At 36.5% G+C, this 136,619-nt stretch overlaps 2 long non-coding RNA genes across 2 annotated transcripts; both read left to right on the top strand.

The window, feature by feature from the left end:
* The first annotated feature begins 82,914 nt into the window (after positions 1–82,914).
* LOC147918162 (uncharacterized) lies at positions 82,915–98,747 on the top strand. The gene is made up of 3 exons (XR_015553051.1): positions 82,915–83,049; positions 93,892–94,135; positions 96,299–98,747. It is a non-coding gene; the product is annotated as an uncharacterized LOC147918162 (long non-coding RNA).
* An 18,753-nt stretch (positions 98,748–117,500) lies between these two features.
* Positions 117,501–125,806, top strand: LOC147918161 (uncharacterized). The gene is made up of 3 exons (XR_015553050.1): positions 117,501–117,886; positions 119,989–120,082; positions 125,568–125,806. It is a non-coding gene; the product is annotated as an uncharacterized LOC147918161 (long non-coding RNA).
* Positions 125,807–136,619: the final 10,813 nt, after the last annotated feature.

Genomic DNA, 136,619 nt, shown 5'->3' with positions numbered 1-136,619 from the left:
TTATTTTGTCCCCCTCAAAATTATTTTATTATAATGCTGAAACTATACGATGATTTCTAAAAATAAATATAGCATATATCTATGTTCATTAAAGCAGAAATTATAACATGTATATTGATTATATGAACATTAAAAAATGTAAGCAGAATAATTATTCTTGGCAGATATTCATGTTCTTTAGTCAGTTTGTCATATAATGCCACTGGTGTTTTTCTTAAGAATGTATTTTTTTCAGCATTTTTTCTTAAGAATGTCTTTAATTATTTTCAATTTTCATGCAATTACCTGCAATGTTCTTCAAAGCTGTACTCTCTATGGTTACTAAATTTGAAATTGTTGACAGTTTAGATTACTATTTCTCTGTGGACCATGATATTTTTAATTAAACAAATAATCTCTTCACAGATGTCAAGATGCCTGGTAAGATCTGAGCAAATTTTGCTAAATGGAGGATATTGTCAATTCTTCTTTTTTTATTATTGCCGTTCAAATGTGCAAATATTTAACCTAAATATTTTGACAAGATTTATCTTTTTGCCTCCATTCAGAAATCCTTTCTTTGATGTATATTTTATAAGAAAAAGCTTTTCAGATGTTATCTCTTTTTATTATTTTTTTTGGATGTTTCACAGTATTTAAAATTGTAGGTCTTTTATTCAGTTTGGGGAGAAGTTACAAATTTATCCATTAACAATAAGACCTCTGTCAAAAGATTCATCCCACAAATGGAGATATTCCAAAGTGCAACAGTAAAATTCAAAAATTAAATCATATACCCTGTTTGAGCTCTCATCTCTTAGTTTATTCAGTCTCTCCCTTGAGTTTATACACATACATTTTAATGTCATCCTGATTTTAGCATTGTTTTCAATAATTTTACTTTTCTAAAGCTTGAATAGCTGAAGTTTTTTATTGTTCCACTTGCAGAACATTTTGATTAAATATTTTTGACTTTAATTTTGAACGAAAATGACCAAATTTAGAGGCTTTCCTTTTTAAAAGAAGTTCAGTTCCACTGTAGGTCTTTTAGGCTGTTTTGCAAATTATATCTTCCGAGTCTCAAAAATTTCTTAAAATCCTATTGATGAGCAGCAAAGAGAGAAAGCACATACTTCAAGGGTGAAGTATGTTTACATTTATTTAACATCAGCTTTATCTTCCAAATTTTGTCATTTATCTACTCTGTGAACATATTTGAAAGTATAGATTTTGGCATCTACAGCCTCTATTTTGACCATAGAGCATTGCACCTTTGGGGATGCACTTAATTATGTGTGACCACAGCCAATTCTAAGTATATCTGTTTTTGAGCTCATTGCTTCCAAAAGTGTTTGTAGATTGAATGATTGGCCCAAATCTTGGCATCCTTTTTTGTATCCACACCCTTGTCATGCTGAGAAGAATCTACTTCCCCACCCTTGCTTATTTTGGAGGGTGGCACGTGGGTAGATTTGGTAATGTGCTAGTTCTGAGCCTCAGCTTTCAGAGGCTGGCAGCATTTCTGCTTGCCCTTCAGAGCCTTTGCCATCACTATGAGAAGAACAGGTCCTTGTCGTGCCCACTGGGGCCCACCAGAAGGATGAGAGACACATAGAATAGAGTGGCAGCTGAGTGTAGCCCAGATCGGTTGACGCTGAGCTGCCACAGTCTGAGGCAAAGCTGAACTGTATGTTTAAAGTTGGTCACTTCTCACCACCACCTAAGCCTTCACTCCTATCATCCTTGTCTGGGCCACCATCTTTTCACTCTTGATTACTGCATTCATCTATTAGCTGGTCTTCCTGGTGTCAGCTAATCATATATCCATGGGAATAAATATTTTTTGTTTTAAGCCACTGAAATTTGGGATGATTTATTATGCAGCATTAATGTGGCAATGGCCAATTGATACAATGGGTTTCTTAAATTAGCCAGAACATTGTTTTTATCACAACGCTTGCTCCACCAAAATTTGTTTTTATTATTATTGTAAAAATAAATAATTATATCTGAAATGTTGAACTTTTTAACTAAATTTACAACTTTCGTGTAATGTTGTAAATGTCATGTTTCACCCTCTCCAAAATTTTTACCTTGATTCTATGAATTGGGTGGAAAAAATCTGAAACATTATTGGACTTAACTTACATGAATTCTTATTTGGAGCATCTAATGACACATATAAAACTGACATCAGAGCCATTTCTTCACTTTTCATGTGTGCCCAAGAAAAATTGGGATTGAAAATAAACTAAACTATTTAGAAGAACACCCATTTGATCTAAATGAAAACTCATGCTTCTCAGAATGGAATGCATCGCTGCATGTATTGCATTGTTGTCTTTGGGAACATTAAAATACCTATTAACTTTTGAAGTAGATGTTGATGTTTCTTGAGAGATTTGTGTTTTCTGGCTTTGTAGTGACTATTAGCTTTACTACAGCCCCTGTGGTGAATGGTATGCATTGATAAGCTTTTTGTGCAAGTTCACATTAATTATCCACTTGTTCAAAAAGTAGATGTTTAGTACTAAAATGTTCATTAAACGTGCTTTTCATATTTTCAGTTCATTGCTGCAAAAAAAATAAAAAAAGCTTTACCAAACAAAATAAGTATTCACAATTTGCAGTATTCAATAAATCACCAAACTACTATAGCAAGAGATTTTAAAGTACTCTCGTATATTACACTGCAGAAGTATCATGTATATCTAACCTTTAATTTTCCATATTTCCCATTGACCCCGCCGACTGCTGACTGGTGGCTTCATGCATCTTCCAGGCTGTGGCATGTGTCACAAAACGGTTGGCTAGTTTACCAAGTGTCTGGCAAAGGCAGCAACTTCAAAACCTTTTCCCATCACCACCTGAAACTGGAAAGAGTTAATTGTCCCTAGCCACTCCTGTCCAATGTACCTGGTTTTGTCAGTGAACATCTTGTGCTGTCCTTAAAAGGGAGGTATTAGCTACATTCAGTCTGAAAAGGCTCCGGAAAAGGTAGGTGGTTATAAGAGGTTGTTTTAAAGATGTAACCATGTTCTTGACAATGACGGAAGCTGGAAATGCGAAGAGCTAGAAATACCAAGTCATCCCTGATTATTCTAATGTAAATATTAATACTAACACTTTGATAAAAATGAAAAATCCTTGACAAATGCTAAGTAGGTGTAAATAAAGCCTGTTGCAGCCAAACTGGGACACACACACACACATACATACACATGCACACGCCTTGGAGCAATAGGCTCCTAACTGATTTGGCCTCCCTCAAGCCATTCTTCCTTCCATTCCAAGCATTTCTCCAAAAGAGAGAAAGAAAGAAAAGGAAGAATCAGAAGGGCGAACAGTAATAAAATGTCTCTTGTACTGATCAGATGAAGATGAGCCCTGAACCCAGAAAATCACGTGTGTATTCTGTGGGTTTAGTATATTCTTATGGTAAAAAGCTATGTATCAGTTTTTCAGGCTTGATGACACTAGCCATTATAATCATCCATCTAATGTCTTTGTCTCACAATATCTTTCTGATTATAATATTGCTTCTCACACATATTTGCCCCAGGAAGAAAATATGCTGATCAGCAAACATGAGTATTCTTTCTTCTTGTTAATATAATTCTTATTTTAAAATAGCAAATTTGCTTTCTGTTTTTTTAAATAGTCAAACAAAAACACTTTGAATGTATTTTCTTTTTGGATATTGCCCTATATCTTTTTCTGTTACAGTCTATCCTAGAAAGAATAGTCTTTGTCTTTGATTCAACACCAATTCGTTCATTCAACAGATGTCTGTAGGGGACTCACTATGTGAAGGGAAGAAACCCTCCAGCACATGCATTTAGTGAACTGTCAAAATAGGACCAAGTCTTGTGTACTGTCCACTCCATTGCAACCTCGTTAGATTTGGAAATCTTTTCAAGTCACACAAAGAAAGGAAATGGAGTGCTCAATCACTTGAATATTTAAGAATTTTTGCATTTGGTTCCGTGACATCTTGAATATTATTGAAATTATGATTTGAAATGATGAGGAAGTTAACCAGAAAAATATATCACTAATAATCACTTACATATTTTTCTATTTAAGAGAAAAATTTCCAACCTGGAGTACTATGCAATAAAATCTTTTGTTTCCACCCAATTCTGAACTATGCCTCTTTGTTTAGACTGACTCACTCAATGGCCCAATTACAATATATTGATTCTAAAGAAAATCCAAGGTGTGAAAAAGTAAAGTTGAATATGATTTGAGCTACATTTCTTTGGAATTTTCTTTCCACACTACCTGAGAGCTTTAAATCTTCCAGCATACTAGGTTTTTAATTCCTTGGACGTTTCTGCTCAAACTAATGTGCATGCAAATTGCCTGAGGATCTTGTTAAGTGAAAATTATGATTCAGCAAATCTGGGTGGAGCCTGAGATTCTCTATTGCTGACAAGTTTCCAGGGGTGCAGACACTACGGATCCAGGGACCACAATTGAGAAATAAGTCCCGAGAAGACAAACCAAGATACTGATAACTTGGAATGTTTTATGAAGATAATTCTTACAGATAAAATCATATGCAAATTGTGATAGTCTTAGTCATACATAGTGATGTGTTCTTAAGGCCTAAGCAGTGGGTGCAGCATTGCCCAGGGGTGCAGAGCCATAGAAATGAGATTTTGTTCTAAAAACTGAAAGTTTATCCAAATTACTACAAACCAGTAAGTTAAACATTCCATGAATTATCAGATATTTAGGTAGGTACAACTGTGTCAGTCAGGATAAGTGATAAATTTATAGCTTATCCAGGTTTCTTAGCTGCAAACACAAAACTCAGTGTGTATACCATGCTTGTGGAAATTTTTTTAAACATGAAAAATAGTCAAGAATGTGAGAATCATAGCAATATTAATGTCCTATATTTGTGCTCCTGTTTTATTACAAAACTAATGTATTACTATTAATACTTGTTACTTTTCCCCTTTAATTATTATATATTTAAAAGAAAATTTCTATTGTTTAACATAAATGTTTTAAAAAACTGTTTCCTCTTTTTAAAAAAAAATCTCGTATAAAAGTACAAAATAAAAAATATCATGAATGTAACGTTCTATGAATTATATGTTGAATGAACTGTACTAGATCTTTCAGACCACATACTGTTTCTTCTACCTCTCAGTAAGCCTTGAAATGTCTTGATATTGCCCTGCTGTATTAATAAAAGAGGCATTTAAAAAACTCAGTTATTCTATTTCTATGGTAATCAGAACCTTCAATTTCTATCTGATTTTCCAGTTAAAGCCATCTTATTTACATGAGTACAATCAACTTTTTAAGTGTGGCTAGCATCATTTCCATAATTCTGTATTTTTTATCTTTCCTTAGTCTTCTTGAACCTGACATTGTGCTATAATTTGCAGAACTAAATTCCATTCAGAAATAAAAATCCTTGGTAGAATAAGTGAAAAGCAGGAAGACAGGCACCACATTTAACACAGCTTTGTTCTTGCATCGTTAACCCAATGGGCAGGAAGAAAAGCATCACAAAGCAGCTCACCACAAGGGCAGGATTGATTAATTTGCTTGAAATAGACATCGTCTTCATCCAAGTTGAGATTGGCTCCTACCAAGAACTGTGATGTCACTTGGAAATGGAACCAGCTACATGCAGCTTTGTGCCTGAGCTGAATACAGAAACTGTACCTGTGCCATTACGCTTTCTTATTGTTTGGAATACCCTTATAAACATAATGATAAAATCAAAGAGAAAAGTCACAATATTAACAGCAATACTAAAATACTTCAAAATTTTTCCTTGAATTTGTGTGCTTCACAAATATCTCTATACAATTTTTTTTTTCCCAAACAAGAGTCTTTTCTGTGAGTCTCCTGGCATACTCTAGCAAACATTTGTGTCTTGTTCAATTATGAATGCATTCGTTTAACTGAGAGGATTGAATAAATTATATGCTTATCTGACGAAAGCACTTTCTTTTCTAAATAAGCAGATTGAAATGAAATACTTCAGTAAGTCATTTATCTATATTTTACTGATTTTGAAATTTGTGTCAGAAACTTTAAGTTTATCTACAGGAGATATATACTTACTTATTTACCAGGTTTTTTTTTCCCCCTGAAATAAGGCGGTGTTACTAGATGAAGTCAAATAAAATTTCCATGCAGCTTTTTCTTACACTCTGAAAAGCAAGCACTTAGGCAGATAAAATAAACTGTGCCTCATAAAGCCACATCCTCAATGGATGTCTTTCAGAGGAAGAATGTTTTTTTTTTAATCGAAACAGGATACTTAGAGCCTTCAGAGATAAAATAGCAGAACCTACCAGTCTCTTAGCATCTGAAACCACAGTCTGTACCTGTCAGTTATTGTTTTGTAAATGAACTAAAAATAGAAGATGGATGGGCTGTGTGAAATCTATAATTTCTGTTAATGGCCCACTGAGAAGCCACGTGTGTAGGACACTTGATGTTACTCAATGATTCTACCTTGTTTTAAAAAGAGCTCTTACAGTACTTTATTATTTAGTCATTTTTTCCCCTATTTTGAAGTAAAATAATAATTTTAACTTATTAAATTTAGTTTCTGTCTAAAAATACACTCAACACGTGATTTTGCTTTCTAACTTCACAGAAAATCAAGAGTTCTCCATTTCCTGTCTTTCCCCATTTAACTCCCTGAAAACAAAGCTGCATCCACATCAGTTGTTTTTCTTTCTAGTCTCAGGGGCTGTGCTTATGTTCATATTAATGCTAATATATATTGTTGTCTGGATATTAGTTCCCCTTCCTGCTCAAGAAAATATCTTTACTAGTTATCTTCTTTCTCTCTCTCCAACTCTCCATCCTTATCTCTATTTCATCTCTATCTTTCCCTCTCTCCTGTATTTTCAACTTCTTCAGCTCTACCTGCTCTTTCCTTTCAGACTCTTTCCCTTCTGAACATAAATACTGCTAGGCTCTTGTTCTAAAAATAATGTCCTATAACTGTCCCTCTTTTTCCTTTCTTTCTAAACCAAACTTCTTGGTAGAGCAGAGCACTCCTCACTCCATTTCCTCACCTCCGATGCAATCATGAACCTACTGTAATTTGGCCTCTGCTCCTAGAACTCCTCGAGGCACTATGGATGTCAATAACTCCCTCCACACAAAACAGTTTCCAGATGGTGTTTTCCTTGGGGTCTGTGGCATTTGATAGAGTTGACTCTTCCCTTCTTGAACACATCCCTTCATTGGCTTGTCCTTTTTGTTTCTACATTTCCTTCTATCTCTCACTTGTCTTGAACCAAAAATGTGCAGAGCTGAACAAATTCTTAGGTATAAAAGAAAAATGAATGCCAATCTGATTGTACAGAAAAGGCATCAAATTGCCCAGACTCGAAAATTATATATGAAAAGCAGTCATTATCTATACTACTAGTTAGCTAAATATATAAACTGTAATTGTCTCTTCAGTTATCAGCATAGGAAGACTGTTTTGTTCTACACACTTATCACTGGCATCACTGGGTGCTCGAAGTGACCTGGCCAGGAGAAACCACTGAGGAGGAAGGGACACCACTAACTCCTCCAACATTGAATAAGTATAGGGAATAGGTGTTAGATACTGAACTGAGTTTTCTATTTCTCAAAAAGGAAGGTTCGAAAGGTACTAATCTGAGACCAGGTTTTTAAAAGCCACTTAATCTTTCTTTTTCTGCTAAATTCTACATTCACCTTAATGGAGAAAGATGTATTAGTTTCCAGTGGCTGTTGTAACCAAGTACCAAAAAACTGGGTGACTTAAAACAATAGAAACTTATTCTCTCACAGTTCTGGAGGCCAGAAGCTCAAAATCAAGGGGTCAGAAGGGCCATACTCCTTCAGAAGGCTCTAGGGAAAAATCCTTCCTTATCTCTTCCAGCTTCTGGTGGTTGCCAGCAATGTTTGGTTGTCCCTGACTCCTACATGCGTCGTTCCAGTCTCTGCCTCTATCTTCACATCCCTTCTCCCCTGTGTATTTGTGTCTCTTGCCCCAATTTCCCTCTTCCTATAAGGACACCAGACATATTGGATTTAGGGCCCACTCTAATCCTGTATGACCTCATCTTAAGTTGATTACGTCTGTGAAGACCCTATTTCCAAATAAGGCCACATTCACAGGTTCTAAAAGGACATGTATTTTGGGGAGACACTATTCAACCCAGTACAAACAGAAAACTAACAATTAATATTTTGGAAAATAAAAAGGGAAAAGGAATTAAAAAAAAAATGACTGATCACATATTATAGTATTTTTCTTCCTCTGCAAACCTTACTAAAACAATAGTAAAGAAATAAAGCAATAAAAAAGAGATGCCATAACAAACACAAAAAAAGTCCATTGGAAACAGAGATAATACAGGGAATACTATTTTTAAATACTCTAATATTAGATTTAAATTTAAAATATACTCTAATATCTTCCAATAGATATATGAATAGGATGCTGTAAAAAGGAAAAAAATCAGAGAACAAAAATACGATAGAAATAAATATTATAAAAGGATTGAAAGATAAATCCCAGGAGCAAAAGTAAAAAAAAAAAAAATGAAGAAGTAAAAAATAGGAAGTATAGAAAAGAAAATTGGTAGATAAGTCCATGAGGGTTTCAAATACATTTAATAAGAATTATGGAGAGAAAAGAGAAAACAGAAGATAATGAACTATCAAGAAAGAGAACAATTTTCTTAGACTTGTGGGACATAAATCTTCAAATTGAAGGTGTACAGCACAAGTGACCCACAGAAAAAATGAAAGACCCCACAAAGCACATGAAATGTGAAATTTCAAAATAACAGGCATATAGTAGAAAATTTAAAGCTTCCAGAGAAAATAACAAAGGTCATCTATAAAAGATAGCAAGTCAGAATTGTATGGGCCATCTCAAAAGCAAGAGTGAATGACAGAGGACTTTGGAGCAATGTCTTCAAAATTCTTAATGAAAATTATATTGATGAATAATTCTATACTCAGCCAAGCTACTGATCAAGAATGAGAGTAAAATAAGGACATTTTAGGAATGCAAGGACTCATATATATATATATATATATATATGAGGTATATATATATGAAGGTATACATATATGAGTATATATATATGAGCTTCCCAATCACTCATGAATGGGAAGCTACTGGAGGATATGCTTGAACAAAGAAGGAAGCAAATTAAGAAAGAGACAGATGTATTCAGTAAGAAGTGGATCAAACCTAGAAAAATGGCAGGATTTTTGAGGATGACAATGAAGAGAAATACCAGGACACCACCTGTGCGGCTAGCCTGGAGGGCAACCAGTCCACATTAGATGAGGAGAATGGGCAGTGACAGTCAGGGGTTCATGATACATAACTGGTTCAAAGGAAAAGTCAAAACCGTATAAATTATGATGGAATAAAGGAACGTTTAGATGAATTGCAAAAGGAGACAAAGCTAGTTTTCCACAGAGGAGAGGAAGTCAATTCAATCACTACCGGACAAGACAGAGTTTATTTACAAAGAGTTGCAAATTAGCTCAAAGAACAGTAACAGGGCTAGAATATGATAATCTAGAAGCATGTACTATAGAAAATGCACAATTTCCCATGGAAACACAAAACATTTTCTACACATTAAACGATGTATAAGCTAACTTTGTGAAGTAGGTGTTTGTTTGTAGAGAAAGAAACCGAAGCTTCCAAACTAGTTACGTAATTCATATTCCCATAGTCTGCAAAGGCATAATTAGGACTGTAAATTGTGTGTGTGTGTTTACAAGAATCACCCTTGATATTGCTAATTGTGATTTTTTTTTTTCCAAAAGATAATGAAATCAGGTTCTTCTGTGGCTTTTTATTTTTTTCAAAGCTAATATTGTCAGTTTACCAACTGGGACCCAGTCAAAGTAAAATAATTTTGCTTTTCAGGGTCTTTACCTGCAGTAAATATTGCCATAACTTTTTTCTAGTTGTTCCTAAGAAGGGGAGGCAATTTGAGGACAGCCAGGGAAGGAGTGTGGTCATCTGTCAGTCCTTGAAGTGGCTGTGAAACAACACAAAGATTATGCCTCCTTCCCAAAAGAATGGCAGCCTTCTTTCCGTGTGTGTTTTCTTATACATAATTACTACAGCTCCATTCACATTTTCTCTGTTTTTTTTTTTTTTCTTTTTTTGTAAAATCTGTTCCTCCGCTGTATTTTACCTCAATAGTCTGATTCTGGCATCCTACCTCTGGTCTGAACCTGGCTGGACTTTGCTAATTTCGGGTACAAACTTGCCATAACTAGTTTAGACAAAGGAAGCAAGGACCAGAGGAACAGTGATGATCTCTCTCACTTTGGCCCCGTTTAGTGCCCAATAGCATTTATAACTACCAGGCAATATTTACATCATCCAGAGGGTAAGTTTCGTCCCTTCCAGCCTGTACCTTTTCCCAGGAGGCCACAGAAACTCCTCCATATTCATACTGTGTGCCTGAGGGGCCGATGGGATAACCTGATGTTTACAGTGAGATGCTTGCTAAAACTACAGCAACTATCAAACAAACAAAAAGCATAGAGGATGTTTTTAAAAGGATGTTGAAGGTCTTTTTTTTTTTTTTTAAAGACGTGCAATATGCCTTAATGATTATTTTTGTTTCATTTTGTTTTGTTTTGTTTATTGCAGTAACATTGGTTTATAACATTGTAAAAATTTCAGGTGTACATCATTGTACTTCTATTTCTGCATGGGTTACATCATGTTCACCACCAAAATACTAATTACAACCAATCACCACACACATGTACCAAATTATCCCTTTCACCCTCCTCCCTTCCCCCCTCCCCTCTGGTAACCACCAATCCAATCTCTGTCCCTATGTGTTTGTTTATTGTTGTTATTATCTACTACTTAATGAAGGAAATCGTATGGTATTTGACCTTCTCCCTCTGACTTATTTCACTTTGCATTATACCCTCAATGTCCATCCATGTTGTCACAAATGGCTGGATTTCGTCGTTTCTTATGGCTGAGTAGTATTCCATTGTGTATATATACCACATCTTCTTTATCCATTCGTCCCTTGATGGGCACTTAGGTTGCTTCCAAGTCTTGGCTATTGTGAATAACGCTGCAGTGAACACAGGGGTGCATGTACCTTTGCAAATTGGTGTTTTCAAGTTCTTTGGATAAATACCCAACAGTGGAATAGCTGGATCATACGGTAGTTCTATCCTTGCTTTTTTGAGGAATCTCCATACTGTTTTCCATAGTGGCTGCACCAGTTTGCACTCCCACCAGCAGTGTATGAGAGTTCCCTTCTCTCCACATCCTCTCCAACACATGTTGTTTCCTGTCTTGTTAATTATAGCCATTCTGATGGGCGTGAGGTGATATCTCATCGTAGTTTTGATTTGCATTTCCCTGATAGTTAGTGATTTTGAACATCTTTTCATGTGTCTGTTGGCCATCTGTATATCTTCTTTGGAGAAATGTCTGTTCAGGTCTTTTGCCCCTTTTTTAATTGGGTTGGTAGTTTTTTTGTTGTTGAGATGCATGAGTTCTTATATATTTTGGAGATTAAGCCCTTATCAGATGTATGGTTTGCAAATATCTTCTCCCAATTGTTAGGTTGTTTTTTCGTTTTGTTGATGGTTTCCTTTGCTGTGCAGAAGTTTTTTAGTTTGATGTAGTCCCATTTGTTTATTTTTTCTATTGTTTCTCTTGCCCGGTCAGATGTGGTGTTTGAAAAGATGTTGCTAAGACCGATGTGGAAGCGCATACTGCCTATGTTTTCTTCTAGAAGTTTCACAGTTTCAGGTCTTACATTCAAGTCTTTAATCCACTTGGAGTTAATTTTTGTGTATGGTGTAAGGTAAGGGTCTACTTTCATTTTTTTGCATGTGGCTATCCAGTTTTCCGAACACCATTTGTTGAAGAGACTTTCTTTTCCCCATTGTATGTTCTTGGCTCCTTTGTCAAAGATTAGCTGTCCATACATGTGTGGGTTTATTTCTGGGCTTTTGATTCTATTCCATTGATCTGTGTGTCTGTTTTTGTGCCAGTACCATGCTGTTTTGGTTACTATAGCTTTGTAGTATATTTTGAAATCAGGGAGTGTGATACCTCCAGCTTTGTTCTTTTTTCTCAGGATTCCTTTAGCTATTCGGGGTCTTTTGTTGTTCCATATAAATTTTAGGATCCTTTGTTCTATTTCTGTGAAAAATGTTGTTGGAACTTTGATAAGGATTGCATTGAATCTATAGATGGCTTTAGGAAGTATGGACATCTGAACTATGTTAATTCTTCCAATCCAAGAGCACGGAATATCTTTCCATTTCTTTGTATCTTCTTCGATTTCTTTCAGAAATGTTTTATAGTTTTCAGTGTACAGATCTTTCACCTCTTTGGTTAAGTTTATTCCTAGCACTGATGAAGATCGATGCGAAAATCCTCAACAAAATACTAGCAAATTGCATACAACAATACGTTAAAAAGATTATACACCATGATCAAGTGGGATTTATTCCAGGTATGCAGGGATGGTTTAACATTCGCAAATCAATCAACGTAATACACCACATTAATAAAATGAAGAACAAAAATCACATGATCATCTCAATAGATGCAGAGAAAGCATTTGACAAGATACAGCATCCATTTATGATAAAAACTCTGAATAAAATGGGTATAGAAGGAAAGTACCTCAACATAATAAAGACCATATATGAGAAACCCACAGCTAATATCATCCTCAATGGTGAAAAACTGAAAGCTATCCCTCTAAGAACAGGAACCAGACAAGGATGCCCACTGTCACCACTCCTGTTTAACCTAGTATTGGAAGTCCTAGCCAGAGCAATCAGGCAAGAGAAAGAAATAAAAGGGATCCAAATTGGAAAGGAAGAAGAAGTGAAACTGTCACTATTTGCAGATGACATGATTTTATATATAGAAAACCCTAAAGAATCCACCAGAAAACTTTTAGAAGTAGTAAACGAATATGGTAAAGTTGCAGGATACAAAATCCACATACAAAAATCAGTTGCATTTCTGTACACTAACAACGAAGTAGCAGAAAGAGAAATTAAGAATACCATCCCATTTACAATTGCAACAAAAAGAATAAAATACCTAGGAATAAACTTAACCAAAGAGGTGAAAGTCTTTTAAAAGAAAGTGAAGCAAGGGTATGTATGGTCAAATTGGTCCTCAAACTTGCATATTTAGTCTTGCACAGACTTACTGTATACCTATTATTCGCCAAAGTCATAATTTTATCAGGTTACTCAGAGATTATTAGGATCTTGGGAAATTATTTCATATGAATCACCAGAGATGAATAAAATAAAATGTAAAAGTTTTAATTGGCATTTCTGGAAATATTATCGCCTCCAATCCAGTCACAGTTTGGGAGGTATTCACCCCACTAAAGGGTGAAAAACAGTCCCACCAGTGGAATTAATCATAGGACAACAGATAGCACAGCCAGATCTCCCTCATGTTCTAGTTTATTAAGAAATAAAACTGATAAACACTCATATTTTAAGAGGGCTTATCAGGAATTTTCATATTATTCAGATAAAAGACAAATATTTAGACAGGCTTGCAATAGATCATCACTTTGCCAAGATTATATTATTTGTATGTAATACACAGACTCACAGTAAAGAGAGCTCCGTGGCTTCGGAAAATAATGTCATCAAACTATTATATCCTGATTCAGCTATTTACCTGTGTTAGTTGTAAGGAGGAAGACAATTCCTTTACCCTCTAGGTTCTTCTGGCTGGTCTAAGAATTAAATTGACATGAGACAGAATAACAGGAGAAAATCAAACAAAGTTTAATAACATGTATACATGGGAGAGACCCAGGAAAATTGAGACATTCGTCAGAATGGCTGAAGCCATCACCTTAAATACCATCTTCAGCCAAAGACAAAGGAGGATGTTGGGGGTAGTGGCTTGGGACTTCAAAGGAGAGGAAGGCCCTTTACATGGAGATGGAAATGCAACCATTTGATAAACAAGTGTTTGCTGGGCCATCTATAGACAATGGGACCCAAGAGACAGAACTTGGATGAAAATGGGCTTGCTGGTGCCTTCTCGTCTATCACACCTAGTGTACATTATACTGTAGTTATCTTATGGTATTAGCTCCTTCCTGGAACAGGCCTTCTATCTTAAATTCTTATAGGCAGTTAGGGGGAAGGTCAAAGTTTCTTTCAGAATATTTTGTCTTTAAAAATAATCAAGCCAAAGAGACAGATTTTGGGGTGGCCAGTCCTGATCCCCCACATAGTCAAGGAAACTGCCTGCATAGTATGAAGATACAATGACAGAATCAACTCACTCTTTCTTCCTACAGACTCCATAAAATCAGCGTCCTTATGCTATAACAACATTACCTTGAATATTTAAAAAATTAAATTAGCTGCCTAGTAATCAGATGATAGCTTATTAGTCAACATCAGTTTTGGAAAACCTTTTAGTCACTTTAAGAGATATTTGATAGCTATCTTAGATTTGGGTGTTAGTTGGAGTGGCAGGCAGCTTCTAAGGTGACTGTCAGTGATCTACACCTCCTGATATTTGTGCCATTGTGCCATCACTGCCCCTTGAGTGTGGGCTGGACTTAATGACGCACTTCTAATGATTAAAATACAGAAGAAATAATGGTACATCGCTTCTGAGACTGGGTTATAAAAAGACTGTGGCTTCTTTCTTGGGTGCCCAATCTCCCTTGTGTTACTCACTCTTGGGGAAGCAAGCTATCATATTGTGAGCAATCGAATGGAGAGGACGATGTGGTGACAAACTGAAATCTCAAAGGCCAGAAAGAAACTAAAGATTGCAAATAACATGTAAATGAACTTGGAAGTGGATCCTTCAACCCTAGTTGAGTCTTAACATGACTGCAGCCCTGGCTGACAGCTTAGCTACAGCTCTTGTGAGAGAACCTGAGCCAGAACCATCCAGCTAAGCCACTCCTGGATTCCTGACCCTCAGAAACTGAGATAATAATAAATGTTTGTTATTTTTAAGCTGCTAAATTTTGGAATATTATGTCATGCAGCAATAGATAACTAATAGAGTACCCTGTGCTGTGAAAATATTATCTTGCATATTTAAAAATTTAATCAGATGACAATTTATTAGACATCAGTTGTCTAATAAGATGATAGCTTTTTAGACAAAATTAGTTATTGTAATTACCTTGTTAGATTTGGAAAACCCTTAGTCTATTTAAAAGAATACTTTATAAGTATCTTGGACTTGAGAATTATTTGGAAAGAATGAAAACTCATCTATTTACAACTTTCTGCCAAACTTCTGTAGGAATTGAAATACCATGTTATATGCCAGAGCAAAATGGCATCAACACTACCTGACACTAAGATATTGTAATACTGATTTTATTTAGGTTCATTTTGGGGAACAAATAGAGTCAGCTCTTAAAACTCAGCATATTTATAAGAAAAGGGTCTTCTGTATTTGGATATCCATGGGTTGGTTACTTCTGAAGATAATCTTATCCTCTTTAGTTTTGATGTGGGCCCATTTATATCCAATTTTGGGTCAATGCCAATTGATGATTTAAGAAGAGTTGCTTTAAAGAAATTTTCTTACTTTCGCTTATATGTGATCTCATTTCTAACTTCCTGTAAACACTCATGTAGGAAAAAAAAGTATTTTGGAACCAAGAAATATGCCACAGTTTTAAAATGCTTATGTAGCCATCTTATTACGTATATTCAAGTCATTTAAGTTTTTAGTTGCTAAATCTCTCTCTTTTTGTTTTTTTTGCTGAGGAAGAGTCGCCCTGAGCTAACATCTGTTGCCAATCTTCTTCTTTTTTTGCTTGAGAAAATTAGCCCTGAGCTAACATCTGTGCCAATCTTCCTCCACTTTATATGTGGGTCACCACCACAGCATGGCTGATGGGTGGTGTAGGTCTGTGCCTGGGATCAGAACCCTCAAACCTGGGCCACCAGAGTGCAGTGTGCCAAACTTAACCACTAGGCCATAAGGCCGGGCCTGATAACTCTCCTGATTATTGATCAATGACGGTCCAGCTCTAATAGCCAAAGATTTATATTGATAATGGTAAATTTTTTGGTTTTTCGCTTCTTTCCAATATTGTACTACTTTTATTTTGGTGTGGGTTTGACTAATTCCAGGCAAAGAATTATACTTATTTTACAACTATAATATACCAACATCCTAATTCAATATGCGACTTTAAAAAAAGAAAGGAATATAAATATAAATCAATTATATCATTTAATGAGTTATTCACAAAACAGTGGCACCACCTCTGTAACAATCCTCCTCTGAGCAATTTCTAGCTTGGCTTGTCTTTGCTATTAGTTTGAATCTGGCATTAGTTGCCTACAGCTGGTTCAGTTGCTAGTGAGGTTTACTGGGAGCTCCTGCTGTACAGGTTCAAACTGATCTTCTATTTAGCAGTTGTGTACTTAGCCTAATGTTCACAGTGCTATTCTTCTCACTAAAGAAGTTACTCTAATATGGATCTTTATACGGAGATGGTGCAAATGAGTTACTGCTACTAAAATAGATAAATTACTTTTGAAACATCAAACAAAAGACTACCTTAGAACAAAGGGCTATAAAAAGACATTTACCTTTGGAAGTAATAAAATTTACCTTTTTTGTTCCTATAGCAGAACAGAGTAATGTAAGCTATTTTATCACCACTTAGTATTAACAGAATAGGAATACTCTTCACCTATTGCCTAATAGTCTGTAAATCTGACCATATGTATTCATATTTTGGACTCTCTTAAATACTGCTCTTTAGGAGAAAGAAGTAGACATTATCTTTTATTTATTATGACTAAGTGTGGTGTGCACCAACTTGGTCTAGGAAAAGCAAATAAAATACTGTCTTTTATGTGTAGAGAAATTAATTAGTAACAATAGAATATGTTTTTCTATCAAAGTGATGCTTTTAAATAGATTTATCTGCATGATCTAGCCTACAAAAGACAACGTGAGACTGCTTTTAAATACAGGGGTTTCATTTTTGTTTGAGAACATTCTATTCACTCCTATACACATTATATGTGAAACTCAGATCTCAAAATCACTGTGCTCTAATGCTACAAACAATTTTAAATAATTCTAACTGGGAATAAACTCAGAGATGTATTGGATGGCAATTAATTTAAACAAATTCATATTCACTTCTAGCTCCACATTTATGTATAAAACAAGGAGGGACTCTAATATTCCCTTTCTTGATCTGGAGGCTGGTTACACTTGGTGTAAATTCACTGGGCTCTCTATTTCTGATTTGTATATGCATTTTATGCATAACATGTGTGCATAACATGTATAAAAAATCTACATTAAAAAAACCAGGGAGGCAAAAATTGATCTTTTTTTAGAAAGTTCTTGACATTGTAAGCATTATTTGAAACTTGTAGGCCTAATGAAAGGATTTTTTTAATTGAAAGAATTATTACAATCTCTTTTAAAATTTAATATCAAATTTTCCCCATCAATATAATTTAAACACATTTATTTTTATACTTCCCTTATTGAGAATAACTCAATTATTTATATGGAAAATAACTTGTAGATATTTTAACATTAATCTATATCTTGAATTTAGAATTACTCATTTAATTAATGTCATATTGTAACCAAAGTTTGAGGTTTTAAATTACTTAGGTAGGCTCATTTGTTCTTGAGGTACCTTCAAGGCAAGTAACATTACCACTCAGTAGTAGCTTACAATAAAATTTAATGCCAAAATAAGTTTTCCAATAGTGGTATTTTATTTATAAATTTGTGTAGATCTCACAACTAATTCACATAAAAATATTCTTCTGTTCAGTGGTGCCAAAAATAGTAGAAACAGAAATGAAAAGAATCCTTGCTGCAGGAGTTCAAACTGAAAACTTTATGAGGAAAAAATATTACTTTATGATTAGATATTAAAAAGTCTTATAATTCATTTTAGTCATCAACATTATAAACATCAAACAGTTGAAAGGTATAATTAGAAGAAAATATAGTATCAGGTAGTTTCTAATTTGGGGAAAATAATTTAGGAAATGATTCCAAAACTCTGACCTGTAAATATTCATAAAATGATGAGCTGATGGCCTGAAATGACTATTTTCAGCCACATATTAATTGATATTCATTTTATTTTATTTATTTACTTTTTTGGTGAGGGAGATTAGCTCTGAGCTAACATCTGTTGCCAATCCTCCTCTTTTTGCTGAGGAAGATTGGCCCTGGGCTAACATCTGTGTGCATCTTCCTCTATGTTATATGTGGGATGCCCACCATAGCATGGCTTGATAAGCAGTGTATAGGTCCATGCCCAGGATCCGGGCCTGCAAACTTTGTGCAGCCGAGGTGGAGTGTGCAAATTTAACCACTATGCCACAGGGCCAGCCCCTTGATATTCATTTTAAAAACAGCAACTAAGAGATAGTAGTGCTATATGACTCTTTTCTTCTTCTAATTAAAAAATTACTTAAAATTACTCTAAAATATTGAAGCACCAATGGCACTCCTTGCTGAGAGGAGACATAAATTCCATTGTGTTTAGGAGACATTAACCATCAAATCTGCTGATGCAGTTACATGGGGTTTATCAAACTCTTTTCATATGTCTCCTCTGAGTTTCCCAGCCTTACTAAGCTTTCAGACCCTGGGCTGCTTGCCCCACCATAGCCACTACTGCAAAATGAGGGATCTGGCTTCCCCAGAGGCTGCCAGAGAGACCAGGTGACACAATGCAGAAGTCCAGGGTAAGTTCTTCTCATGTAGCAAACTGTGACCAATGGTTGGCAAGATACCAAAAGAAGAGAGCAGAAAAATTTCCTCTCTAGTCTTCCTGCCAGTGGACTGTTCCATTACATAGGTTTTTAATACATGTCTTTTCAAGGCTTATCAAATAGTGACAGCCAGCATAGCAACACATCACCTTTCATTTTCTTTCCAACACTCTTTGCCTTACTTTCTTTTTTTTGTACTTTTGGTGCCCTGAGATTGTACTCTCAATTAATTATTGTTAACATATAGATATTATCTTAGGTTCTTTTCTTGTCTAAAGAATCTGAACTAAGGCAGGAGTTCTTTGAGTTCAAGTTATACAAGGAAGTGATATAGTGTAATCCGTAAAAATAACATCATTAATAGTGAAATAGAACAGCAATAGCTTTAATATATAACTACATAGGCACTGCAACCTCCCCTTTCTTCAAATATACCTTCATAGCACTGGCATTCATTGAGATAGGAAAGCTGTGGAGAACATTTTTGGTTTGGTAGTGGTGGTGGAGAGATATTAGGAGTTCAGTTTTGAACATTAAACTTGAGGTGACCATTGGACATCCAAGTAGAGATATAGAGAAGGCTGTTGGGTGTAGGAGTCTAGATTTCAGAAGAGGTCCAGGATGGAGATGTAAATGTGGGAATCATAGCATATAGCTGGTATATCATATGATGAGAGTGGATGAGATTTCCTAAGGACTGAATATTGACATAGTGAGAAGATCCCCTATAAAACTCCCACATTTAGAGGTCAGAAAATAAAAAGGGAACAGCAAAGAAACTCAGAAAGCATCCAGAGGGGTAGGAGAAAAACCCAGACAGTGTGATGTTTTGAACATCAAGAGAAAAGAAGAATGTTTCAAGGGGAGAAAGTTAGCTAATGGAGTCAATGATATTGACAAGTAAAGTAAAAAAAAAAAAGCACTTAGAATACAGGCTGGATAGTACAATGTGAAGTACAATGGTGAATTTAATAGGAACATATTTTGGCAGTGAAGGGGATGAAAAGTTGATTAGAAAAGATTCAAGAGAGTATGGGAGAAGGGAAAGTGGGTATATAGACAGTTCATTAAAGGAATTTTGGTATAGAGGGAAAGAAAGAAATGGGGTATAAGCAGGAGGAGGCAATGAGGTTATGGAGGAGTTTCTTTCAAAGATGATTTTTAAAAAATAGTATTGTTATATAGGGAATGGAAGGGAATGACCCAGAAGAAAAGAAAAAATAGATGATTCAAGGGAGAAAGAGGAGAATTGCTGGAGCAATATCATTGAGGGTGTGAGAGGAAATGGCATCAAGTGGACAATTGAAAACTGGCCCTTAGTAACATAATAAACCATTCACCTCCAGTAATAAGAATAAATGCAAAGATTCAGATAGGTTTATCCTCTAGAGTTGTGAGCCCATGCTCAATCTCTTCTGGTTGGTCTATTTTCTTAATGAAATAGGAAGTCAAATCGTTAGCTGAGAGTAAGGATGAAAAAGGAATTGTTTAAATTTTGAGAATAGAGCAGAAAGGAAAAAATAATGTTTAGGTGAGTAAAAGAGTGAACTGTCTATGGATTTACAAGATGGTAATAAGCAGCATTAAGGATGATTTGGCTTGGTGTTCATGAATTTAAAGTGATACAAGAAGTATGACTGTATGTTTTTCTCTAATTATGCTCAGTTATGGAATTACATGTAAGGCATAGGCAGATAATTGGTTTTAACTAGGGGTATGGATTAACCATGCAAATAAAACAAATGAGAAAGGGACAGAGAATTGAGGATATAAACAAGGAAGTAATTATATTGATTGAACATAAGATTTATGCTAGGTAAAAGAGAGGAGTAAAGACATAGGCAAGGTGTGGGAGAGAGAGAGTGAGAGGGTCATGTGCTCAGAACATTGTAGGTGCTGGTGAAAGCAAATAATTTGGGGATTTAGGGAGTGATAAGGAAAGATTTAGGGTAGTACTGAAGAGATGGATAAAGACTGTATAGGGAGTTGTAATTATTGGTATTGACAAGGTCGTAGTAGTGAGTGGCTAAGGAAGGTGCAAAAGGCAGAGATGACATCCAGGAATAAAAAGCCCAGGGAACCAAAAAGATCACTGACATTAATATTAAAATCAACAAAAAACAATTGACAGAAATAATGTTGGAGAGCATGACAGTGATCCTTATCAAGGAATAAGGGGGTTGACCTTGGGAGTTGACCTGACTGTGGGAGTTACAGATGACTGCAGCAAGGACAGATAATGGGAGGTATAAACTGATGACACAAATTTGAAAGCTGAGGACTTTTAGGGAGGAGAAGAGGGGAACGAGCTGGAAGTGACAAAGAGAAGCAAGGAGGATACCTACCAAATCTCTAGGCCCACTTTAAGAAGAGAGTGGAAAAGAAATCAGCCATCATTTGAGAAGACTATAAATAAGGAAGGTCCTCAGGGAAAAAACAGATATCCTTTAAAGCAAGCTGGTATAGTGAGGGTTGACAGAAGAGACAGAGGCTAAAGAAGAATTTGTTAATGATCTACCATGAGTTTCAGGCGTCACAGTGAGAGGAGATGGGAAGAGTGGAATATGGGGTCAGAAAAGGTACCAGGCAGCACTATAACCCAGATAATCTAAGAATCTTGTTTTTTTCTGGTGATTGACATCAACTGGTATAAAAGGATTAATGAGATTAGTCCTAACATTTCCAAGGCAGAGAGTGGGTGGCCAGACTGTGAGAAGAAGGAGTGAGAAGGGCAGGACGTCTTATGAGGAATATGACTAGTTCTGGGCTCCCACTTTTCTCCTGCCATGGATGCACAGATTTCCACAGATTAGGGTCTTACTCCCAGTGCAATCTAGCCCTCTTGATGTCTGTAGAAGGAAGCCTCTCTCCTGGCAGGGAAGCAGTTCTACCTTGAACATAGGCATCTGGCATCCTTTGACCACTGTCAATGGAAAACTACAGAGGAATGGTGTCCCTTCAAGTACACAGGCTCCTTCTTGACTTCTCCTGAAGGAGGCCCATGGAGAGAACACAATCTCACAAGAGAACCAGGAACTTGTTTGTGTCATGAATTTAACAAGCTTTCCCTTTTCTCTATTTCATGCAGTTATTATTTTTATCTGCAAAAGTCTAGAAATCTGGGCAGCAGCTCTCTTTTGTTCCCATTTCCTGGAGATCTTTATTATGATTGCAGGAATGTACACTGCAATGAATTTATGATTTAGTGAAAATTCAGAATATCTTTTAGAATTTATTTTATCAGGATCTATTATAATTTCAATTAGTTTTGACTGAACTTTTAATTAATATGTCAATTGGAGTCAATTTTCACTTTTGAAATTGATATTAAGTACCCATGATATACTAGTCACTAGGCCACAAACTGGGATACTCAAGGAACTCACAGTTTAATGAGAGAGATTACACTTTAAAAGATAACTTCATTTCCTCTATGACGTGATGGAGGTCAGCACAAGGGTCTATGGGGGTGGAGAGGGAAGATAAGTTACTCAGTTTAAGACGCTTTATCTGAATCTTTATAACAATGGTTCTCACACTATTTTCTGCCCTGGCTCATTTGAAGGATGCAACATGTTGTCTTGCTATGGCAGTGGCTTTCAATTACAACGATTCTCACTTAAGTGTGTGGGGTGCTGTGTCATCCAAGAGGCAATGGATCAGAATCTCCAAGTGGGGAGGGGACATAGTTGGAAAAGCCTCCACCTCTCAGATGAGTATCCTCTACTTTGGAGAATGTTTTCTCCTGCCCTGTGAGAATACTGCTTTGTAGGATAAGTAGTTTTAGTTAGAATTGGGAAAAGTGCAATTCAGGGGTATGATTTGTGCAAAAAACAGGGAACGCTGAAGATGGGAGGCACAGACCAGAAAGGGGCTGTGGCAAGAGGTGAGATGAGAGGAATAGGCCGAGACTAGAATATAATGTCTTAAATTGCATGGTAAGAAGGTTTAGATTCATTTTTCTGAAGGTTATCAGGAACTATTGATGACTTTAAAAGCAATGGCAGGATATAATCAGGCATAAATTTTTAAAAGCACATTCTGGTCATAGAATAAAGGATGAATTGGAAAATGTTCCAATTTCCAATTGGAAATTGGAAGACTGGTTGAAGAGATTGCCAATCTAAGCAAGCAACAATGAAGGACTAATCTAAGGCAGTGGTAATGGGGATGGAAAAGAACGAATGGATTCAAAGACATATAGGAAGGAGATTGAGGAAGTGATGAACTGGGTGTGTGGTCAAGAGGAGACAGGAAGGGCAAATTAATATTTTTTGAAGGTCTACTATGCGTTTCATGCTAGGTACTTTTATATGTGTTACCATTTATTCATCCACACAAATCTGAGAATTCAGCGCTGCCCCCATTTTGACAGAAGAGGAACTTGAAGATCAAAGAATGTCTTTTACATGGCAAAGGTTACCAAGTAAGTAGTTGGAAGAGCTGGAATTAAGCGAGGTTGTTTTGGCTTCAAAATACATGCATTTTTCATTATACCATAATTCCTGCAAAACTGCAAAAGGAACAAGAGGACGATCAGATTTCTCATTTGACCAGTTAGGTAAATGGTGGGACTGTTAATACAAGTATGCAATATTGGGTGGAAGTAAAAGATGACGTGTGCAGTTTTGCATAAGGTGAGTTTGAGGTATCTGTGACTTGATCCAATTAGATACATACAGAAGGCATTTGTACCTGCAACTCCAGAGATCAAAAGATACATACTCCGGATGTAGATACATAGAGAGTGTTCTGCATCTAAGATTTCCGTGAGAGAGAATAGACTGATAAGAAAAGAAGACCTAGAAATTTGGAGATAAACAATTTTTGACAGAGGCAAAAGGACCCTTAAAGGAGACCAAGACTAGTCAGATAGGCAGGCAGACAATCAAAAGAAATTATCTTTACGGATGGTAGGAGAGAATAGAGTTTCAGGAGGATCTAGTACTTAATAGGGAAAAAATGCAGCAGTATGTTCAAGAACTGTAAGGACTGAAATATTTTCCTTGCCGTTGGAAATTAGGTCATCAGAGGCCCTGGTGAGAAGCAGTGCACTGAAATGGAGACAGAAAAGCGTATTGGAATTTATTAGGACTGCTTTTTCAAAAAGCTTGACTGTGAAGGAAGAGGCATATAGAGGGAAATATAGGGTAATAGGACGTGTCATACTTTTAGATAAGACAGCTTTAAATATTATTTATTCAGAGTTAATTTTTATCAAGGACTTAATATTTATTAGACATTGTGTTAGCACTTTACAAACTTGTGAAGCATCTATGAGATAACCATCATTATTTTTAAGAGAAGCCACGAAAAGTACAGAAAATTTAAGACACCTGCCTAACTTAACTAGCTAGAAAGAGTTAGAGTTAGGATTCAAACCCAGGCAGTTTGACTCAAGGGCCTCTTACTTAACCTTGGCCTCTTGAGGAAGAGTCAGGAGAGGCAGAGGCTGCAGGGCCTGGAGGGAGAGGACAAAACAGATGGAGTGAAAGCTCTGAGCGTGTGGAGAGGGAGGAGCCCAGTCCAGGGCAGAGGTGGAGAGTCATTTCTGCAGATGCAGGAAGGGAGCATTAATGCAGTGGCAGTTGTTTGTTAGGTGAGGGTTCTTACAAAAAAATTTTTTTTGCACACAAAAGGTCTAATGTAAATATATAATTTTTTCAAATAGTTTAAATTTTTTCAGTTTTATTTATCTTATAAGCCATCTTTTCCCTTTCATAGAAAAGATTGTATTTCTGTATACTAAATATTGACAAATATCAAAGAGATTGTGTATTTTCTAGTCTGTTTGACTGATCTATCTGTTCATGTACAATACCATACTCTACTAGTTACTGTGGCTTTATTTTGCATTTTGATATTCGTCCATAAAACAAATATTAAGGATCTACAATGTGTTTGGTATATGGTTTAAATATTCATGATAAATAAGACATATGCATCTCCAGCTCTCATGAAGCTCATAAAGTCCAGGCATCAGCAAATTTTTTCTGTAAATAGCTAGATAGTAAATGTTTTAGGCTTCGCAAGCCATTCTGTCTCTGTTGCAACTACTCAACTCTGCTATTGTAGCTGATATCAGTGAGACAATATGTCAGTGAAGAATGCGGCTGTGTGGCAGCCACATAGGCACTGGGCTGGATTTGGCCTGAGAGCTGTGGTCGACCCCTGTCCTCAGCCAGCAATACTGTTCTTTGGGTGAAGAATTGTTAAGGAATAGTGAAAAAATTTTGGGAAGTGACAATGAAGATTGAAGAGACATTTTGTTCCTCTGCAGCTCTAGTCCCATGTTGCTTGGGGTTGAGGCAGAGTGACACATATCCTGGTTTTCCCCAGACAGTTCAAGTTTACGCCTGTTATCCTGGTCTAATGAACAGAGCCCCTCTTTTCACTCTTTGAAGTTTTCCAGCTGGGTGGTAAACTGTATGCTTATCCTAAGTTTAGGAGCTAAAACAAGGATCTCCCTCAATAGCAAAAGGAATCAGATCTCAGTCAAGGCAAAACTATGGCAGGAAGATATAAAGGACATGGAGAAGTCTCGATTGGAGGAGGTTTTCCAGAGGGCACATTAGGAAAGAGTTGGGAAGGAGGAAAATTGGAATTCCTATATAATGGTGTCTTAGTCTGGGCTGCTATAACAAAGTACTGCAGACTGGGTAGCTTATAAACAACAGAAAATTGTTTCTCACAGTTCTGGAGGCTGGAAGTCCAAGATCAGGGCACCAGCATGGTCAGGCTCTGGTGAGAGCCCCCTTCTGAGTTGCAGACTGCGGACTTCTCACTGTGGCCTCATATGGTAGAAAGATCAAGAGCTGCCTCCAAGGCCTCTTCTTACAAGGGCACTAATCCCATTCATGAGGGCTCCACCCTCATCATCTAATCCCCTCCCAAAGGCCCCACCTCCAAAAACCTTCATGTTGGGGATTAGATTTCAAAACATGAATTTTGGGGAGGACACAAACATTCAATCCATAAAAAATGGTGTGTATTACAAAGGAAGGAAATGGTTGGAGGACTGGAAATAAAGAAATAAAAATGGGGGCCAGCCTGGTGGCACAAGCGGTTAAGTGCACGTGCTCCACTGCAGCGGCCCGGGGTTCGCCGGTTCGGATCCCAGGCACGCACCCACACACTGCTTGGCAGGCCTTGCTGTGGCGGCGTCCCATGTAATGTGGAGGAAGATGGGCACGGTTGTTAGCCCAGGGCCAGTCTTCCTCAGCAAAAAAAAGAGGAAGATTAGCACATGTTAGCTCAGGGCTGATCTCCTTACAAAAAAAAAAAAAAAGAAATAAAAATGGTAAAGGGACAAGCATCTGGGAGAAGAATTAAAGATATACTGATTTCTTGGATCAATATTACACACAAAACATTATTGATAACTTGGTGTGTCTCCTTTAAAAACCCTAAGTACTTGCCTCATCCTTACTGTGAAGCAAGGCAAGTGTGTTCTTCAGGCAAAAGCTCATGGAGGAAATAATAAACTAATGAAAGTCTATTCTTAGAGTATTTACATTCCTATCTGCTACATGTGGTTGGTTTTCAGAAAATAGCTGGAGTTGAGATAAACATTCAAATTCAGAATGTTTATCCACACCAGATATTTAAAGCTATACCCATTATAAGTGTTTCCTGTTGATTTTTAAGACCAGTATTTTCTCTCTACCTGCTGCCTCCTCTCTGCCTGCACGATCACATGTCTTCTTGGTAAAGATTTCCTCTTGTTCCCTCAGGCAGGATTAGTCACTGTCATCTCTGCTCCCTTAGGACACTACATACACTTGGAAATAGATTGGGATGAGAATGATGCTTAAATTTCAGAAGGAGCTCCTTCCAAGCCATCGGGAGGACCCTACCACGTGTTCACGTGGTCATATGTTTTTGTGAAATGGGCAAATGTAAGATGTTTTACACCTGCAGTTGGATAAGTCACATCTCTTTGCACTCCACCCTCTCCTGCGTTGCACTTCTCTGGTGTCCACGGTTTGGGGGAAGCTGCAGGCACTTCTGGGATCTGGTCAAGGGGATCTGTTACGTGTGGGATTAGTGGACTATATTTCTGTGCTTCACAGTCACTCCCAGGTGCAGCTGAGTTATTGCTGGCCTAGCAGTCACACGTGGAAACAGCTTCCAGCTGCCTCCTGTGCCGGCTCGCCGGCCTGTTAGACCCCCCAGAAGTGCAGATCAGAAGTTATACCGTGGTACGCAGGTGTCCTTCCGTGAAGTCTAGGCGTGTGGAAGAGGAAGAAGGATCGATGCAGGGTCTGCCTTAGTGGCAGAGAGCCTCCTTGGCTGACACACTTCTCCGGGCAGCATGCATCCTGTGATTGAGGCAGGGGGAGGTAAGGGGCTGATGGAGGACTCTTGAACGGGCTGCACACCATGTTGGCAGAGGCAATCGCAGGCCTGCTTTGCAATTCCACGTGCTCCTCTGCCCAATTCTGCTTCCTCTCCTTCCCTTTCAGTTATTAATCTTTAATGAACATCTCATACCACAATCTCTGCCTCAGCATCTGCTCTGGGTAATCCAACTTGTGGCACTAATCTTAGTTTGGAAAATTCTGTTAAAAGAAAATTTCCAGAAAATGGTAAAATCATGACTCTGATACAGATATAAAAGTGAACATATGTTAAAGAACTTATTTTACTCATAGTATGAGGGAGCCACAACTGATTCAAAGTAAACATCAAAACAGTAGGGAATAAAGGTATGTTGAGATGGATTGCAAATGGAGACAAAACTAGCTTTTCCACAGGGTGGAGGAAATCAATGAAATCACTTCTCGAGGAGACAGACTGTGTAATTATGAATTACCTACATTTTATAAAGAATTGCAACATAGCTCAAAGACAATGAACAGGGCTGAAATCTGACATCTGATATTTATCTAATATTTGTAGAAGACGCATAGCTTTCCACTGAAACACACTTTTTTTGGTACATCTTTTAGTTGCAAAAGTGCTTTCCATCCTACTTCCCTTTGACTTTCAAAAGAAATCAAAGGTGGAGTTTAGTCAGCAAATTCTGTTGGGCTTTCGGCACACATAGATAGATAAAAATTATTTTATAAACGTATAAATGGTTATGGATTAAATAATAAGAAAAGTTCAATAACTTTAAATGGCTATAGATGACTACCTATAATTAAAAATCAAACACAATCAATATTTAGTCTAATATTTGCTTTATTATTCAAACACAAGCTTTCTACCAACAGAAAAAAAAACCTAAACAGGCTCATTTGAATAATTAAATAGAAAAATATTATGATCAAATTTAATGTCTTTTAAATATAAATACTGAGTTACATATTGACTAAAATAGAAAATATTGAATATACACACATAATCTATAATAACATGGTCAATATGTTGGTGACCTGGGAAGGAGGTTTGGAAATGTATAAAATTATGTTGGACTAGACACCTCTTCAGGGCCCAATTCACTCGTTTCTTGCAACAGTGTTATAAATTCACAACTGAGATCAGGTGTCTGCTGAGTCTTCCATTTTTAAGTCCAATTTTAAAAGCACAAATTCTGCCATAGTTAAAACTTTTAGAAAAAAATGTGAAGTCTTCTGGAAATTTGTAGACTTTAAATTTTATAAGGTGGGAAATTGTTCATATTGGGTATTTTTATAATATTTTTAATGTTAATGCTTAAATTTTCCAATTCAAATGTTTGAAGTGCGACAACAGATTTTCAATGATTGATGTGAGTAATTTTAAATGATGTGTTTGAAATCTTAAGGGTGCTATTTATTCCTCACAATCCAGTGATGTGTATGGGTGGTTGTTTGTACAATTCTTTCACATTGAATGGAAGAATAGAGTTCTTTGTATTCAAGAAGATATTTGGAAGCCCGTTCTGAAGATACAAAATTGCTCTCGGAAAACACTGAGAGAAAACAGGCTGCATTGTTCTTCCTCAAAGAGCACAAAAGGCAATCACACTAGTGAACTAGAATATGGTAATTATTGAGAATGTTGATGGTACCCTTAAGAAGATTAAGCTGCAGAAGATAAATGCTTCTCTGGGGCTGAATTTTCTGAAAAATCTATTAAGGGGTTGGTGGCAAACTTCTGCTTCTACCTCACACAAAACAATCCATTTGGGTAATCTACCAAATCCCATTTCTTGATTTAGCTTATGGAGCATGGAAGGCACAATTGATTACTGGAGAGATAACAAATAGACATGAAAAAAAGAAAAAAAAAGGAAAGATACAGATAAAATGAAGATAATAAAAGTGCTATTTCCAGAAGAGCTCTGACTCGTCGAGATTTGAAGAAGCAGAAACCTACGCATTCCATTACGTTTACAAGGCAGCCTCCAACTATGGAGATAAATTAAAGAGTAAGGAAACAAATGCCCTTGATGTTAACTCCCTTACAGTTATCTTTCTCTCAGAAACTCCTTGGAGATCGGATGGATAAGACCTAAAGTTTATATTCATGCTTTTGTAACTTTAAAATGAATTTCTCTCTGCTGCTTCTCAGATACTGACAACTAAATCCACAATGCAAATACTCAGAATGCTAGATTTTGAAAGAAACAAAATAAACAAAGCAAAAACTTTTATTCTAGAATAATATGTATTTTTTAATCAGTAACTTTACTGGCTAAACAATCATATTAGAATTTATAATTGTAGTTTTAGATGTGAAGTACCCTTGCGATGGCCTCAAATGATGCATTCTTTTGTCGACTGACTCTATTATTGATGAAAACATCAAGGCAGCTCTTCACTGGGTTGTAAAATTTGTGACTATTTTAAATTGCACTGATTCGTTTTACTTTTCCAACCCTCCTATTTTTGACAAAACCAAAGTTATGGTGTGGATGTTTGCATCTCCCCCAAACTCATATGTTGAAATCCTAGTCCCCGAGGTGATGGTATTAGGAAGTACCTTAGGGAGGTGACGAGGTCATGAGTGGGGAGCGCTCATGAATGCTATTAGTGCCCTTATAATAGGGGCCCCAGAGACTTCGCTGGCCCCTTCCATCATGTGAAGATACAGCAGAAGTCAGCAGTCTGTGACATGGAAGAAGGCCCTCACCAGAACCTAATCATGCTGGCACCCTGATCTTGGGTTTCCAACTTCCAGAAATGTGAGAAATAAATCTCTTGTTTATCAGCCACCTGGTATCAGGTATTTTTGTTATAGCAACCCGAAGAGACTAAGACACCAAAGTATTTCCAGTTTGTTTTAAAGTACAGAGACAGCTACAACATAATCCCAGTCTTTAAAACAGTGGAATAATGAATTTTACTTATTTCATACTTGCTGTAGAAAGCCTCTTGAAAAGTCTCTTTCTTTAAAAATAAAAAAGCAAGTGTTATCTTAAATCATCTAGTTCATGCTGCCTACCAATTACGACTATTAACATGGCCCACGACTTAAGAATAAGTATATAATATAAAGAGTAAGTCATTTTTTAGGCTCACATACATGTGTATTTATCACAGGCACAGTAAATTGTCCTATTTCGTGCAATATAATCATAAAGCAATGTTATTATTGGGACTCCCACTGGCCCTTTAAATTTATTCAGTGGCACCATGTGCTTCCTTGCACATGGATGCAAACTTATCTTGAACTATGACTTGACTTCTGTTGTTTTTGGTAATTAAAATCCCTATGGGCATTTTCCCATTTCAATTCCAAAATTAAGCAAATGATTTTAAGCTGAGATTTCTTCTCTTCTTCTAGCTGATTTCTTGTTATCTTACTGCCACCTCTACACTCACCTCTGTAAATAACACTGCTTCACTCATTCAAGAAACTTTTTTTGAGCATCTCTTCTGTATGGGTCTCTGTGGTAGGCAAACCAGACACAAACAATCCCTTCTTTCAAGGAACTTAGAGTCTGGTCAGGGGAGAAAGATAATATAAAGATTTAGACAGAAAAATATAAATGAATAAATAATTGTTATGAAATACACAAGTGAAAGAAACATGTAAAAAGCTGCGATTGACCTCTCTGTAGGGATAGCCAAAATCTGATGGTGATCTCTACAGATATTCCCATTCCAACTTCCTAGAAGTAGCAATGTTGCTTATTCCCCATAGTACAACCAAAACTGGGCTCTGAAATTTAACCAAGTTTTACAGAAGGTTTGGGAATAGCCTGAGGGCATCACCTGGAATGAACAACCTCCAGCAGTAATTGGTGAGTTAGAATCCATGAGGGAAAAGCTATGGGCACAGTCCCTACCTGCAGAGTGAGAGTCAGTTTCACCAGGGTGAAGCTTCAGGCATTTCTACATATTACAACCTAGGCCCACTTGCCCGTTGGACCAGAGTCCAATGCCCATCTGGATGACTGATGATAGGTTTATCCTCTTCCTTCCTGGGAATGTACTCTCACCATTGTGAGCTGATCAAGATACACGGTGACTCACATTACACATCCCAAGCCCAGGTCATTCATCCTTTAATAACAGTGTTCTTAGGACGAAACCCAGTCACTCTAGGTAGCCCTTCTTCAAATTTAGTCCAATTCATTACTGCAATATTTCCTCTGTTATGAGTAGAAAAGATCCCTCCTGTGCATCCATCCTATTATACTATAGACTTAGACCAATCTATCCTTTGAGGAAATTCTTGGGCAAAAACACAAAGATATCCCAAGAACAAATAAAGATCTTCAGATGTAGGTTGACCTAAATCCAAATTTAAGTAGAAAATATTTTCTAAATGTTCAGGGGCACACATGATTTACATTTATGTGTGGATTCAAAGTGTCTGATTTGAAATCAGCTCACCAATGATCAGGACTAGTAAGAATAATATAGGCAGTTGCTTTATCATTCCTTATCTACAAGGTATCATCAAAGCGTCATTTTTAAGAACAAAGTAAAGAACTTCTCTAAAGATATTTCAATATCCACTGTAAAGGGCAAAAACTGCTTATAAATTCCTCATATCACAATTTTTCCAGTCTGGATACATCAGGTGCCTGATTAAACATGTTTGACTCTACACACAACTGGGCCACTTTGGGCCTGAATTCTTACATCTTTATCTTTGTGCTCTAGCATCTAGTCAGTGCCTAGCTGCCATATTTTACAAAAGCCTGAGTGAAGAAATGAAAGAATTATCTATCAATTAAAGTTCAACCACTTAATAGCTTCATGACAAGGGTCAACTGTGTAACCAATCGAAGGCTCAATTTCATCATTTATACATTTTCAATATAATACTACCTGCTTGATGAGTTGTTGTCAGAACGTTTAGCACATTATAAGTAGGAACTATTGTTATCATCGTTGTTTTAAATGAATGATAGAATCTGAAGAGAGGTAGGTTTGTAAGTAGTGGGCTCCAATCAGGGAGCAGAGATTCAAGCTGGGGAAAGTGTCCAGGAATCAGTAAAATGATTTTCTCATATTGAAGAAACTGTAGGTAGGAAACCCCACAGACATGATGGCAGGTCCTAAATGTGACTACTGAGGTTAGCAGGAAACATCATTATGGCCAATGACATCCCCACACATGCTCTTTGTTATGGAGTCTTAGCTGTTTTTTATTATTGTATAGCAATAGGTTCATCTTTTGCTATTGGGAGAAAAAAGACATGTAGGGGAGTCTTTTAAAGGTGGACTTATAGAAAGACTTACACTTGCAAACAAGCCTCAGATCCCAGGTCTGTCACAATTTTTCAAAATTTCAGACCATTTTTTTCAGGCCAATTTTAGTGGACATACGAAATTTCACAGATGGTAGTGTATTAACGATAGATGGACGTTTTAAAAAACACATGTTGTCAAGGAGAAGATTTCTTTACGTCAAACATATTATAGCTTCCTTCCTCTTCCTGTCTCATTCAAGTTTCCTCTTAGAAATGTCCCATCAACATCTAGGATAAAAATGGACAACTGGGTGACAGTTATACAACAGTGTTAATGTACTTAATGCCACTGAATTGCATACTCAAAAATGGTTAAGTGGTAAATTTTGTGTTATGTATATTTTACCACAATTTTAAAAAATGGATTACTGGGTATAGAAGTAATAGATGCCTTTGTAAATATGATCGTGCTAAATAATGAAGCCCATATTTATTTTCATTTTTTAAATCCTGGATTAGTTCACAAGAGGTAGAGAAATGAAAGAGCATCAACATCCCCCTTCTCTCTCCTTGTCTCCAACCAGCTGTCACTGGCTACCCCTGCCCACTCCTCTGAGTCCAACCTCACAAGATTAAGCAGCTGGGCTTTTTTTTTCAGACTTGATCTGGGTCCTTGAATTGCTGCATGGAGGAGTGAGATGGAGGCTGAGATGGAGGAGTGAGACTTTAGATGAGGGGTTCCTTCGAAGCTCTATGAAATTTTTGGTTGGTCTATGCCAAAACAACCAAAGCAGATTTAAATGCCAGTGTTTCTGCTCATCGACAGCTGTTGGGACCAGGCTACATTTTTGAATGCAAAGAAAAATTTATGCTTTAGAGGAAAACTATGGTTGTCTAGATCCTAGAGGCTACCTCTTTGTGTTATCTCATTCTGATTCTATGGAAGCTATTTTGCAACTGTGTAAATTATAGATCACTGATAACAATGCAAAATAATTTCTGCCTAAGAAAACATACAAATTCTTTCCTGTCTGGGTAGAGGTTCAATTGACTCCACTCTCTCTTCCCTTCCTTGTGGAAAAACCAGATTTGCATCTACCTTCATATCTATTTCAATATTCTTCATCTATAAATGTGTCTAAGCTTTGGATTCTCTTCTGAACAAGTTACAACATCTGCCTAGTTCTCTCATTGATTATGAGTTAAATAATATTCTTAAAACTTGTTCATTTTTATATCTGTACGAGATCATGATTTTTATCTTTTTTGAAAATTATCTGTTAACAAGGACAAGTAAAGACATTTATTTGTTTTCCTTTAAATGTAAGGGAGAGAAAAAGAGTAAGTTTTTAAGTTTGTCATTTATCCAGTTTACCAGTTAGGAGAAGATTCACATTAGAAAGTTAATTCTGTAATAAGGATTGTACTATTGACTGAAGCTTAAATATATGATGACTAGTTTTCTCAAATTTATATTGCTTCTGGAGCCATTTTTTAGTCTAAAATTTATACTGTGGCTCATCTGTTACTAAAATTCCAAAAGATTGTGTAAAGTGAACCATAGATAGCATTTTATTTTTTTCCTGTAGAAAAAAATTTTCCACAGAAAATAAGCTACCTGAAAGAAAAAATGTGTGGTACAGATTTTGACAGCAGCTGCTGGACTAAAATTCAAACTATTTTCAATAAAATATGATTAGTATATTTTAGTTCTAAATAAAATATGGTCCTCCATTTCTCATCTAAACATTTATGGATGGTACAAGAGTGTGTGTGCCCATGTGTACAGAGACTGAGGGCACGTGGGGAGACATTTTTAAAATCACTGAATTTCAAAAAGCATGCATTAGTTTCTATAGTGTCTTTAATAAATACTTTTAAGATGGATTAAACACTTCCTTACAAATGTAAAAAAAAAAAAGTCAAGTTACTACTGAATATGTCAAGGAGAAAAAATTTGCAATATGTATTTCTGCAGAAACAACTCAGAAATCTGTTTACCTGAATATTTTGGAAAATATTCAAAGGCCGGCCAAGGCTTCTAAATATTTCTAGTAATTGTATGCTTTTAGCATGCTACAGCAATCAAGATAGCCGGAGACATTGCTTGAGATAGCAAATATTGAAGATAATCTACAGTGAGCTTGATCGTTAGCTGTGCCATAGGGAGGACACTCACCAGGCTCTTTCATTCTCCCAATTTCTCCAAGATAGGTGTATTTGTCAGGGTCCTCCAGGGAAACAGAACCAATAGGATTTATATATAGATATGCAAACACATATACAAACACATATACATATATCATATCTATCTATCTATCTATCTATCTATCTATCTATCTATCTATCTATCTATCTATCTATCTGGAGATATAAGGAATTGGCTTTTGTTATTATAGAGACTGACAAATCCCAAGATCTGCACTTGGCAAGCTGGAGACCCAGGAGAGAGGGTGGTGCAGTTCCAGTATGAAGGCTGGCAGGCTGGAGATCCAGGAAGAGCTGATATCTCAGTTTGAGTTTGAAGGCAGGAAAGAACTGCTGTCCCAGCTCAAGGCAATCAGACAAATCCCCTCTTACTCCAGGTGGGGTCAGCCTTTTTGTTCTATTCAGGATCTCAACTGACTAGAAGAGGCCCACCCACATTAAAGAGGGCAATCTCCTTTACTCAATCTACCCATCAAATGTTAGTCTCATCCAGAAACATCTTCACAGAGGCACTCAGGATAATGTTTACTAAATGTCTGAGTACCCTGTGCTCAGTCAGGTTAATACACAAAATTAACCATCACAGTAGGTTAGCAAGACTCAGAGCCTAAGAGACTTTGTGTTAACACATCTTCTATAACAATATGCTCCCAAATTCTGCCTCTCCAGATAAAAAAGTTCTAGAATATTCATTTGCACACACAGAGTTTTTCCAGGCAAAATTAACTTCTGGATATTCTAACATGCTTTGCTGATCTGGGCCTGGAGGTCAGGTAGGATGGTTGTGTATTTACATTTGATTCTGAGTGTAGAGATAATGTTTGCTTTCCTGTTACTCCAAAGTCTCTGGATCTGTTACTTCAATGATCCTAGAAAATGTTGATAAATAAAACAGTCCTTTAGCTGGAAAATAATGTGAAGAGACTAAGAAATACACATTTCCTCATATAAATGGAGAATAGGGACAAAAGAACATATAATATGATATAATGATATAAACAAGAGTGAAAGAATGAGAATAAATATTTATATTGCATCTCATATAATATTATAGATAGCATTTAGGAACTTTTCATAAATTGACTCACTTAATTCTCATAATAACTCTATTTGGTAGGCTTTGTCATTCGTGTTTCGTAGATAAAAAAGCTTATAAGAAACACAGTTGGAATTGGTACCCAGGTATGTATGATTTCAAAAACAATGTGTTCTTCCCATTTCATCATGTGGCCTCATTGTATCTACAGATTCTGTCTTCTCTCTCACTTCTTTTCCCTGTGTCAAAACATCAAATATGGAAATCATGTGAAAGCTGAATCTTAATGTGTTTATTATTTTTTCTATGTTTCATAATCATGCAAACTATTCTTCAATTTGGAATATTTAACATATGAATGTATACCATCTCTAGAGTATATATGTGTATACTCCAAACTTTGTTGGTAAACTTGGTTGTTGTGAATAGACCCTGGCCATCAATAAATTAACTGGTGAAATTAAGATTCTTGACTTACAAATTGAGGAGCAGAACTTGTATCCATGGCGACTCCACAAATGTGCCAACACCTGGCAAAGCTCACTCGGAAACATCTTGTCAGCTTCTTTCAGAAATGCACATAAAAAGGGAAACAGAATAATGAGAAATCCATTGAAAAGCAACACATGAGTAATAGAAAATTAGGAAAATACAACTAAACACATATTTGTTTCCCATGTACAAGTCATTGTGGAAGCAAAGATGAAAAAAATATGATCCTTGCCCTCAAAGAGCTAATGGTTTCATAGGGAGAGATAAGTACGTAGAGAAATCACAATACACATTAGAAGTGTTGGGAGCTGTAAATAAAAACACAAAGTGAAATGTTCCTTGAGGGAAGAATTTGGATTGGGGTGCGAATGAAGGATAATATCTCTGAGAGGGCATTGATAGTGAGGAACACCATGATAAGTGCCCTGAGGTGGGGGTGAGTCAGTCAGGAACGTCACATGATATGGTTGTACCCGGGCCACCACCCCACCTGTGGACTGGTATGTTTAAGAGTTTGAAGTAATTTATTCTGCAATGACCTTCATGTGGTTAATTCCAATGGATTATTTCAGTTATTATTTTCTCTGACATGTCAGCAGAAATTGGGGCTGTTAATCACTTCCTGCATCTAGAAAGGCTTCTTTCCTTTAGCTTCTTTGACTCCTCAGTGTCTGGAAATTCTTCTTAGCTCTCTAGCTGCCCTCAAATTTATATGTCCATCACATGTCTCCTCTGAGCTCCAGATGTCACCACTAAGAGCTTCTACAGGCAAATAAAAATCATTACTCCTGAAACTGAAAGCGAAGTCATGTTTTTTTCCCTCCTTCTCCATTGTAAACCTGGGTTCACTCTGGTGTTCTTTTTCAAAGCAAATAATGTGATCATCCAGCTAGTTGCTAAAATCAGAAATTCAGGAGTCATCCTCAATATCCCTCTCCCCGAAACAACACCGGATCCAGTGCATCCAGACTCATGTCGATGTTCCCTCCGAGTCTCTCTCAAGTCTACATCTCCTCCCTCCTTCACTATTCTTTAGCCACACTGGCTTGTCTGGGTGTCCAGAACCTACATTGCCTCTTCCTGCCTTGAAGATTTGGCACATACAGTACATATCATTTGTCATTTTCAATCCCACCCATCTGACAATTAAAAAACACTCTTATTTTCAGACTATGGCTCAAATACAATTTTCTTGATGACCACTCTTATACTTCTCCAGATTAGATCTGTCTCGTCATATCTTCTCATAACTTTTGTAGCTCTCCTTTGTATCAGTAATCACAATTGTACTGTAAAGGTCAGTTTTGTAATTGTTCGTTAAATTAGTTCATTAATCACCACTAGAATGTAAGTCAGATGAGAGTGGGGACTATCTGTCTTATGCTAATGCATAACAGAATTAAAATATATATTTGATGAACCTATGTAAGAATAAACTAATGAATGAACTAGAGGCAGGGACGCTGGAAAGGAGGTGGTAACCCAGGCTTGTACATGCAGAAGTAATCGGGCTGGAATAGATGGTAAAGTTTTGAGAAATGGTAAGAAAATAAAATTAATAGGCATGATTATTTTTTGGATGTAGTGGTTTAAGGAAAGGGAGACTCAAGGAGGACTCCTAAGTTTCAAGCTTGGTTGTTTGTTCATTGCCTACATAGTGCGAGAAGTGCTCAGGGCTGAGGATGGAGACCAGGGGATACCCACAGAAAGAGGTTGGGGACAGCAGCAGAAGAGAACCAAGGAAGGAAAAAGTCTAAAGGAAGAGAAAGTTTTTATGATAAATAATGTAAATATCATGTTCCTTACCAAAATTCTTTTTTTTTCTTTTTAAAGATTTTATTTATTTATTTTTCCCCCCAAAGCCCCAGTAGACAGTTGTGTGTCATAGCTGCACATCCTTCTAGTTGCTGTATGTGGGACGCGGCCTCAGCATGGCCGGAGAAGCGGTGGAGAAGCGGTGCGTCGGTGTGCGCCCGGGATCCGAACCCGGGTCGCCAGCAGTGGAGCGCGCTCACTTAACCACTAAGCCACGGGGCCGGCCCCCCAAAATTCTAACTTATGCAATTAATTGTTAATTAATTAGACTCACAGGTTCCTATTTTATTCAAAAGGTTATGCTACATTAACATAATTATTTATCTTGAGGCTCCAATTGTCCCAGATGTGAGCAGTGGGACTCTCTTCATCTGGCTTCTGTGCCCTTTTGACATGTCCTCATTATTCTTTGAGCATTTCCTTGCTTTCTGGCATAGGGATATGTTCCAGGCTCATCTTGTACTTTTTTTTCTCCAGCCTTGAAATTAGCCATTTTTTTTTTTTTTAAAACAAGGAGTCCTGATTCCTTTTAGTAGAGAATGGTATTAGAAATCAAGGTCTGGGCTAGGTGTACACATACACACTCACACACACACACTCTGTGTGTATATATGTATATGTACACCCACATTTACATCTGTAGCTAGCTACCTATCTATCATCTATCTATCCATCCAAAGCCCTGAGTTAACACTGATATCTCCAGTTCCTATCTAACACCATAGGATTCTCTCGTTTCTCTTTTTCATATTGGTCCTTCTCTTCTTTGACAGTGAGAAACCTGGCTCTCGGTATTCTTAATATATTTACTAATTTTATCAGTCTCCCTGTATGTGACTAGTCCCTTGCCACTGTCACCATTGTCCCTGCACAGACAGCTTCCTTTCCCCACTCGGGATGGGACACTCTTCACCAGGCTGACTCCTGCATGGAAGCCCTCCCGACCCCTCCTGGGCTCTGACATCCTGAGCAGGCCCACCTTTCTACAAAAAAGCCCTCCTTGGTCTGCTCAGGTTCCCACTTTCAACATCAGGCCACCTCCCAGAAGAGATTCCCTCCTCACTCCATAATGGTTCTGATACTCCACACCGGCCCATTGCCCCCACTCTGCATACACCCTTTACACCCCACTGGGGCCTCAACCCTCCACTACCAAAGCCTGCATAGCTCAGACTCACCTCATAGTTTTTGGGCAGAATTCTAGGGCAAACTACATACTCTTTGTATGTCTACTTTTTATAATATATAATTAACATTTCGTATATTATTAAATGCTCCTCCACTACATACTTTTATGATATTTCATTTTATTAATGCTCCTATCTTTTATAGGATTTTTTTTTTCCTCATTGGGAATTTATTGACAATATTTGAGTAGGTAAATTTGATTTCATATATATCATGTAATCCATGCACATCTCATCTTGGTTTTTCATTCCTTTACTAAGAGAAATGTACTTTGAGTAAAGAGATTTCGGTTTGAGTCGCAGCTTTGCTGTGTGATCTTTAATTCCCAGGATCTTGGTTTTTCCTCTTAAATGGAGGTGTTCAATTCAGTTTTGCATCAGGGACTTGGTGCCAGTTGTTTCCTCTGCTTGGATCACCCTGTCCTTGGATGTAGGATTTATTTCCTCTGGTCATTCAGGTCTCAATTCTCTGAAGAATTGGCATTTGAATAGGGATCTTTCTTTACTTCCTTTCTGTGGTGTGTGAAAGCCTCAGATTAGCTGGGAACATTATTTCACTCTTTCTCGTCAAGCTTTCTCTCATATAGTGTTCTCCTGGAGATCCCTCCTATTTTCTCCCCATGTGGCCACAGGTAACAACGTGTCTGGTATACAAGAAGAGCTTAATAAATATTTGTTTAATAAATTAATGAGTTGGTAGTGATGGAGATCGCAAATAACATTAAAAAATAGCGATTGTGTAAGGAAAATGCTGTTCTAGTTTAATAAACGTAATGCATAGGCTTAAATGCTATCATATTAGGGCAAATAGTTGAAAATGGTAATTATGGTTGAGGTAATGCCAAATATCAAAAGCACCTTGGGGAAAATTTCACAGCATCTAGCCTATCTAGAAATATCTAATGTATAGCTCCCCTCACAGCCACTTCCCACAGAGACTTAGACCTTGACATCTAAAGTTTTCACAAACCACTAGAGTGCTGGATTAGAGAAATGCTGAAGACACACCTCTTCTCTAACCATATTTCTCTACCTCCTACCTCCTGCTCATTCAGATTTTCAATATTGTATTCCAATTTAGAGTTTCTTTCTCCTCATAAACTCAATTCGGCATAACCTGATGAACCCAAATCTACCTCACAGCGTTATTTCAGCTCTCGTTCCCATTAAAATGGTTTCATTTTCCCCCTATATTTTCAATTCAAATTATTATGAAGGAGAATATGACTACCCCTGCTGTCTGAGAAAATGTCATAGGACCCTGTCACACCTATCTGTGGCCTGGGAGAAGTGTCCCCTGGTTCATATCAGTAGGGGCTGTAGGTGGCACGGTTTTGTTTAGAAAGTACAATGGTCAAGACAGGCACAAATTGATTTGCCTCTTCCAGTATCAGAACGATAGCAATGACATTAACAACAGCAACAAAACAAAAACAGAATTGCAAACTGGAAGCACATTGATATCACCATTATTCGGGAGATTCAGTCTGTCCAATCACTTTTTAATAAATATAGAGCATCAATTATTGGCATTATGATGAGTTTGATTCTTCATTTATGGAGTGTGTAAAAATTATTTTAAGTTCTTTCAAGTATAGGAAGCAGCTTGCAATCTGTACAGCCTTATTCATTTCATGGACAAGATTATCTATCTGATTTGAATTTCTAAGATTTTGTTTTTCAAGTTTTTATTGAAATAATTCCTGCTACATTTGATTTATAATACTAATGTAGACCTACTGAGTTTTCCCTTAGAAAATATCTCTCATCTGTAAATAGTGATTTATGTGTAAAATTAATATTATTCACCCTACCATGTTGAGTATTACAAGTTATAGAAGATGATAGGCAGAATCCTGACATTTGTTCTTATTTACAAAATATATACAGGTAAAAGATATTTTGTAATTCTATGACAAGCATAGCACTGAGATATTTTCCAAACCAGAGAGAGAGCCACAATGAATGGACTGGAGGGAAGGAAAGAGACAGAGAATGAAGTGCTGGGCTTAAATGGAAAACAGCTGTTTTTCAATAGGCAGTTCAAGACATATTTCTTGAGGTTTTTAAATGTGCCTTGAGTTTTGTTAAGCACAATATAAGGCATATTTAGTCAACTTGGTGTATATAATTAAAATCTTTAAATGTAAATCTAGCAAAAATCAGGAGATCAGACGACATATGTACGTGATCACCAGTAGTTACTTATTTCCTAATTGTGTATTTATCATTCTTTCCCTACAGATATCAGTGTCTTAGAAGATACCTCCTTGACTATGCCAGTGTTCCAGAACAACCTCTGGATTAGGCAATTAGAGATGTGGCAGACAGGTCCCTGCCTCTGGAACACAATGTCTAGTAAACAACCAAGACTGTCTTCCAGAAGACTGCCAGAAGTCATGTGAAATCCACACATGTGGATTTATGTGTCCTATTCAATCCTGGCTCAGATTACAGGGGACCCTAAGTTGCCAGTGTAGTCACTGGCTTTTTGATTGGGCTCCAAAATCCCTTTGCCCTGCCTGATTTTGCTCCAGTCTTTACAAATAGATTCAACCCTTGTCCTTATGAAGGAGGATTTACCCCATGCTTCTTTAACTGCACTATGGGCTGCTCAAATTCAGTGTTCTTAACATCTGTTTTTTTTTTTTTTAAAGCAGCTATTTATTAGCAGGGCTCTGGTCAAAGAGGAAATTAGAAAGGACTTTCATCTTCCTTTCCTCCACACCTTTGTCCTTGAGATCAGACTCTTAACTCAGCGTTTTGCAGACGTTTCGACGCAGGAAACGTTTGCAGTGGTGCAGGTGGCCGTGCCAGGTAAAAGTGGGAGGACGGCCACACTGGCTGTGAAGGAGGACAACGGTACTACGCAAACACTGAAATCACTTCCCTGACTATTTTAGGCTTGTTTACTAAACTCATGAAAGAAACAGTGGCAAAATTCCTTGCTTCTGAATATAGCTACTGCTTTCCTTTAACAAAGATGGCAAAGGACCACCTTTCCCTTTTCCCCTTGTATGGACCTGCAAGATTCAAATGGGGCACTGCCCAGTCTCTGACAAGACACAAATCCTAATGAAAGGCAAGCACAGACCTCTCGATGCCAGTTGAGAAAAAGTAAAAACAATTGACAAACACTGAGACAGAGACTGTTGTTCATGACAGGAGAATTATATGAGCAATTGGAGCCAATATCTCAGTCCGAAATGAACTTAGTCCAAGAGAGAACAAGATGAGGTCATTACCAATACATGTAGGATGTGAAAACCAGAAGAGCCAGATTTATTTTTTAAAGTGCGACGGAGACAATTGACACCATATTGGCTATTAGAGAAAAGCAGAAGGCATGACTGAGAATCTTTCAAAGAACTCAAAGGAAAAGGATAAAGAGATGAAAATAATGAGAGAGAAGATATGATGCAGACCCAGAGGATGAAATACGCACATAGTAGGAACCGCAGAAACGAAGGACAGAATGGACAAGGTGGCAGCTTCCAAGTGAGACACAAAGGAAGATGACTGTTGTGAGTTGAAGGAAGACCTGAGTATCTGGATTCACGAGATGAGGAGGACCCAAACAAGCGAGTTAACAAAAGCCCAAGATTTGATATACCTGGGGAAGTTTCAGAATTTCAAAGGTGAGTTTACAATCCCACAGTATCTACACTGGGTGAAATGGCTATCCACAAAGAGACAAAACCAGCATTGCTCTAGAGCAATAAATACTAAATGTTGGTGGAACAAAATCGTCAGAGTTTTGAGAGGATATTATTTTGATACAAGAGATCTGTACCCACATGGGTAGTTTTCTGCTCTTTATCCTTCCTTTTGCCTGCTTGACCTATAAACGTCTACTATTATGTTCAAGTCCTTATATCTTCAAGAATTCTTGCTATGTATATGCGTGTGCCCAATACCTAGTATTTTTTTCTTAGCAGATATGTTGAGGTATAGTTTCCATACAACAAAATCCAGCTATTATAAATGTACTTTTGTTGAGTTTTGGTGAATGAAGGCCTCTTGCTGATGCGGGATGGTCCTCTTACCTGATGTCGATGTTTCGTGTTCCAGCAGACTCACGGTAGAGAAAGTGTGGACGATGGCAGAAGCATGAAGTAAATGCTCATGAGAGTTTTCAGTGGTCTCATTTCTGCTCCCCGTCCCCAGCACAATAACCAGAGAGTAATTGTACCATTTTCAGGAGTGCAACCACTTGGTATGTGTTCAGTGTGCTTTAGTGGGGCAAATAACACCAACCACGAAACATAGTGCACTCACATGCAGGCAAGGTAACTGTGTGTGTGAATCTGTGTGTGTGTGTGTGTGTGTGTGTGTGTGTGTGTGAGAGAGAGAGAGAGAAACATTTTACCAATTATCGTACAAAATTTGTCTCTTATGGCTTGAGTTCAGAATGTGTTTTGGGAACTTGATATGTAACACTTATACTACTCTTAGATTAATTATAATTCAGTGATCTTGGCAGCCAAACACTGTTTGCCATTGTTAAAAAAAGGGATCAGAAGCTTGTGATTTGTACTATTTTGAACAAATTAAATTGTCTAAGCTCAAAACTCCTTGATTGCAACCTTGCGAGACCCTAAGCAAAGGACCCAGCTAAGCCATGCTTGGACACCCCACCTAGAGAAACTGCACAATAATAAATGCTTGTTGTTTTAAGCTGTGAAGTTTGTGGTAGTTTATTACTAAGTAATAGATGACTAATATGATGGGCATCCTATTTTAGTTCCTGTGTTTAGTGGAAACCCCCCTAGAGTTTCCCTATTAAGAAGAATGATGGATTTAGACTGATACTGTGTCAAATAGAATGTATTTGACATATTTGGCATACAAGACAAATTAACCATTTTCCGAAATTAAAATGAAAAGAAAATGAAAAATAAAAAACACAAGAAAAACCCCAGGATATAACGTCAATTAAAGAAAGACAGATGTTTAGGGCAGATCTGGACCCTCTTAACTGTTACCCTGTGTTTTATCCCTTCCTTTCTTCCTACCTTTTTTATGACTTAGCTGCTTTTGAGAGCCTTTACCCATCTGGAGTCCATGGAAATCTATCTCATAATTCCACTGAAAATATGGTTTGTGGATTTATTTTTCTTTTTTGTTTGTTTTCAGGTGGAGAAGGGGAAATATGTTGACTAATTACAGACATATACCTACTGGGCATCCTGACATCTTTTAGATGCCTCTCTTTTGTTTACCTTGAAAGATCATGAAATGTTTTCTGCTTTAGAATTTCCAGCCATGGGCTACCTTTTCTCTGAAGTTTTGGAGTAGAGTTCTACTCCATATAAAGCACAATTCTCTTAATAAAACTGTTTAAAAATGGGCTGAGGGTTAATATTTTTAAAAATTTTGAATAGTGTGTAAATGGAGGTTAATTATATTTTTCTCTGTTATTTATATAAAACGTCTCTAATTAAAAAAAAAGAAATAGAAAATAGTATGGTTCTGCTGCCTTGTGAGACAGTGCGCTTTCTCTAAGTGAAGATGTTTCATAGGATCTTGACTAATTAATGATCAAGAATATTTTAAAATCAATTTCAGCATAAGGAAAAAGCTTTAGTCTAGATGACATCTAAAGTCCGCTTCAACTTGAAAATTTTGTTATATCATATTCAAAAAATCATTTTAAATTTAAGTTTAGCTCTAATTTCAGGAAAGATGGTTCAAGCTAATATTTTTAACTTTTTGTGCTGTTTTTAAAAGTTTATTGTGAAGATTGGTTTCTCTTGAGACTATTAACCACAGATAATGTCATTTGAACAAGGGCAAATTTAGAAAATATTATAGAATCAGAATCCAGTGAACATCTTTATTTCAATTACAATAACATTGAACAACAGATTGCAGGCCTGTCTTGATATTTGACATCACAAATGTTACGTTGCCACCTAGTGGTTCATTCTGATATTTTCTGTAGAAAAAAGATGTTAAAATTTTTTTTTAGTCTTAAGTAATATATGAAATATGCACTATTTATATCACAAGACATATACTTTATTCATATTTAGGATTAAATGATTTTGGGAATCACCCAGTTTACATTTTTGTATTGTATCTTGGTATGCACATAATATCTAAAATATTATTTTTATTGAACAACAAACTGGTACAGCTTAAAATTCTTAGCTCAAACGCTCCTTTGAAAAAGTGTCTCTTACTAGCTATCCTTATTTGAAGGATTAAAATAATTGAAACTCTTATATTATTAAAAAAATAACCTTTAGAGAGTGGTAAAATCATATCTCCCATAGAGATATAATTATGAACATGTGTAATTTCATTTAACCTAATGATGAAACTGCTTATGTGAAACAATTAGTTCAAAGGAGAAGTAGAAAAATAGACACATTTATAGTGAAATGATTGTGCCAATGGAGGCAAAACTAGCTTCTTCTATAGTGGAAGAGGGAAGTCAATAGGTCCACTTCTAGACAGAATTCGCATGTCTACAGACAATAACCATTTTGCATTGCTATCAGCTATCTACAATTTCCAGAGTTGTAAAACAGCTTCCATAGAATCAGATCAGATAATATTCAGACTGGACAGCTAGAGATATGCATGTTTTCCACTGAAGAACAAATTTTTCCCTACACATTATACAAGCTCTGTCTCAGCTTTGCAGACTTCCCCACATGTTGGACTATTGCAACCCGTATTGTTTCACGATACAGTTTCGTGATTTGAAACTAGAATCAGCAACTGGGCACAGACAACAACTAACGCTCAGTTTCTATTTCCGTTGCTTGGTGGGCATGAAGTCTGTACCTAGTTGTCTTCTCCCCTAATCCTGGAGTTTTAATGAGCCCCTGGTGTTTCTGGTGTGGGCTGAGAGTCGCTGGTCTAGAGCATGACTTTCACCCTGGCGGCACATTAAATTCACCTACAGAGCTTAAATCAGAATTTTTAAGAGTGGGATTCAAGAAGTACTTCTAAGGCTTTCTGAGGTAATTCTAATATGTAGCCAGGGTTGAGAACTATGGATGCTTGAATAGGGTATTACAACCCTGGTGAAACATTAGAATCATCTGGAAAAATTTTAACAAATGCTGATGTTGGCCTGCCTTGGCAGTGTTTCTTGTCAAAAATTTCTTTGGGATGATTTTTACTCCTCAAACTGAAAAGGAAAGATGATTGACTTTAAAAGGAAAACTTTACAATGTACATAATTTATTTAAAATGGGCAAAGGCACAAGGGACAGACAGCAGCGCTCTGCTATGTCTATTGATTCATTAATATATAGATATAGATATTCATAATTCACTGCTCTCTGAGGGTGCAGGTGGGTAATAAATAAGAATTTTCGAAGTCAAGTGAAAGAAGAAGCAGATGAGAAAGGGTCAGACTGAGGAATATTGCCTGGAGAGCCAAGTCTGGGTACAGTTCCACAGAGTGCATCCTGGAGAATTGATAACACTGAGCTGCAAACACTTAAACCAGGGAGAAGCCTCCAGTGAAAGGCGGTGTGTGCAGAGAGGGAATGGTGAAAGTAGTAACAATGACCATTTATGAAGCACTATTAAAGGACAAGGGCCGTATATGTGCTTTAGAAGGATTTTATTTCTTAATTATCATAAACCACAACATGGTAAGTGTAGAAAATAATATATACACGTACAGGGTCATGTAGGGAGGTCACCACCTGAGAAAGAAGGCCTTTTGGGCTCCACCTCTGGCCACATTCATATTAATAAAGTTCATGAGATTTACATAAAAGAACCCAAAAGCCAATTTATTGATCTAAGATGGAAATGTTCTCAAAGAGGACCAGATTTGTTTTCATGCGATGTGATCAAAGTGTTTTCTTAACTGTAGGCATGGTACATGAGAAATCAAAGGATAATCACAAGTTTCCTTAAGGAATATGGATTCTGATGAATCAAATATCTAAAACATCAAGCTACATCTCACAATAACAGTGATTTTGCTAATGAGATTGAACTATCTATATCCTTTGTTTACACTATGTCATTCTCCACATCCAGGGACTAGTTACGGACTAGAGTCTCTAAAGGCCATAGCTAAACCATCTAATGGCCATCAGAGGAATGTTTCTCAACACTGGATGCACATTAAAATCATCTGGGGAGTTTTTCAAAAGCATCAATGTCCAGATTCCACCTCTAGAGATTTTGATCAGTTGGTTTGAAGTAGGTCCCAGAGCATGTGTTAAAATTTCTCCATGTGATTCTAATGTGTCACAGGGTTGCAGATCCCTGCCCTAGAGGCCATAGTTCTCAACCTTGGCTAAATATTAGATCAGTGAGTCTCTTAGCCTGCATTAGAAACACCTGAAAGGCTCATTAAAACCCAAGTTACTGAATTCACATTTTTAACAGGTTCCCAGGTGATAATGATTGCTGCTGGTCCAGGAACCACACTTTTGAGAACTACTGATCTAAACAATGCTGGGATCAGCTTTGTGTTTGTAATCTTTGTAAATAAGAATTTATCAGATTCTTATGATTCCTTACAAGGAAAAAAAAAATATATGTGCATGTACTCATAGTGTGTACATGTATTCTTTTTTAACTACACTAAGGATTATATTCATTATGAATTTTTGATGCTCTTTTTCTAACAATAAAAGTTACTTACATGTCTTGACAGCAAAAGACAGTAGAGTACATCTTTTCAAGAGTATTTTGTGCCATGGGAAAATTAAGCCTGTGATTACGAATTTGCAGCAAATGAACCACAATGGATAAATTTTAGTCAAATTATTGTAGCCATACTTGTTAAGAGACTTAATAAGGATGATAATTGATGTAAAAACATTATAATAAGCAGATTATGGCCAACTATATTATTGATATTTAAAATTGTTTTTCTAGTGTTAAGAGTTATGCTATTTTCTAGATGGCTCTTAAAAAGTTTCATAGTAACTTATTAAAGAAAATATAACTTAGTCCTTACTTGATTAACAAGCTGTTTGGCCTTGAGCTGGTCATTCAACCTTTCTCGGCTTTATGTTACTTGAAAAACGATCTATGAGTTTCCTTCCATTTATATTTATTTTTTTGATTCTTAAAAATCAAATACTGTGCAAATATCAAAGAATATTTGTTTAAAATCCATAAGATATGAAAAATAATGAAATGATGAACACTTGAATTCTACTAGTATATGAAAACATTTTTACCATCTTCTTCAGTCTCTATGCGTCCCTATGTGATCCCATCCCCTTTTCTTTCTGCTCAGAGGAACATTACCGTCAATTTAGAGATTATCATTCCCTTGCTTTTCTTATTTATTTTTTGTGAGAAAGATTGGCCCTGAGCTAACATCTGCCAATCCTCCTCTTTTTTTGCTGAGGAAGACTGGCCCTGGGCTAACATCCGTGCCCATCTTCCTCTACTTTATATGGGACGCCGCCACAGCATGGCTTGACAAGCAGTGCGTTGGCGTGCGCCTGGGATCCAAACCGGTGAACCCCGGGCCACTGCAGCGGAGTGCACGCACTTAACCGCTTGCACCTCCAGGCTGGCCCCCCCTTACTTGTCTTCATAGTTTTGCCACATATGTTTGTATGACCAAAAATGTGTTTATTTTAGCATGCTTTGAACATTATATAGATGCATGCTTACTGTTAGTTTTCCCCTCAGTGATGGGCAGTTTCCTTATGTAACCCTTGGGGAGCACATTTACATACAGTTTACTGATCAACCTGAGTAGCCTGTTGGACTTCCTACCTCAGACAGTATTCTGTTCCACTTCTTAGATCAATGAAAACTAGGGCTCAACACACTTTTCCTTGGCTGATATTCTTAAGGTGAAAATGGTCCATTGCTTATCTGTCTCTGATTTCCTATTTTACCTTAGATTTTGGTCTTGATTATCCCTTATTTTCCTGTTAGTTCTTCAATGCATTTAAAAATGTGTTTTCCACATTTTAGCCATATTTTTAGTAGTAGTTTGGGCCAAAGACTATATTAGGCAATTGAGACAAAGTTAAATAAGGCATAGTTCCTGATGTCTAGAAGGTTGAATCCAGACTATGAGAATATAGTCATGTAAAAAAACAATCAACATATTGACTTATTCATTCAAAAACATGTATTGAACTTCCGTCTTCAGACACAAAATAGACTCAAAGCAAGCAGAGAGAAAGAAATCATAAGGATTAGAACATAAGGTAATGAAATACAGAACGGAAAAACAATAGAGAAAAATCAACCAAACCGATAGTTGATTCTTCAAAAAAAATAACAAAACTGATAAACCTTTAGCTAGATTGACCAAGAAAAAAGGGGAGAAGACTCAAATTATGAGAATCAGGAATGAATGAGGAGGCCAACTGCCTTGGAAAACAGTCTAGCAGTTCCTCAAAAGGTTAAACTTAGAGTTTATATGATCCAGCAGTTCTACTGCTATTACATACTCAAGAGAAATGAAAACAGGCATTTGAATAAATAGCAGTACATGAATGTTCATATCAGCACTATTCACAACAGCCCCAAGGTAGAAACAACCTAAATGTCCATTGACTGATGAGTGGAAAAACAAAATGTGGTATATCCATACAATCGCATAATAATTCAGCAATAAAAATAAATGAAGTACTAATACATGCAACAGCATGGACAAACCTTGAAAGCATAATGCTAAGTGAGAGAAGCCAGCCACAAAAGACCACATATTTTTTAATTCTATTAGTATGAAATGTCCAGAATGGGCAAATCTATGGAGAGTGACAGTAGTGGTTATCTAGGACTAGGCTGGGGAGTTGTGGGAAATGGTGGGTGACTGCAGAAGGATATGAGATTTCCTTTCGGTGTGATCAAAATGTTCTAAAATTGATTGTGGTGATGGTTGAACAATGCTGTGAATATAATAAAAACCACTGAAAGTACACTTTAAAGGGGTGAATTGTATGGTGTGTGAAATATATCTCAATAAAGTTGCTACTGAATGATGAAATTACCAAAGCTCAATTTCCAATGAGATATATTTGTAAATATTTAGCATCCAATCACAGGAGACAAATCAACTTCACCCATAGCTATCAGATTAAATGACAAATTTTAAAGAGAGATAAGGGGATGCTATGTGAATCACAGATACTTTAGGGAATAATACCAGATAGACCTTATTTCAAAACTTTGCCCTGTTCTTATTAGTTGTGGTAATTCAGATAAACTTATGTAAAATTTTTGAAACTTAATTTCCTAAATTGTAAAATAAAAAATGATTTTTTGTGGAGTTTGTTTTTTTTCTGGTGAGGAAGATTAGCCCTGAGCTAACATCTGTTGCCAATCTTCCTCTTTTTGCTGAGGAAGATTGGCCCTGAGCTAACATCTGTGCCCATCTTCCTCTATTAAGTATGTGGGATGCTGCCTCAGCATGGCTTTATGAGCAGTGTATAGGTCCACGCCTGGGATCTGAACCCATGAACCCCAGGGTGCCGAAGCGGAGCATGCAAACCCAACCGCTATGCCACTTGGCTGGCCCCGTTTGTGGACATTTAATAAGACAAATCATAGAAAGACCTTAGCCTAGTGGCAAGGAGGTAGCTTAGTATTGTGAGTGACTATTAATTTTCTTGCTTCATTTATGAAATTATTATAGACTCTGTGTTACAGTGACTATAGGGAAAATAAACCACCTTGGGTATATTTTCACACATGCTCACTCATACACAAAATACAGCTTGCTGGGAATTTATATCTCTTAAGTCATACTCGATCACATAGAAAAGACTAACAGAGCATTTTTGAACACATTTTTGAAAGGAAAAGGAAAGATGTATCTAAATATTTACTTTCTACTCATTGGCCCATCCTTGTGTATATAATTTTCTTTTTGAACCTTGCTCTCAAACAGAATCAGAGACCATCACCGGCAGCCAGCTGCTTTTCCACCCTAGCAACCACCCTCTAAAGCTATTATTTGCTGTTTGAACGTCTGGCTCTGCTGCTGTAATGTACCTCTGTCCTTGGAAGCACTTCAGGTCCCTTTGCCTGGCATGTTAGGCAGCAGCAAAGCAGAGAAAATAAGGTGGCCTTAATGGTTGACTTAATGGTGTATTAAGTGTTCATTTCTGCTGAATTGAACACAGGCTGTGGTGTGATTGTCTAGTTTTACTGGCTCGCTGTCAACCAACACGCATAGTGTACTAAACTCTGAAGAAATCTGTGGTTTGAGTTGAGCAGAGTAAGAGGAAAACAGCTAGAAGTGTGGTATTAGGTGATCATAGGCAAGAGGACTAGAGAGTATATTTTGTCTGCCTCCAAGCCTTTTTTTTTTAATGTATGTCAGGTATTTGGCTTTGAAATCATTATTTTCTTCCCCTGGATTAAGATATCTGGAAATATTGGACATCTAATTTTGCTTTGCTTTGCTTCTCCATAGGAAAAAAAATCCAATAATTGTAAATATTTCCTCTCAGTTATTTAAAAATACTTAGAAGAGAAAGCTATCATATTTATTCAGCATCTATGAAATGCTTTTAAATAAGTGAAATTCAAAACAAAATTTAAAATATGAGTCTTAGTATGTGAAATATATTTCAAACAAGTCCATTGCTTACTATATGAGAATGATATTTGTTGAAAGATGAATAAGCAAGTCATAATTTTATTAGCCAAGCATTCCCATCTTTGAAAATAGACTGTGCTATGTTAGTGAAATCATAACTTTAGGATTTATTTGTAATATTTGAGCAATGAGAAAAAAATCAAAAAAACATGAGCTTGCTGAAGAATATTAGCAATAACCTTGGTGTTTTTACCATATTATGATCGACCAAGTACTAATAGATAAGAAGGATAATATAAGACAAAAAACTAATTTGCCGTATTTTTGCTCATACCCTCACAATAAACCTCAATAATTGGAAGTCAGTGCTGTCTCCCACAATTATCAAGTGAGAATTGTAAATTAAAAAAAAAAATGATTATGTGTTTATCTGATATACTTTTTTCTTTTTCACTTGAAAAAGTCTAATCACCCATTAAAATCTTAGTATGGATTTTATACTAATTATAATAGCAGTGAAACGACTGAAATTTTTATAACATTAGCATGAGACGAAGAATTTGAGTCTACTGTGAAACAAAAGTTTATAAATTGTACCTAAAGTATTTTAAAAACATCAAAATGTAATGGCAAATATTCTGTTCTATTATTTGATCAGAGTAATGGTGCTTCATACAGAGATTTCCCTGAGTAATCACTCCCTCTTCCTCAGAGACAGGTGGGAGTCTCCTCATTTTCCCAGAAAAGTTCTGGGATTTGTGAAAGTTCCCAGAAAGGTTCTGAGGTCCTGGAAAAGTTCTGGTATTTATTAACGTTCCCAGAAAGGTTCTGGGGTAGTCATAGTGGGAATCCACAATGGGTGGCAGCCATTAGTGGACTCACAAAGCCTCGAGGTAAGTCCACAGAAGAAACTGCTAAGGGACTTGGGAAAATAAATTAAGACAGAAATTCAGATTGTTTTGACCATCAAAATCAAAATCTAATTAGGCACAAATCAGAGTATTAAAAGCCATCAGAGTGTCCGTCACTCCAAAGAAATCTAGTAAAAGGAATAATACATCTACTGCTAAGGAGAATCTCTGAAGCCCAAACTGCAAAATTGGTGGGCACGGGTGGAGCACTTACAAGCTGTTAGAGTGCTGGTGACCTAACTATTAGGCTCCTGTGCTAGAATAAGTTGGTCACAGAACAGGTTAGATTGATACTAGGTCACCCATCAACCTCAAGAAAATTTCCATGCAGTGGGGTACACTGTAAAACATCACAAAATCCCCCAACCCAGTGGCACATCTCTCTTAGGTCTCTTAGAGACTCAAGGCCTAGCTATAGAAATGGGATCCTCAGGTTTTAAAGAATTGAGTGCTCTGCCTTCTGGTATACCTACTTACTTTATGTCTAAGAACTGTGGTCACAGAAACTGTAGATATCTACAAAAATGGCAAAATCTTACAAAGACAACCCAGAATTACAATGGCCATTATGGGAAACATTCCAATTAGACAAGATCGTTCATTTAAAAAGAGCACTTGAAAGCAACTGTTCCCAAATCAACAAACAGAATAGGATACCTTTTTAAATTGGCATGCAGAAGCCTAAAAAAGACTTCAAAATTTCAAAATGGCTTCATTGAAGGATTCATTGCAAAAGGCTAATGAAAAATTAAAGACATGAGGTACCTAAAACAAAAGGCTATACAACTGACTTGACTCCTACTGCTCCCCTCCATCCTCCTTTACTTTAGTACTGCAGTCTACTAATCCTCTATCTGAATCGCCTCTCTACTCTGAAGAGATCACAAGACCATAAACAAAACCTGTTAGTGGCCTGACAAATTGCAACAGCTCCAAGGCCAGAAACCTAAAACACCTGGGACCCTGCTTTGCGCCCTCCTAGGGGTCCATATTCAAAACCCTGGCCCAGAAATTGGTATCTTATTTGCAATCAACCAGGACACTGGAAAAGAGATTGTCTTTGAAGGTTTTGTTAAATTCTTTCACACCAACTCAAATGCCCCCACATCTACCCTCAAAAGAGGACCCTCCCAGGATTGACAAAACTCTGAGGAATTCTCCAGTAAATTCTACCAGTTTTTCCCTTAAAGAGCCAAGGGGAAACTAAAATTATAATTAATGGAAAACCTTGCCAAATTCTGGTAGATACTAGGGCTACACTCTCTCCACTTGCTCAGGAACCTGCAGATGGGATCCTGTGAAAACTAGCAGAAGCTGGTGAAGGGTGAGAATTCTTACCAGAGTCAGCTCTCCCACCTCTCTGCAGTGCCCGGTCAAGAAAGAAAGTGATAAAGTTAATTCATATCAGGACTCACAAATGGAGGCTGCCCCAGTGGCCCAGCCCACACCACAAACCTAAACCTAAGACAGCCTGCACTTACAGGAAACACCTGTCAAGGAATCCTAATATACACCAATCACAATCCTCCAACTAAGCTTTAGCTAGCTCACCTTACCCTAGAAAATAGGGCCTGCTAGCTTTATAAGGAAGTTCCCGACCTCCTAGCCAATTATGCCGTTTCCACGTTACCTCTTCTAACATTCTATAAAACTTGCTCCTGCCAAAAATCCCTAAGGAGGAGTGCTCCACTCCTTGTGAGGCACTGTAATTCCCTAGTCCATGGATTGTCTTCCCTTGAATAAAAGACATCAAACTCATCACTAAATTGTTTCAGTTTGTCATTTGACAGAAGGTAAAATTTCACATTGTCCTTTTCTTTCCAAATGTAGACGCTTGTGAATTTGGTTTTGGGGTGCCCATCAGTTATTGATCTTTTCTTTCCCAGGGACAACTACTGCCTTCTTGTTTGTCTTATTTGTGTCCTGAGAACTTGGCTTGGCTTTCTGCCTGCCTGGGGCATGCAGGTTGTTGGTTCTTGCATATGCCAGTAGCTCTACCATCAGATTCGGGGCCAAAAATATGGCTGGATAGAAATGTGGGTTGTGCTCCACTTATGGATAAGGTCCTACTGACTGTTGCCATCTCTAAGGAGAACTGTCTGAGTCTTTCCTTCTTTTGGTTGTCTTTGGGAGTGGTTCTGGACCTTGGGAGGGTAGTATCTTTTACATCCTCTTTGGGGATGCCTCTTTCATCCATGGGGTCATTCATACTGTGAGGAATATCTACTATTTGTATGAGCTGAAACTTGACAAGAAAGTTGAAAGGATTTTTTTTTTTTTTTAAAGTAGCTCTATGGTCAGAAATTGGCCAAATTGGAAGCCAATATTCAGAGCCGGAAAGGAACTTTTGTTTTGGGTGTTCTCACCTAAGCTAAATAAAACTATGTACCCAGAGGGAAATAAAAACATTCCAAAGACAAACAGCTTTAAATCTAGAACATAGGAATCTTCTGATTTCTATCTTAGTTGAAGATATCCTGATATAAAGAGGCAAATTGAAGACAATGTAGTTAGATGGGTGGGTCAGTGCCTTGAAATCATTCAGGCTGCAATCCAATTCTTTGAGGAATTAAAAACAGCTGTCCTTGTCTTTACACGACCAGAAGTATGGCTCCAGAAACAATTCAAAGTTCACCTGTTCTTTTTACCAATCCCCAAACCTCCCCTATTCATCTCAAAAGATTTATAGGTATTGTACAAATTCTGGCCTTAGGAAACAAAAGTCCTTCTTGGAAGAACTTGTGTTCTTTTTCTGTGCCTTTGAGATGAAAATATTCTATCTTGTCTTCTCTAGGAACTAAGGGTTCTCTTTTTGAAATGCAAACTTCAGGGAGCTAACTATTATCAGAAGAAAAAAAGATGGGGGGAAGGCTATTTGGAAACTAGGCAAATGAAAAACCTTAAAAGTCTTCTCCACAAATATTAGTAAAAAGTTTAAGCCATCTGAGCAGGTAACCTTAACTTATTCCATCTGCCAGAAACACAGTTTGGATCCAACTATTTCGGATAAACTAGTGAGTTTTGCATTATCATACTTGTCTCATGGCTAAAATTTTAAAATGAAAGCTATAAGATCTCTTCTTGCATCTGTATGTATGCTTAAGTGTGTCTATGGATGTATGTTATAAATTTGTGATTTTTTTCTACCTCTGGATGGTATTTGTAAAGAGTTCTATTCAAGTTCATATGATCTAGATTATTTGGTAAATAAAAGCTAGCTTAAGTTTGTTGATTTAATGAAAATAGGCATGTCTTTAGAGTTATCAGCATTAAATATAATACTTTTAGTCTACCTAGGTTTACTAAAAGTCAAATAAGCTCATGTTATCTCTGTTACAGAATTTGTCAGCAAGAAAGATAACTTCAGATAATGATTAGCTATTTAATATCTCATGAAATTTTCATAAATAATCTAAACATAATTGATACGAATAAGTAAATTAAATAGATATAAGTAAGATAAAGTTTCTAAATAAACTTTCTAAGGAAAATCATGCTTTATGGTAATGTCTACTTAAAAATAGTTTCCAAAACCTTTCTGGTAGCTTGAAATCTTAACGTTATACTGAGATAAGATAAATGATGTATATTTGCTGAATATCTAGATCATTTCCGAGTAAGATAAAATACCGAAACATTAATTATTGCGGGTAGATTTATCCATTTTTGGTTTCCTTTTACAGAGGTACTAAAGATATTTGGGTCTATTACTAAACACATTTTGTGTCATTTTAAAAAATTTACTATGAGGAAGAATATAATTCTAGAAATTATGAAATGTATTTATAAATTTGCCTGTCCACAGTTGCTTATTTCTTAGTTTTCACTAGGAATTAAGGATTCTAAGGGTTAAGAATTCTAATTAATATATGTAATTAAAACTACTATAAATAATAAGGATAAATGAAAACAACTGTGTATGAAAAGTAGGTAAGGAAGGTAGACTGTGTTTTTTGGATAAGGAAAGGTATGGTGGACATGTTCTTTGTGTGTGTGTGTGTTTGTTTTTTGGTAAGGGAAAAAACGAAAGTAATTTTGTCTTAAAGTAAAACGATCGTTCCAGAATGAGAAAAAAGGAAAAAATATAGGGCAAAATCGGAATAAATATAAAAAGTTTTAGAAGGTTTGTGGAAGAGGACTCTAGGGAAAGAAATTTTATGTTTGGTCAAGCTGGCTAAGATTGGAATGGATTTATTTAAGCTCTTAAAAAATGAGTTTTAATATCAAAAGTACACTTGTGCAAAATTAGAATTTGGTTTTCTCTCTGTTAAAAAAATAAAGTTTTCTTAGATTATTGGTCTGCTCTTATTAAGAAATTGTAAACAAAGGTTTTTCTTTACCTTTTAAGTAATCTGCCTGGACAGCAAAGATTTTGTGTTTTATCAAAATAATTTACTGTGCTTCATGTTGTTTTTATCATGTCTTTGATAACTTAAGAAAACTCAGTCTTAGCAGTATATTAAAAGAGCTAAGTTTTGTTCACAACCATGTAAACTTCTTTATTTGCCTTTAAAATCATCTATTGTCACTTTAGTCAAATAGATAATTAACTATTATTTCATAATGATCTGTGATTCTATTTAGTCAAATGATCAAAACTTTTGGCACTTTGACTACTTCCCCAAATCAAATTCTAAATGAACTCTTTTTGACCTCAATGTAACAGATTTTCCAGAGGGTCCCTAGAAAATCTCAAAGGATTTCTCTCTCGCCTTTAAAAGAGAGATGTTGGGGGCCAGCCCAGTGGTGCAAGCGGTTAAGTGCGTGCACTCTGCTGTGGTGGCCCAGGGTTTGCCGGTTTGGATCCCGGGCGTGCACTGACTCACCGCTTGGCAAGCCATGCTGTGGCGGCATCCCATATAAAGTGGAGGAAGATGGACTTGGATGTTAGCCCAGTCTTCCTCAGCAAAAAGAGGAGGATTGGCAGATGTTAGCTCAGGGCCGATCTTCCTCACATACATACATACATACATACATACATACATAAATAAATAAATAAGATGTTAAACTAATTAGGTTTATTTAATATGTCAAATTACATAGGAAGCATTGCCAAAAAAGAAACGATGTTTAACCTTCTTAGGCTGTATTTGTATAGGTATATGTTATTAATGTAAGTGTTCCAGAAGTTGTATAAAATTCCTAAAAATTTGATGTGTTCTAGTATAACGTTATCAGTCATAATTCCAGTCATTGTTTTAAAAGGTATGTCACAGAAATAACCAAATTTCCTTGTCAATTCCAATATAATGAACTCTCATCGTTAACAATGGGTATTTTTAAGTCTTTTGTCATTTACAGATAGTTATTCTTTTACTCTGATGCTTTTGCAAAAGTGAGATTCATGGAAAAGACCCTACCGAGTACTCTTGATCACTGACACCACTGCCAAATTACAAGGTGTTGAAGAACCTTGGGTGCGTATTTCACAATTGAAGAAGGCTTCACTTGACATCTGGTCATGTGCAAATGCCAGAGACCTCAAAATTAATGTGACTAGGAAGAGAAATAGCCTACGTCGAGGTAGACTGCTTCCTCCCAAGACATCAGATCAAGAGGATCAAGAACATTTCTTTCCGTTCCTCCTTCCCTTTCTGACCATCCTTTTCTTAATTCTTACACCATGAGGATATTTAGGATTCTTTCATCCACCTTTTTCCTTGCCCTGGCCTGAAAAAATAATGCCATTGTTCACATATCTCAGGTCATTGCAAAGGAGGGTAATCCAACCTCCAACTGACTGTTGGATTTTCTGCGATGCTGGTGATCCTGTAGTTCTTTCTGCCTGTCACAAACTTATTCCTGACTTCAAACGCCTCAGTTTCTCTGGAACAAGCACACTGGGTAAACACTTCTGGGGAAGCAGAAACACAGTTACATGAAATACTTAAACAGGCCAACTGGCTTAAAGAAGTATCCCCTTCTTTGGGATCATTTCTTGGCTTATTTGATTCTAGCTGGTTTGGGTCATGCAGACCCTGGCTCAGGAGTGTTCTCCAAACACTTGCATTGTTTTTGTTGCTAATAATTATTTTTGTCTCCCTAATGCACTGCGTTCTCTCAAAAGTTTTAAGTGCATGTGGGCAGCCATTGACCAGCTGACAGATGGTCTCCTCCAACAAGAATGACAACAGAGAACAAAAGAATGTAACCAGCTCCAAGAGTAGGAGCCTGATATCATCACTTGTGAATACAACACCAAGACCCAAAGAGGCAGTGGTAACTGAGAATCACGCTAAGACTGGTATTTTTGATCAAACCTCTGAATGGTCAAGAGGATGATCAAAAGCCAGGAACTACTGAAATAACTTTCTAGGCCCAAGATGGAGCTGCTCCTTCCTGGGGTTCCACATCAGCAAACTGAAACTTAGATAACTTTAATGTCTCTGTAAATACCCTGCTTGACCAGAAACACAGCACCCCAGTCAGCCAGTCCCCAAAGGCCAAGCCAACTCCTGGTCTTTTCACCCAAAACAAAGTTTACTATGTGGCCCCAGCCAATCAGATATTTTCTATTTGTCTCTTCCTTGTTCTTTATTCTTTATCCTATAAAAGCGTCTTGCTTTCCACCCCATTTTGCAGTTCTCCAAAAGAGATGTCTGCTTCATGATGTGTTAAAGTTTGTATCACCTAAATTGTCTTTTTAAATCATTTTTTTAAATCGTTTTTTAACAAAGTAACTTATTAATTCATATGATAATAAAAATAATATACATATAACAAAAGTCATTATAAACCTGTCTCAGGACACCTCATTTTACGCCCCACTGCTCACTACTACTCTCCATATTTGTTCACAAGGACGTGGTCAAGTCAGTGAATCTTTAATTGAAGTAACCACATGCTGGCATTTCATATTAGCACACAATCTGTCAAAATTTGCACTTAGAGGTCCATCAAATACTTTCCACAAGATTTCACCAAACAATTTCGGTTAGCCTTTACCCCAGAATTCAACGGTTTTGGAATAGATATTCTGATATCACTATGTTTGATGAAGGAGTTGATTACATATGACTTGGGATGTATTCCCAAGCAATTCAGAGCAATTCAATTATTAATAACATTAATAACATGAAGCTCTTCACCACACAGGCATGATTTCTGTCCTAATGAAAGTTAAAAGAGAATCCTTTGTGGTACTGCGCAATTGCCTTAATGTTGAAGAATGTTAAGGAATAATGCCTAACAATTGGCAAGCATAAAAGTATACGAACTGCAAATCATAATTTTTATTTAAATCAATTGATTGAATTTAAGGAAAAGTCCATGAGTCATTCAGCATAAAAACCATAAGTGTGACACATTTTAACATTTAGGTATAAAAATTATGAATAGAATATGCACTCACATTTTATAGAGCAATATGTGAATTATATACCATTTAAAATGTTTATAAACATCATAGGGCTATCTCTAGAAAATGTCAAATCCTGAAGATTAATTTAATTGTCTGAGTAATCAGGGTTAAATTACCTTATGAGGGAAACTACATGTTTTCCTTCTAGCCCAGGTAACAATCTGAAAGCTATGAGTCTGAGCATGCGTGGCGTGTGTGCACGTTCATTCTTTGTGAGTAGGGGATGTGTTTGGGCGGCAGAAATCGAATAGTAGAACTGTCCTGCTGCCCATTAACAACAAAACATGGACATTTGCCCGTCCCCCCTCTTTGTGGAGACAGTGCTGTCAAATCTCTAGATTCGAGAATACACTGTTTTCCTTACCAATAGTTCTTTTTGAGAGTGATTTTTCCAGTAATTTTGACATAATATGGCCATTAAAAAAGGTTAGCCCAACTAACCACTATGTTTTTTCAGTTTTGATCTAATGTCTGTTACCAGGTCATAAAAATGGCAACTTTCTTTTTTTTCCTTCCCTGTGAATAACTTAGGTTTTAAGAAATCTCAGTTGCCGTTTATAAGGTGAATTCTCAATATACCAATCCTAAGCTGAAAGGATTACCTTAGAATTTATTTGACCTTATGTGTCCTGTAGCTATCTTGGCTTAAAATGTAACCCTATTTGTACTGCTACTAAAGATCTCTGGATTGAAAAAAAATGAATGAAAGTCCTTGAAATTTTTCTCAATCAAAGACAATCTATTACATATTCAGAGAAAGCTATGTTTTCATTATTTTATTATAATATATAGTGAATCATTATTTAAATATTGCTTTAGTGTTTATCTGAAAATTTCTTTGTTCCCATTTTTAAACATTATTTTATTCACTATCAAAATAATAGATGTTTATTAACAAAGCATACTGTATTCGCAGTGGAAGAATTCATACTTTGCCGTCTATAAGCAAGTACAGTGCAATTTTTAGAATTGGTATTTCTAGGAGATTAACAATGTCAACTCTAGCGATTTTCAAATATGTAATGGCAATGCTGTAGTGTTATGCATTTTGAGTAGGAGAGGATTATGTAGCTAATAACTTAAAATTACTCAATGTGGCCACTAGATAGCAGTATAAGTCTTTGGATTCTCAATATGAAATACAACCTGAAGAATTTTAAAATTATATGTTTCATAATGGCTTTCACTAAATCTCCCCAAAAGAAAAAATCTGAGGCAAAAAGTCAATGTTATGGTGTAAAGTATTTCTGAGTTGTGTCCACCTTGGTGTGTTGCTTTCGTTTGTGAAATTAAACAAATAATATAATAAATTTTAACTGTAGTTAATAACCTCAATTTATTTTATTTTATTTATTCATTAAATATAAAAACAGCAGGAGGTATTTATTACTGAGTATTATACTCAACAATGATGTCAGAGAAAATTGAGATTATTCTTTAATTAATATGCACTGTACTTTCAGCGCTGTCATTAAATTGCATCAATGAAAATACATGGCTCATTTTAAGAATGTGTGAGCATGCTTATTGCAAGTAAATTTTTAACTTTAATTTTAAATTAAATTTTTAAATTTAATTTTAAGTCCTTTATAGAACATTCTTCATTAGAAGTGCCATGTTTCAAAATAGCTTTATTTCTTGAACTACATGATTAAATATTTCCTTTTCAAAAAATTTTTAAGACCTTGAGTTAACAGCTTAACTGTTCATCACTATCATATTTAACATAAGAAAGAACTTTTGCTCAATTGCTATGTCAAAAAATTTAAGCACTACCTGGAGATTATCAAAATTTTAATATTAGTTAACATTTTTGAAAGCTTACTATGTGTCAAGCACTACTCTAAAAACTCTTTAGATTTATTTAAAAAATTACTTATTATATAACCCAATGATATAGGTAGTATACCGTTACCATAAGAGGCCTACAGTAAAAAGCTAGTAAATTCTTAGTGAGTTATAATCCAGATATGTCTGTTTCCCAATCCATGCCCATACTATTTATGGTAGACAGAATAATACCCACCCCTCCAAAGAAGTCTATGTCCTAATCCCCAGAACCTGTGAATATGTTACATTATATGGCAAAGAGGAATTACAGTTGCAGATGGAATTAAGTTTGCTAGCCAGCTGACTTTAAAATAGGGAAATTATCCTGGATTATCCAGATGGGACCCCTGTAATCACAAGTGTTCTTAAAAGGGGAAGAGGGAGGCAGAAGAGAACCAGAGCAATGGCAGCATAAGAAGGACTTAGTCCACTATCACTGGCTTTGAGGACAGAGCAAGGGGCCACAATCATGGGATGTGGGTGGCTTCTAGAAGCTGGAAAGGCATGAAAACAGATTCTCCCTTAGATCCTCCAGAAGAAACACAGCCCTGCTGACATCTTGATTTTAGTCAGTGAGACCCATTTTGGACTTCTTAACTGCAGCTCTGTAAAATAATAAATCTGTGTTGTTTTAAGCTATTAATTTTGTGGTAACTTGTTACAGCAGCAGTAAAAAACTAATGGACTATTATACTCTCATTTTTCCCTCTCTCACCAAAGAGCAAATTGCCCAGTCTGCTAACACACATCAGAGATGCTTTCCACCATTCTTATTGAGTCTAGGAAATTTTCTTGTCAAGCCTTTACCTCCAGAAAGGCCTGAGTCTTCTCTGAAGTTCTGATTGAGTCAGTGCTTCTTGAAGTAGCCCATTGCGTAACAAAAGTAACCTTAGCATCCACTATTCCAAAAGTCTGCCCACGATAGAGGGATCATAAAGTATATAGCACCATTTTTCTGGGCTGCTGGATTCTCTCAGGGCGACGGCCAAAAGCAACCACTTGGCATCCCTCAGGACCATCAAAATTCTGTCTACCAAAATCACTGAGCCAAATGGTTGTCTGTTTTTATTTTAGCATCAAGTCTGGTTAAATATTGTGTTATTCTTTTTTTACAAAGCAATTGGAAAACAAGTGACAATATGGAAGAAATATCACATAGGGAACCAGGGGATGCAAACCTTGGTCCCGATTCAGACATATGTGGTTCTGTCACCTTTGGTGGTTATATCATCTCCCTAAGTTTTAGTTTCCTCAAGTGAAAGATGATATGAATGGAGGAGAGCAGAAGTTTAAAAATTTTTAGCCACAAGGCCCTTTATCTGGCAATCACAGGCAGATGAAACAGATGAAGGTTGAGTTTCTCTGGCTGAAGGAAGGAGGGACTGGCCTGTCCTGGAACCCACTCCCCCACCTTCCCTCGCCCCATCTCCTGGGGCTCCCTGTGGGAATGTGGGACACATGTGAAACACCACTGCACTGCCAACTCTCTCAAATGTCTTCCATGGAACAGCATGCATGACATACACATGGGGAAATGGAAGGATCCACAAGTTACACTCTTAGCTGTATTGCCATCTAAGAGCAAAAATTTGGTTCTTTAAATATCAATTAAATGAAGCAATATAATACAAATATTGTTTAGAAGGTATTTGTTACAGACTGAGGTGGAAAATCCTTTAGAATTTCAAATATACCTTCAGAATTGAAAATTTAAATATAAAACTTAGAAATGGAATAGGACACTTCAGAAAAATTCAGTCAAGTCCACATAGCAGTGAGGTGATTAACGTAAAACAAAAACAACAACTTTGTCTTCCTTTCCACATCTCTGTGCTACTGCTGTTAGCAACTGCTTACTCCTTACATTAACTCCCCAATTCATCCACACCAAGTTTTACTGTTCCTTAAGGGCAGGACTTCTTATTGCAGATTCTGACTCCACATTTGAGAAAATGTAAATTTACTGAGTTGTGAAAAGTCACCTTTCCCTCTATAACACTCCAGATTTTACACAGAGAACAAACATTTCCTAATTATTAGCACTATAAACATCATTTTTGTTTCCTTCTTTTAAAATGAGAAGAACACAACAGCAAGAGGAATCTTGTACAACTCTAAAGAAGTATAGTTTAGAAGAGTTTAGAACCACAGACAAGTTAGTAGTCTTAAAAACATAATTTTGAAAAGGTAAATATATCTATATCGATATACTTTACCTTAGGTGGCAATCCCTATGTCTGTGGATTTATTATAAAATTCTAGGCTTAAAATGTGTGTGTGTGTGTGTGTGTGTGTGTGTATATATATATGGTTTAGTTCTCCTTTTGATATTTAAAGGTTACTTATAATATTATCTAAAAATAACATATGACTCTGTTTAAACAGCTCTGTCTATGAGAAATTTAAGAATTACACCCTCTAGACACTGCTCATTGATAAGAATGCCATTCTTCCATATTTTGGGCTAAAGAATGACCTTATGAGTATATTAGCCTTCAGAAGTAACAGCATCTATGGAATTAATGTACATGTTTGGAGTACAATACCCACTGCACACTAAGTTCTGATGAAACAGTTGACTTTACTCATATTAGACAATAAACATGAGCATATTAAATAGCTGGTTAAATGTTTTCAAATGTAATTGGATTGTCAAGAAAGAGGTAGAATACTTCTAGGAGGGAATGGGGATAATTCTTGGAAGAATATATCAACACTTAGGGTAACATAATAAAAGGAGTTAGACACATCTATACCAGCCTGAGTCTTTCTAATCTTAAATGGAAGATGGAAATCCATTAATGGAAATTAATGGAAATCCTCAATCTATGATGATGTCTAATCCATGATGATAACATAATTTGAGTGTGGATAAAATGTTTTAAAGATGTGATTTCCCTTTTTCTTGGCCAAAAATATTGTAAGCAAGACTATTGAGCATTCAGAAGTTCTAAACCACAAAAAGGAACTTCCTGATATCTTGGGCAAATACAAAAAAGATGGGTCAGTATTTTAAGGCACCCAATATGTGTTTGAGTATAGAATAACTCATGCAAAAAAAAAAAGCCATGGACTGTGCACTCTTTATTTTGAATCAAGTTGGCATTCTATCAGAGATTCTGAGAAAAGTATCATTAATTATCATTATCAGAATTTAGCAAGTAGCTGTGTGTACATTTGACTATATCATCCTCAATGGTGAAAAACTGAAAGCTATCCCTCTAAGAACAGGAACCAGACAAGGATGCCCACTGTCACCACTCCTATTTAACATAGTACTGGAAGTCCTAGCCAGAGCAATCAGGCAAGAGAAAGACATAAAAGGGATCCCAATTGGAAAGGAAGAAGTGAAACTGTCACTATTTGCAGATGACATGATTTTATATATAGAAAATCCTAAAGAATCCACCAGAAAACTTTTAGAAGTAATAAACGAATATAGTAAAGTTGCAGGACACAAAATCAACATACAAAAATCAGTTGCATTTCTATACACTAACAACGAAGTAGCAGAAAGAGAAATTAAGAATACCATCCCATTTACAATTGCAACAAAAAGAATAAAATACCTAGGAATAAACTTAACCAAAGAGGTGAAAGATCTGTACACCGAAAACTATAAAACATTGCTGAAAGAAATTGAAGACACAAAGAAATGGAAAGATATTCCATGCTCTTGGATTGGAAGAATTAACATAGTGAAGATGTCCATACTTCCTAAAGCCATCTATAGATTCAATGCAATCCCTATCAAAGTTCCAACAACATTTTTCACAGAAATAGAACAAAGAATCCTGAAATTTATATGGAAAAACAAAAGACCCTGAATACCCAAAGGAATCCTGAGAAAAAAGAACAAAGCTGGAGGTATCACATTCCCTAATTTCAAAATATACTACAAAGCTATAGTAACCAAAACAGCATGGTACTGGCACAAAAACAGACACACAGATCAATGGAATAGAATCGAAAGCTCAGAAATAAACCCACACATCTATGGACAGCTAATCTTTGACAAAGGAGCCAAGAACATACAATGGAGAAAAGATAGTCTCTTCAACAAATGGTGTTGGGAAAACTGGATAGCCATATGCAAAAAAATGAAAGTAGACCCTTACCTTACACCATACACAGAAATTAACTCCAAATGGATTAAAGACTTGAATGTAAGACCTGAAACTGTGAAACTTCTAGAAGAAAACCTAGGCAGTACGCTCTTCGACATCAGTCTTAGCAACATCTTCTCAAACACCATGTCTGACAGGGCAAGAGAAACAATAGAAAAAATAAACAAATGGGACTACATCAAACTAAAAAGCTTCTGCACAGCAAAGGAAACCATCAACAAAACGAAAAGACAACCTAACAATTGGGAGAAGATATTTGCAAACCATACATCTGATAAGGGCTTAATCTCCAAAATATATAAAGAACTCATGCATCTTACAAACAAAAAAACTACCAACCCAATTAAAAAATGGGCAAAGGACCTGAACAGACATTTCTCCAAAGAAGATATACAGATGGCCAACAGACACATGAAAAGATGTTCAAAATCACTAACTATCAGGGAAATGCAAATCAAAACTACAATGAGATATCACCTGACGCCCGTCAGAATGGCTATAATTAACAAGACAGGAAACAACATGTGTTGGAGAGGATGTGGAGAGAAGGGAACTCTCATATACTGCTGGTGGGAGTGCAAACTGGTGCAGCCACTATGGAAAACAGTATGGAGATTCCTCAAAAAATCAAGGATAGAACTACCATATGATCCAGCCATCCCACTGCTGGGTATTTATCCAAAGAACTTGAAAACACCAATTTGTAAAGGTACATGCACCCATGTGTTCATTGCAGCGTTATTCACAATAGCCAAGGCTTGGAAGCAACCTAAGTGCCCATCAAGGGACGAATGGATAAAGAAGCTGTGGTATTTATACACAATGGAATACTACTCAGCCATAAGAAACGATGAAATCCAGCCATTTGTGACATCATGGATGGACACTGAGGGTATAATGCAAAGTGAAATAAGTCAGAGGGAGAAGGTCAAGTACCGCATGGTTTCCTTCATTAAGTAGTAGATAATAGCAACAATAAACAAACACATAGGGACAGAGATTGGATTGGTGGTTACCAGGGGGAAGGGGGGAGGGAGGAGGGTGAAGGCGATGATTCGGTGCATGTGTGTGGTGATGGGTTGTAATTAGTATTTTGGTGGTGAACATGATGTAATCTATGCAGAAATAGAAGTACAATGATGTACACCTGAAATTTTTACAATGTTATAAACCAATGTTACTGCAATAAACAAAAAATTAAAAAAAAATAAATAAATAAAACAAGGTGTATAAAATGAAAAAAAAAAAAAGGCACCCAATACGTGTTTGAGTATAGAATAACTCATGCAAAAAAAAAAAGCCATGGACTGTGCACTCTTTATTTTGAATCAAGTTGGCATTCTATTAGAGATTCTGAGAAAAGTATCATTAATTATCATTATCAGAATTTAGCAAGTAGCTGTGTGTACATTTGACTATGTGTAAGAAGTTACATAAATGATGTGAGTGATAAAAACTTCTCATGGTGGAAGAATCGGCAACTTAAGATTCAGTGGTTTAGTTCCATCTCTCTAAAGAGATTGATGAAGATTAATTATGATTCCTACATATTTCCTATTAGAATAAAAGAATCATGATTTCTGAATAGAAATTGTGCTTCGTGTGATTATTTACTTGTAGCTCAATAGGAAAGAAAACTAAAATATCTTAGACCGGCAGTCATGAGTCTGTTTTATATGAACCTCTAGCTCATAGCAGCAATTTAAATTATTTTTTCTTGCATACAACACGTTGTCAAAATTATCCTGCTGTGAGAACAATGAAAAGATATAAACGGATAGAGATTTCGCTATTGGGATTGTGCTTCCTGTTCATATATCTGCATTTTAAAGCCTGCCAGTGCCTCGAGTAAGAATACAACTAAAGCAAGACAAACAGATCAGAAACCTGACCTACTTTCTTCATCTTTCTGCTTACCAGTGCGTGGCAAAGCTTAGAAAGTAAATCTCAGTAGTTTCAAAAATTTGAAAATTGTAGAAACAGGCAAGGAAGATGTACTCTAGCCTCAGCTGACCTGAGAAAACAGACAAGCAAAAGACAGCTATTTACATAAGATACTGAGGAAGATTTTGAGTGATGGAGACTTGTAAATAACTTCCTCAGAAAATAATTTACTCAATTATGTCTACTTAAACAGAGAATGATTGTCACAGACAAACTCTAATTACTGGTTGTTTTTCGCTTGGTTATATATTTATAGCATGTTGAACCTAATTTATGCATGCATTTAACAAAATTTATTAAAAACAACTGCAGGACACTGGCTATGTATTTATTCATCACATTATCTTTGCTCTCAGGAATTTTTCTACGTAGTTACCACAAACACAGTTGAGGTCCATATGACAAATGCTGAGATCTGTGTATTAACAGAATCCTGTGAACACTGGGAACCATCACAATGCTAATATTTGAGTTTAGGTTTAAAGGGTGACTTGCAATTTTCCAAGCATTTTCAGGTAAGGGGACAGAAAAGCAAAGCGATGAGCAGTAGGTTCAGTGTGACAATGATGCGGAGCATGGGGCTATGCAGGATGATGCGGGAAGAAGCTGGATACATGTGGGCAGGAAAGATTTCTGTTTTGTATTAGTTAGCTGCTGCAATATAAATATATATATATATATATATCCTGTAGTCATTCACCTGTAGTCCAGAACGCTGTTCCTGGTTGTCGTGAGGAGAGGTTCTGGGAGACTCAGTGTTTCAGGGATCCTAGTTGAGGGAAACTCCTTCGTCTTTAACACAGGGCGTCTGAGATAGCCTGGGCTTCAATACACAGCTGGAATTGTGGCCTAGAAATGATCTACATTACTTCTGCCCTTGTTTTATTGGCCAGGACTCAGTGACCTGGCCGTGTTTTATTGCAAAGGAGGCTTGGCAATGTAGTCTAGCTACAGGCCCAAGAGGAACAGAAAATGATATATAGCTGGCTTATCTTTGCCACAGGCCTGACATGCTATTCTAATGGAGACTGGTGCTTTTCTCACCTTGAGGAGTCTCGCCATCAGAGATGCTACTTATGAAGATCACTTGGGTATAATATAAAGGATATACTAGAGTAAGGGTAAGACTAGTAAGGGGGAAGTAAGGTCATGGAGGCTGGTGGTTATAACACAAAGGCACTGATAGCATCACAGGAAAATAGAGGTAAAATACAGAGAATATTTCTGAGATGGAAACAACTGGATTTGGTGACTGACTAGGTACTGAACTGAGGTGTAGAGAAGGGTAGAAAATGACTGAGCATTTTATTGAGAGAATGTATTGATGGTGATAGTATAACTAAAATCAAGAACATGTCAGGTGAAGCAGGATTACATATGAAAGAAAGGAGCACAGTTTTGGAAATGGTAAGTTGTTAGTATTGGCAGGACATCTGAGTAGAAATGTCTGGTGGGAGAATGGAGCCACAGATCTGAATCTTAAGAGAATACATGATATGTGCTTTCTGGGGGAAGAACAGTCAACAAATAGTCTACAGCTATGAGACCAGAAGCAAACACCCAAGGAGATGTCATGGAGTGAAATAAGAAGAATCCTGCAGATCCTAGTTCTTCTACCTCTGTGAAAAATTAAAACTAGGACTTTCTCTTTCGGCAATAATAGCATTATCTTTCTCATTCAGTTGTTGCAGAAATTAAATCAAGCATTTAAAAAACTAGTCTTAGTGTCTGACAAATGGGAAGAATTTAATAAATGGTAGCTGTAACTATAATATGAATGATAAGAATGGTAATCACCAGTTGACTCTGAGTGCTTTACTGTTGTGTGGGAAGGTCTCCATTCCCTTCACACCTACCTCTGCTTTTACTAATTCTGCTCTGTTCTACAAGCAGTGCTTTTCCTTACATGCTACATAATTGTTCTGCTATAATTTCTCTGAATCTAAAGGAAACTGCCCCTTGCACTGGTTGCAAATTCTACACAATAATTCTTCACAGTGCTGTGCCTACTGCCTGCTTGGGATTGTAATGACCTCTCGGAGAATTCTAATGATGATAGTCTTTATCAAGTGATTGCTTTGTCCATGGTTGCCACATTAAAAAACACAATTAAAATTAAAGTGAAAATCAAAGCCAAAAATCTATGACAAATGTGGCAATACTTTTTTTTTTTAAAGATTTTATTTATTTACTTTTTCCCCCCAAAGCCCTGGTGGATAGTTGTATGTCATAGCTGCACATCCTTCTAGTTGCTGTATGTGGGACGCGGCCTCAGCATGGCTGGAGAAGCGGTGCGTCGGTGCGCGCCCGGGATCCGAACCCGGGCCGCCAGCGGCGGAGCGCGCGCACTTAACCGCTAAACCACGGGGCCGGCCCGTGGCAATACTTTTTATGATGGAAAGAACAATATGTCCAAAGGAGTTTTCATGCTGATGTGTAATGTACCTTTGCCTTAAATTTGATTCCTGTGGGCGTTCAGTTAATATGGAAACAACAAATAGCCATTTATCTTCTTTCTTGAATGACACTGACCACTATTAAGGAGTTTTTTGTTTCTAGGCTCGTCTCAGTTAAAAAAAATAGAGCTATTTTACCATCTGAGATAATGCATCAAAAGAAACTAATTTTAAAGTGCTGTTCAAATTTAAGTTATTATTTTATCGTTTAAATGAATCACAGAGGGATTCATTTAAGACAGTAATGCTGATTTTGGCAGTCTATTCAGTAAGTCTCTGCTGGATGTAAAGGATATGCCCCCAGGAACTTGACAGCAGGGAAATGGAAGGGCCCCTCACTCTAAAATTATGTAAAGAGCCTGATCTGAGAGGCAAGAAGTCATGAAACTAACTTAGAAGCACAGATTGACCTTCTGATCACAGCAAGACAAGGCTAAAGCTAAGGAATGACCAGGTCATTCAGAAGAGTGGTAGCGGGCAGACTGCCAGTCAGGCTCATTTCTCCAGGAGACAGGGGAGCCTGACAAAGACTGCTTCTCTCTGTGACAGATACCACGTAAATTGTGGAGACTGCTGTCTCCAGTTATAGCTTGATGCCATTAAACATACAAATCATAGAAATAACTTTTCTTGCTCTGATTACATGATCATCAAGCAATGTTCTGATTATAATTTGGGTTTTCATGGCTTTCTGACAGAGAAGGGAACGTTCTGGCCAGAGGATGCATATCTTCATTTTTCTATCCTCTTGGCAGATGTATTTCTCAATATAAGTTAATAAATTAAGCAACTTAGTTATAGTTGGTTTCATGTGAGTGAGTTTGTATGAATCTCCTAGAATCATCTCTTCTGTGATGAGAAAAATCAAAGTTCTGAGGATGCAAAATAGAAGACCAAACCAAAGACCCAGGAATATATGATCCTATGAGGTCTCTTGGAAGAAAGTCAACAAAGAGATGTTCCCCTTGAAACATCCTCACAACCAATGTCATTTAAGTAGCAAGGTTGACAGATGGAATAACTTTGGTATAGGAATATCGACAATTTGAAAGCACAGTTTTTATTTCAGCATTATAATCGGCTAATGGTTGTGGAGCCTGAGCAAAATTAAACTGCTCAGCTCAAACAATGAAAAGAAGTTGCAGGTTTTATGGGCCTGAACACTTTTAAAAGTACAAGTATTTATCACCTTACCAGGCGAACATTGTGCCCAACCCTCAGTTCTCTCCATTCTCCACTTTTACGAAGAGTGAAACACCATGTCAATGTCTCCTCCTAGGGACAGCTACATTACCTGGCCTCATAAAAAAAAAATACCTGCCAAATATAAATTCCTCTGAATATAACTGAATACTATCTCATTCACACCAAAAATGTTTTAAATTACAGCATTTAAAACCTTATTTTAACTAAAGTGAAAATACATACATTTTAACTTGTCTCATCTATTGTCTTCTCTATCACCCATTAAAAAATTGGTACCATGGTCTATTAAAGACTCAGGATATTTCACAGAACTGTTTTGATCAGCAATAATTATTTTGCACCTTAACAAAATGCACTATATATAATTAGAAAAAAATATTTGAAGTACATGAATTTTAAATAAAAATGTGATAGGAGTAAATTAAGTTATTCTGATCATGCATGAGGATGGAAAAATAAACATGCTTCTGGTCTCTTAATCCCCCAATACTAGTTATTTTCAGGAAAATTTTATGTATCTCTAGTCACTGCTACTCAAGAGTCTACTTTATGCAGCAAACACCACTCAAATATTCTAACAAGTACACACAATTATATTTTTAATTTGTAGTTTTCAGCAATTACCAGAATGAGAAAGCCAAGCCTTCATGGTATTTTTTGCAGGTGGTGAGTATTAATGTTTAATACTTCTAATATCTTTGAATGGCCACAGGAACATGCACATAAGAACTGAAAAATTGGATATATCTTTCAGAATCACTGCATTTGTAACCTCTTATTTTAATTAATTAATTAATTAATTTTTTGGTGAGGAAGATTTGCCCTGAGCTAACGTCTGCTGCCAATCTTCCTCTTTTTTGCTTGAGGAAGATTTTCCCTGAGCTAACATCTGTGCCAATCTTCCTCTATTTGGTATGTGGGATGCCTCCACAGCATGGCTGATGAGTAGAGTAAGTCTGTACCCAGGATCCGAACCTGCGAACCCAGGCCGCTGGGAGTGCGTGGAACTTTTAACCACTCAGCCACAGGCCGGCTCCCCACTTATTTTATTTTAAGATGAGGTGGAATATAAAGTTGTGTTATGTGAAGGTTAAAAAACTAGTTAGTGATATACATAGTTCTGCTTTCTCAACATAACCGTTTATTTTTAAAATACTACTTTTGCCATCATTGCATATTGATTTTGAAGAAGAATATTAGCATGAAAGTACTGAGGGGGAAAAATTGATACACTTTTCAGAAGTGGATACAAGATAATAATGAAAACAGAGGAAACTACAGTTATCCGTCTCTCAAACTTTCTTACTTATGACAAGTGGAAATATGTCTATTGTCAAGATTTGGTAACAGTTTGTTTTCTTGTAGGCAGTGCATATATATATATATGTTTTTTTGTATCACCTCTGAAGCAACCACCTCTTCGATTAAAAATTACGAAATGACCAGCTTTTAGCATACTGACCTTTATTCTGATTTCAAAACTCTCATTTTCATAGAAAAAAATTTTTACAAAAAAATTAAAAACCAAGTATTCTACTTATCGCTCTTTTATTTTCAGGAATAAAACTTGCATACACAAAAGCACAGTAAAACTTGTTGTGAGCTGTTTTTATATTCCCATCACATAATTCAAGTGAAACATGAAGCAGTGTTTTGTGGATCACAGAGCCTCAATATTATACCTGTGGGTGGTTTTGTTGCTTCCAAAATGAACTTTTTTGGGGGTCACCACATATATGGGCCTTTGTTTGAATCCAATGACCAGCAAGCACCCATAAAGACATGCTCAGTTGTTTTGAATATGGGCATATGTCATTTTTGTTTCAAAATATATCTATACAAATAATATCAGTAGCTACAATTTATTGAGTATTTATTTTACCAACCAGATACTGCATTAACAGTTTTATGGGGATGTTGTCTCATTTAATCCTAATAAAAGTTTTGTAAAGGAGATCATATCCTCCCCACAGTATGGAGGGCAAACAGGGTGTCTGGAGATTAAATGGTTTTGCCCAAGGTCACGGTGGTAAGAAGTGAATAAAACTGATCCTCATTTCCGTGTGACTCCACAGCAGGTGTTCTTAACCACGATTGCATCTTATTACAGATCCGTTACCCACATAGTCCACACCTACATATTGCTTATGTCTACGCACAAACACAGATACGGCATAGTGAAAGAAATAATTATTTGTGTATATTTTGAAATCATTCCCGTTACTTTATAGCAACACCTCATATATTAGTGATAGATATGCCAAATCTCCAAATTTCTTTCTATTATTAGGAATATTTTCAAAAAGCTTAGAGGATTATAACAACAGCAAGATACATGCGATATGGGGTAAACATTTAGATATTTGAGGAATGGAAAATAACAAATCTCCCAAGATTATGCAATCTCTTTTCTTATAAGCAACAGTTCATAGTGTAGCAAAATTATGAAAAAAATGCTTGCAATGTTTAAAGTGAAGAGATTTCTAGAGAAACTGGGTGTGTGTTTAGAGTGCTGTCTATTCTAAAACACATTTAAATTCTGTTTTGGCCTGTCTATATTACTCTTTTTGGGAAAAAGAAAAATAGAAGTAATAGAAGATCACGGAGAAAGGGGAGCCACGGATCAGGGAAGCTTACGGACGAGCAAGGGGGGAGTGGAAAAATGTATTGTACATTCAAACTCTCTGTTTCCATTAAATCTTTGAGCCTCGAACAGAATCTCTCACTGAGTCTGGGAGGGGGATTCTCAGCACGTTCGTTGTTACCTGCTCTCTCGATTGTGACAGTGATCAAAGTGCCTGTGTACAGTTCTTGACAAAAGGAAAAAAAATTCTGTCACAGAGCTTCTAAGCGACTATTAGAAACATGTCTGAGTTGTATTGTCAGACTGGCTTAGCGTCTAAGCCTTCTGGGGAGGTACTGATGTCTTTCTGGGTGAGGTTGACAGAACATACTGCAACACTTAATAAAAATAGCAGTAGAGGGGCCTGCCTGGTCGCAGCGTAGTGGTTAAGTTTGCATGCTCCGCTTCAGCGGCCTGGGGTTCATGGGTTTGGATCCCGGGTGTGGACCTCCTCCACTCATCAAGCTATGCTGTGGCGTCGGCCCACATACAACACAGAGGAAGATTGGCACAGATGTTAGCTCAGGGCAAATCTTTTTCACACACACACAAACAAAATAGCAGTAGAAACATAGGGGGGGAAAAGAACACCCTAATCCCGGATTACAAACTCTGACCAAAATCCTGGACCTCTTGTGGAATTCCACCACCACTATTCCACTCCCCAGAGTTTCATGGGGAGCTTGCATTTAAAATATATTCTCTGTGATACACATTCTGGGGAAAATGTTCACATGAAGCAAATAAGATTATTCACAGTAGAATTCTTAGTGGCTAATAAAATTAACCACTCTCTTCCGTGTTATTAATCAGGGGTTGCTCCAATATGCCTGAACAAACAGAGCACCTGACTGGAGATTAGCTGCGCCTAAAGATGGCTTGTGAATATTAGTGTATCAGCAAACCATATGGTAAATTAGACTTTTCTCTGGTAATTTACCCGAAGGAAGCCAAAATAATTAGAAATCACTCTCAGTAACTGCAGTGGCACGCAGCAACTCAGTCACTGAAATGACACGGTTCTCAGAAACGTCTGTTTTGCAGGTATATTCCAAACGACAGGCTACAAACTAGCTGCTCGCACTACACACCATCATGAGCGTACAGACTGAATTTTAAACAGAGAGGTTGTTTGCCATCTGCTTGCTCTATTGATTTGACTTTGAAAGGTTTTGTTTGTTTGGTAGAGAAAAAATCTGATCATGTCCTGATCATAAGAAAAGCCAAACATGGTCTGTACATTTCCTTATAAGGGACATCCGTTGGAGGGTGATAGAAATCAACTATCAGTTATTCAGTTTATTTCTCCCAGTGATGTGCTCTATTATATCTATTATACAGTCATGTGCCACGTAACAACATTTCAGTCAGTGAGGGACTTCATATACAACTGTTGTCCCATAAGATTAGTACCACATAGCCTAGGTGTGTAGTAGGCTGTACCATCTAGGTTTGTGTAAGTACACTCTATGATGTTCACACGATGATGAAATCACGTAGATGCATTTCTCAGAATGTATCCCTGTCATTAAGTGACTCACGACTATATTGAGAAATTTTAAATAATAATTTTAAATAGCTAATAGCATAAATATAAAGATACTATGGATCAATGCTTCTCAATTTTTAATGTGCTTATGAATCACCTGGGGATCTTGTTAAAATGCAGATTATGATTTAGAAGGTTTGGAGTGGGGGACTCAAGAGTCGGCATTTCTAACAATCTTCCATGTGCTGCTGGTGCCGCAGGTTCGTGGATCACAATTTGAGTAATAAGGCTATCGATGCTCCATACTTCACTAAGCAAATAAGTGCTCACATAAATATGACATTTATTTGCAATGTCTTCTTCACTTAGAAGCAGTAAATGTTTTTCTATTTATTGACTTCCTGCTCTCCGAACTTTGCGGAAAACCCAGGAATACCTTACCCAATTCAAGCTCTATTATGTCATTAACCCCAAATGGTAGAAATATCTTAAAGCATTATTTGTTAATACATTTACTCCGTAAATATATTGGCATCTACACTAGGTGAGACACAGGAAACAGACGTACATGGTTCTTGAGCCCATGAAGCTTACAGATAGTCTAGGTGAAGAGACAGACAGAATAAATCTATATAAATATGTATGTATTTCTTCTGAAAGAGGTTACAGAATACTAAAGATGCAAGGGCACCTAACCTAGTAAGACTTCTCTGAGAAACCGCCATTTCGATAAGCTCTGAAATATACGTAGGTGTTATTCAGCAGAGTGGAAGGAGACAGTGTTGAGAAACTGAAAAATACATCCATAATCCTTTCAGTCATGCATGAAATGGCTGAGGGAGTGAGTGGTGCAGAGGTGAGGCTGGAAGGATAGGGAGAGATCATGTCATGGAGACCTTGCAAAGCATGTTGAAGACTTTAGAATGAAGCTAAGATTTAAAAAAAAAACACTTCTTAAGATATACATTTTGAAAAGCTCCTTCATGCTCCTATATACTGAATTGATTAGAACAATAATGGATATGAAAACTAGGAGGCTACTGAAGTGATCCAGGCCAAAGTTGATGATGGCTCAGAAAAGATAGCCGTAGTAGAGATGGAGATGGAGAGAAAAAGATAAATATAAATATACATTATACTGTTGATGGGTTGAGCTATACTCCTCCAAAATTTCCTAAGTCATCTTTTGCAGACTGACTACCATGAAATTTCATATGCTCACCTTAGATCTATATTTGGTTTCTGTGGAAGGATACATAAAACTTCTGTGGACTCTGTTAAATTTCATTGTGTTCGATTTCTTTTATTTTTTTTTAATTTTTTGTTTATTGCAGTAACATTGGTTTATAACATTGCATAAATTTCAGGTGTACATCATTATACTTCTATTTCTGCATAGATTACATCATGTTCACCACCCAAATACTAATTACAACCCATCACCACACACGTGCCAAACTACCCCTTTTGCCCTCCTCCCTCCCTCCTTCCCCTCTGGTAACCACCAATCCAATCTCTGTCTCTATGTGTTTGTTTGTTGTTGTTTTTATCTTCTACTTACAAGTGAGATCATACGGTATTTGACCTTCTCCCTCTGACTTATTTCACTTTGCGTAATACCTTCAATGTCCATCCATGGTGTCACAAATGGCTGGATTTCATCATTTCTTATGGCTGAGTAGTATTCCATTGTGTATATATACCACAGCTTCTTTATCCATTCGTCCCTTGATGGGCACTTAGGTTGCTTCCAAGTCTTGGCTATTGTGAATAACGCTGCAATGAACACAGGGGTGCTTGTATCTTTACGCATTGGTGTTTTCAAGTTCTTTGGATAAATACCCAGCAGTGGAGTAGCTGGATCATATGGTAGTTCTATCCTGGATTTTTTGAGAAATCTCCATACTGTTTTCCATAGTGGCTGCACCAGCCTGCACTCCCACCAGCAGTGTATGAGAGTTCCCTTCTCTCCACATCCTCTCCAACACATGTTGTTTCCTGTCTTGTTAATTATAGCCATTCTGACGGGCGTGAGGTGATATCTCATTGTACTTTTGATTTGCATTTCCCTGATAGTTAATGATTTTGAACATCTTTCCATGTGCCTGTTGGCCATCTGAATATCTTCTTTGGAGAAATGTCTGTTCAGGTCTTTTGTCCATTTTTTAATTGGGTTGTTACATTTTTTGTTGTTGAGATGCATCAGTTCTTTGTATATTTTGGAGATTAAGCCCTTATCAGATGTATGGTTTGCAAATATCTTCTCCCAATTGTTAGGTTGTCTTTTCATTTTGTTGATGGTTTTCTTTGCGGTGCAGAAGCTTTTTAGTTTGATGTAGTCCCATTGGTTTACTTTTTCTTTTGTTTCTCTTGCCCGGTCAGACATGGTATTTGAAAATATGTTGCTAAGACGGATGTCGAAGAGCATACTGCCTATGTTTTCTTCTAGAAGTTTCATAGTTTCAGGTCTTACATTCAAGTCTTTAATCCATTTGGAGTTAATTTTTGTGTATGGTGTAAGGTAAGGGTCTACTTTCATTTTTTTGCATATGGCTATCCAGTTTTCCCAACACCATTTGTTGAAGAGACTTTCTTTTCCCCATTGTATGTTCTTGGCTCCTTTGTCAAAGATTAGCTGTCCATAGATGTGTGGGTTTATTTCTGGGCTTTCGATTCTATTCCATTGATCTGTGTGTCTGTTTTTCTGCCAGTACCATGCTGTTTTGGTTACTACAGCTTTGTAGTATATTTTGAAATCAGGGAGTGTGATACCTCCAGCTTTGTTCTTTTTTCTCAGGATTCCTTTGGGTATTCGGGGTCTTTTGTTTTTCCATATAAATTTCAGGATTCTTTGTTCTATTTATGTGAAAAATGTTGTTGGAACTTTGATAGGGATTGCATTGAATCTATAGATGGCTTTAGGAAGTATGGACATCTGAACTATGTTAATTCTTCCAATCCAAGAGCATGGAATATCTTTCCATTTCTTTGTGTCTTCAATTTCTTTCAGCAATGTTTTATAGTTTTCAGTGTACAGATCTTTCACCTCTTTGGTTAAGTTTATTCCTAGGTATTTTATTCTTTTTGTTGCGATTGTAAATGGGATGGTATTCTTAATTTCTCTTTCTGCTACTTCGTTGTTAGTGTATAGAAATGCAACTGATTTTTGTATGTTGATTTTGTGTCCTGCAACTTTACTATATTCGTTTATTACTTCTAAAAGTTTTTTGGTGGATTCTTTAGGGTTTTCTATATATAAAATCATGTCATCTGCAAATAGTGACAGTTTCACTTCTTCCTTTCCAATTTGGATCCCTTTTATATCTTTCTCTTGCCTGATTGCTCTGGCTAGGACTTCCAATACTATGTTAAATAGGAGTGGTGACAGTGGGCATCCTTGTTTGGTTCCTGTTCTTAGAGGGATAGCTTTCAGTTTTTCACCATTGAGGATGATATTAGCTGTGGGTTTCTCATATATGGTCTTTATTATGTTGAGGTATTTTCCTTCTATACCCATTTTATTCAGAGTTTTTATCATAAATGGATGCTGTGTCTTGTCAAATGCTTTCTCTGCATCTATTGAGATGATCATGTGATTTTTATTCTTCATTTTATTAATGTGGTGTATCACATTGATTGATTTGTGAATGTTAAACCATCCCTGCATCCCTGGAATAAATCCCACTTGATCATGGTTTATAATCTTTTTAATGTATTGTTGTATGCGATTTGCTAGTATTTTGTTGAGGATTTTTGCATCGATGTTCATCAGTGATATTGGCCTGTAGTTTTCTTTTTTTGTGTTGTCCTTGTCTGGTTTTGGTATCAGGGTAACGTCGGCTTCATAGAATGAGTTAGGGAGCTTCCCCCTCCTCAATTTTTTGGAAGAGTTTGAGAAGGATAGATATTAAGTCTTCTTTGAATATTTGGTAGAATTCACCAGGGAAGCCATCTGGTCCTGGACTTTTATTTTTGGGGAGGTTTGTGATTACTGTTTCAATCTCCTTACTGGTGATTGGTCTATTCAAATTCTCTACTTCTTCTTGATCCAGTTTTGGAAGGTTGTATGTTTCTAAGAATTTATCCATTTCTTCCAGATTGTCGAATTGGTTGGCATATAGCTTTTCATAGTATTCTCTTATAATCTTTTGTATTTCTGAGGTGTCTGTTGTAATTTCTCCTCTTTCATTTCTGATTTTACTTATTTGTGCCTTCTCTCTTTTTTTCTTGGTGAGTCTAGCTAAAGGTTTGTCAATTTTGTTGATCTTTTTAAAGAACAAGCTCTTGGTTTTATTAATTTTTTCGGTCTCAATTTCATTTATTTCTGCTCTGATTTTTATTATTTCCCTTCTTCTACTGATTTTGGGCTTTGTTTGTTCTTCTTTTTCCAGTTCCTTTAGGTGCATTGTTAGATTGTTTATTTGAGATTTTTCTTGCTTGTTGAGATAGGCCTGTATTGCTATAAACTTCCCGCTTAGAACCGCTTTTGCTGTATCCCATAAATTCTGGCATGTTGTATTTTCATTTTCATTTGTCTCCAGGTATTTTTTGATTTCTTCTTTGATTTCTTCGTTGACCCAGTCGTTGTTCAGTAGCATTTTGTTTAATCTCCACATATTTGTGGCTTTTCTGATTTTCGTCCTATAGTTGATTTCTAATTTCATACTGTTGTGGTCAGAAAAGATACTTGGTATTATTTCAACCTTCTTAAATTTATGGAGACTTGTTTTGTGGCCTAATATGTGGCCAATCCTGGAGAATGTTCCATGTGCATTTGAAAAGAACGTGTATTCTTCGGTTTTTGGATGGAATGCTCTGTATATATCTACTAGGTCCATCTGTTCTAGTGTATCATTTAAGGCCAATGTTTCCTTATTGATCTTCTGTTTGAATGATCTATCTCTTGGTGTAAGTGGAGTGTTAAAGTCCCCTACTGTTATTGTGTTACTGTCTATTTCTGTTTTTATGTCTGTTAATAATTGCTTTATATATTTAGGTGCACCTACATTGGGTGCGTAGATATTTACAAGTGTTATATCCTCTTGTTGGATTGTTCCCTTGATCATTATGTAATGACCTTCCTTGTCTCTTTTTACAGTTTTTGTTTTAAAGTCTATTTTGTCTGATATGAGTACTGCTACCCCAGCTTTCTTTTCATTGCCATTTGCATGGAGTATCTTTTTCCATCCCTTCACTTTCAGTTTGTGAGTGTCTTTAGGTCTGAAGTGTGTCTCTTGTATGCAGCATATACATGAGTCTTGTTTTTTTATCCAATCAGCCACCCTATGCCTTTTAATTGGAGCATTTAGTCCATTGACGTTTAAAGTAGCTATTGATAAGTATGTACTTACTGCCATTTTTTAACTTTATTTTCTCAGTGTTTTAGTAGTCTTTCTCTGTTCCTTTCTTCTTCTATACAGAATTGATGGTCTCTTTAGCTTGACCTCTGTCTGAAAGCTCTACTCTTTAACTCCCCTCCTCCCTCCTTTTATGTTTTTGATATCATATCTAACCTCTTTTTTGTGCATTTGTATCCATTACGTTCTCATCATAGAAATAGGTAATTTTTCCTATTTGTGGTCTTCTCTTTTCCCCTTAAATCAGTCCCTTTAACATTTCTTATAGCACTGGTTTCTTGGTGACAAACTCCTTTAATTTTTGCTTGTCTGGGAAATTTTTGATCTGTCCTTCCATTTTGAGTGATAACCTTGCTGGGTAGAGTATTCTTGGCTGTAAGTTTTTTCCTTTCAGCACTTTAAATATATCATGCCATTCTCTTCTAGCCTGTAAGGTTTCTGCAGAGAAGTCAGCTGATAGCCATATGGGTTTTCCTTTGTATGTAACTTGATTTTCTCTTGCGGCTTTTAGGATTCTCTCTTTATCTTTAATTCTGGACATTTTGATTATGATGTGTCTTGCTGTGGGCCTCTTTGGGTTTATCTTGTTTGGGGCTCTCTGTGCTTCCTGTACCTGGATGTCTGTTTCCTTCCTTAGGTTAGGGAAGTTTTCATCTATTATTTCTTGAAATAGATTCTCTGCCCCTTTGTCTCGCTCTTCTTCTTCCAGGACACCTATAACATGGATGTTAGTGCACTTGATGTTGTCCCAGAGGTCCCTTAGACTGTCCTCACTCTTTTTAATTCTCTTCTCTTTTACCTGTTCAGCTTGCGTAATTTCTTCTAGTCTTTCATCCAGCTCTCATATCCGTTCTTCTGTATCCTCTACTCTGCTTTTGAGTCCCTCTAGTGAATTTTTCATTTCCAGTATTGTATTCTTCATTTCTGATTGGTTCTTTTTTATATCTTTCATTTCTTTGTTGACATTCTCACTGAGTTCATCTATTCTGATCCCCAGATCAGTGAGCATCCTTAACACTCTTAGTTTGAACTCTCTGTCAGGTAGGTTGCTCATTTCTGTTTCACTTAGTTCCTTTTCTGGAGTTTTGTCCTGTTCCCTTACTTGGAATGTATTCCTTTGCCTCCTCATTTCGCCTCTTTCCCTGTGCATGTGTCCACATATTAGGTAGGTCAGCTACGTCTCCTGCTCTTGGATAGATGACCTTATACAAGTGATGCCTTAGGAGTCCTGCAGTGTGTTTCCCTCAGTTATCAATGTTCCAGGGGTGACCCCTATGTGGGCTACATGTGTCCTTCTATTGGGGCCTGTTTGCTCTCCCTGCATATGCCCAGGTAGGCCGAGTTATGCTTCTGGTCAGCTGTTGTAATGCTCAGCTGTTTGTAGTTGTTGTGGGCCCTTCAGTCTCTTTATCAGGTGTGGGGAGCCCCAGCACAGTTGGTTGCAAGTTCTAATACCACATTTGTGTTGCAGTATTTCTTTTAAGTGAGTAGGCCCCCAGCGTGGCAGGTTGTTAGGCTCAGGGGCTTACAATTGCTGTAAGCCTCCAGCCTTTAGGTCTCTTGTCAGCTCTCTGAGGATTGCAGCTGGGTGGGGCTGGCCTCAGGCATGGGAGCACTCAATTGTTTCAGGCTTTGGAAGGTGGGGCAAACCCCCTATGTGGGTCTTTGAGAAGCACAAGTCTTCTGCAGCTGACAAGCCCTGCCACCCTTAGGCCCACACACACAGTCAACACAGTCCTGCCCCGTGTGTGCGCCCCGACCTCCTGAAGTGGACCCAGTCTCTCCACAGCGGGAGCCCCACACATTCCACCACTGCCCCACACTCTCCACTTGCTCCTTGTGCACGCCCTTCCCCACTGAAATCAGCTCAGTTGCCAGGCTGCAGAGAATCCAGTCACCAATCTATGCAGGCCCACACGTTGCCTGAGGGCTTGTTGTTGGGTGGGGCCTGTCTCTAGGGTGGGCTGCCTGCCCTGGCTGAGCTGGATTAAATCGGTGCTCTGGTGGGTGGGGCAGACCCTGGGCTAGCATGCCCCAGGGAGAACAATGGCGTCTGTGTCAGCACGCCCACACCAGGCCACAACAGTGGCCGCCACCAATGTCCCCGTCCCTGGAGAGGTCTCCCCTCTCACCAAGATGCACTCAGGGCCTATCAGGTGAGTCTCTTTTCACCAAAGCACTGTGCACCTTTCTTTCTGGTGATTTTCGGTTGCTTTCTGTAACGGGTGAGTTTGCACTTGGGCCCTTTAAGAGCGGTTTTACTTTCTTTGTGAACTAGCTTTCTTGGGGGTATTCCCCAATGTTTTAGTAGCAGGCAAAGTCAATTATTCTGCCACTCGTCTGGGTTTTGCTGGGTCCACAAAATGCCCACAGCGGGGGCGCTCCCCGGCTCAGGGCCCCACGCCTCCAGGGAGGGCTGCGGACCTGTGGGCTGTTCCCCGGCGGCCGCGAAGCTGGAGGCTTGCAAAGGTGGCGTTTTTTCTCTCCCGAAGGGAGTTTCTGCCTCTTCCACCTCAATTAGGATTGTCCTTTGTTGCAGGAGTTCCTCTTATCCAGTTTTCAGTTCTGTCTCCGGGGTAATTTTTCCATGAGTAGTTGTAAATTGGCTGTGTCAGAGGGAGCAGGTGAGTTCAGAGGCTGCCTACGCCGCCATCTTGACTCAGCTCCTCCTGTCCAGATCTTTTGAGTAACTTATCATATCATCTCATATATATGTCTTATCTCTTAGCTTTCTGTCAACTCCAAATTTGAGATTCATATTATTATATTGTCAGACAAATCATTGATGAATAAATTTCTCAGTGACGGGCCAATGAAAGAGCCTTTTAGCACCAGGCTCCACAGTGATGTTGGTGGAAACACCAGTCAGCTTTCTAATTCGTGTTTCCTCACTCAACTGAAGTGCAGACCAGTGAGCCATACGTTTATTCAGCCAACATTTTCCCATCATGCTCTCTAGGCTACTGTAGAAGTGAAATAAATGCTCTGTTGAAACAAAACCTCCACATTTAGTATCTTTCTGTCACTTGTCGGTCAGTAATAACCCTATACAAATAATAAGAGCTGATTTTTATATAAGGAGGAGACAGAACGAAAGAGATAGAGAGAGTGCAAAATGACAAAAGCATGGAGATAAAACTGCTTATAAAAATTTAGATATCTGGGGGCTGGCCTGGTGGCCTAGCGGTTAAGTTCAGTGTGCTCCACTTCCGTGGCCCAGGTTTGGTTCCTGGGCAGGGACCTACACCACTTGTCAGCGGCCTTGCTGCGGCAGCAGCCCACATGCAAAATGGAGAAAGATTGGCGATAGTTGTTAGCTCAGGGCAAATCTTCCTCAGGAAAAAAAAAATTAGATATCTGGATTCTCAATTTAATGCTCTTCAGCCCCCGCCCCATTTTATTTGTGAGTTTGAATGCTTAAGAAACAATCGCGGTGAAGCACGGCAACATTTCAGAGAGAAGCGTTCAAACCCTGACTACGTGGGTTATCTTTGATTTACCATTTATTCTGTATTAACGTTACCTTTCTTTTTAGTCAGAGGCAGGTCTCTTGAGATTTTGGGATTTAATTTTTTAAACAGGAAAGTACAGTCACAAGGATCTTTAGTACATTACTTTATACACTATAAATCTGTGCTGATATTATAGCTATAAATGTCTGGCTAAGTATACACAATAATAAACTAATCATACTGCATTGGCTGAGAGAAGAGTATCAGAATAAACTATTCCTACCTAATGTGGACTTTATCAGTAGCTATTATACAGTAAATATTTAAACTCCATTGTCTTGCCTCAATGGAGAAAGCTTTTCTGCCTCAGCATTTCTCGAGTTGCATGAATCACACGTGTTGTTCATATCTGCTAATAAACACCCTCAGCTTCACTGCACCCAGCTGGCTTCCTCAGGAACAACTGTCACACTGATGGCAGTTTGTCAAAGCCTGGCGTGAGTTTTGTAAGTGGACACCTATGAGTCATAGACTAGATACGCAAGTGCATACCAATGTATTGCTGCTTTTTTCTTACCTACTTCAGATTCCCAGGCCACCGTCCAAAAAATAAAAATAGTCCTCTGCCCTCTCAGTGTGTCTTAGCCCTAGCTAGGAAAGAAAACGATGAAAAACAGTCATTTTAACCATGCGTACTCTCCAATGTAGTTTTTTTTTTTAACACAGCATTTTAAAAAACTTCCAATATTTAAATATTATAGATTCACAGGAAGTTGCAAAAAAAATGTACAAGGCAGTCTGTATATCCTTTACCCAGGTTCTCCTAATTATAACTACAGTATAATAGCAAACCAGAAAATAGATATTGGTATAATCCACAGGGCTTATTCAGATTTCGTCAATTTTACATGCATTCGTGTGTGTGTGTGTGTGTGTGTGCGTGCATGTGCGTGTAGTTCTATGCAATTTTATCCCACGTGTAGATTCATGTTTCCATGATCTAGAACTGTTCCATCACCATATGTCTCCCTTAATAGCCACACCCTCCCCTTCCCTAATCCCTGACAACCACTAATATGTTCTCTATCTCTATAATTTTGTTATGTTCATACATACTGTATGAAGTCATATAGTATGTAACCTTTTGTGACTGGATTTTTTCATGCAGCATAAGTCCCTTGAGAGCCAACCAAGTTTTTGTACTTTTCAATATACTGTTCCTTTTGATTGCTGCATAATATTTTAGGTGTGGGTATACCACAGTTTATTTACTCGCCCACCAGTTGAAGGACTTTTGGATTGCTTCCAGTTTTGGACTATCGTGAATAAAGCTGCTATGAACGTTCCTGCACAGCTTTTGTGTGGATGTAAGTTTTCATCCTTCTGGGACAAATACCCAAGAGCACGATTGCTAGGTGGCATAGGGTAAGTGCATGTTTAGTTTTATGTGAAATTGCCAGACTATTTCCAAAGTGGCCATGCCATTTCACATCCCCACACAATGTGTGAGTGATCTAGGTTCTCAGCAGCCCCACTGGCATTTGGTGTCAAATGTAATTTTAAGGTCATAACTAGGTTGTAAATTTTCTGTGGCCAGGTACTGTTTCACATTACCTTAAAAAGTGTGTAATATAGTAACATTGATTTAGGAAAGCTTATTAAATATTTGCTATAACCAGGATATTGAACGAGCCTGAGACATGCCTTTCCTTCAGGCAGGACCTCCAGGTCCGTTTACCTGCAGCGGTCACAAACTCAAACGTCAGAGGCCAGGCAGGCAACACGAATGAGTGAGGCTGCCAGGGCATTAGGACACATGTGAACGTAGTGGGGACTGCGGCCCCCTGGAAGGCACAAGCCTGGCTGACGGGAGACTTTCACCAGGTGGCCACTCTGTCCATGTGTCTAGACATTCTGATTTTTCTAAAAAAACATAAAATACAGTTTTTAAATGGGAACTCTCCTGATTTGTAAATGTAGACTCAAATTTTGAAAGGCTCCAGACTATGCAAAAGTCTTGAGGATCAACTTTGGCCTAAAGACAAGTGACTCGAGAATTATCATTTAGAGACATAAGAAACCGGCTAAAAAGAAGATAAATATGCAGTATTGTCAGACAGGAAAAGATTATTTTAGACTGAAGAAATACAAAGAGCCTTTACGGTGTAGGACTGCACTTTTCAAAGCAGAATGTGCTTTCGAATGACCTAGGGATCTTATTAACCTGATTTAGTAGGCTGGGATCTGGGACAAGGGCTGGGATTCTGCATTTATACCACGCTGCCTAGTGATGCTGCTGGTTCAGGGACCACTCTTTGAGCAGTAAGCTTGTGGGCAATATTTGAGCTGAACCCTGAAGGTCAAGTAGCGTTTTTAGATGCAAAAATGGATCCTGGTAGAGAGAATGGTGCCATCAGTCATAAAGGTAGGAATACTTGGAGATATCTGGGAAATTGTAAAATCTTCAGTTTATTTTATAAATAGTTTACACAAAAGGGAGCAGCAGATAAACTTGGAAAGGTATATGTTCAGATGGGATGATGCTATATTTTCTTTAAGTTCCAGATTTCAGCAGTCTGCAATAGACATGTAGTCAGATTACTATCAGTAACAAACGTCCATGATTTCTATGATCCCTCCCTGATTATAAATGGGTTTCTCAGTTATAGTCACCCAGTGTTACCGGGCCATGTTCCTCTGGGCTTATAAACTATTGTCTGCCCAAAATTTAAAGGGATGTGCACTGCCTCGGGGCTCATCAATGTCTGTGTTGAAGGTTCTGTCTGCTTTCTCTCTCAAATGCACCAACACTTGGAGACACAGCTGTGTTCATTCCATGTACAAGAAGGGGTGCTTGCCTGCTTGCCTCTTAGGGGAAAAGATTTTTCACCAGAACTCCAAACTCTCTCAAAGGCTCTTGAAAACAGACATTCTTCTGATTGTCAGGATGTGTATCCACAGGCACTCCATCCCTAGGGGATGGACCTTCTCCTTCATTGTTCTTGTCATTTTCTCTCTGTCGCTATTTGGATAAGGAATTTTACAAAAACACAAAGAAAACAAAATATAAAACAATTCCTTCTCTTTCATCCAAAAAAATGTCAAAGACCACGTATTTATTAAATTAGGCAAACACCTGCTTTTAGAGGTCACTGGTCCACTCATAATTAAAATGAGATTCCCCATATGTAAAAATAAATGAATAAGCACATGCGTGAGGGAATGAATGCATTTGTATTTTAATAGGGAGATGATGGAGGGAATAAAAAGGAGATGAAAAGAAAAGTGAGAAGAAGCAGATGAGAGAGCCCTTGAGAAGAAAGGTGAATAATTGACAAGGAGGGGCAGAGGAGGGAGGTGGGTCTAAGAAGGTTTCCAGGCTAGAAATCATCTTAGAAAGATTTGAAAAACTAAACTGGTGAAAGTTAGGTGTCCCTGCTGTACCTGTAGGGGCAGGGCACCATCCATCTGTGCTGATTGATGTCTGTCATCAGATTTATTTTTGGTTTTCTTTCTTTCACATTTTAGTTAAAATAGATCTTTATTAATTATTTTGGGTTATTATATGGTTCTATCATATGAGATGCTATGGAAATGTTACATATATGTAATTTTTAATGAGGTCATTATGTATTATTCTGTAACAGTATTTATTTTCATTTAACAATATATTATAGAAACCTTCTAAGTAAATCCATACAACCAAGTCAATACCTTCTTGTTTTTTATAGTGCATAGCATGCGATGCCTGCTGTGGCCATGAGAATGTGGCTACAGTCCCCCAGCTACATCAAGAGTCAAAGGCCCTAGCAACTGTCCTGAAAGTCATCACTGCATTTGCACAGAGGCCAAGTCTCCCACAAGCTGCTCCCAGCCAATGATTGAGTATGGGAGGGAGAGTCTGTCTCTTCCTGGCAGACATGGGCTCCTCTGATGGCTGACTGGCTTGAAGCCTCCAATGGCTTTCCTGAATCTTCCTTGAACTGCATGGCAGTCTAGGATGCTTCTGCCCAATCTTCTCTCCCTCTCTCCTTACTGGAGTCAGACTTGCTCTGCAGCGTGATGGCTCTCACAGCCTTTTCAGGCTCCCTCCTGATTTTCCCTCCTACACGCATTTCCCCTAATGAAATCCTTGCCATCTGCATCTCAGAGGAACCAGACTAAGCAATGCCTAATCCATAACTTATGAAACATTCCCTTATTGATAGACATTCAGCTTATTTTCAAATTTTTTTTAATACAAATAACATAGTAATAAATATCATCTACTTGTATCTTCATGTATTGGTAGTTTTTTTTTCTTCTGTTGACTAAGTTCCGAGAATGGAATTGCTTAAAAGGTATATATATTTGAAATTTAAATAAATGCAGTACAATTACTATAATGAATACATTTAAACCAAAATACATCTTAGAAAAACTGTTGGTATTAATGAAGTACTTTTCTAATCCATAAGAGACAACATAGTAAAAGTACATACTAGTGAAATTAATCTCTTAATATAGTCTTTATAATCTGTATCATAGCTTAACAATAAAACCTCTGTAGGCTGTATGTAAAATGTCAACAATAATAATTGATGTAGCTACTAATTATCTAGAATATGGATTACTATTTACCTTGTGATTGCTAGCATTTATATCAAAGGGAAAACTATGATATATAAACCAAAAGAGACACATAAATATATATTTATATATAAAATACAAAATATAAAATTCTAAGGTTTACTTTTTTATTTTTATTTTTTTTGTGAGGAGGACCAGCCCTGAGCTAACATCCCATGCCAATCCTCCTCTTTTTTTTTTTTTTTTTTTTTTTGCTGAGGAAGACTGGCCCTGGGCTAGTCTTCTATGCCCATCTTCCTCCACTTTATATGGGACGCCGCTACAGCATGGCTTAACAAGCAGTACGTCGGTGTGCACCCGGGATCCGAACCAGTGAACCCTGGGCCGCCACAGCAGAGCCTGCACACCTAACCGCTTGTGCCACCGGGCCAGCCCCTCTAAGGTTTATTTTTATTCAGCAAGTTTTAGAAATTATTAATGCTCAAAAAGTGACACCCAGGGGCTGACCCAGTGCATAGTCATTAAGTTCATGCACCCCACTTCGGCAGCCCTGAGTTTGCAGGTTTGAATCCTGGGTGTGGACCAATGCACCGCTTGTCAAGCCATGCTGTGGCAGGCGTCCCACATACAAAATAGAGAAAGATGGCCACAGATGTTAGCTCAGGGCCAATCTTCCTCAGCAAAAAGAGGAAGACTGGCAACAGATATTGGCTCAGGACAAGTCTTCCTAATCGTCCCTCCCCCAAAAAGTGACATCTAGATGTTTGTGTCATCTGTACCTATATTTTATTCATTTTTCCCTTTTAAAATTTGCATGGATTAGTAAAACTAGACAGTAGTTGCAGATTTCAAATCCACTGGATTATATAGTACTTTAAAAAATGATATAGAAATTTACTGTGTTACATCTATCTTATCAATATGCATATGGAAACTTGCATAAGAATTGATCAGAAATATGAATTAAACAATTAGAAAGAGTAGTTATCTAGAACAAATATTTTCTCTGACGTTTGTTGCAAACAGTACTGGGTAGCTAAATTCTTCTATCAAAAATGACTGCATCATTGTCAAATACCATTTATGCTTAAATGGAATTTGCATAAATCAGCTCTATTTCAAACATTTCCCAAGTAATTATTTTACTTATGTATCAAAAAAGAATATTATGCCATTTTTTTCCCTAATAGGCAAGGATGGTGTAATACAGCAGATCAGGATGTAATTTGATAGAAGTTAAAAACCACTACAGAACAATATTCTTTTAGACTAGCATTTCTATGAGTACTTTTATATATCCTGCTAAAATATCAAAACACCATTTCAGTCTTATACAGCCACACTATATCAAGCCAAAATTAAACATCTAATCCATAAGTACTCAGAGGAAGGGAAAAAAATACTTAAATGCTGTTTTAAAGCTTGCTAATCTGATGAGTTAATCAAAGACACTTTTAAGACAGATCCTTTTATATTTTCTTGCTGATATGTATAGGAACTTAGATGTACTCCATAGTCATACTAAAAAAATCTTTAGTGAGATTTTTTTAAATTATCCCTTTAATGAATACTCAGTTTTTCACATGAAAGAAAGAGAGAGAGAGAGAGAGGGAAGGAAGGAGGGGGAGGGAGGGGGGGAGAGAGAGAGAGAGAGAAAGAGAGAGAGAAAGAAAGAAAGAAAGAAAGAAAAAGAGAGAGAGAAAGAAACCACACTATCTTATGTGCAACCAGGTATGAAATTAACCAGGTGCTATTTTAACTTTTTCTAGTTACAATAGACAATAGAAATATGAGGAAAATTTGAATATCTGATATATTCAACACTGGAAAGTTCAATTGTATTTAAGCAGAACTATGCAAAGCATAGAGCAGGAAAACAATATCTTTTCATTTTACTTTGGTCAATATATTTCTTTCCATCTTAAATATTTTATTGGCAGTTCAAAATAATTATTTTAAAAGATACCATCTAGACAGATTAGCTTAAGTCTATGAAATGTACTTAGTTCTTAAAATGTTTTTTTCCCCTCATTTTAAAGGGAAAATTGCAAATGGAGCCACACACTATTTTGGAAATAAGTCAAGAGCCTTCCCACCTCAAATAAACCTAGTAAATAATACAGGAAAAGCTTGATGTATACATAATGCAGATGGACATTAGATAAATAGCTCTAGATATATGTATACACACACACATCCTACCCACTGTGCCTGGCGTCTTCTCTGTGGGACACCATATATGCTCTTCACCCTTCTCTACTCTGCTCTGTGCTCCTGGGGCTGAATGAATGAGCTGCCTCACTGGGCTCCCTTGTGCTCTGGCTTCTGGCTGGTTTTAGCCAATGGCTTTTGAGGATTTCCAGTGGGCCTGCATCTCCCAATCATAATCTAATGGTGAAAAATTCACAGTATCCCACAAAGAGAAATAAAGATGGAAAAATACAAGTTGGGATAGTGTTTTGTGGTAATTGTTCACACTGATTCACTTAGTTTCCTTCTAACAATTGTGATGTTAATCTACCTAGGCATTTTATTTCAGCATCATACATTCTCAAACACTTTTAGAGCCCTCTAGAATTAGACTTCTACTACAACTCCAGCCAAGAAATTGTCTAGTAAACTCCAATGTTTGCTGTCGTTCTGTAGCTGGTAAGGCATTTATATCTCTTTATAACTTGGAAAAATTCAAGAGTTTTTGATATCCCTGTAAGTTCCCAAGGAGGTATCCTCTTAATAGGGTCCCATCACTTCATAGGATCTTACTAACCCCAAGGAGAAAAAATATGATTTTTGAAACATGTTAAGTGATTAAGATACATTAAGATTTCAATTTTTCTTTTAAAGCAGGAACAGTTATTTGAATATGTTAAACACAATTGGAATTGCTACCTTTAACAAAAATAATTAACAACTTCAATACTTTGATCCCAAAAGTATTTGTATAACTAGTGACAGTGAGAAATACTGCCACATATACAAGAGCAGAAACCAAGATTCAGTACAATTTATCCTGAGTCACTCAGGGAGCGGGGAGAGGGGAGATAACACAGCAGAAGGAACCATGAGTGCCTACTCGAAGGTATGAACAAGTTTGCGATGACACGTACAGTGTATAATGCGCTCAGTTCAGATGTAGACTGTATAGTGGCAGTGGCAGGAGATGAAGTGGTGATGAGGAGTTATTTTTTAAAGCACTTGTTAGCTTCGGCCTCTGGGCATTCTGCCACACTACTCTCAGTTATTCTAGAGGGCTGGTCACTACAGCAGAAGCATAAAATGTATAACTTTTAAAATGTAAGCCTTTTCAAAAAATACTCACTGAATGAATTGATCAAACCTTAACGTAATCTTTCATAATTTTTTTTACTGTCAAATTTTCTTGGAAGGTTAAAATTATTTTAGTATGAGTTTCCTAGATATTCTGCATTTAGTTTAGGTTTTTTTTTCACTTTTATTGAGGTATAATTGACAAATTAATTGTAAGATATTTAAAGGGTACAATATGAGAATTTGATATATATATGTATGTATTGTGAAAGGATTCCCCCATCGAGTTAATTAACACATCCATCACCTCACATATTTACTTTTGTGTGTGTGTGTGTGAGAACATTTAAGTTCCACTCTTTTAGCAAATTTCAATTATACAGTAGTGTCATCAACTATAGTCACCATGTTATACATTAGATCCTCTGACCTTCTTTATCTTATAACTGAAAGTTTGTACCCTTTTACCAACCTCTCCCTATTTCCCCCACCGCCCAGCCGCTGGCAACCACTTTTCTACTCTCTCTTTCTATGACTTTGACTTTTTTAGATTCCACATATAAGTCATACCATGTAGTATTTATCTTTCTCTCTCTGGCTTATTTCACTTAGCATAATGCCCTCCAGGTTCATCCATGTTGTTGCAAAAGACAGGATTCCCTTCTTTTTTAAGGCTGAATAATATTCCATGGTATGCATGTATGTATATTGTATATATACTGTATGTATATTAGCTACGGTGAACAATGTTGCAATGAACAAAGGAGTACAGATTAGATATACTACACAAGAAAATAAATACAGTGACTATTTAATTGAGGTTGCCTTCAGCTACGTAACTTCGAAGTCACCTCTACAGTGAAGTTTATTCTAAAGTAAGCTTAAAATTATCAAAATAATCATTCAAAGGTATGTATAGATTCTTATATTTCCCATTTTCTTCTTTGCATCTTCTTCTAAACGCAACAATGTCAATTGTGTGTGGTGTTCAAGGTTTGAAATTAAAGCACCTCTCCCTTAACCAGCAGCGAATGTCAACGGTGATGTTCTCATAGCTGCAAATACTTACTCCTCCCATATGGCATCTGTGTAACGGAAGCTGCTCTCCCTCCTTTCTGTTGCAGTAACACCTACTCACTTTATAAGGTTCAGTTTCAGCATATTATCCCTCAGGAAAACTGCCCCAACCAGTTGGGCTGCGCTAGGTGGCCCTGTCTGTTCTCTTTAAAGAACTACACATTTAAAGATGAATTGCAACTCCAACTCCATCATTGTGCCTACCATGTAGTTTAATGATCGTCTATGTGCTTGTTTTCTCACTAGACTGTGAACTCATTAAAGGAAAGAACTGTGTTTTATTTTTCTTCATATTCCCAGTAACTGGCGTGTTGTTGATTACTTAGTAAATAATCAACAAATATTTGTTCAATAAATGCATGAATAAACAAATGAATTTCACTTTTTCATAACAAGACAAAGCCTTAAACAGTTGCCCAATTGAGCCTAAAATCTCAGCAGAGTAAGTGACATTGAAAGTTGTCAGACTGATTCCAGCCTCATCACAACAGTTAAACATTTTTGGAAACCGTCAGTTCTGGAAAGAGTCCTCAGGAGTTGTTGCTCCTGAATATAACCTATTCTTGACTCCCTGTTAGCAGTTTTTGATTATCTTATTTTTTTAAATACAGTTTTTGTGGTTTATTTTAAAAGGTACCTCGCCAGCAAAGCAATCCATTGATTGACCCCAGAACTTTGGTTCTGGTCTGACGTGAGAAACTTCAGCCACGACATTAAGGAGATTTCACAGTTAACTGCCTGATTTCAGATATTTCTTCACTATGTCATGTCCCCCCCATGAAGCATAATGGAGTCATGGCTTCTTTAACCCAAAGAACATTTTCAAGAAAGTACTGCAAAATCTAATAGTCCACTGCCTGAACTTCTTATTCATGTCGTAAGTATGGCTGGGTCTTTTCTTTCCAAGCTATCTTCAACCTTCTCATCATCTGCACTGTTTCTGATGATGCCCTGGTCACATTCAGGATGCCCTGCTAGGTTGTTCTCCTCCAATCTGGGCCACAAGGTGGCCCTCTCAATGCTCATGCATAGTCCGTCATCACTGAGACCCTCAATATACCTTATGAATCTGACTCCATCACTGCCAGGCTTTAAGAGAAGCAGAGTCAGAAAGCCTGACCCTGAAAGAAACAGATCAAAATTAATCTGATCTGTGAATTTGTTCACTGGAGCAAGATTAAGAAAATATTCAAGGATTTACACTGTTACAGTTACTGTTTTCCAATTCTACGATTCTCCACTTAGAGGGGAGTAATGGGTTGTTTCACGCCCGGTTATCAGGGCCTCATTTTGATCCTGAATCACACACTACGTATATTCTACCACACTATATCTATTCACAGACTCATCCCTGGTTTTGATATGGGATTTTGCAATGAATTTCAGGGTAGAGTTTCCACTTCTCACTTATCTGTCTTAAACGCATTTCCTTACTCTCCAGACATCTTGAAATTTGAATCCATAAGAGAGATGTAGGTAGAAGGCGTATGATGCAGTAGACAGTGCTGCCTTTGATATCAAAAGATGTGTTCAGGTCCCTCCTCAGTCATTCACTTCCTGAGCGACTTTGTTTAATTCTTTGCGTAGCCTTGGTATCTTAGCTTAGGTTTCATTATCTTAAGTGGGAGATCATAATTCCTGCTTTGCATGTTTTATAGGCTTGTTGTATCAAAAAATCAATTTTATGTGAAAAATGTGTGCAAAATGTTCATTTATTCAACAAATATTTATTGATTGTCAATTCTGCCTGATACTCTGTGCCAAAAAAAAATTATTGTTCTTAACAATTTTATCATCTTCCAATTTTATAATTTTTACCCTCCTGGTTTCAATAATCTAGAAACATTGTTTCTATTGCCAGGAAAGACTTTCTCAAATTGCTGTCGAATCATAAGACACGTGCTGAGACAGTCCATGTCACTCAATGATAAAGTGTTTCTACTACCTCCATGGAGCACCCATTTTTCATTTGTGATTGAACAATACCCTCCATGCAGTATAACCTATCTAGACTCTCCTCAGGAAAGAAATCCCTGATTCCCTATTTTGACAGCACTTGTATGTACCGTATTGTATAGTGAATATTTGCTTTACATGTGTATATCTCCCAAGAGACTTAGGAGAGCAACTACTAGGCCTTGTTCATGTTGCCCCCTTATACATAGACGTATAAAGCAGTTAGCATAGTAAGTACAAAGTAATTGTTTCAAGAAGGTTTGTTCAGGACTCGTTAATGGATAATTCCAATAAGTGATTAAGTGTGAGCCACTAAAACAATTCCTAACACACAGGCACAAATTCAATTATCCTTCAATTTTACTAAAGTTGCAAAAATGTATGCTTTAAATTTTGCTAAAATATTCTTAAAATCTTCAACTAAATAAAATTCCACACAAAACAGAGCTTATCTCTCATATATTGGTCATAAAACACAGTGTGAATAATATACAATACATATTATAATGCTGTTGCACATTTTTGTGATAATAACTGCTGGATCTAGGCATTTATGATAATATTATGAAAATATAACAATATTTCCTGTTACCCCAGAAACAATATATATTTAATATTAAAAATGTATTGCCTGATATTATAAGTTTCTAATATGGTAAACTACAAAAAATTATTCATCTTAACTTTAAAGATTGAAAATATTCATAAATTATGTCAATTTTGCAGAGTTTTATGCACTGGAATACTTAGTGCAAGCATAAATTTTATCAACAAATAAGGAGAATATGGGCCCTATTCTTTTTTTCAACTTGTATATAACCCAAAGTGAAAAGACTAGGCCTGCAGGCCTGTTGCGGCCACACATAGTGCTGGTTAGCAGGCCCAGAGTGCGAGAAGTAGCAAGGATTTTACGTCCTTTGTCTAGTGAAGCCTGGCTGCATGAGAAGGAGTTCAATGAAGTTTTTAGCATATTATTCTCATTAGACTATGCAGGAATTTCATTCCAGAAATCCAATTAATATGAATAGATGATTGGTGGCAAAATTCCTGCCCATTACACCGAAAATTTTCATTTACTTGGCAGAGTGGAAATTATTGAAGTGGAGCTGACTGCATTCTAAGACAGAACTAACCCAGGGAGAATGAGTGAGGGAAGCTGCAGGCACCCGGATGAGGATGCACCTTCCCTGCAAAGGTATCGTTCACTTTATGGGGACAAACAGGTAAATTTTGGAAATATATTTACACTGTCAACTTTTTAAAGAAAATCTGGAGCACTTTTGAATTTTACAATTGAAGGAAGTGTTATTGACTTTATATTTCAGTATTTTACAAACTAAGTGAACCTAAGGGTAGGTCAGGGCTACTGGCAAATTTAATATCAAGTGGTTAAAAGCGAGAAAAACGTTATTATCCAGCGTCCTCTTCTGGGGATTCGCAATTGTCGGTTTTCCTTCTGGTTTTCTGTACCATTAAGCTGGATTTCATTCGATACTGAGATGCAGAGAATAAGAAGGAACATCCATCCCTCTCTGATATAAATGCAGAAAGATGATTAAAAAATCAGAAACCCTTCAGAAGCTAACAGTATGTACACGAGTGGCCTAGGATAAACAATTGTCGATGGATATTTTAATCAAAATTTAAGGAGTATGCAATAGCACTTACTGTAAGCCAAAAACAAGTTTTCTGTGTTTTTTCTCTAACCTTCTTTTATAATGGACAGCTTCTGAATCACTGATACTGTAGCTCTTCTCTTAAGAAACTTTCATTTTAACAATTTTTAAAAGTGAAGCAGAGATCTTTCTGAGAAATTAATTTTCAAGGAATATCAAGTGAACATTTCTGAAGAATGCCATGGGATATTCTGTGAAAAAAGGAGCTCTGGAAGGCATTGTGTTTACTAGGTGCTCGTGGATCCTTGGAAGAGATCGGGGTGAAAGGTCAGCACATCCTTCAGAGATGACCTAGGCGCCAGTGTCAGTGAGGATAGTGCTGACATCAGGATGCAGCATTGACGTTTCGAGTCTCTTAGTTTCAATATTCCCTTTGTACTAGTCTTAGAAACTGTCATTCTGGCGTATTCTGAGTAAGAAAATAAGGCGTTTCCCAACAAGTACCTTTCACACTTCCCCTTCAATTCCCTCACCCCTTTCCTTTACCCACAGCTCATGCAGTCCCCAAAGCAATCTTATCCCTCAATTACATCTTGCTCACGAAAGTTCACCATTATCTTGAAGCTATTTCTCAAAATGTTATGGTAAGAAAACAAGTTTTATATTTAAGTTAAACCTTAGTCATGAACCATTATATGTTGGGGGTTAACAACAAAAATTTTAGAAAGTTAATTATATTTTTGTACACATAAACACACATGCCACAAAGGGTGGCTTCTATCAATAGGTTAGTTTAATCCATTAAATGCAAGAACATACCAAAGAGACTCAAACCCACCTAGGAAGACATAGAAGAGGCCATTAGTGATATCCAGTTTCCTTCACTTGTGTTAAACACTGTAAATAAAACAAGGAAACCCTTTAGAAGTACCTGTGAGAAATGCACATGTTGAGATTTGATGCGGAAAAGGCAAAAAGATAAAGGAAATCACAACAGTGCTTCTCTAATTTCAGAATGGGATTTATTTATTGTGCTTACAGCGAGTGTAACCAACAACAGGAAGCATTTTGAATAACGCCGTCCAACTATGTGAGCAGGGCCTCGTTCACCCGCGCGGCCATGACTACACAGCAGTCACACCCAGCGCAGGGTAATTTCTTTGCTTTTTGTTACATGGTACTTTTGCCAGGAAAAGAATTTTTAACTATTGAAATTTGAAAACAAATATGAAACAAAAAACATGGTATGAATGCAAGTACTTTGGGGGAAAGTTTCTTTCTTTCTGGTTGGGCCCTGCTAAATCTAAAGAAATAAAATATTTTAAAATGTTTATAACATACACTGTTACAATATAGACCTTTTTTAATGTCTTATGTGTGATTTTCAGGTGTGTCTTTGGGATACTCTCCCTAATATGCCTCAAAGATAGTTGGCATAGGAATAATCATAATAATAGAGGAATAACTATAGTTTATATTTTTAGTGTTTACTCCATGTTAGGTGCTATTATAAGAACTTTACAGGTATTATTTGATTTGATTTTCACAACAATCACAGTAGAAGGCATGCTACTACCCTCATTCTACAGTGAAAGAAAATTAAGCACTGAGAGTTTAAGTGACTTGCTCCAGGTGACATAAAGTGGCAGAACCCAGGAAATCACATTAGAACCCAGGAACTCCAACTTCAGAGTTCATGCTCTTAAATACCATGATATGTATATAATTAATTCTGGGTCAGTGTATCAAATATCAGAAGGATAACTCCTTGGATATGTGGTGTAGCAAGGACAAACCTTTGAGAATATTTATGAACGTTATTTATTCTAATAAATATTTATTATTGTTACTTCTGTCTATAAACATATCTTAGATTTTATTTATTTATGTATTAGTAACTCACATGCATATGTAACACTAAAGTTTATTTTTTTAGTTTTATTCTGCCAATTTCACCACATGGAGAAGCACTGATATGTAGCATAATGGAAGTTTAACAAATTTTGAATTTAGATAAATAGAATTCAAATCCTAGCTTTTCCACTGTATGGAATATTGCAATTTGTTTCTCTCTCTAATTTTTACCTTCTTGGAGAAAAACTGGAATCTTATAAGCAATATAATATTTATTTATTAATATTATTTTTTATTGAAGTATAATTGACATACAGTATTCTATTAGTGTCAGTGTACATCATAGTGATTCGATATTTATTACAAAATGATCACCACGATAAGTATAGTTACATCTGTCACCATACAGAGTTATTACAATATTATTGACTATAATCACTATGCTGTACATTACATCCCCATGACTTATTTATTTTACAGCTGGAAGTTTGTACCTCTTAATCCTCTTCACCTATTTTGCCCACCCTCATCTCTCCCCCTCTGGTAACCACCAACTTCTTTTCTGTATCTATGAGTCTTTTTCTGTTTTGTTTTGTTTGTTCATTGTTTTGTTTTTTAGATTCCACGTATAACTTAAATCATACAGTATTTGTCTTTACCTGTGATTCATTTCACTTAGCATAATATTGTCTAGGCCCATCCATGTTGTCATAAATGGCAAGATTTCATTCTTTTTTATGGCTGAGTAATATTCCATTGTGTATATGTACTACATCTTTTTTACCCATTCATCTATGAATGGACACTTAGGTTGCTTCCATATCTTGCCTATTGTAAATAATGCTGCAATGAACATAGGCATGCATATATCTTTTCAAATTAATGTATTCATTTTCTTCAGATAAATACCCAGAAGTGGAATTGCTGGATTGTGTGGTAGTTTTATTTTTAATTTTTTAAGGAACCTCCATACTGTTTTCCATAGTGGCTGAACCAATTTACTTTCCCATCAACAACGTTCGAGGGTTCCATTTTCTCTGCATCCTTGCCGACACTTGTTATTTCTTCTCTTTTTGATAATAGCTATCATGACAGGTGTGAGGTGATATCTCATTAAGGTTTTGATTTGCATTTCCCTGATGATTAGTGATGTTGAGCATCTTTTCACGTGTCTGTTGGCCATCTGTATGTCTTCTTTGGAAATACGTCTATTTAAGTCCTCTGCTCATTTTCTAATTGGCTGTTAGGTGTTTGATATTAAGTTATATAATTTATTTATATATTTTGGATATTAACTCCTTATAGGATGTATGATTTGCAAATATCTTTTCCCATTCTGTAGGTTGCCTTTTTGTTTTGTTGATAGTTTCCTTCACTGTGCAAAAGCTTTTTAGTTTGATGTAGTCCCATTTGTTCATTTTTACTTTTGTTGCCCTTGTCTGAGGACACTGGTCCAAAAAAATATTTCTAAGACCGATGTCAAAGAGCTGACTGCTATGTTTTATTCTATGAGTTTTATGGTTTCTGGTCTTACATTCAACTCTTTAACCCATTTTGAACTTATTTTTGTATATGGTGTAAGATAGAGGTCCAGTTTTATTCTTTTGCATGTAGCTATCCAATTTTCCCAATACCATTTATTGAAGAGATTGTCTTTTCCCCATTGTATATTCTTGCCTCCTTTGCCAAAGATTAATTGACTATATATGCATGGGTTTATTTCTGGGCTCTCTATTCTATTCCTTGGTCTGTGTGTCTGTTCATGCCAGTACCATATTGCTTTGATTATTATGGCTTTGTAATATAGTTTGAAATCAGGGAGTGTGATACCTCCAGCTTTGTTCTTCTTTCTTAAGACTGCTTTGTCTATTCGGGGTCTTTTGTGGTTCCATACAAATTTTAGGATTCTTTCTTCTAGGTCTGTGAAAAATGTCATTGGTATTTCCATGGGGATTGTATTGAATCTGTAGACTGCTTTGGGTATTATGGCTATTCTAACAATATCAATTCTTCCAATCCATGAGCATGGTATATCTTTCCATTGTGTTGTCTTCAATTTCTTTCATCAATGTCTTATAGTTTTCAGTACACAGATCTTTCACTTCCTTAGTTAAATTTATTCCTAGGTTCTTTTTGATGCAGTTGTACATGGGATTTTCTTAATTTCTCTTTTTGAGAGCTCATTATTAGTGTATAGGAATGCAACCAATTTCTGTATATTAATTTTGTATCCTGCAACTTGACTGAATTTATTAGTTCTAATAGTTTTTTGGTGAAGTCTTTAGGGTTTTCTATATGTAATATCATGTCATCTGCAAATAGTGACAGTTTTACTTCTTCCTTACAATTTGGATGCCTTTTATTTCTTTTTCTTGCCTAACTGCTGTGGCTATCACTTCCAATACTATGCTGAATAAAATTAAGGAGAGTGGGCATCTTTGTTTTGTTCCTGATCTTAGAAGAAAAGCTTTCAGCTTTTCACTGTTATGTATGATGTTAGCTGTGGGTTTGTCATATATGGCCTATATTATGTTGAGGTACATTCCCTCTATACTACTTTGATGAGAGTTTTTATCCTAAATGGATATTGAATTGTGTCAAATGTTTTTCTGCATCTATTGAGATGATCATATGATTTTTATCCTTTGTTTTGTTAATGTGGTATATATACATTAGTTGATTTCCAGATGTTGAACCATTCTTGCATCCCTGGAATAAATCTCTCTTGATCATAGTATATGATCTGTTTAATGTATTGTTGAATACAGTTTGCTAACATTTTGTCGAGGATTTTTGCATCTATGTTCATCAGGGATATTGCCTGTAATTTTCTTTTTTTGTAGTATCATTGTCTAGTTTTGATATCAAGGTAATCCTGGCCTCATAAAATGAGTTTGGAAGTCTTCCTTTGTCTTCAGTTTTTTAGAATAAATTGAAAAGGATAGGTATTAACTCTTTTTTAAATGTTTAGTAGAATTCACCTGTGAAGCCTTCTGGTCCTGGACTTTTATTTTGGGAGAGTTTTTTTTTTTTCTTTTTTTTTATTGATGTCATAACAGTTTATAACATTGTGAGATTCCAGTTGTACATTATTATTTATCAGTCACCATATAATGTTCTCCTTCACCTCTTGTGCCCACCCCCCAACTCCCTACCCCCTGGTAAGCACCAAACTGTTCTCTCTGTCCGTGTGTTAGTTTATATTCCACATAGGAGAGAAGTCATACAGTGTTTGTCTTTCTCTGTCTGGCTTATTTCACTTAACATAATAACCTCCAGGTCCATCATGTGGTTGCAAATGGGACAATTTTGTCTTTTTTTATGGCTGAGTAGTATTCCAATGTATATATATATTACATCTCCTTATCCAATCATCTGTTGATGGACACTTGGGTTGCTTCCACATCTTGGCTATAGTTAATAATGCTGCAATGTACATAGGGGTGCATAAGCCTCTTTGGATTGTTGATTTCAAGTTCTTTTGTTAAATACCCAAAAGTGGGATAAGTGGATCATAAGGTATTTCTATTTTTAATTTTTTGAAGTATCTCCATACTGTTTTCCATGGAGGCTCCACCAGTTTGCATTCCCACCAGCAGTGAACGAGGGTTCCCTTTTCTCCACATCCTTTCCAACATTTGTTATTTTTTGTCTTTGTGATTATAACCATTCTCATGGGTGTAAGGTGATTTCTTAGTGTAGTTTTGATTTGCATTTCCCTGATGATTAGTGATGTTGAACATCTTTTCATATGCCTATTGGCCATCTGTATATCTTCCTTGGAAAAATGTCTGTTCATATCCTCTGCCCATTTTTTGATTGGGTTATTTGATTTTTTTGTTGTTCAGATGTGTGTGTTCTTTATATATTATGGAGATTAACCCCTTGTCAGATATATGATTTGCAAATATTTTCTCCTAGCTGGTGGGTTGTCTTTTCATTTTGATCCTGGTTTTGTTTGTCTTGTAGAAGCTCTTTAGTCTGATGAAGTCCCACTTGTTTATTTTTTCTTTTGTTTCCCTTGTCCGAGTAGACATGGAATTCGAGAAGATCCCTTTATGACCAGTGACAAATAGTGTACTGTCTACATTTTCTTCCAGGAGTTTTATAGTTTCAGGTCTCACCTTCAGGTCTTTGATCCATTTTGAGTTAATTTTTGTGTATGGTGAAAGCAGATGGTCTACATTCATTTTTTTGCAAGTGGCTGTCCAGTTTTCCCAGCAACGTTTATTGAAGAGACTTTCCATTCTCCATTGTATGTTCTTAGCTCATTGGTCAAAGCTTAGCTGTCCATAGATGTGTGGTTTTATTTCTGGACTTTCAATTCTATTCCATTGATCTGTGTGCCTGCTTTTGTACCAGTACCATGCTGTTTTTTTTAAAGATCTTATTTATTTTATTTTTTCCCCCCAAAGCCCCAGTAGATAGTTGTATGTCATAGCTGCACATCCTTCTAGCTGCTGTATGTGGGACTCGGCCTCAGGATGGACGGAGAAGTGGTGCCTCGATGCGCACCCGGGATCCGAACCCGGGCCACCAGCATCACAGCGCGCGCACTTAACCACCAAGCCACAGGGCCAGCCCCATGCTGTTTTGATTACTATTGCTTTGTAGTATGTTTTGAAGTCAGGGATTGTGACATGTCCAGCTTTGTTCTTTTTTCCCAGGATTGCTTTAGCTATTCGGGGTCTTTTGTTGCCCCATACGAATTTTAGGATTCTTTGTTCTATTTCTGTGAAGAATGTCATTGGGATTCTGATTGGGATTGCGTTGAATCTGTAGATCGCTTTAGGTAGTATGGACATTTTAACTATGTTTATTGTTCCAATCCACGTGCATGGGATATCTTTCCATTTCTTTATGTCATCATCGATTTCTTTCAATAATGTCTTATAGTTTTCATTGTACAGGTCTCTCACCTCTTCAGTTAAATTTATTCCTAGATATTTTATTCTTTTTGTTGCAATTGTAAATGGGATTGGGGGAGTTTTAAAATTGCTGATTCAATTTCCTTACTTGTAATCAGTCTATTCATATTTTCTATTTCTCCCTTATTCAGTCTTGGAAAATTGTATTATTCTAGGAATTTATCCATTTCTTCTAGGTTGTCCAATTTGTTGGCACATAATTGTTCGTAGTAATCTCTTATGATTCTTTGTATTTCTGTGGTGTTGGTTGTAACCTCTTCTCTTTCATTTGTGATTTTATTTGAGCCCTCGCTCCTTTTTTCGTGATGAATCTGGCTAAAGGTTTATCAATTTTGTTTCTCTTTTCAAAGAACCAGTTTTTAGTTTTTTTTTTTTTTTCTTTTTTTTTTTTACTCTCTATTTTATTTATTTCTGCTTTAATCTTTATTATTTACTTCCTTATATTAACTTTGGGCTTTGTTTGTTCTTTTTTTTCTAGTTACTTTAGGTGTAAAGCTGGACTGTTTATTTGAGTTTTTATTTTTTTTCTTGAAGTAGGGCTGTATCGTTATAAACTTCCCTCTGAGAACTGCTTTAGCTGCATCCCATAAATTTTGGAAAGTTGTGTTTCCATTTGTCTCAAGGTATTTTTTGGTTTCCTCTTTGATTTCTTCATTGACCCATTGGTTGGTTAGTAGCATGTTTGATGTCCTTTTGACATCTCAAATGGAAAGTCCGAGAAAGATTTTTAACTTATTTTAGAAGGATATTCACTTCTTTCTAAACACATTTTAGAAGGGAGAAAAAGGAGAGAAAAAGCCTAGGGCTTCCTACTATGCTCAAAAGGCTCCCAAAGGCAGCAGCATAGAGTGGGCACAGACACAAACCAAGACAATGTGTTTGTGTTTTTTCCAGTTTTCTTCTTGTAATTGATTTCTAGTTTGAAACTGTTATGGTTGGAAAACATACTTGATATGATTTTAATCTTCTTGAATTTATTGAGACTTGTTTTGTGGTCTAATACGTTATCTATTCTGGAGAATGTTCCATGTGTTCTTGAAAAGAATGTGTTCTGCACTTTTTGGACAGGATGTTATCTATATATCTATTAAGTTCATCTGGTCTAATGTGTCATTTAAGACCAGTGTTTCCTTATTGATTTTCTATCTGGATAATCTAACTCTTGATGTAAGTGAGATATTAAAGTCCCCTACATTATTGTATTCTTGTCAGTTTCTCCCTTTATACCTGTTAATATTTGCTTTATATATTTATGTGCTCATATGTTGAGTGCATAATTTTTTATGAATGTTATATCCTCTTCTTGGATTGACCTCTTTATCATTATGTAAAGCCCTTCTTTGGCTTTTGTTACAGTCTTGGTTTTAACATCTATTTTGTCTGATATGAGTATTGCTACCCCAGTTTTCTTTTTGTTTCCATTTGCATGGAGTATCTTTCTGGCAGAATGCTTGGAGCTGGAGTGGGTGCCAGTTGGGGAGTCCTGGGGTACACTTTATTGGGGCCACCATGGTAGAATGGCTGGAGCTGGAGTGGACTCAGATGGGGCAACCCATGGCGTGCCGTGCTGGGGCTGCCTTGCTAGGACAGCTAGACTGGTGTGGCCAGGGGCCCTGGGAATGCTGGGGTGGCCTTGGAAGGCAGGCTAGAGTGCCTGAACTCTGCTTCCACCTGCACTATCAAGGTAAAGGGGGAATGCAAAAAATGGCACTCATTAGCATGTTCGACCCCAGAGAGAGGTCCAACAGTTTCCGGCCCATTTGGCAAACACTCTAGGATTAGTAAATGGATTTCCTTCATATATAATCTAGGTGATCTTTAAATCACTGTTTTTTTTGCTGTGCACCAGGATGAGCAAATTTGCCTGCTGGCCCTTCAGTGATATCCCTCCCTGCTGCAGGTCTCAGCATCACAGGTCTCGGGTTCCTGTTGATACCATGTCTTTGTCTCTCCAGTCTACCGGTCTCTGTGTGGTCCCTCTATCATCTGTTATGCAGAAGCTGTTCACTCAGCCCTCACTTCTTCTTCGGGGAGTTGATCTACATATAGGTATAGATTGGATGCCTCTGTGGGAGGAGGTGAGTTCAGGGTCTTCCTATGCCACCATCTTGGACTCTTCTTAGCTTATTTTATTTTTTATAAAAACTTTATTGAGATAAATCACATACTATACAGTTCAGACATTTAAGGTATACAATTCAGTGTTTAATATATTCACAAAATTATGCAACCATCACTAAAATTTGAGAACATTTCCTCACTCCAAAAAGAAACCTTTCCCCATTAGCAGTCACTCTCCATTCCCCCTTCTTCCTCCCAGCCCTAGGTAACCACTAATCTGTTTTCTGTCTCCATGTATTTGCCTATTGTGGACAATTCATATAAATGGAATCATACAATATGTGGTCCTTTGTTATTTGAATTCTTTAAGCAAGAATTATTTATTTTTTATTTATGGACAAGAAATTTAAAGTTACTTATTCTAGAAAACATGAACCTTACAGGATTACTGTTTTGTACGTATGCCACAGGAAGTAAGGAGTAACAATCTGGAATATAGTTTTCTGTAACAGATTAAATATCCTAAAGTTTGATTTTGTACATATTGTCACTGTGTAAAATTTCCTGGTTTATTGTCTGAGTTTCCTAGTAAAAACCAGAGCCAAAATCTTCAGCTGTGGTCCTAAAATTTTTCATCAGAATTTTTCACAATTGAAGATAGTTACAGAATTAATTTTATGTTAAAATTTACTAATTATTTGCCCCAATTTTATATTGCTCAAGATAAAAGTGCTAGGAATTTCAGCTTCTTTAATATTTAGAGCTAATTATAATACCTGTTATTTTTATTAAAACGGAAATTGCATATTATGAAAATACACATTTTGGTTGAAATATTTTCAGTTACATAATTCTATAATCATTAATTTGGAAACTTTTTTCTTTATTTAGCATGGCTGCCTTGTGGGATATTATTTGAGGACGAGTTAGGAAGGGACAAAAATAAGTCATGTTAATAGGAACACAAGAAGAAATAGAGGAGCAGATCCATGGGACTTTGGAAGTGGCAGGGAAGGATGAGCAGTAATTGAAAATTTTTGTCTTCACTATGCAGAATCATATTGTGGTGTCACTTCTAAATTTTGCCTTCTATTATTTAGCTTACTTCCTTTAGTATCCACGCTATTTCTAATTTCCATAAACCCTGTCTCCTCATGCTTCTTACCTGTTAAACAAAGGATATCTTGGAATCAATAACCTCTATGTTACAATTTAGGGGTTTCTTGCTTTTTTATTTATTTTTTTGGTAGTGCAGAATTTTCTTAGTTTTTTTTTAATTTTTAGACTTTATTTTTTAGAGTAGTTTTAGATTCATAGCAAATTTGAATAGAAAGTACAGAGAGTCTCCCTACACACCCACAGCCTCCCCCACCATCAACATGTCACACCAGAGTGGTACATTTGTCACATTTGATGAACCAACCATAATTTACATTACGGTTTACTTTTGGTATTTTATCTTCTGTAGTTTTGGCAAATGTATAATGACATGTATATGCCACTGCAGTATTATACATAATTGTTGCCTTAAAAATGCCCTGTGCTCCATTTCATCCCTCCCTCCCCTCTAACCCCTGGCAACCACTGATTTTTATAATGTCTCCAAAGTTTTGCCTTTTCTAGAATGTCATATGGTCGGAACCATACAGTATGTAGCCTTTATAGATTGGCTTCTTTCACATAGTGATAGAATTTAAGGTTCTTCCATGTATTTTCATGGCTTGATAGGTCATTTCTTTTTATTGCTGACAAATATTACGTTGTCTGGATGTACCACAGTTTGGTTATCCTTTCATCTACTGAAAATATCCTGGTTGCCTCCAAGTTTTGGGACTTATGAAACATCTGTGTGCAGGTTTTTGTGTGGACATTAGTTTTCAACTCTTTTGGATAAATACCAAGGAGCACGATTGCTGGATCATATGATAAGAATATGTTTAGTTTTTTAAGAAACTGCCAAATTGTCTTCCAAAGTGGCAGTATCGCTTTGCACTCCTGCCAGCAATGAATGAAAGTTCCGTTGCTCCACATCCTCAGTGGTGTTGTTGGTGTTTTGGATTTTGGCCTTTCTAATAGGTGTGTCGTGGTATCTCGTTGTTGTTTCAATTTGCAATTACCTAATGACACATGATGCGGGACATCTTTTCATATATTTATTTGCCGTGTGCATGTCTTCTTTAGCGAGGTGTCTGTTCATTTTTTAAATCATGTTGTTTGTTTTGTTATTGTTGAATTTTAAGAGTTCTTTGCATATTTTTGATAATAGTCCTTTTTTGGTATACTTTTTGCAAATAATTTTTCTCGACCTTTGGCTTACCTTCTAATTCTCTTAATGGTGTCTTTCACAGAGCAGAAGTTTTTAATTTTAATGAAGTCCAGCTTATCAATTATTTCTTTCATGGGTCGTGTCTTTGGTATTGCATCTAAAACATCATTGCCAAACCCAGGGTGATCTAGATTTTCTCTTACGTTATTTCTAGGAGAGTAATAGTTTTAAACGTTACATTTAGACATATGATTCATTTTGAGTTATTTTTTAAGGGTGTAATATCTGCGTTTAGATTAATTTTTGTTGCATATGGATGTCCACTTGTTCTGGTACCATATGTTGAAAAGACTATCCCTTCTCCATTGAATTGCCTTTGCTCTTTTGACAAAAATTAGTTAACTATATTTGTGCGGATCTATTTTGGGGCTCTCTATTCTGTTGTTAATCTGTATGCTTATACTTTTGCCAATACCACACTTGATTACTGTAGCTTTATGTAAGTCTTGAAGTTTGCTGATGTCAGTCCTCTGTCTTTGTTCTTTTTCTTCAATGTTATGTTGGCTATTCTGGGTCTTTTCCCTCTCCATATAAACTTTAGATTCAGTTAGTTGATATCCACAAAATAACTTGCTGGGATTTGGATTAGGATTATATTGAAACTATAGATCAAGTTAGGAAGAACTGACATCTTAATATTGAGTCTTCCTAATCATGAACAAGGAATGTCTCTCCACTTGTTTAGTTCTTTGATTTATCAGGTTTTGTGGTTATCATTCTATAGATATAATACATTTTTGGTTAGACTTATACCTAATATTTCTTTTTTGATGCTTATATAAATGGCATTGTATTTTTAATTTCAAATTCCAATTGTTCCTGACTGGTATATAGGGAAGCAGTTGATTTTTGTATTTTAACCTTACATCCTGCAACCTTACTATAGTCACTTAGTTGTTTTGGAAGTGTTTTTCATTGCTTCTTTTGGATTTTCTATGTAGACAATCGTATCTATAAAGAAGGACATATTTTTTCTTCCTTTTTATTTCATACACCCTTTATTTCCTTTTCTTGTCTTATTGCATTAACTAGGTCTTCCAGTATGATATTGAAAAAGATTGTTGAGAGGGGATATCCTTGCCTTGTTCTTTATCTTAGTGGGAAGACTTCTAGTTTCTTACCATTAAGTATGGTGTTAGCCGTAGGTTTTTTGTAGATGTTCTTTTTTATGTTAAGGAAGTTATCCTCTATTCCTACCTTGCTGAGAGTTTTTATCATGAATAGGTGTTAGTTTATTGTTTATTTTTACACTGAAACTTTATCAATTAATGTTTTTATCACTGTTTACAATTATAAGATTATAGGTCGTGTGCTATAGTCACGCATCACTTAATGACAGGGAGAAGTTCTGAAAAATGCATCATTAGGCAATTTTGTTGTGTGAACATCATAGAGTGTATTTACACAAACTTTGATAGTATAGACTACTACACACCTAGGCTGTGTGGTACTAATTTTATGGGACCACCATTGCATATGCGGTCTGTCATTGACCAAAACATCATTATGCGGCATATGACTGTTAATTATAATTAATATAAATGCAATTCTTTTTTTTGGATGAGGGCTAAGCAGATTTTCTCACAAACCATTTACAAAAAAAAGATTCTCTTTTTGGAACATAGTCTTTGTTTCAAAAACCAGAGTAGGAAACATGGTTTTGAAGGAAAGGGAAAAAGTCTTTAAATGTTTAATTTGTGCTAAGCATTCATAAAGATAATAATGGCTATGAGAATTCCCCATCCATCCACAACCCATCACAACTTTTAATCATTTTCTCTAAGTGCTTTTCCTTTTGGCAAATAATAGCTTAGTAGCCCTCACTGGAAATGGACAGCACATCCTCTACTTAATCACATGGAACATTTAAGCAAAAAGAGACAGTTTCACCTATAGGCAAGTTGTTCACTGACATCTTGAATTATTTCTATGATGCAGGAGCTTTTTACTTCATAATCAAAGAGTTGGCTCTGATTATTATGACATAAATTCAAAAATTAACCTTTCTTATTGTCTCTTCTAAAGTCTTAGAAAAAATATTTTTTTTTTGTTAAAAAAAGCACACATTGGGGAAGAGAATTGAAATAAGATATTTCCAAACTATATTTCCAAATTTTCACTTTATCTTCAGCTTGGCTACTATTTTTTTCCTGCGTTTGGTTAGCTCTGCCCTTAGGTGGTCTCAGTTCTGACACCTGAACTTCATCATCCTCCCAGCTCTATACTCCTCCTGTTCTTGGTTCCAACTCTGAATTCCTCTATACGCTGCCCGGTCTAGGGCTCTGCTTTGCTCACCTTCCTCTAGGACTTAGCTTGCCTATCATTTTTATAAAGGGCTTTAAAACAATGATCTGCTATATCTCTAGAGCCATAAGACCTAGAAATTGCTTTGAAAGGTCCCCCTTCCTCTTCTGTTTCCTTTTCAGGACACTTTCCCTCCCTCCTTCCTAAACTTCCCAGCTTTGAATCTCACGTCATCACACCCTTCATTGTTGTGTTATTTATTGATCCCTACTCATATCTTCATTACCTAATGATTATGGCCCATGGTTCCCTGTCATTCTCTCTAATAATATTCCCGACTTAGTTCTTTGTCACCTCAATATTCACTTGGCTCCTTGAATCCACTTCTCCAATGATCTAATCCTCCATTCTTTGTCAACTACTCACTCCCATTATCATAAAACCTTGCCTCTGCTATTATTATAACTGTAGCTTAGAACTGCAGTCATTTGAATCAAGATGCCATCGCTATTGGGGAACTGAGACTACCAGTCAACGTGCCTGTGTTGTATGTTTCAGGAAAACTTTGCCCAAGAAAGATAAGACTAAAACTATAAAGCAACAAACAACTTTTTTGTTTTCTTCAGAAAATTCCTGCAAATTAATTTATCTAATACCTTTATCTAAGTCAGCTCACGTGGGCAAAAATTTCCCTAAAACAACAATTACTTATCTAGTCTTGATTCAAGACCCTCCCTTGTTTTGTCTATCAATTCTAAACAATTGTGTCATGAATTTTGCTCAGTTCCCAGTTCCCAGCCTTGAAAGCTCCACTTCAAAACTTAAGTCCACACCCATATCCCTATAAAGATCCTTTCCTGACTTCCTCCTTCTGAAACATGGCTAAGACTCCTTTACTGCAGTGAGTTCTAATAAACTTAATTTTGCTTTATTACGATTCCTGGTGATATTTTAGAGACTTTAACACAACTCGTCTATGATGTTACTTTTAAGCAGTCTACCCTCTGACCCTATTACAACACGCCCCTTCCACCCCAACCCTACAACTCCGTGGACAACTTAAATCCATTGATCTTGTCAACAGTCAATGTCCTTCACCACCTCTTGTCCTCATTCTCTCCATATCGAGCTTAAATTCTCTGATCAGTCATAATCACTCCCTTGTAAACATCCTCAACATCCTAGCCCTCACCTACATCATCACATTCACTTGGAAAACCAACACCACCTGTCAAGTCTCATTCTCCCCTCCTCACTGCCTATGTTCTTGTGACTGAACACGGCTGGAGAGACACCCTCATGTGGAGCCGTCAGATTTTAATTTCTCACTGAAATCTTTAAGTTGGTCCTTATTGCTGCCTGGAGTACATTGTATATTGCCTCAGTTCATTCCCTCTCCCAAGTTCCTCTTTCCAACCTTCTCACCTTTCTTCAGAGTTCAGACATCCCTTTCTCAATCACTCTTTTATTTCACTGAGAGATTTGAAGCAACGAGAGGAGAAATCCCTTAAGCTCCCATACCACGTTTACTCGCCTACCAGCATTTGTAACAAAATCCTTCCTTTCTTCCTATCACTAGAATTGAATTGCTTCATCCTTTCTCCCCTTTTACTTATGCATTCACATCACTATATAAACATGCTACTATTTCTCCCATTAAAAACCAAACAAACAAATGAACCTTTCTTACCTCCCTGTCTCCCTCCAGCTACCACCCCATTTCTCTGCTCCTTTTTTAGAGGTTAGCTCATTAAAAGGGTTATCTATATCTGCTATCTACACTTTCTTGCTATTCTATCTTAGATTTACTCCAATTCAAATTCAACGCATCTCAAAACTTCTCTATATTACTAGATCCAATGGTTAATTTTTAGCCTTCATTTTATTTAGCAGCAGAATTTGACCCATTATTGCCTCCCTCCTCCTTGAAATACATTTTAAATTTATCTTCCAGGACAATACCTCCTTCTGGTTTCCTCCTTTCCTTACTGGTTGTCTTTTTTCATCTTATTTTCTGATTCCTTTTCCTATCTCTGAACATCTCGACCCTTGATGATCTTATCCAGGTTTCTGGCTTTGAATTTGATGAGTACCAAGTTTATATCTTCAACTAGCACCTTCCCTTGAGCTACAGATTTCTACATTTAATTGCTGACTGGACTTTCTTACTTGGACGCCCAACAGACATCTTAAGTTTTGCATGTCCAAAACTGAACTCTTCATCCTCTCCAACCAAATATGTTTCTCCCACAATCTTTGCTATTTCAGTTAATGGGAACTTTAATTTCTTAGGCTAAAAACCTCGGATCGATACTTAACTTTTCTCGTTTTTCTACCTTACATTCAACTAGTTAGCAAGTCCTCTTGGCTTTATCTGCAAAATGTATCCACAGTCTGACCATTTCACTGCTAGCATCGTGGTCTAAATCAGAGGTTTCTCACCTAGATTATTGAAATAGCCTTCTAACTGATCTCCTGCTACCACCCTGATCCAATAACCATCTCAATACAGCCACCAGAGTGATACTAATAAAACAGTGTCAGATTATTTCTCTCTTCCACTCAAAACTCTCCAGGTTTCCTGTTTCATCAGAGTAAAAGCAAAATCCTTGTGATATTTTAAGAGGTCTGTGTGATCTCGTTCCCTTAATGTTCTGACTTCGTCTCCTACTTCTCTTCCTACTGCTCGCTTTGTTCAGCTGGTCTACATTTCCTGCTGGTCCTCAGATATGCCTGGTTCATCCCTACCTGTGGAAATGTGCCCAGATTATTCAGATTTCCAGGAATGCTATTCCTCCAGATATTCAAGGCTCACTCCCTCACTCCCTTAAAATCCTTGCTCAACATAGTTGTCTTAGTGAGGCCTTCCCCGATCATCCTTTTAAGAATCACAATTCTCGCTTTATCCCTGCATCCCTATCTTCTGCTTTGCTTTACTTTTATTTACTTAGTTCATTGTATGTTTCCATGCAGTAGAATGTAATCCTCACAAGAGTAAGGTTTTGTTTTTTCTGATTTGTTGTTCACTGCTCTATCCTCTAGAATCTAGAACATTGCCTAACATATAGTAGGTGTTCAGTTAATTTTCATTGAATAAATAAACGCATAGAACTTAATGTTTTAAAAACTTATACTGATTTAGGTTTTAGGCACATGTTTCACAAGTTACATTCTGTTATATATTTTTAATCTGTTCAGTTGCTTTTGGCCTCCTTTCTCAAAATATACAAATTAGCTGAATATTACTTTTATTATTCACCATACTTTCAGTAAGGTCACTTTGTCTGTGATTCCTATGAAAGCTGGATCATGATGCCTCATTATTTAATGAGATGTCACAAATCAGGTCATTAAGTAGCACTTTTCTCAACTCTTATATTGATTATGTCAGCCAATCTCACAAAAGCAGGAATAAAATGACTTCTATGCCAAAGCCCAGTAGATCATAGAATCACTTTTAATAAAATATTGGGAAATTTTGCACAAAGTAAAAGGGTAAAAATTTTATGTCCCACAAGTAACATTAAAGTAAATGCATTTGGGAAGAATTATTTCAGGCATTTCCAATGGACACTTTTATGAGGTGCTGTTGATCACAGTTTCTAAAGTATCACACTGAGTGGTTTCATTTCCTATCACATTTCTTCTTTTTAAAGTAGTAAATAGCTATGATAATTCTTATTTCATCATACCTGTCACATGTAACGAGGAACAACCCATCTTGTTTTCATTATTAATCATGGATACTGAATATTGAAAGACTAGATATAACAACTCTGTCAAGTCTTGCTGCTACCAGGGCGGTAATTTGTCTGTGAGTAATGGCTGAGTATAACAGAAACATGTGATGGTGAGACTCAGCTTCAACCAAGACTTGGTTTTGTTTTTTTAAACTTAACTTTAGTGTTTCTCAAAATGTGTTTTTTGTTCATGTGGTTGCAAGCAAAATGATTTTAGGTAGTATGTGGAAAGACACATTAAAAATTAATTCACATCTTCATTGTAATGTATATAAGAAAATAAGTAAGTAATAGCAGAAATGCTACTCAGCAAATACCAAGAAGGGGATAAACAAAATGAGTGAAGTTTGGAAAATCTTTGTTATTGGATGAGATCGCCAACTAATACCTAAATATTGTTTGATTACAGAATGTTGAATTAAGTTAGTTCACTAAAGAAAAAGGGACATTACCTGATATCCACTCTCCAGAGAGAACAGGAATGAAGGAATAAATAAACAATAAAGAGCTAGGCAAGCATTAGACAGTAGTGAAATTTAGGACACACCACGCTGCCTCAACTTGACTATTCCAGCCCGCTATGTGGCTCCCGGTAGTAACACTAAAAAAGATGCAAGTAATTGGCATTCTTCTCGCCTTAAAAGTTAAATATGTACTCTGAAAATTCCCCATTTTCTTTATATATGCTTTTAAGAATAAATAGAAAAAATCTATTCCCCACAACTCAGCATCCCTATACATAAAAAGTCTAATCACTCCCACACTTTTGTACATCTAGGACAAAAACGTCATCCTCCCACTTTCCAGCTCATTATTAAATGGCATCAAATACTTTTCTCTTAATCTTCCTTATGTAATTACTGTAGTCTAAGTAAAAATTATATTCCTTCTTTGGATATTTTATAATCATATTCTATAAATTCTGACATTAGCACACCTTTATTTTGTTTACTTTAACACTTAAAATTGTGCTATTTCTTCTAGTCTATGCCTAGAATGTTTGATGAGGAAGCAGGAAGAAAACAAATGATTGTCACCAGTTTGGGTTCGGTACCTGCCTCCACATTTTACTAGCTGCATGACTTTGAATAAGTTATATTATCCCTCAGAAAATTATTTTTTCTCATGTGTAAATTAAGAAAGCCAGCCTTGGTGGTCAGGTGGTTAAGATTCAGTGCTCTTATCACCACAGCCTGGGTTCGTTTCCCAGTCAGGGAACCACACCATCCGTCTGTGGGTTGTCATACTGTGGTGTTGCTGTGATGTGTGTGTTGCTGTGATGCTGAAAGCTATGACACTGTTATTACAATTACCAGCAGGGTCACCCATGTTAGACAGGTTTCAGTGGAGCTTCCAGACTAGACAGACTAGAAAAAAGAACCCGATCACCCACTTCCAAAAAAATTGGCCATGAAAACTCTTTGAATAGCCAGAGAACATTGTCTGATACAGCGCCAGAAGGGGAGAGGATGGTGCAAAAGACTGGGCAGAGTTCTGCCCTTCTGTCCACAGGGTCGCTAGGAGGTGAAATCAACTCAATGGCGCTAACAACAACAAAATTAAGAAAAAGAATACTTTATCATGGGTTTGTTGAGAGAATTATGCGAAATGATGTCAAAGTATTTCATAAACTGTAAAGTGTCATGCAAATGTTATAATATAAATGTATTTTGATAAATTAAAAAATTACCTTGAATGTATTTAATTTAGTTAAGATATGATTTTATGCTTTTCTTCCTTCAATTTTAAGAGTGTTTATGCATAATTATTGGAAAAATATTTATTTCTTAAAATGCCTAGTCAAATATGTGTACTAATTATAAAGAATTGCTGGCCCTTTATTTCTGAGTGAAAATGTGCTAAATCTTTCCAAAGAACAATGCTTCTCTATTTTTATCTGTGTTGGATTATAGTTATGAGAATAGGATAGATAAGCTAATCTTACAGGCATAACGTGAATCTTTATAATTTCGAAGTGTTTAATTACATTCAGAAACTTTATTTTTTTTGCCTGTGTATATATGGGGTTTTGGAGGCTATAAGGTATAGGGCATATATCTGTCACATAGTTCTATTATTGTGATCCTTAAGACACATCCTCGTGAGTACTACTGGCTTACATATTCATTAAAATTTTGAAATGTGCACACCTATCCAACAAGAGTAGTGTGTAATTGCCCTCTATTCTATGTTGCCCTCTATTTCATCTCATCTATATGGTGGGCATAATAATATCCATCTCAAAGTGTGTTCACATTAAATGAGATAAAGCAAACTTTATTAGAAGATAAAGCAAAACAATTAGAAGAAAATATAGAAGGAGATCTTTATGATCTTAGAGTTGGCAGGGATTTAATAAAATAAATGAAGGGCCACCTGAACCACATAAGAAAAAGGTCCCGGTCTGATTAAATTAGATAAAATATAAGACTATGTTAAAAGTTAAGCAATGCATTAGGTACAGTGTTTATGGAATACACAGCAGACAAAGGGATATCATGTAAATGATATCAAGAAAATCCACAAATAAATATTAAAAAGATATTTTTAAATATCAGCAAATGATATGAACAGAAAATTTATAGACAAATAACCTCAAAAGGTCAATGAATATGTAAAGTGATACCCAACGTGAGAAAAATAAAAACAGGATGAAATGAAACTCTCAACCCGTCAGATTGCTAACCACTAAAAATTCAGATATTTAAGTTTGGTAAGAATATGTGTAAGTATGAATTTTCTTGAAAGGAGTTTTGACATGCTAATTAGTACAGCTATCTTGGAGAGAAATTTGGCAGTAAAATATTAAAACAGTGCATACTTTACGACTCAACCATTCTCTTCAAGGTATATGCCTCAGAGAAATTTTTTCACCTAATCAAAGACAACATGGAACTAATAGAAAATTCAAAGAATTTCAAAATAACCTTCATATACATTGGAAAAGGAATGGATGTACAAGTTTTCATATAATAATAAATGGAAAATGTAGACAATATTCTATCTATCGATCTCTCACATGTATGGATCTCAAAAACATAATGTTGATTAGAAAAAGTGGTTAATGGAGTGTAAAATTATATACTTTTAAAAAAGCATACACACAAAAAAATGCTATATTTAAAGGACAGGTCTGAAGTGTGTATTGGACAGATACATCAAATACAAGACAGTGAGCGTCTGTGGGTTGGGGAGGGAAAAGGGCGGGAAAGAGGGATAAATGAGACAAAAATTAATAAGCTGTAGTTAGATGGTTATGTGCCACCAGCATAGGACTACAATAGATAATATCAATACAACTCTTAAGGTAAGGTTCATGTGCAGAAGAGAAAAAAAAAGAAAAATGATCAATCTAATTAAATCAGATTATATATACGCAAAATATAGTGTTTAGTATATCATGGACACTCAATTTTAATTTGTTTCATACCTTTTCCTATAAAGTTTGGTCAAATTCAATTCTACTTGCATTTTTCAGTTTTTAAAAGTTACTATTTTCTCTGTCATAACAGAATATCCAGGTTTCACTGAGGCTGTAAACTGATAGAATTGGGAAATATGGTAAATTCAGAAATCAGATCATTGTAGCAAAATATTACTTTTAATACCTGAATGATAAAGACATGAAGATAAACAGCATTGATATGGACATCCCCCTGAGATCTCAAATTTATTTCCTATGTTAATCAAAGTTCTTCATGCTCAGAGAAACTAAATTTCACTGGACTGTCTCAAAAGGCAAAGACTGAATATCTGTTTCTGAGAAGAGGATGAGAGTCAAGTAAACACTTTTAGTCCACAGAAAAGTGTGAAGATTTCGTATTCCACAGAAGATTTTCTGTCCTACTTGGTAATTGCAGCTTGCCAACTTTTGGTTCTAGCCCCATGGACCCTCCATCCCAGGTGAGCCAGTACACTGCATAAAGGATGGTGGTTTGCAAGCATATTGGGTGAGTGGTGGGGAGAAAATACGTCCTTACATCCCTTCTGAGTTTCTGTTCAAATACTTTTCCTAGTTTCAATAAAGAACCTTTTGATCTGCACCAGAAACTGCACAGAGACGATTTCCCACAGAGTACCAACAGATACTGAAAAACTGTTGTAAGAGTCACAGAGAAGAAATATTATGCTTTGTAGTAATGGACTTACTGTGCATTTCATACTTTTGCACCCTCATACAATATTGATTATGTCCTAATAATGTCCCAAATATAGATATATGAAATTTTACCTATTATATAATTTAGCCAAATCTTTACATTAATGTGGCCAAATAAATTGTTGAAGATTACATACCATATCTCTAAGACTTCTGATCCAAAGTCCAATGCTTTTCTTTTTCATCATATAACTACTCAGAAACATGTTGACGTCCACACTAAATGGTTTAAAAATACTTTGTGTAAACACACACACACGCACACTTCTAGGAACTGTTCTTCTTTGTATATACCAAACATTTCCATTAGCTCAGGATGAATAACTTGGCTAATTCTATTATCATCTCCAAAACGTAGACAGCATATAAAAGCTTAAATATTGTATATTAGCAGTAAACTGATTTCTTTCAGATTCCCAAACATTCCTGGCAGGGACTTCTTTGAATGGAAGCGTTAAATTATATTAATCTTTCTCTCTTTAAAATCTAATACAGTGTAAATGTCAGACGAGAAGGAAAAAAAGGAAACAAGGAAGGAAAGCAGGAAGATGGGTTTTGTCCCTCTATCTTTCTAATGCTTCTGACATTGTTCCTGCTGGTTCTTTGCCCACATCCTTAATACCTGCTTGCTGCCTCCTCGTAGGTCTCACCCCATGGAGGAAGGCCTGGTCTAAATTGAGCCCTTTCTTAATAAGACACTTTCTCAAACAAGGACTCGTCTTTGAACATTCAGTAGTTACGACACATTGCCAAATTTGACTTATTTTTTAAAATCACTCAAATAAGATCCACACTTTTTTAATTAAGCAGGCATTACCCTGGATTATTGATATTCCAAGCACTAGCTGATTTGAACACTGCCTTCATTATACATTAATTGATTAATTAATATATGCTTTGACTTATTTATTATGTATCTAATTGCCAGGTATAGTTTTAGATTTAGAGGTTAAACGGATGAACAGAATATAATATTTGATTAAACAGAACATGATACTTAATCTAGGGGGCATCATCCTTAGCCAGAGATGCACATAAATATCCACATAGAGAAATTATTGTTGTTCGGACAAAAATCTCCTTTTACCACAGACTTTAGTGCTGTGCAAGCCAGCTGTCCTGGAAACCATTTCTGTTTGGTCATAAAAGAGGCTACATAAAAATATTCATGTCCTCACTAATTTAAAAATTTATTGAATGCCTCATATTTCAGGTACTGTGCTCGGCACTTGGGCCATCATTAATGAATGAAACACATTAAAATATAAAAGTCTGCCCATACCCTGGGAGACTTTGATGTAGAAAAGATTATTTTCAGTGTGGAAACAAGAAAATTTCATAAATTTTTATTCACTGGGAAAAATAACTCTGGTAATATTTACTCAAATAAAATGCAAGTCAGCAACGATTCCTGGGGGAAAGGTGTGACTATGAGTATCTGAGCCTGTAGGTGGATGGTGCTAAATTTTAATGTCATTCCTTTCCACAATTTTGTCTCAAATTAATCCCAAGAATGTCTTAGTGTTTTCACATAGAACTAATTTGGATTTAATGTTTTGATATATCTATCTTCATTTTTAGATGAAAAATTCACAATATTCTATATTGGTAAACACTTCTCTATATTTCAACGTAGCTTACATGACATTTTGTGTGGAATGTTTAAACAGAGCTAGCCCTCGATCATGGCAGTGATGGAGGGTGGGGGTGGAGCATATAATGGTACTGCATGGAAATTCTTATTGCAACAATGTTTGTCCAATGTGAGGGAAAGGAAACAATTTAGCTTGGACCCTACTTGGTGTGGGTAATCTTCCCTTCTTTAATCTTCCATATTTACTCCAAGGGAGAGAGTGGTAGAACACAGAGAAAAAGAAGAAGATGTCTAAGACTTATGGCACAGTGCTTGGATATGAAAGAGACTATTCCAAAGTTATCAGGTAAATTTGGCAGACATTAGATGAAGATAATAATAGCTCCTAATCAAGAAAGCAGCCAACTGAAACTCTGGGTGGAGGGAATGAGGTAAGAACAAAGTGAGAAACCAAAAAATAATCAGCAGAACCTAAAAGAAGAAGATTCGAAATTGGTTGAAGCCTCAGATTGATGACACTTCTAAAGGTTTCCAAACATTCATTAGAGAAGAGAAACTGTGAGTTTATATTTCAACTTCATGCACCAATTTGGAGGAGAGGATAGTATTTTTCCTTCAGTTGTTTATCTATAGAACAAAGTATCCTATACTCACTCAATAGTTTATCAAATAAATAATTGATGGAAGGGAACTGATTACAGGCCTACAAGAGCATCTCCCTGACTTTTTTTTTGTCCTAACAATGGAAATGATATTTGTTATCAGCTTAAAAGAGATGATAGAATATTGTTTTAGTTTAAGAGAAACAATGGGGAAGCATTGTTCCTTTAGTCATCATATTCCTTGAATGTTATGTGTAATCTCAATTCTCCTTGATTATTCTAGTTTTTATCCCTTTTTATCGAGACATCTAAAGTTGCATCTCATTATCTAAATAGTTCTTCTTTTGCATCCAATATGAGTCAGAGACTTAGCCAGGGATGGGCTTCAAAGTTGTTTGCTGCACAAAAAGTATACAAACTGGATCATGGTTTATAAGAAATATATTTAAGTCAAGAGATACAGAGCATTTCAAAATAAAAGGATTGGCAAATAGATATCAGGCAAAAATACACAAAATAAGGAAGGATTGACAAAATAATATGAAACGTGGTACAATTCAAGGGTGGAAAAGAGAAAGAATGATAAGTAGCAAAATTTATGATGAAGGTCTGAGAAATAAACTTATTGCACCAAAAACAGAACAGTCAAATATACACCAAAATCATTGTAAATAAAAGGAGAACATCACAAAAAGCAATTAGTATGGGTGTTTTGTTTTTTGTTTTTTGTTTTTGGTGAGGAAGATTGGCTCTGAGCTAACATCTGTTGCCAATCCTCCTCTTTTTGCTGAGGAAGATTACCCCTGAGCTAACATGTGTGCCCATCTTCCTCTATTTTGTATCTGGGATGCCGCCACACACGGCTTGATGAGCGGTGCCGATGTCTGTGCCTGGGATTCAAACCTGCAAACCCCTGGCGGCCTAAGCAGAGTGTGTGAAAACCACTACACCATTGGGCCGGCCCCAGTATGATTTTCATATACCTCTGTCAACATTAGACAGAGCCACTGGATCAAAATAAATACATTATAGATAAATAACAAGAAGGGCTTCTATTTCTAGTAATATGGTAGCCTAAGATTATATAAAATTCTTTCCAGTAGAAAGCACTTAAAATGCTGGGTAAATTGTAAAACACTCTTGTAAATGAATATGAGCGTGAAATAAAGAAAGGAAAATCCCTAGGGGTCAAAAACAGAAAGCTGGTTTAAAAAAAAAAAAAAAAAGTGAATTAGTGATGATCCTCTTGCTTCGGAGGCACTCAGTTACCTTAAAAAAAGAGGCTTGTGTTTTGATGACCATGTAGAGCCAGGAAACAAAGCATTAGGTTTAGGATAGATTCACGTTTGACCTGAAAACTCTATATAAAGTTGGGACCCACAAAGAACTACACAATGAAAGCCTGGATCAAGAAAATGTAACCAACAGGAAAGGTTGCCTAAAAGAAAATTATTTGCCCCCACCTGAGCCATAAGTGTGGATAAATGTCTCCTCTGAGAGTTTGTAGCCACTGTCCTGTTATCACAAGGATTAAGATTAAAATCTACACTATTTACACCTGGCTGGGGTACCGCAAGCTGAGCAATTAACATAAAGTGGGTACCACATGGGGATGCTTCTCACGGGAAAACAAGCTAAGAACGCAAAACACAAAATTATAAAACACCTGAGGAAATAAGTCACCATAAGCAAGTGTCAGCAGAAACGAAAAAGAACCTTAGAATTTGAGCTAATAGAATTTCAGGCTATAGACCAGCACTGCCCAATAAAAAACATCATGTAATACACATATTTAATTTTAAATTTATTTATAGTCTCATTAAAAGAGTAAAACAGATGAGCTTAATTGTAATAATATAATTTATTTAATCCCAAGTAAAAAGAGTATTATTATTTCACCATATAATCAATAAAATTATTAATTAGATATCTTATTCTTTTTTTCATACTAAGTCTTTGAGATCAGTATGTATTTTACACTTTCAGTACATTTCCATTCAGACTAGTTATAGTTCAAGTGCTGAATAGCTACACATGGCTAGTGATTACCGTCTTGGACAGAGAAGAAATAGACTATAAGTATTGTCAAAATTATTAAATACAGAAAAGATGAAATAAAAATATGAGATTAAAAAACAAATAAAAACATAGAACTTCAATACATTTAAAATATATCAATAAAAATTAAAACTGAGTAACTTAGAAAAACATTAGAAACAGCTGAAGAGGGAAAGACGTGTTAGAAGACAATAGCACAAATTACCCAGAATGCAGTGGGAAGAGAAAAAGAAGTTAGAAGATGAGGAAGACAGAGTAAGAGAGTCCAAGATACATATACTTATAATCGTAGATGGGGAAAATAGAATAAGAGAAAGGGAGTATTTGAAGAGATCATTCCTGAGTATTTGCCAGAATTAATGACAGATAAGAATTTTTAAGATTTTATTTATTTATTTTTTACCCCCAAAGCCCCAGTAGATAGTTGTATGTCATAGCTGCACATCCTTCTAGTTGCTGTATGTGGGACGTGGCCTCAGCATGGCCGGAGAAATGGTGTGTCGGTGCGCACCCGGGATCCGAACCCTGGCTGCCAGCAGCGGAGCACACGCGCTTAACCGCTAAGCCACGGGGCCAGCCCAGAATTTTTAGATTCAGGAACACAATAGGTCTCAAATTGAATAAATAAAATTCTATGCCTGTATATATCTAGTGAATCTACAGAACAAGAAAAACACAGAGAGAAAGACCATCTTAAAACCAACTAGAGATAAAGACAGATTTCAGTCTGTCCTTGTTATTTGTGGCAGTTATGGTCTATGAAGTTGCTATGAACACTGAGTTAGCTAATATGGAGCCATTGCTCCTAGGGGAAATATGGAGTTAGGTTTCTGTGAGCCTCTGGTCATAGCATTTTCATCAACCCATCAACACATAACCTTTTTTATGTGTGTTTCTATGTAAAGATATTCTATTTAATATATATTTCTTCCAAATAATTAACTACATGGTCTTTGAATGATTTAAAGCCAGGGGCTTTGGAGACCATTTGTGTTATAGAGGTTCATTTGACAATGTTATTATCAAAGAACCCAGTCTCATCAGCATTGAAAAAAACCTGTTCTTCCAAATAACCCTTTTCTTGCTTAACACTTAGCAGATACTTTAAAAATTCTTCAACAGCTTCCTAATCTGCAGAATCTGCCTCACCTTTAATTTTTTGATTTTCATGCCATATTGCCTTTTTTTTTTTTAAAGATTTTATTTATTTATTTTTTCCCCCCAAAGCCCCAGTGGGCAGTTGTATGTCGTAGCTGCACATCCCTCTAGTTGCTGTAGGTGGGACTTGGCCTCAGGATGAACGGAGAAGTGGTGCCTCGATGCGCACCCGGGATCCGAACCCGGGCCACCAGCATCGCAGCACGCGCACTTAACCACCAAGCCACAGGGCCAGCCCCCATATTGCCTTTTGAAACGTGCAAGCTAGTCAGCACTAGCCCAGAAGAGTTTTACATTTTCCTGTCCTTCAGTAACATGGCTGTAAATTTGTTTGGCTTTTAGCCTCACAAGAATGCTGTTCACTATGCTTTTTCTTTTTCATTATAAGGGAGCTGTTTTACTAGGTATTAACACTTATTTCAAAGATACTGTAATCAAGCAATGTGATAATGTAACAGAAGTGGACCAATTGTTCAACGGAGTAGAAAGAGCTCATGAAATTTACAGAAATTTAGTACATGTAAAAGCTAGTATTTCAATTAAATGGGAAAAGTATTTAATAAATTGTCCTGGCACACCTGGTTACATGCATCTGGAAGAAAATAGAGTTGAATGCTTACCTTATACAATATACGAAAACAAATTACAGATGGATTAAATACCTAAATGTAAAAAAGTGAAATTTTAGAAATAAATGTAAAATTTATCTGTAATTTAGGAGAAGGGAAACTATTATAACTGAGCTCATGAAGTGAGCTTCCTAGTTCTATATTTGGAGGACAAAGTGTTTCTGAGAGATTGGTTTTGGTTGAGCAGGGATTTCTGGCTCACAGTTCTGTATCTTACTTCCCAACTTCCACCACTCTCCATCTACATAGCTTTGTTCTAGCCAGTTTAAATAAGTTATCAAAGAGTCTTCTTGACAATGTGTGGCTGGCAAGAGCACTTACTCTTTGAAATAAAATTATCCAACTGGACTAGCCTTTTGGGGTAAAGAGTGGTTAAGGGTCTAATTATGCTTTTATAGTATTGAAATAACTGAATTATTCTTGATATTACTGGAAAAAGAACAAGGAAAATAGCCTTTACATTACTCTGCCTAGTTGCCTTAGGGAACAGGTGTTAAATTGTAGGCAGCAAGCACCGTCTACCTACATCCCTACAGTTGAAAGTAGATCTATGCTGCTGCTGTCAGACTGATGATTAACAAAGAACCTAAAGTTTCATGAGGAAAGCAACATGAAGTAGCCAATACAGACCTGTGGTTAATTTTATATAACTTGTGTTTTTAAAATATTTTGATAGGAACTGTTGACAATGTCTAGACTTCAAACATCTGGAAGAACTGTGTATTTACATGTGAAAAACATGTATTTATTTTTGGATAAAATGCCACATGATCTAGTTTCATGGATTCAAAGTTTATATTAAGATGGAATTTCCTAGAAGCATATAGAAATACATCTGTTTTATTAGAAGCTCATTTTAAAACAAAGACTAATCCTGTTTTCTCATTCAAATAGAGTATAGATACAGAGATTCAACCAAATAATTTGAAAAATTACTCTCCATAAATTAATACTGAGTATGATGACTTGAGCTGACATAAATGTAAAGAATGAGTGATGAAAGCATCTGATCATTTAGCAGCATTTAATGAACAGATGCTGAACGCCGCCGAGCTCATCTACCAGAGAGCTTCAGGCTGGCAGAGGGGTCAAGGGAACTTAGCTTTCTGCCTCCTGCCTTAACATATTTAAGTTTCAACATATAATATAATATATCACATTATATATAGTTAACTTTCATTCATTGAACTCTGTACAATGAAACCTGCTGAATTGTATAAGCTCTCTGATTTTCTTTCCCTCCTCTTATGCTTATGGGATCCATCATTTCCATTTTAAATCCTATTCTGAACTATTTTGATCTTTTCATATCCTTCTATCTCTAGGATGTTTTTTAATCCCAAGTGATACTTTTAAATTTTTGTCTGTATGCATTTTTTTCTAGAAAAAGGAACAGTGAGAAACATGGAAGCAGTGAAGTGTTATATTCTGGGTACTGCAATTCAACTAATTTACCTGCGAATGTGAAAACCTGCAGTAAATAATACTGATAGTATTTTATCAACTTGGATCTAAAACTGGACTTATTTCAATAAAAAATAATCATATAATTTTTAAATAATCAATGTTGTTCTGTAAATATCTGAAAAGTTCACTTTAAACTAGCTTTTGGATATTTGAAATACAAACGTGTAGTATTATCTACTAAAGAAGTAAAATTGACAAATAAAAATTGTGTCTCTTTAAGATGTACAACTTTATGTTTTGATATACAATTACATTGTCAAATAATCACCACAATCAAGCTAATTAAAATATCCATCACCTCACATAGTTACCATTTTCGTTTTTCTGGTATGGTGAGAACACTTAAGGTTTACCCCCATAGTAAATTTCAAGTATGCAATACAGGACTGTTAACTAGAGTCACACTGCTGTACATTATATCTCTGAAACTTATTTATCTTGTGTTACTGAAAGTCTGTGCCCTTGACCAAAATCTCCCCATTTCCCCTTGTCTCCAGCCTTGGCAACCACCATTCTACTCTCTGCTTCTGTGAGTTTGACCGTTTTAGATTTCACATGTAAGTGAGATCATGCAGTATTTGTCTTTCTGTGCCTGGCTTATTTCACCTAGCATAATGTCCTCTAGGTTCATTTATGTTGTCACAAATGTCAGGATTTCCATATTTTTAAAGGTTTAATAATATTCCGTTATATATATATTATATATTATATATATTATATATATATATATATCTCACATTTTGTTTATTCATTCATCCTTCCCATGCAGCTAAACCATATTCCTAAGCCCCTCAACTTAGGAACCATGTGGCTAAGCTCAGGCAAATGCTATGTGGCAGGAAATTATGTAAGTTCTAGGCCTGGCAATAAAAATTCCCTATAGAAATTCTCCATCCTTCCCTTTCCAAGGCAAACTTGGAGGGAGGCCTCATGTTGAAGATGATGGTGACGTTATAGTCATGTGCCACATGATGACATTTTGGTCAAAAATACAACAGTGATCCCATAAGATTAGTACCATACAGCCTAGGTGTGTAGTAGGCTATACCATCTAGGATGTGTAAGTACACTCTATGATGTTCACACAATGACAAAATCGCCTAACGACGCATTTCTCAGACACATTCCCCATTGTTAAGCAACGTAGAACTGTATGTGGGAGGATTCTGGGTCCCTGAATGACTACACAGGAGAGAGGTCTCCTCTGGTAAAGCCAACCACAAGAGTGCACAATAAGCTTTAATTCAGCTGAAATGTGGGTGTTGTTTCAGAAGATAGTATCCTGACTAGTGTGAGGACTACTGACAGCAGAGGCAGTATAATGAGTAATCAAGGGCTTGAGTTCTAACATCAGGCAGCCTCCGTGTACATTTTAGTCTGTTCTCACTATCTGTGACTTAATGTAAATCACTTAGTATCTTCAATTTCCTGAGGATAAGAGGGAGAATATTAGTAATGCCTAACTGACTTCACTTGTTGCGACAAGTAGGTCCTTAAAAATGTGAGCTACTATTTCATAGTTGTTTCTAAATTTCTAAATTATTATTTAGCCAATTATTTCCAAGATTTTTTTTGATGAACATAAAACAAAGAACCCTAAATCTCCTAACAATACTATTAGTTTATATAGAATATGCTGAAACATACAACCAATGATAAAGATAAAGGATGTAACTATCTTCAAGTTGAAAAGAGTCATAGAGACAGTTCCCAAGTCATATTTTATGGAAATAAACACTAGAAAATTAATGTTATGGAATTCATCTTCTGGAGATGATAATATAGTAGTATTTGTCTCTAGTCAAAGCTAATTAGATGTTTTGGTTACCACAGGAATCATGGGAATAAGTTTTATCGGCATTTTTTGCTGGGTAATAAATAATACTCATTAAAATTTTCAGATATCTCCTGTACCAAGTGTTCAAATGTCATTCTTAATCATGATTATACATGAGGTACTTAAAAAATATTTTGTCAGCCTAAATATTTATTGTTATTAAGAAGTTTAGAGATAATTTTTCACAGTAAAGATTTTGGGTCTATGTACAAATCAATATTGCATAAGATTGCTTACAGATACTACACATGATACACCAATCTACGGAAGAGTTTTAATGAAAATATTACTCCTCAAACAAGAAAGTCTTGTTACATGCAATCTTCACACCTTTCAAGCAGCGCACAGGGAGATATGCTAAATCACTGGTTTTTCTGTCTGCCAGGACAGGAACAGAAGCTATATTTCATTATGTTGGGGAAAGCAGCATACTATCGTAACTTTTAAAACTTTAAAGGCTCTATAATCTGTTAAATATTATTTGTCAGTAAACTCGTAAGATTTCAGGGCCTTTATCATACAAATGTGTAACTTTTAGCGTTTCCAAGAAGTTTTTGAGAAGACTTTTCAGATGTGCCATTTCCACTAAATGAAAGTATTGACAAGATTGACAAATGTCAGTAACTGTAGAAGTTGGTGATGGGTACATAGGCTTTTATCATCAAGTTCTTTGAGGTTGAAAATCTCCTTAATCAAAAGTTTAAAAATGATGAATCTGCATATGCATTTTTGTTTGGTTTTTGATTCGTGTAGGATGATAGAAAAAAAATAGTGAAGAATGTAGATAATGAACAAATTTGGAGCCCTAATTTACCTTCCTCCAATCTCCTAAATCATTTAGGCATATTGTTTTATTTTAGAGTATGATTTATGTGTTTAACAGGATTTCTTTTATTTAAGACACGTTTTTGGGATTTTTTTTTTCTATTGTGGTAAGAACATTTAACATGGATGTGGAGAAATTGGAACCCTTGTACACTGTTGGTAGAACTGTGAAGGGGTGCAGAGACTATGGAAAACGGTATGGAGATTCATCAAAAAATTTAAAATATAGGGGCCAGCCTGGTGGCATAGTGATTAAGTTCACGCACTCCACTTTGGTGGCCTGGGGTTCACAGTTTTGGATCCCAGGCATGGACCACGCACCATTTATCAAGCCATGCTGTGGCAGGCATCCCACATATAAAATAGAGGAAGATGGGCATGGATGTTAGCTCAGGGCTACTCTTCCTCAAGCAAAAAGAGGAAGATTGGCAACAGATATTAGCTCAGGGCTAATCCTCCTCACCAAAAAAAAAAAAAAAGAAAAGAAAAAAATTTAAAATATAACTACTATGTGATCCAGCAATCTCACTCCTGGGTATATATCCAAAGGAAACAAAATCACTATCCTGAAGAGATGTCTGCACCTTAATGTTCATTGCAGCATTATTTACAATAGCCAAGATATAGAACAATGTAAGTGTCTATTGACAGAAGAATGGAGAAGAAAAATGTGCTATTCTATATACAATGGAATATTATTCAGCCATGAGAAAGAAGGAAATCTTGCCATATGTGACAACATGGTGAACATGGAGGACACTATGCTTAGTGAAATAAGCCAGTCACAGAAGGACAAATACTGCATGATTCCACTTATATAACTTATCTAAAGTAGTCAAATTCGTAGAAGCGGAACCTAGAATGGTGGTTTCCAGGGGCTGGGGGAGGGGGAAATGGGGAGTTATTATTCAACCGATATAAGGTTTCAGTTATGTAAGGTAAATAAGTTCTAGAGATCTGCCTGCTGTACAACATACTGCCTATTGTTAACTTTGCTGTATTGTACACTTAAAAATTTGTTAAATGAGTAGATCTCCTGTTAAAGGTTTTTGAAATGGAATGAATCACAGCCAGTCAAACTTCATTCAGTTTCCAAGCTTATTTAGGGAAAATAATAGGAAGCTCAGTAGTTCCTTCATCTTCCTCACTTTAATGAGCGATTAACAAGTATTCCTCCAAAGTGTGATATATTTCATGGGAAATTTACTTAAATCTCTGGGAACTGTCATCATTATTAACACATTACCATAATGCTTCTATAATGGAAGCAGTGGAACTATTTTTTCCCTTAAAACGAAACAATATTTAGTTACAGGCAGAGCAAGAAATCCATTATTGATGCTGGCAATCTTTTAGAGAGCTTTTGCTTACCAGTCTTGATGATGATGCATTCCAAAATCTGTGCATTGGATCACTTCGTTCTAAGGCATATCTGAGAAAAGAACGCTTTTTGTGATCAAATAAGTTTGAAAATGACTATGTACAAGAGACTCTATTAGAGATTTAAAATATATTTTAGCATATTAAGAATGCTGAGAAGCTCTCCAATACAGAAACCTGTTAGAATTTCTCAAATTTACTTGGTTACCGAGTCCTTTTATGTCCCAGTAATACGTATTTATATCCAACAGAACTAGTTTCCACGGAGCAAATTTTGGGAATCTCTGATATGTAAGGAGATCTTGATCCAGTAAAAGTTTTACTAAATTTTATTTTGAAGACTTGACTTGTCACCTGTTCAAAACTGGAATATTAGGTATCTAATAATTGTCACACTGTTACAATTCAGCATGTCCCTCTGTCAGGAGTCTTGAGGATTCATCAGAAAGTTTGGGATATGTCTCAAAACATGATTTTGTGTGTGTGTGGTAAAAACCTATTACATAATGTTAGCTATCAATTTACAATGTCTCTATAATATGTGCATCTTGTAATTATAAGTATGAAATAGTTTCTTTTTCCTAATTTTAGCATTAAAGAGGAAATATTCATCCTAGCTATTTCTTTCATGGTTTATTCTCAATAATTTAGTCGCTCAGTCATTGCTTCTGTATGTAGGAAAACACTTAACTTTTCAGTCTACTAATAAAGCTATGTTTCTCTGTTAACTTTTTTTCTTTGTCATCCTTCATTTCTGTTTCTTTTCCGGTTCCGTTTTATCTCTTGCAAGGAGTGACGGCCAGAACTTCACACAGATTTTTTAAGTGAAGTAGTATATATTTGTACAGGGGTGGCAAAATATTTTCTGTTTCCTCTTCAAAGTCCCAACTATTTCCCAGCTGCAATGTCTTATTGAAAGTTTAACATAATACATTCTCAGTCAATCTCTGATTCATTTCCTGGGTGGTACCAGAGAGCTCAATTCCTTCACACTGGAATTAAGGTTTGGATATTTTTTCCGGAATGAATCATATGCTATTACTTACATTGAATTTCATTATGTTTCCAAATTGTTTGTTAAATCTACTAGCAATTTTAATTTACAAGTAACAGAAATAGAAGTTTTGAGATAAAGAATCTCCTTTAACGTCTGATTACTCCTGAACATGATAATTTTAATATTCCAGAAACCACTTCTGTTCAGAAAATGTTTACATTTCAGTTTACCAACAATCATCTATTTAGTAATTTAAAAAGAGAACTCTCTAGCTTCTAATTTATTATCCTAACATTCTTATAAATTAGAAATTTGTGCACACGTTTTATTTAAAGTTTTAATTTGACAGGAGACCATGTTAAATTTATTGATTTGTTGTTGATACTTGTCCTCAAATCTTAAATTAGCAAAGTTGTATTCAGTACACTGAGAAAATTTTTTCTCAGTGTTTAATCCCTTTTCAAGTTTGTTTTAATTTCTTCCTGCTGAATATGTTTCTAATCACTTAAGCTTATCCTCATTTTAACAATTCATCTGTAGAATGTCCCAGCATCTGCACTACATGAATGAAAGGAAAAACAAAAAACACGTAGGCTCAGGTCTTTATGCCCACAGGCTGGATGATAGGGCTTTGCAATGACCTGTGTAATCAGTAAAGGAAGATGCCAGATGTTTCATTATTCTGGTGGCTGCTGCTAATGGCGGAGGAAGGTGTTGGTATTTATCAGCAGAGGCTTTCTAACCGCTGGTCTGATGAGTCAGGAAATCAGCACCTGTGGAGAGGATGGGGTGAGAATCAAAGAGCCAGGGAGTGTGTTGAGTTCGAGTTCTCAAGTAACTATGTGGTAAGCCTACTTCTTTTTCATTTTTGTAGCATGCGTTTCTTGTGGAGATATACACTAGGAAGGGTGATGAAAGAACAGAGAAGATTTTTGAAAAGAACCAATTAAGGTAATCAGGAAGGTTTTGTCAATGCTTCTGCAAATTGCTTTTTTTTTACAATGGATCTCTACCTACTCAGATCTTTCTGAGTGGGTAGACAGTGCTGTTGTTTACTTCCTAGACATATCATTGTTGGATCTGAAAAGCAATGCATTCACCTTTTTGCTTTTACTGAAAAAAAAAAAAACTTTCAGGCAAATATTAAAATTTATAAGGTACATCAGAGCAAAATAATGACTGCAATCTCTCCAATTCTTCACGACGATTTTATCCAATTTGATACACTCTTCACAAGCAGTCAGAGTGACTGTGCTACTTTGGGGAAATGTTTCAGGCAGCAAATGCGGTGTTACACTAGTCTGCTTCAGCTCCCAGATCTCCTGACCTAGATGTATATTAAGAACCAGTCAAAAGTCATAGAAAGGCATGTGGTAAAAGATATACAATGGAAATATTTGCAAGATTGAAAGCATAACAAAAATAAATGGGAACATTTGCTAAATTACAATTTCAAAACAGACTCTAACAGAGAAGGTTTAAAGTACTCTAAGGTGACTCTAAGGGCGTTGCTCCCTTGTCATACAGGGAACACATACAGTGGAAACCCGTGAGGCACTTAGTAAAAATACAGATTCCTAGGATCCCTGTAAGACTGACTAAATCAGAATCTGACAAGCAGAACCCAGGAATATGTATTTTAACAAGTGCTTTAGGTGGCTCTTATGCATACTAAAGTTATGAACCACTGATATAGGGTAGGTAGAAAAGACATTTTGAGGGTACATATTAAAAAGGAATAGTTGATTTTCAGAAATTATATTAGTAGTCTGTATAAACATCTTGTCATTTCTTTCCAGCATAAGAACTTGACAAGTAATAAAGGATGTTTAATTTTGGTTCCTATGAAATAAATAGTGGGTCCATCTGAAGCATTGAACAGGGTGGGAGTGGGTGGAAAGGCTGTGCTGGATTTACATTGGATTACAATTTACATTGATTACAGTGGGAACAGTGGACTTTATTATTAGTTCTTATCTTAAATCTAAATTCTTAGATTTAAGAATAATTATTTGCTCATGAGAAATTATCAGAAATATTTTTTAGAAAATGGACAGATGGGGCCAGCCCCGTGGTGTAATGGTTATGTTTGGTGCACTCTGCTTTGGTGACCTGGGTTTGTGGGTTCAGTTCCTTGGCATGGACCTACACCACTCATTAAGCCATGCTATGGTGGTGACCCACATACAAAATAGAGGAAGATTGGCACGGATGTTAGCTCAGGGCCAATCTTCCTCAAAAAAAAAAAAAAAAACAACAAAGAAAGCGGACAGAGGTTTTGCCACTTTATTTTATCCATCCGTGTGCTGATTAACATTTTCATTAGGCTTGAGTCAGCAATTCCTATTGTACATGGCAGAAAATTCTGAGGTTCTTAAATAGATTTTTTCCACAAACTTTACGACATGGAAAGGGAAAATAACTAACAGTTTATATTCCAAATACATTCTAACATTTTTAGGACTTAAAATGGTGTTATCTTCAAATCTGTACTTCTTATATTATTTGTATTAGTTTTGTTATGAATATTACCTAATGGCAACTTCAGTCATTTAGGAGCCCACATTAGAAAACTCAGTCATCTTTAATTTCATCTCCTCTCTTCTCATTCCCTGTCAACATGTTACCAAATCCAGCAAATTCCACATATTTCATACTTCTTTGATCTATTATCTCCTCTAAGTTCCAGGACTACTTCCTACAACAACCAAGGCATCAATGCCCTTGGCTAGATTATTGGAGCATTATTTTAATTGGTTTCTGTCTTCATTCTGGATACCTTCTAGCACTTCCTATAAACTGATGTCCAAGGTATTCTTTTAAAACAAAAGACTGAAGATGCTGCTTGCCCACTGAAAAACATTTGCTGGCTCTTATTTTCATTTAAGATGAAGATTTCATTTAAAATTTCTTAGTATGTCATAAGTCTTTTAACAACTTGCCTTGGCATATATTTCCAGCATCTTATAGCCCTATCCCACAAAGAGATGGAAAGGATGATGTTGTAACCTAGGGAAATATATTGCAATATTTCAAGAAAAGATGGGATATCAGGCTTTTTGCCACGGGGGTCTTGACAGCACTTGGGAGAAATTGATCTCCTTGGTCCCTTCCCAAACCGTGGAGCTATAACTTTCTCCAGCAAAAGATGTTTATTGCTTGGTGTTTTTCTATTCAACATCTGTACTAATAGGAACACTCAGAAATAAATTGAGGTCATTGGGAACTGGAAGGTAAGCATTTAGATGACAAAATATTGATTTTCTTTCCAAAGCAAAAGTGCTTTCATAAAAAAGTAAATAAAATCCTTTGTGGACAATTTACAAATGAAATATGTGAAATTGGCTTTTTCTAAACTGTATATTGATTCGATGTTCACAAACACTTTTCCTTGTCAATACAGTGTGATCACTGCTCAATCTTTATGAAACTACACAAGGATGTAACTACCCAACTAAATTTGAGTGAAACATTATTTATGTTAGATTAGCATTATGAGATGTGCTTCTTTGTAAAGTTTGAACACAAAACGTCTCATCTAGACATTTTCCTAGTGTCCTTTTAAATTAATTTCATCAAAATGGAAGTACTTCACGTCACATGAGTTTGTCAGTTTTATTATTTTTGTTAGTCTGATGAGAATTATATTATGAGAAAAGGTTTGCTTATATAAAGCCACAGTCTAAATTACAGTACTTAGATGGAAGCAATATAAAAGATAGTTGACGTTTATGTAATACTTGCTGTATGCCAGACCCTGTGTTTTTGATAATTAACTCATTTGATCAAACTTGGTGAGTCATTATCTTTAGTTTTATAAACTCAATAATTTATGACTCTTAGAAATACATATTTTACATTTCTCTAGAAAGTACAAGGTACAAAATAAAAATAATAATATTTTAGAAACTAGTTCCATAAGCCACAGACTGGGAGGAAATTTTTTTTTTTCTTTCCAAAGTGCATGTCTGATAAAGACTGGTAGCCAAAAGAATTCTTAAAACTCTTAGTATTTTTTTACAAAGAAAATGAAACAACCAAATTAAAAAATGGACAAAGGATCTGATCAGACACCACACCAAAGAGATACAGATGAAAAATAAGCATATTAAAAGATGCTCAATGGCATATGTCATCAGGGAACTGCAAACTAAAACAACTACACACCTATTAGAATTCCTCAAATCTAAAACACATGCAAATACTGGCAAGGATGTGGAGCAACATTCCTTGCTGCTGGGGATGCAAAATGGTACAGCCGCTTTGGAAAACAGTTTGGCAGTTTCTTACAAAACTAAACATACTCTCACCATACAATCCAGTAATCGTGTTCTTTGGTATTTACCCAAAGAAGTTGAAAATTTATGTCCTCACAAAATCCTGCGCACAAATGTTTATAGCAGCTTTATTCCTAATTACCCAAATGTGGAAACAACCAAGATGTCTTTCAGTAGGTGAATGATAAACAAACTGGCACATCCAGACAGTGGAATATAATTCAGTGATAAAAAGAAATGAGCTATCAAGCCATGAAAAGACATGGAGGAAACTAAACACATATTGTTAAGTGAAATAAGCCAGTCTGAAAGGCTACATACTGTATAATTCCAACTACAGTAGTCCCCCCTATCCACGGGGGATACGTTCCAAGACATACGGATGCCTGAAACTGTGGAGAGTACTGAACCTTATATATACTATGGTTTTTTCTATGCATACATATCTCTGACAAAGTTTAATTTATAAATTAGGCACAGTAAGAGATCAACAACAATAACTAACAATAAAATAGAACAATTTTAACAATATACTGTAATAAAAGTTATGTGAATGTGGTCTTTCTCAAAATATCTTACTGTACTGTACTCACTCTTATGATAATGATGATGACCTGAGATGATACAATGCCTATGTGATGAGATGAAGTGTCTGGCGTATCCAAATTGCCAGCATCACTACTCTTGCACTTTGAGGCCATCATTAAGTAGAATAAGGGTTACTTGAACACAAGCACTGTGATACCGCAGCAGTCGATCTGATAACCAAGATGGCTACTAAGTGACTACTGAGCAGGTAGTGTATACATTTTGAATATGCTGGACAAAGGGATGGTTCACATCTCGGGCAGGACGGAGCAGGATGGCACGAGATTTCAACACGATATTCAGAATGGTGCACAATTTAAAACTTAAGAATTGTTTATTTCTGGGATATTCCATTGGATGTTTTTGGATCTTGGTTGACCATGGGTAGCTGAAACCATGGAAGGAGAAACTGCAGATAAGGGGAGACTGCTGTAAAGGACATTCTGAAAAAAGCAAAACTATACAGACGGTAAAAATATCAGTGGTTGCAAGGGTTGGGGTAGGAGGAGCGACAAATAAGTGAAGCACAGAAGATTGTTAGGGTAGTGAAAATACTCTGTATGATACCGTAATGTACACATGTCATTATACCTCTGTCCAAACCCATAAAACACGATAGGACACAACACACAAGACTGAACCTTAATGTAAACTATGGACTTCGGTTAATAATAATGTATCAACATTGGATCATCAATTGTAACAAATGTAGCAACTAGCGAAAGATGTTAATAACAGAGGGAACTATGTGTTGTGTGTGGGGGGCATACTATGGGAATTCTCTGTAATTTCTGCTCAATTTTTCTGTAAACCTAAAACTGCTCTAAAAAATAAAGGCTATTAATTAACAAAATTGGTCCCAAGGTTAGTCAAAATAGAAATATAATACCTTAACGCTTTCATATACTGAATATTTTTTCTCTGCATCTTAGTTAACTAAGTGAATTAGATAGGAAATTTCTCCTAAGCTGCGTGACCCTGTTTCATTAGTGCCCACAGCAGGTTCTTAGCTGCTTGAGCGCAATGTATTACTGTACCATTCTAACTTGGGGATAATCCGTGCTT

This window comes from Ceratotherium simum, chromosome 1, assembly GCF_057802395.1.
Source record: "Ceratotherium simum simum isolate JZ-2026a chromosome 1, ASM5780239v1, whole genome shotgun sequence".
NCBI lineage: Eukaryota > Metazoa > Chordata > Mammalia > Perissodactyla > Rhinocerotidae > Ceratotherium > Ceratotherium simum.
Note: the sequence above shows the minus strand (reverse complement) of the source record. Positions and strands in the feature narration are given on the sequence as shown.